Raw genomic sequence first — 144179 nt, forward strand, 5'->3', positions numbered from 1 at the left:
CCCAGCAGCCGTTTCTAGCAGCCCCCAAAACGACGTCGTTTTGGGGGAAATTTTCAAAAAAAAAAAAACGCAGAGGAAGGAAGGAGAGGAAGAGGGATGAGGGAGGAGGAGGAGGAGGAGGAAGGGAAGGGAAGGGAAGGGAAGGGAAGGGAAGGGCAGGGCCGGACTGGAGGGGGCCATAACTAGTGGGGGGGGAGGAGGAGGAGGAGGCGGGGTCGGAGGCGGAGGAGACGGCGCACCGTTGCTGCGACGAGGTGGGTCGAACGACGATCGGACGGCTGCTGCGACGAGGTGGGTCGGACGACGATCGGACGGCTGCTGCGACGAGGCTGCGACTCCCTCCTCCTTCCTCCCTCTTCTCCCTCTCCGCTCCCCTCCCTCTGGTTTCTCTGTGAAGAGAGAGAAAGCAACAACGAAAAAGAAGAAAAGAAAAAAAAAAAAAAAAAAAAACCCCCCAAAACGACGTCGTTTTGGGGGGCTGCCGGGTAGGGCGGCCGAGGATCCGAATTCCAACAATGTTGGCAGACCAGCTACCCTCTTCACACTTGACAACACAAATCCCACTTGGCTTACCTCTAAGCTCGACACGTGTCAAATCAAACACTAATCTGGCATAAAGTGAAAGGGTAATGCTAGGGACACCAAATTTTCTACCAAATAAATGACCAAATGTCTCACATGGGTGTGGGGTCCGCAATTTTGTGGGCCCCACACCCATGTGAGACATTTGGTCATTTATTTGGTAGAAAATTTGGGACCTCTAGCATTTTCCAAAGTGAAAATCAATTTAATTTACAGAACGGACGGTCCATATCAAACGCACCACCTTTCTTATCATCGTCCGTGCACCACTTTATAATTCCCCACTCTATCTATAACCTCACAAGTTATAAAAATATGTAGTTATGGTATTGTGATCCATATTTGTCCACCGCGTCTCTCTCTCCTCTTTCACTCATTTTCTCTCTCTATATCTATATGTATATATATATCGCATCTCCGAATTTCGGGAGAGAAAAAGAAATAGAAAATCTTTGAATCAAAATCTATTCAACCAAACACTAACTCTCGAACTCCACCACAACCAATTTTCTCAAAACCCAAATCGCCTCGGTTCATGTAATTAATCCGAATTCGAATCTGGGTTTTGGTGGATTCGATTTGGAGACCCGAGAGAGAGAGAGAGAGAGGGAGGGATCATGACTCGGCGGTGTTCGTATTGCAGCCACAATGGCCACAACTCTCGGACCTGCCCGAATCGTGGAGTCAAGCTATTCGGAGTCCGGTTGACTGATGGATCGATCCGGAAGAGTGCCAGTATGGGTAACTTGACCCATTACACCGGATCCAGTAGCGGTAGCCTTCAAAATGGCCTCGCCGGAAACAACCACGACTCTCCCGGAGACACGCCAGACCACGGCGGCGCCGCCGGAGATGGGTATGCGTCGGAGGATTTTGTTCCCGGGTCGTCGTCCAGTCGGGAAAGAAAGAAAGGTTCGAACTTTCTTTGTGTTAATTTATGGGTTCGGTGGTTTTAATTTTGAAGTTCTTCATCTACAAAGTTTTATTTTGTTTATCTTTATTTGGTGATATTGTGAAGAATCGAATTCGAAATTGAATGAATGAGTCAATACTATTTATTTTTTAGTTGTTTACTAAGAATGAAGGGTTTAAGCAGAGAAATGATGAGTTTATTTGGTTTGGGTTGATGGTTTTCTATGTGGATTTCAGTGATTTGATTACATATAATAAAAATTATGAAAAAGAGCTCATATTTGGTTTACAAATTGAATCAGAAATTATGAGAAATGGAAATAAAAAGAATTTGCTTGTTCAAGCATGATGATTTGTGAGAAAAAACCGTCATTTCTTATCTCTTTTTTACTCAAATGAGAGATCACAATGATTTCTTTTCTGTTTTCACAAAGCTCAAACTAATGATGAATATAAGATTCAGAACTTAGAATTATTTTTTTCATCAATAATTCCTTAGGAACCAACCTTGGATTAGTTACTCGGTTTTGCTCGGATGCATGCTGTGAAGCATAGACAGGGACACGGGACATAGATATGACACGGATACGTCATCACAAAAAATTTCAAAAGGGTAGGACACCGGCATGCAAGGTTTTAAAAAGCGGCCGCAACCGTTACGTAACGGTTTTGGCGGTTACCACCACCCGTTACGGCCGCTTTTGCAGTGTGATTGAGATTCACAGGTGTGTCGGCCGTAACGGCTGCCGTAGCGGTCGTAATGGTGCCATAACGGCCTGATACACACCGTTACGTAACGGTTCTAAACAGTTTCTTTCGAAAAAACACAAAAAAAAAAAAGTTGAAAATAGAGGAAGAGGGATAGAGGGAAGAGGGAAGATAAAGAGAGAAAATGGAGGAGCAAGAGATAGAGAGAGAGAAGAGAGAAGATGAAGAACATGTTATTGATTTGTTGAAGCTGTAAAACCTATGCTATTCTATTCAGCTGCTATCACTAAACCATTTTGTTTGTGTGTGTCTATCTATATATTGTTTGAAAATAATAATACTAATAAGTGTGGTCATTATCTATTTGGCTTGGTTAAAATATGTATATATATATATTTAGGTTCTTATTTATTCTCTTACTTTTGTCATTATTTATCTTATATATAATAGTTAGTGATTGATTTTTTGTATAATATGAAGCCATTAATTATTAAAATAAAATGTAAAAAACTCAATTTATAGTGATTTAAAAATATGAAATATATTGGATCATACTTAAAAATTTATAAAAATTGATCAATATTTATTTTTAACCCAATAAATATGATCATGGAAAAAAAATATGCGTATCGGTAAGTTTTTTCAAATTGTGCGAAAAATAAAAAAATTCACGGTTCCGGTTACCGCAACCGTTACACTACGGCTTTTACACCCCGCAACCGCAACCGCGTCACCGCCACCGTTACGGCAACCGCAACCGCTTTTCAGAACCTTGCCGACATGGCTTGGACATGCCAAAAATAATTATATTTTGATATCATATTATTTAAGAATATATTATATTATATAGTTATATATGTGCATAATATTACTTTATACTAGTAAATCTTATGTCTAATTCACTTACATGAATTTTTAGACTACTGGATTGAACTACAGTAGTTAGAAACTAGACAAAATATAGGAAACATATATAATTGCAACATTTCCCTCATCCTCTTAAGCCATCTATTTATATATATTTTTTTAAAGAATTACACATTCCGTTATTATTAAGAGTCCTACATTGTTTTTAAGAATATAAAATATGTATGTCAAATTCTCTTAAGTTTGAAAATCATGCGTTAGCAAATGTCAAAGTGTTGGTCTCATGTTTATATTTTTGGCGATAGACATTGGCCAAGAAGTGACGGACACGTTGTAAAATGAGTGTCGGATACGTGTTCGAAATTAATATTTTTAATTTTAATTAAGGACACGTAACAAAGAGTATCAAACATGTGTCTAAGAGTGTCGGTGTCTGACATGGACGTATCGCTTTCTTAGAAGTAGCCTGTGCTTCTTAGGATGCGTGGGAAGGAGAATCTAGGAGGAGTTATTATTAAAGCTTCTTTGCATTTTATGACCAAAAACTAAAATGTTTGGTCTTTCTTTGTTTTATCTTCGCAGATGAATTTTTAACTAGACTGCTTTAACTTTTGTGTGGTTCAAGTGGATTTTTATGCATAGATTGTCAATGATTGATTGTAATAAGTGCTCTGAATCACTCTGGTAGCTCAACGACGACTTTTTGCAGAACAAACACTAATTGTCCTCGTAATGCCAAGTAGTACTATTCATGCATTATAGTGAGTTATATTTCCAGTATTGTTTCCAAAGTTTTTTATGGGTGAGTTCTGATTTTGATTGTTGTAGTGTAAAGCACAAAATAAAAATTTTAATTTTTAAGCATATAATGAAGCATCGTACTTCGTGTTTTGAAGTCAAGAAGTTTATTTTTGTATGGACTATTGCTAATAATGTCATTAGAACTGTAAAATTGGGGTTTAATGTCAATCTCCGATTCTTGAGGACTTTGACATATGAGGAGTTTGAAGATTTAGAGTAATGATATACAAATAGAAAAATCATATATAAAATCTATAAATAAAAATATGGCTGATTTGTATCTATTTATTTCCAAAGTGCCATTACCATATCATTTTGGTAGGATTTTCTGTATAAAATTTATGTTTGCAAATTATTTTCCGAAGATTTAACATGGAGGCTGGGACACACTTTAATACTTCAGTAATACTACAAACCCAATCTGAACTACCCAGAAATTACTCAGAATTGTCATCTTGTGGTTTAAATTTATTCTACACACGGACCCCACTCTACACAAGTTCAATCTCAACCACACAACTCCCATTCAGGGTAAATTCGGGGTATTTAAGTGGGGGGTTCATAGCATTTTTCTTAATACTTTTGTGGGTTAGCTGAAGCACTTCCCAATGCAACTGCAGACCACTTTAATGTTTTCCATAGTGTCTGCTTTACATTGATTCATAAATATCAATAACTGAGGTTTGTTTATTTTATTTTTACTGGACTGAATGTACATTTTTTAGTACTCTACCATAATCTATGCGCAGTTTCTTGCACATTGGACTGAATATCCATCATTTGTTCATCTATCATGTAGTTTTTGTTGTCACATGCTCTGTTTTCCTTTGAAACAATGCATAATTTGATTTGCAGGTGTTCCATGGACTGAAGAGGAACATCGGATGTTTCTATTTGGTTTACAAAAGCTTGGCAAAGGTGATTGGCGTGGAATATCACGCAATTATGTAATATCAAGAACACCCACACAGGTTGCTAGCCACGCCCAGAAATATTTCATCAGGCAATGCAATGCTTCTAGGAGAAAAAGACGTTCCAGCCTATTTGACATTGTAGCCGATGAAGTTAGTATCTTCCTTTCTTCATCTCTCTATTTTCTTGCTTTCTCCTTTAAGCAGCTAGTGTTCCATCCATCCACTTGTGTAACTCATATTATCTTCCACATATCTCTACTGAAGATTCTTATGCCAATGGATAAATTAGTGGCATGGTCATCAACATGGCATGTGACATAAATGCATGGGAACAGGACCATCTCTTGCGGTTATTGTGGGTGTAATGGTGCATACCCTTTCGGATATTTTGGTTTTGTATATCCGTTGGTTGTTCTGAATCATTAATTAATCCCGTATTCTGAGTGTGATATACAATGTTCTGAAACCTGGATAATTTTGCATTAATATTGAACAGTGATTTTATAATTGCATCATAAATATGTTGATAATTATGCATTAATAAACTATAGCTATTAAATTACAAAAATATATACTTTATTTTCAATTTATTTTTAATTTAAGATTTTGAATAATATGCATTGTTATTTTATAGAAAGTTGTAATGATTTTTAGTAAAGTTGGAACAATAATAAATAATATATATTTTTATAGATATAGTAAGTGCAGTGTGTAGTTCAGTGGTCTTGGCCTAAGCCTTTCCCAACAGAAATGCAAATTCAAGTCTCCAACACGACAAAAATTTTAAGCGAATGCATTGTGAACAGCCACTGGTTCGTATGGTTAACTGGTTTAATTGCAGGTTCAAACGGTTTATCTAAGAAACACCGGTTCTTGAAAGTGACCATTTCTAATGGTCTCTCTGAACCAGAACCTAGACTGGTCGATTGTTTAACCAGCTGGTACAGTCCAGTCCCGTTTCAAAGACATTAGTGATATGTATATTTTCCCAAGACTTTTCAAAATATCTTCTGCTTCCTCTGTCTTCAATGTGCATTCATAAATGATAATTGTATTATTCCACTTTTAAAGTCCTGAGGGGGCATATTTGTGCAAATTTCTTTTCCAAAAGTCCATATTGGGATCCATATGGTTAGGTTTCTGTTTTCAGATCCATGCAAATTTGGTGTTTGCTTTTATCTTTTTAAATACTTGTCATTTATACACCTCTTTTCTTGCATTTCTCCTTTATGCAGTCAGTTGACACTCCCATGGAATCACATGATTTCTTCACGGTCAACCCTCAAACCGAGACACAAACAAACAACCCATTGCCGGACCCTCCTACTTTGGACGAAGAGTGTGAATCAATGGATTCTACAAACTCCAACGATGGGGAACAACCTGTCCTGCAAAAGCCCGATAGTTCTCAGCACTGTTACCCTGTTATGTTTCCTGCTTATATCACTCAATTCCTACCATTTTCCGTTCCATTTTGGCCCAGAGGGCACAGTACAGAGGCAGCTAAAATGGAGGAGACACATGAAGTGCTTAAGCCCACAGCAGTACATTCAAAGAGCCCAATTAATGTTGATGAGCTGGTTGGAATGTCGAACCTCAGCATCGGGGAATCCCTTGGGGATGCGGGCCCCTCCCCTCTCTCGCTCAAACTGCTTGAAGGTTCGTCTAGTAGGCAGTCGGCTTTCCAGGCTAATCCTGGCTCGGGGAGCTCAGGTGTTAACTCAATCAGCAATCCAATCCATGCAGTTTAGAACTCTGTCTCGAGATTACGGGGTGCTACATGCTGACGGGATCTAGAGAGACTTGTTAATATAAGACAATAATGTGCTGTCTGGTTTGGATTCAGTTATAGTTGTCTTTGTTGGATAACCTTTAATAAGTTTTTTATTTCTAGGAATTGTTAATTTAAAAGTCAGTTCTGACCTTGTAGGGTTTATATCAACTTGTGTCACAATTTCTTGAACTTCTAGCAATTTTGTGTCAAGTTCTTTTGATCTTCCTATGTTCATTTTCTGTGGTATATTAACTTAGAAATGTCCTCTGATGTTATGTTGTCAGTTTAACTAGAAAATGAGATACGGTATGGCATTGGATATTTGTTACAATTGCTTGAACTTTTTAGGGAGTCCTTTTGATCTTCCAAAACCTAGAAATGTCCTATAATGTTCTGTTGTTATTTTAACTAGAAAAGTGAGGGACAGTCTGGAATTGGGTATTGGTAATAATGAAAACCAGGCTCCTGTAAGCTTTTGCAATTGTGCTGTCAGATGGAAAATTGTTGTTAGTAGTGTGTTTGGGTACTGGGAAAATTTGAAAGAAATGTTGATCCTTTTCTAATGGGCTTCTTTCTGCATGTTGGTTTCATGTGTTTGAAAGGCAGGAATGAAGAATCCCTTTCAACTGTTTGCAGTTGCTATTTTACGTTCATAGACTCTGGCACACGAGTAACTATTTTGTGTTTTGTGCCCGTTTAATAATAGGGGTTGTGTTTAAATGATCCGAAACATATGATTAATAGTGGGCACAAAATAATAAGAGAACATGTGTGGCATTCCGTGTCTTAAATTGCCATATTTTTAGTTGGGAAAAATCATCGATCAAACTTGTGAATGTCATTCAATGCTTGTTCTGATCGACTGATGAGTGTCCCCATCAGAACCATCATCATCATCAGATTATTCAATAAGATTTGAAGAGTTTCTTAGGTTGCTAAAAGATTTATTTTTATTTTTTTATTTTTTTTTATGAGCACAAGTTGCTAATTGACTTGAGACACTATGATGCCTTCTATAGAAAAAATTTATTTTATCACTTCAAGCTATCATTTTTATACTACTTGAATCTTTTGAATTATCAATTTGAATGGCTAAATTATTGAAATTAGCCTATCTAGGTCAAACCCAGTTGATAAAGAGGACTAGAGGTTAAGGTTTTAGTTTGCAGAGTACCTTAACTCGTCAGAAAAAGCTTGTTGGGCTTTTTTATTTTGATAAGCGGGAACCATGTCCTAGGTGGAGACTTTGGAGGGCAAATGAGAGAGGCTGATAAGAGTGAACTTGAGTTAGGCATATTAGGAAAAATTCATTGACCAACTAGGTTACCTGTTTGGGGTAAAAGCTCGTTGAGCTTAGCTCGCAAGTAAACACGGACACCATTTTGACGGCCCATCTAGGCCAAGCTTGTTGGAAAGGACTTCGACCTAAGGTTTCGGCTTACGGCTTTGCTTGATCTGTCAAAAAAAATTGCCGGGCTTAATCTGCAAGCAAGCTTGGACATCATTTTTGTAACCCAGCCCGTCTTGACCCAAGCGGATACTGAACCATAATAAGGCGTTCAATACTTCTCGATAAGCTTGAATCCAAATCTAACTCCACAAATCCATAATTACACCGCTCAAATTCATATTCACTATTTCAATAGGGTTCAAGGGGACCAAAGAGCTGATTTACACGTTTGTTCTCTAAGCAGTATCTGATATTGACATTTAGGACATTACTTCATAACTTTTTAGGATGTTTACACATTTAGAAACTTTGAAAAAAGGACATGGATCCGTGTGTGTTTATTTAATTTATTTTTGGAAGTTTTACAAGAAAATGGGTTTGTAGAAACCTTATTATGCCAATCCCAATTAGCATTACATACACATAAAGTAACTCAAACAATTCAACAGCATCTTCACTTGACAAAACCGGGGAGAAACAAAACAGAGCATAACAGAAACAGAGACACTTATATAGACTCACAAACAACACTCAATCCACCATAGCTTTCATTTCTTACACATACCGTGGAAGCAGGTCTCTCCTGTTCCTGGCATGACCTATTTGCCGCCGCCATTCTCGCAGAAAATAACCGATGATTCTCTGATAAACCCAGTTCCATACCATTTGGAATCGGTGGCGAATCACTGCCGATTCGCTTGCCAAAAACAGAGCATACAACAGATAGAACACATGTTTGCCATTACCTGGGAAAAGAATGGAAGTCAGAGACACTGAAGAAACCGAACAAAGCACCACCATTCCACTGCGAATTACGCGGGAATAGGCCGGTAACCAGAGTTTGGCTTCGTAGGCGAAGCAATACAAGATCAGACTAGCAATGGCAACCCAGATGGCCTTTTGGTGCGTTTCGAATGAAGAAACATTTTTTCCTTGAAATTTCAGTTCGATAAAGTCGAGGAGCACCGGAGCGAGGAAGGCGAGGACGGCGTGGCTGGAAGTGGGCGGGGGTCGAAGGTGGTGGTGGGAGAGGTAGAAGGTCCTCCAGCTGATAAATAAGACATTGATGTTGTTGTTGTTGTTGTTCATGTCTTGGATTTAAGGCCTTGTTTGGCTGATTATGATCTGAAAAAGATGGATAAGAATGAGTTAGAACACAATGAGAAATATGAAAAATCAAATGTATAGAATATAAGATTAAGAAAGAAGGGAGAGGAGAGAAGCTATTAGTATTTTTACCAAGCTTATGGTTTTCAATGTATGAGGTGTCTGTGTTTTTTTTTATAGTGAGTTTGGTGGCACTAAGAGCTAGAAACAGCGTAAATTTACTTTTGGGATTCCATTGACTACATAGAGAAGGGAATTTTTTTTGCATGGATTGGATGATGAAGAAGAGTATAAAAGAGTTCAGGGAGGGCATAGAGACTAAAATATAAATGGGTGAGGAAACTTTTCCATGGGTGGGACATGGGAGGGTTGAGAGGCTTTTGGTTGATCACTTTCACAATGGAATATGACGTCAATAGGTTCATTGAGTTCAATGAGTTGGACCATGCTGGATGTCCAACATTTTTGTATGCGCATATGTTGAAAGTCTTTTGAGACCAAGACAGATTTTAGTCATGTGGAGGGGTGACAATGAAGAAAGGAAAAATGAAAGAAACTATCTAAAAAGCTCATGAGTGTGGACTTGGTTAATTAACTGCCCCAATAACATTAAACATTTAAAAATTTTACTTTACAAAATCAATGGTGTGATTGAGATTTATTTTAAATACAGTGTTCACAATGTAAAAGTAAAATTCATAGCACATGTCAACTGTTTGGGTAAGATTCTAATTCAATATTTTGAATTAGTAGATTTTCTATTCGTTGCCCTCCAATATCATATTGGGGAGCAAAATTGTACCTTACATGTTTTATTTGGTTTACTAGAAATGATCATTTTTACGTAATATTCATTTTCTCATTTGATTCACTAATAAAATAATAAAAAAGTGTATTACAAATGAAACAATTTGCAATTGTAAAAACATACATTCTGCTTGGTTTTGGTTTCTACAATTCACTTTTTAGAAAATTTTTCTTTTTTATTTTCCGTATTTTTTTGTTTTTATTGAATTTTTTTAATATTTTAAACAATTTTTTTTTAAAATTTTTAGACACACTTAACATAAATACACTTAAAAAGTATAAGTTTTGTGAAAAAAATTTACTAAATTTGTGAAAAACTTACACTGACCGATCGACCGGCCAGATATTTGCCCAGTCGATCAGTGGTTTGATATAGTCTTAAATACCTATGTTAGAGGATTTGATATTAAATGAAACTTTTATTTAAATATTTACTTAAATTTAATGGAAAAAAAAAATACACCGTTAAAGATGTCTATATATACACATAATAGATAGAAAAAAGAACTCAATGATAAAACAATAATAATCAAGCTCACTTAGGTCTATTTTGGAAGGAGACTTTTTTTTTTTTTTTTTTGATTTATTGACTTTTTAAAAAAAATATATATATATATATATAAAATAAAAAAATAATGTGATCCAAATAAGTCAATGAATTAATTCTTTTATTACCTTTCCAAAAGAGGTCTTAATTTGAAACATTTATTTTTGGGTAATTTTTTTCTTTTTTGTCAAGACATTCTAATGGGCATTTTTCAATATCAATAAAATGAGAGTAGTTCCCCGAGTAGTTCCGTTTGGTATCAATCAAATTCACTTTCGTGGTTTTCTTTTTAAGAAAAGTAAAAATAAGAAAATGTCTCATATCTCAAATTTTGTAACTCAAAAGTAACTTAAATGGCTAAAACGACGTCGTTTTGGCCATTTTTATGTTGTTCTGTACTCAAAACAACGTCGTTTTGGCCATTTGAGCCACTTTTGAGCCACAAAATTTGAGCTACGTAGCATTGTCGGTAAAAATAATACTAAAACATTTGATGCTTTCATATTAAAGTTTTGAATAAATTACAAATATACTTTTTGAGATTTTTTTAAAGTATAGATTGTCCTATGTGATTTGAAAAATTATAAATACTTCATTGTTAGAATTTTTCATTTAACAAAATTAACGAGGGCAAATTACATATACCCCCTTGAGATTTGGCTAAATTACAAATACCCCATGAGGTTTGAAAAATTACAAATTCTTCCTTGAATGCTATATTTGCATAACAAATTAGGGAGTAATTTGTTATGAAATTTAAACCTCAGGAGGCAAATTGTTATGAAAATACAAACTTTAGGGGGCGGAATGTAATTTTCGAAACCTCAGGGGGTATCTGTAATTTAGCCAAACCTCATGGGAGGTATATGTAATTTGCCCAATTAACTAAAAAAATAAAATTCATAATTGTTCTCTTATACAATAATAAAATTATCTAAATAATTAATTGAAATATATTTCTAACATCATTAAAAACTGTTAATTGACTTAATGATTTATTAATAAAAGGTGCAATTTCTTATGAAATTAGAAATATCAGGTGATGGAATATAATTTTCAAAACCACAGAGAGAATTTGCATTTTAATCAAATTTTAAAAGATATATTTATAGGGTAATACTAGAGATCCAAATATTTTACTAAATGTTCTACTAAATGTCTCACATGTGAATCCTATATTCATGTGACACATTTGCTAAAACATTTAAAATCTCTAATATTTCTCATATTTGTAATTTATCCTAGAATTTTTTACTTTTTGCATTTTCAATCTTTAGTAAAATTATTTATAACTATAAGTCAAATTTTGTTTTTGTTTTTTAACCTTTTAAATACATATAATCTAAATATTAAAACTAAAACATTTATAACATCTAAAAATACGTTTTCAAAAAATTAAAACAAAGCAAAAAAGAAAGAAGAAAAAAGAAAAGGGAATGGTAAAATCACACCAGAGCCAAACATAGACGAAATATACCTCATATTTTTTAATCATAACCTAAAAAAATCTTTAAAAAAATTTGATCATAATTAAATATATATATATATATATATATGATATGGTGATGTATAATAGAATTCTCCCCCAACAAAATTATTCTTTCTTTCCATTTTCTTGCATATTTTCTCGACAACCAATCAGTACTGTTAAATCGTGGAACCATTTTTAGACGACCACCACCAATTGAAATCAAAACTAGTAATTTTTATCACCCAAGAAAAGAGTGTGTGATGGAATCTCTCAACTTCAACAACAGAACAAACATCAGATGGAAGAAGAAACCCCCTCTCAGATCACGCTCCTCTCTCCTCCCAATCTCTTTCCTCTTCCTCCTCGTCTCTCGCCTTCTCTTCCTCTCCTACAAGCACATTTCCAATTCTCTCCTCTGCACCCTAAGAAATTCTCCCCAACCCCAGTCCCCCCACCTCTGCACCTCACAGAAAACCCTAGCTGGAGAGAAATTCCTCTGGTACGCACCCCACAGTGGGTTCAACAACCAGTTGTCTGAGCTCAAGAACGCTATTTTGATGGCGGCGATACTCAATTGAACCCTAATTGTCCCTCCGGTTGTGGATCACCACGCAGTTGTTCTCGGTAGTTGCCCTAAATTTAGGGTTTTGAGTCCCAACCAGCTTCGTTTTGCTGTCTGGAACCACACGATTGAGCTCATTCAGAGTCGCAGGCAATTAATTTGAGATCATACATATGTATATATGTACACGTTCTTTATAAATAGAACTTTGTATAGATGTGAATTGTTCAGTTTCTCAAGATTGATTGTGTGTCTAATTAAGTCCTGTTAATTTTTTGCAACTTTACATCTATATTTTTTGGCAATTTGACAAATGAGGAAAATGGGTTGAATTTGGAAACATTTATTAATGGAAGCAGTTAACAATATGATATGGGTTTCTTGAAGAAGAAAAAAAATTGTGACAAGGGGTTTTGCAATTTTACATCTAAATTTTTTAGCAAATTGATGAATGAGTAAAATGGGTTGAATTTGAAAACTATTTGGTGTATTTACTGGACCAGTTAACAGTATAGGCATACCTTGGGGGGGGGGGGGGGGGGGTCACGCTTCAAAATTATTTTGAGTTGTGCGCTTTATATAATAACAAAATAGATTTACACACAAATGCATTTATGTACTTGGATCTCAAGATTATGTTCTGGCTGTAATTGGGTTTTTCTTCTATTTTTCGCACATGTACTCTATTGTGGAGATATTGCTGAATTTCGTAACAATAATGAACTTTTTGTTTGCTTGGCTTTCCTTTAGTTATCATAGTTGTATCACCATGTTTGGTTTTTGATTGAATAGAAGATTAATTTAGAGTTATTTTCTAATATTTTACTTAATTTACTAGTTGCAGATATGTATCCATGGCTGATGTAACTGATATTTCAAAATTAGTAACTGCTTCAGATGTTCGAGTAATAGATTTCAGTGTTTTTATATCTATCTGGTGTGGTGTAAATATAGACTTGGTTTGCTCTAAAGAGTCAAACAAACAGTCGTCTTTGTTGGACACCCTGAGGCAATGTAGGTCTTTATTATCTGGGTACAATGGTCATGTAAATAATTGTTTATGAGCATGTTTCATTGGATGGATTAGAGCATGAGATTGAGATTATTAATCCGTAGGCCCAATTATCTTATGTTTGTTTTAACATTTTGGTTTAGGATTATTAATCCAATGGATAATTAATCCAACAAATTTATAGGATTATTAGTAATGGAGTAGGGGTGAGATTATTAATACAATAGATAATTTATCCTATTAATTTAATTGGATAATGAATACGTCACTAATTTGATAGGATTATTAATACCTCACTATTAATCTTGTGAATCAAACATGGCTTATATGTTCTAGATGAAGATTGCAGGACAACTGTTTGGACTTATGGGAAAGATGGTGAAGATGGGACATTAGATTCATTCCAGCCTGATGAACAACTTAAGAAGAAAAAGAAAATTTCATATGTCAGGAAGCGTCGAGATGTATATCAAACACTTAGACCTGGTTCTAGAGCTGAATTGGCCATTGTATTGGCATTTGAGAGTCTTTTCACTGCACCATATAAAGGTTCTGAGCTATACATTGATATTCATGAATCTCCAAGAGATCAAACAATGCAATCGTTGATTGAGAAGATAAGCTTCCTTCCATTTGTCCCTGAGATCATGAGTGCAGGGAAGGAATTTGCTTCCAAGACAATCAAATCTCCTTTTATGTTCTGCCATAAATTCAAAGATAAGTAGTTGATTACTGATAGTCGTATGAATAGTATCAATTTTAGTGAGAGGCATTAACAAACATAAAAAAGGTGTTCCCAAGATAATAATTGGGGACATATTTCTGATCAGGACAAAGATGTAGATAAATAAATTCCCTGGTTACAGATAAGAGCTTCAGGTATTTTATACTTGATTTGCATAGAATTACCACTAGCACTAGTAAGTGACTGGGTAGTTTTCTGAAAATATCTGGTTGGAATTAATCCTTCCTGTATGCAATTCATGTCAGCACCACTATTAACAAGGGCAATTGCATCTTTGATAATAAAATCAAGTTGGATAACAAAAGTAATGCGAATGAACCATTTTTGAAATGTAACGTGATTCACAAGTAACAAATACTAATTATCTTCCTGTTCAGAAGTTGCTAGAGCAATATATGTGGTTTTCTGTTTGGCGGCTTTAAGCTGACGAATATCGGCTTGAATAGCTTGGTTAGCAATTTGAAGATGCTTAATTTCTATTTTTAAGACATTAATTTCTATTTTTATGTCTTGGATAGTGATGGGTTTTTCACTAATAGGTGAAGAATGTATTCTATTTAAAACATTCTTCATACTGTAAGATTGAAGAGGAATTAAAGTACTGGCTTTCTGTTGTTGATAACAAATTTCTAAAAATTTTAGTTTCATTTCTGGATTCTTTATTTGTTCAGCTAAGCATGGATTTCTGATCATCAGTTAAAACATGAATACTAGGATCCCCAAGATCCAAACCATTCATTTCAACAATAGATTTCCAATAATTTATTTCAGAAATCTGATTCAGATTTGTAAAACAAGAATAATTAGGTTCTGGTGTTCCTAGCTCATCACTAGAGGTACATAGAGAGTATAGCTCAGCGAGTCCATCTGATTCAAAGCTAGTATCTGTTTCATCTTCAGATAAAGTCTGTAATAGCTGTTGGGCTAGAGTAGGATCTAAGGACATTTCCTGAATTTTCTGTTTAAATTTCGATCTACATATGTTAGTAGAATGACTGGTTGTTCCACACTTACAACATTTAACATCTTTTTTTGATGTTGCCTTTTTAGTAGTGGGTTTTCTGGTTGGAGGAGAAAATTTTTTCTGGTGTAAGGCTGAAGAAATACCTTTGGATTTTTTATAGTATTTTCGGTGTTGTTTAGAAGACTTTTTGTGATTAGATTTTCTGGTTTTTCAACGATAATGTATTTTGGTATCATAAGCAAATTGATCACAAAATTCTCCTCATTCTTTTTTCCCTGTAAGATTCTATTTTTTCATCTGGTATTGAAGTTTGAGGTCATTATACAAAGAAAGACCTTCTAGAATTATGGCAATAAGTTGACCATAAGTGTACTGATTATAAGGAATAAAAGTATAAATACATTAGACTAAGTGGATTATAAATTTCCTTCATAGACTTCTTAAGTTAAAACACTCTTAAATAGAATTTTTCAATAAAAACTCCAATTAAAAACACGAGAATTAAATGAGAGGCCATAGGAAAAGTTTACTGGCATAGTATCTTGTGCAAAGTTAGGGGCAGCCCCCGTAAGTTTGCACACACTTTCGTCCGGTATATTGGTTGAAGTGCTCAAGTTTTACTCGGCCTAAGTTATCATGTAAAGCTCAAAATTTTATGGTTCGTTTGGAAATTGGCATTTTTAAGGGCTTATATATATATATATATATTATAAAAAGACATGTAAAAGTATTGAGAATTGATTGACTTTTTGTATATGATTTTTTTGGCTAAAATTCATAGTTCCCAAACGACCCCGCATGATCAATTTGCTTCTGAATTCATTTTCTCATTATGAATTTTAATTTTTAATTTTTTGCAATTGATAAAAGGGGAGTAGGTAAAATTCACATGACTATTACGATTCTAAAGTTGTCTCACATAGGTTAACAATCAGCCCATGTGAATATAAGCTCTTGGGCACCCTTCCTTGTTTTCAAGGGGGTTTTAACCAAGTGTTAGCCACCAAGTAATCGGATGCAATCTATGTGAGCATGTGATACAAAACTTACCATTGAAAACCGGCTTGCGAGGAGAAGGTGTCCACAAGGCTTATATGCACATGGGCAAGTGTTTTTTTAACTGATGTGGATCGTATCCTACCACTACACTCTATATATATTACAGTGGAGTGGGACAATTATGTCATAATTACTGATCAACCCTCTAGTGTATTTTAAAGCACAATCAAAATTATGTCATTGAGGGGTAAGCAAACAAGAACTTATCACATAAAAAATAATGAATACATAATGATGACTTGCTGACATTTAAGGGACCAAAGGTAAGAAACGAAAATAAAATAAAATTAATAAGAAAGGTTAAATTAATGAGAAAGAAAGGTGCTATGCTTCTTAAAAGGGGTAAATTTTCAGTGAACTGTCACTCAGATTTAGATGTTATAGACTGAGGTCAATAAGTGCTATACTCAGATTTGGATATATGTTAAAATATACCGGTCCATGTGAGAGATTGGTCTCTATGGTGCCCATGAGTGATACTTTCCAATCTAAGCATCTCCCATCTCTGAGTGTACACTGAATACTAGTATTTTGTCCAAGCAAAGTCAGGGGTTTAAATGCCATCTGAACCAAGCCTATAGGGACATATTTATACTTCTGTAAAAATGGGTATAAATCCTGTAGGTGAAGGAGATACATAATCTCATCATTGTTCTGTATAGGTACGGCATGTTCAAAAGTTTAGATTATTTTTCTACTGGTAAAGTCAAAGGTTCCTATATTATGATAGCTTTATTGCAACATTTTCTCCATTGTTTTGTTCATTGCTTGCTCGTTGTCACCTCCAACTACTGGTTTGCCAACGATGGCATGCCTTCACGTTCTTTGGCTGATTTTCTACTTTTTATCCCAACATTTGTGTGCTTCGAATCTGAGGATGTTTTCTTCAAGAACACATTTCCATTGTGATTTATATAGGGATGTAAGCAAAAATAATAAAAAAAAACTGACTAAATCGATTAAAGCGGACTAAACCGGCTGTAGTCGATTAAAGCGGACTAAACCGGCTGTATTTGGTTTGTTTTTTAACAACAATCGATTTGTGCAATTTTTAAATTTAATTTTTTCGATTTTTGATTCGGTATCGATTCAAATACCTTGTGTACCCAACTAAACCGAAACTGAGCGCTTTAATATATAATGATATTAATAAGTATAATAAATTATTAACTTTAATTAATTAACCTTATTATCTTTATAACCTAAGTTTATAAATTCTTTTTATATATAATCTTAACTTATTATTCTTGAAACCTTAATATTTTTTAACTTTTTATTTTTATTTTTGTTAATTTAAGAATTGAAAAGTATTTATTAAATTAATGGATTAAATACGTTTGAAATGGTAAGCAAATAACTAATCTAATATTTTTATATAAGTAAGTTGTCATATCTAAAAGTGACTCAAGTTTGAAAGATTCTAGACCAATTAAACCGTACCGAATCAAATTGTTTCAATCAATTCGGTTCGGTACGGTTTGATGAAAAAAAACGGTATGCATCAGTATTCAAAATAATAAAACCGACATTATCAATTTAGTAAAAAAATTTATCTAAATACCGACCATACCGAACTAATTACATAACTCGTGATTTTGGATTGGTTTAGGAGAGGTAGCGCAGCTGACGCTTTCATCAAACACTTGGAAATAAATCCCACTTAAGAATAAAGATTCTTACAATTACCTTGTTTGCTTTAGAAAAAAATAATTCACAATTGAGACCAACCATTAAACAGCATACCTTCATTGAAAAAAGTATTAGTTCAACAAGTTGAATAGTGACATAATAAGACCGACCAAAAAAAATGAAATTAAATGCAAATTTCATATACCTAAACTACATTGTTCACAACTCTATGACGACAAATTCCCACGAGCAGCAGCAAAAACAAATTTGATCATTTTTATGTTACCATATAAGAGAAACAGTGTACCACTGCTGCCTCAACATTCTTGTTCCTCCTTCGGCACTTTTGGCGGGCATATAAAATTGGATGGTAACTGCAAACATAACCAACTAGGAACAATCAATTTCAAATTCAAGATTTTGTCACAAATGCATGTTATCACCCAACAACAAGAGGAGAGTCCTTGTCCTGCTCCATAAAATATGCAAATGCAAACTTCACTCAACAGATCACAAATGATCTTAACAAACAGAAATGGACCATCAATTATAAAGCAAATCCAACAGTGACAAAAAGAACAAATAAAGTAACAGAAAAGACAAAAACTTCTTCGACTCTTGGGAGATCATTCCCAAAAAAATAAAAATAAAAAGCAGTGAGATTTTTTCTATCCTCAACTTGTATTTTGTCAACTACCTATGTCAAGCAATTCTTCCCACCCACCACTGACCTTACTGCATTCAATTGTACAATAAATTGTCCGCATTGCCCAGGCAATTAAGGCATGTTTTCCAGCGACACATAAAGCATATTAAAACTTGTTTAACAGCTTTTTGTAGACTCATTCTTGAGCCCAAAATATTGGGGTGATTGCATAGCAAAATTGCGCATCATACAAAACTGGAAAAAATGAACTTCTGAGGGTGCATTGATCAAAGCTGCCCATATTTGTTGACTTGAATCGCACCCAAATCAATTACCAGCGCATAATCCACATTATGTCTGCTGATGCATCCCACTATCTGCCATAGCAGGAGCTGTTGACTTGGACTATGTTACATGGACTCAGGTGCAAACATCAAATGCAGGTGTGTCCAAGTGTCATATTCCAAAAAGGGATAAATCCATTTGGGGGTTCTGGATTACATACTTCCAGGACAACGGATTGAAAGAAAAAGGGCAGATATTTCCAAACCTAAATATTAAGATAATGGGATGTGTCCAAAAGTTAAGTATTGCTATTGGGACGCATCTTAAATACTTATATACATCGTATAATATTGGTCTTGCTAACAAGTGCCTTTTAGGCACAAAAGAAAGACAAAAAATTAAATACATAAGACCCTTTTCACTGAATTCAATACACTTTTTAACTATTTCATCTATTTTCAAGACACTTCTTATATCAATTCCATTGTTAAACAATACGCACGGGGTACTTGTTAGCATTTCACTATTCTTGAATAAGATGTTATAAATTATTTTAAAATGTACTTCAAATTAAAAAAAAAAAATCTAAGAAAAATATGGAATTTATATTCCCCCATTCGTGTAAGAAGTTAGAAATGTTTCTTTACTAGCAAATGTGAGCATCTTCTTAAATAATGGCAACTCTCTCCTCACCAGAATCCCCAGCCTCTCAACACACACAGATATATACATGCAAACAAGTATACATGTGTGTATGTAAAAGCAATAGCATTACATACATAACAAAGTTCCAAATGTTGTACAACATCAATAATTCAGATTGTAAAGACTTAAATGGTACCCTTTATTTATTTTAAGCAAACTACAGTATTTAACCAGAAGGAATAAGCACCCAACAAAATCTTTTAACCTCCCATTATTATAATCTCCAATGCCAACTGTTAGATTGGCATGAAACCCATAATTAGCAACCTCAAAATTATAACTTAAATATAGCCCCCAGACAAGCAGCTATGGTCCCATGAGACAAACAAAACAGAATGAATCGTACCCTTGCAATGAAGACCAGTTATCATAGACCTCAACAATTGATCCCCAACTATCAATCTCAACTTTTTAATAAAATCATCCCGATTGATTTTCTTGCTCTAATAACATTTCCAACAAGTGGGGCAAAAAGAAAAGGGACAAAAAAACAAAAAAGATAAAAATATATTAAAAGAATATACATAAAAAATTATTTATAAAAAAAAAAGAAAATAAGAGATGGTATAACGTACCCTGAATAGGCCATAATGAATATTCAACAATTTCGTATCTTTAGGATCTATTTTATTGGAGATGGCATCAAACAAAATAGCAAAAGGCATCCAAGGGGATTTAGGAGTCTTGGAGGTGCTTGAACCGATGCTGGGGGTATTTCCCTGAGATTTGTCCACAAAATCTCAACACGGATGGCAATTTCTCTCCTAGAAAATAAGAAATGAAAACTATCAAAAATGGAAAAGCCATTAACTACAAACAAAGGTTACCATCATTTACAATACCAACTTGCAAATCATTTTTGAAAATAATGCCCAAATCATAATGAAGAGATTGAGATCAAAGACATTCACCAGCGACAACTATTTGTAAGTACAAATGAAAATTGGTCCCTTCGTCGTCAATAGAATATTTGCCATTCCCAATAATGTTGAAACAATAAATAAAAACAATTTAATATCAACAGGCATTTAAGTATCAGCCATTAATACAAAAGTGTAATAGGAAAGTCTTGTCATGTAACCTAATTAAATTTATTAGGTCAACTCACTGCATGGTCTGAAAAGTGAGATCCAATCCCCACCCAACATTTTGGGCTCTCATCAACCTTATGGTGAAGTGACTATTGAGCAACCTATGTTCAAATTCCTATATATCCACAAAACTGTCTCATAATAGTTATTCTGCCTTCTTGCAAGTAGACACAATTTCATCACAGTACAAGACAATTCACAGTTACGCCCGAATATAGACTCCAGTAAAGCCAACCAAACCTCATAAAGTAGTTTGCGGGACCAGACCTGCTTGCAAAATGATTAAAATCTCAAGCTTTAGCTCAACTCCTGGACAATTCCAGTCATAGAAGAAATTCTGGGTTACGGTGTCTTGGTGCTACCAGCTTGTGCCAACAACAACGCACTTCCAGTTGCTCCTTATATTAACATAACTAAGCAGAAGGGGCCCAGATTTGTACCGTCCCCATAAAAAATTTGCTGCTCGCTGGACAAAATTAGCAAAGAAAGACTCGCAATCAATGGAATTTTTATAGTATGTGAATGCTTACCGTTTCAACTGAAGATGAATCTAGCTGCAATTGACCATGATGGTCCTGACAAGTAGTAACACCGGATACATCAAATCAACTTCCTTTCCCGACCAGAGCTTCTGTAGGAACATTGAGAACGTCTCACACCCTAATACTTAAAGATGTCTCAAATATTAAAAAAAAAAAAAAAATTCTAAACTAAACAACAAGAAATTAATAGTATTCAGATTTCATATACCTTACCTGAATGTGAGTCCCACTCACTCACAAATATGGATAGTACATGAACTAAAGGTCAAACGTGTCAGGCTAGATCTTTCCATCCAAATGTAACAAAACCAATTAAATGGTATTGATCAAGCCAGCGGTCACACATACAAAGGTGGTGTATCATAATTTCTTTTAAGCTTGAATAATCAATTATGCATTAACCAATAAATATATAAAATTTAAAAAATAAAAATAAAAATTAAAAAATAAGGTATTAAGTAGCACCTTCAGCACTGTGGGACATCTTGAAACTGACAACATATTCTAGATAGATGTGTGTGATCATATTCATGTTCCAAACAATATAATGACTCGGATTTTGCAGATCATCAACTCCGCTATCAAAATTTTCACTACTGGGATGAAATTGTCTAGATCCAGGATGAACAAGTTCCATATTTCCCAGTATGACACGGCAAAACAACATGTGTTGTATTCCATTCTCATCAACATCACAATAACTTGCACTGTAAAAAAACAAAAACAGAAGAACAAAAAAAAGAGCTAAATCCTCCTCCCAAAGCACAATCAATAACAAAAGAGTGGGGGGAAAGGCATATTTCTTGATTTTGGTCCACAATGTGCAAAATATTGTGTTGTTGCTTATACTAATCCAAAGAACAATTAAAAAACAAGAAAATAAAGAGAATATGCAGACCTGGTGAGGGCACACTTCACAGCTGCAAGGTGAACTCCAAAACCCATATGTGGCCTTAGTTTTGAGTCCACAATGCGCAAGCCCATAGGTCATGATACTAGGCAGTGCATCTTTTGCAGAAGCGAGCAAAGCATACCGAACATTTGGATCCCCACGATACCTTTGAGTTATCTCAATCTGCTTCTGAAAAATTTCCCAGCGAGTTTGCATCACATTACCAGAGTAATTTCAAGTACGTTTGCATTCAAGGACAGGTTCATGCCCACAACGAACATGTTTTTCACAATATCTAAATCTACAGTTTCACAAACATATTCAAACTTAGAGGATAAATTTTTGTCACTCTGTTGAACTTCCTCAACAACCTTGTCCATTTTTGAAACAGATTTTTCATTATAATTGTCATCAATGCCTAGCTCATCATTATTTCTGTTAGATTTTTGTTCAATTTTAATTCGCTTAGCACAAATATTTGACTCTTCCACACATTCCTCCAAATTGTAGCCATTAACTCCGTTTACTTCTATTTGAAGATGCAACTTGATTTCAGGGGCCCAATTTCGTTCCGCATACCGAAATTCATCTTTTTCTAACTCAGATTGATTGCATTCATGTATTCCACCATCAGTAGAGTATAATTGAGGAAAAAAGCAGCTACCTGATTCATCAATCCAAGCTATAGGTTTCTGGGAACCTGTCTTCAAATCTACTTGAATCATGTACAAGATATCAAACATTAAATGGCAGCCCTTGAACTGCACTTCAATTGCTGCTTTTTTCAATTGAAAATCTTTGCTAACCAACTCAACAATATCACGAGGAAAATCATTCCAGTCACCATTCTGATAAAACAGTAACCGCTGTGGCAGTCCACTTTTCATGAAATTGGAATAGTTCTTATGTAACGATTTTCTCAAGTGCACCCCACATTTGGTTTTGCATCCAACCAGTCTTTTCCGCTTGCCAAGCTTCGTAAATAATGAATTATGGTTGGGCTGAACTGACAACACCTTGTGGCTTGCTTCAATTATGTTTGCTGCACATTGGGCTGCCCGTTTTCTCTTTGCGTCAACAATGATTCTATGGCCATTATCCAATACTTTAACCCACTTTGATTCCATTTATCTACAAGAACAATCCTTATTTACAAACTAAAACAGATAACTGGTATTCTCTCTAAGTCTTCTACCAAAAATCCCCCAACAAAATTGCCATAGAGGAGAAATTGCGAACCCTGGAACAAGATCAAATCAGTTAACATGTAAATTTCACTGTCTGTCATGCATATCTGACGAAAACTAACATTAAAAATATATATATATATATATATATATATATTTACAGTGAAGAAAATATTCAGACCAACATGCATCTAGGGTAGGTAACCAACAGTCGTAAATCATAGGAAGTAACAATTCCAACCCAACAAAAAATATATAAAAGGAAAAACAAAACAAATGCTGATGGAAACTGAATTTTACTTTCTTCTTTGGTCAGAGATAGTCAATGTAATTTATGTACACCATTGTAATTAATGTAATCTGTCTTAATTCTGTACAGTTTTGACCACCCAAATAAGGCTGTTAGTTAATGCTACTATCCAAAAATGAATTGAACTGTATCACTGATAACATTCCTGCTGAATTAGTGATTAATGATGGATCAATACCATGGGCACCATCCTTTCATTTCCATTGATAAATTGATTAAAATTGTCACATTTCAGCTTTAACTTAGGGGAAGTCATGGATGAGGAAGAGCATAAACCAAAACCAATCAAATAGAGAAAGAAAGAATAGAAATTATAGTGGAATAGTAATAGATAAAGTTGAATACAATGGACAGTTAAGGAAACTATATATATTATTGATTGATCTATTGATATTGTGTATTTATTACAAATGGTGAGTGGCTCATTATATAGGAGAGGGTGAGTGTAGTAGGTGAGGAGTAGGTGGTGGTAGGTGATGGTAAATTGGTGGTAGGTGATGGTAAATTTTAACAGCCCCCGCAAACTCAAGGAGGATAGAAACTAACCAACTTGAGTTTGGAGAGAGTAACAAAACAAGAAAATACATAAAAATAAAAGAGGATAGGAGACACTGTATGGTCGTGTCAGACCATTGGTGAAGACACTGGATGGTGGTGTCATAACGTTGTAGAGGACACTGTATGGGGGTGTCATAACGTTGTAGAGGACACTGTATGGTGGTGTCATAACGGTGTAGAGGACACTGGATGGCGGTGTCAGACCGATGTATAAGACAGTTTATGGGGTCATGTCGGACCGTTGTAGCAGACAATGTTGTGACAGTTGTTGTGACAGTTTACAGAGTCTTGCTGGACCCTTGTAGAAACTAACCGGAATCAATGTCGGGACAGTTTACAGAGTCTTGTCGGACCCATAAAGGAGCTAACCGGAATCAATGTCGGGACAGTTTACAGAGTCTTGTCGGACCCCTAAAAAGTCGCACCCTCAAAAGGTGTGCCCAATCTTTCAAAAGGCGTACCATCAAAAGGCGTGCCCAATCCATAAAAAGGCGTGCCAGATATGATGGCGAGGCACGTGAGGGCCTTGGCTGGCGCGCCCGTTTGTCGTCTGGCGTCAAGTGGCGCGTGATACGCGTGGCTGCCTCGGCTATTTAACCAAGACGGAGGCTGAGGCTGAGGCAGAAGCTGAGACAGAAAAAACTGAGAGAAACCTCTGAAAAATTCTTCCTTTGCTGAGAAAGAAACTCTGTAATACGCTGTAACACTCTGTTGCCTAGAAAATGGCTTTGTCTTCCCGTGGGCTGCTCACTCTCTTTCCCGACCTCAATGAGTCAACAAGAGAGAGAACTGGTGCGGTGGCCAGTGAACCTCAACCAAACACCTCTGTGTTTGCTCCGTTGAACTTTCCGATGCGGTCGGTGGAGCAAAAAATGGCGGTGCAAACTGATATTGAGGCCAATCAGTATACTCTGAAGTCATGTGTGGAAACCATGACTGCGGTCACAAACTTGTCGCACCGGCTGCAGAGCAGGACAAATGAGGTGCAACAGTTAAACTCCCAGCTGGCTCTGCTCCAACGCATGTATAAGGATGCGCGAGCAGAGATAAGTGTGCTAAAGGCGGAAAACAAGGAGCTGAAGCGGAAGGCCACCGTGATGTTCCGATTTGGAGGGCCGCCATATGCTGCAGTGGAGGAGCAAGGAGTAGTGATCATGCCCAGTGGAGTGGGAAACACGGAGGCAACACCGGCAAGGGCCGCCCAGGATGGAGGCAAGAAGAAAAGACCGGCGGCAGAGTAGAGAAGAAAAAATCCCGCCTGTGGATGAGGTTGTTTGTTTGTTTGTTTTTTTTTTGATGTAAAAGTGTGATCGGGGTGGATCCCCTGAGATGAATAAAAGGACGTTGAGTTTGGTGTGCAGTGCATCTGCGTCGTTGTTTTTTTTGGTGGAAAAGAAGAATAATAATAAGAAATAAAAGGAAGTGGGGGATAAAGGTGAAGAAAAATTTCGGAAGGTTAAAGTAATAAAAAATAAAATAAGGGAGAGAAGGTGATGGGTGTGCAAAACAGTGTGTGGTTCGTGTCCTTGTCAAAAGAGGGAATAAAATAAATATAAAAAACTATGAGTGGGGAACAAGAGTGGGTGGAAAGAAGGAAATAAAAGAAAAACATAAAGAAATGGAGTGGGTGTGGCGTATGATAATACTGTCAGATGTAAGAATGACATGGATCCAATAATTTAATTAATCGATAAAGCAGCAACTAAAGGTGGTGAAAAAAAAAATAATAATAATAATAAAAGAAAGGTGCACATGGGTTGGAAAAGTGAAGAAAGGAGAGAGAGAACAGCCTGATTCGGATCTGGGTCTTTGTTTGTTTTTGGTATTTTGTTTGCATTGTTCTGGGTCCAAGACCAGTGACTGTCTCGTACACAGCCGAGATAGACCGCCGCCGGAACCGGAGGCCTCTCTGCTCCCAACCTCACCGGAGTTGTTAAAATCGGAGGAGGCCGGCGAGACGAGGAAGCACCGAGTCAAGCGGATCTGGAATGAGGGCCTTTAGTTTGCAGGTATGGAGCAGAGAAGAATAGCTGTTGTTGCTGCACCATCTGTTTGAGCAACTGTTGTTGTATTTGAGACGTTGTTCCAAGGCTTGAAGAGGTAATATGGGGGTGGCCAAGTATTGATGGAACACTTCTGACATCAACCGGAGATGATTTCCGGCTTGGCACTGATGTGGAGTTCTTGGGCTGCTGAGAAGACAATGAAGAAGGTTGGGCGGTGGGTTTATTGCCAGGTTGTGAAGTGGAGGTCGATGTCCTCGCACTTCCACTGGCACCACCACCCTTGGAGATGGAAGTTGCTGGGTTCTAGCCTGCTGCTGCTGTTGGGTAAGGTTTTTTTTTTTTTTTGAAGATGATGTGGTTGATGAGGCTAACGAAGACGGAACTTGTGAGGTAGTAGTAGCTCTTGATGAATTCTTCCACTGATGAGACTGAGATGGGTATGTGTAGAAAAATTCCAGCGGGCAGCGAAGGCAAGGTTGTCGGCCGGCTGCCCGCCGGAAAGAAAGGAGTATAGGCCTAAATCTTAAGGCTCTGATACCATTTTAAAATGTATGTATTATTGATTGATCTATTGATATTGTGTATTTATTACAAATGGTGAGTGGCTCATTATATAGGAGAGGGTGAGTGTAGTAGGTGAGGAGTAGGTGAGGAGTAGGTGGTGGTAGGTGATGGTAAATTAGTGGTAGGTGATGGTAAATTTTAACATATATGACAGAGGAGTGGGACAATTATGTCATAGTTACTGATCAACCCTCTAGCGTATTTTAAAGCACAATCAAAAATTATGTCAATGAGGGGTAAGCAAACAGGAACATATCACATAAAAAATAATAAATACATAATGATGACTTGCTGACATTTAAGGGACCAAAGGTAATAAACGAAAAGAAAATTATCAAGTCGGATGGGCAGTTCAAGAACCACTGGAAGACTACTTTTCTGGGTTTACAACAAAAGATAGAATCTTTAAGACACGAAGGTCCTCTCCCAATTCATATTTTTGTGATGACTGATCTTCCACAAGGTAATTGGACTGGAAGTTACTTCGAGGACTTATCAAGAGATTCAGATGCCTTCAAGCTTCATGTTCTGAGAGAAAAAGATGAGCTAGTGACAAGAACTGCAAAGAATCTTGCAGCGTCTGCAAAAGAGATGAAGTTTGGGTTTCTTTCAGAGAGTCTTGATAGAATGAAGAAAAATTGTCGTCCTCCATATTTACCTGATATGCTTCTATACATTGAGGAAGCTGTTTGCAGCTGCGCTTCACTTGGTTTTGTTGGAACTGCGCAGTCAACAATTGCAGAGAGTATAGAGCTGATGAGGACACATGGGGTATGCTCGAGTCGAGGCCACACTGAATTGTAGCCATTTGCTTTTATTATAAAGGTTTGAGATTCATTGATGGTGGAGTTCATGTTCTCATTTCAGAGATTGCATTTCACCGATTGCAAGTACACCCGGAATCAGTCATTTTCGTTGGGCAATGCAAGAAAAAGGAAAGAAAGAATAATTTCTTTTGGGGGCTTAATTACCAAAAAAACAAAAAAAAACAAAAAAAGTGTAGAGGATCTTAATGTGTTGAGCCAACTCCTAGCAAAGTAGTATAAAAGCCACAAACGCCTCAAGCATTGAAAATCAAAGCTTGGTAGCCTCGTAACCATTCCATTCCCTTCTTTCTTATCTCAATACTCTATACATTCGATTTTGCCTATTTCTCACTGTGTTCTAACTCATTCTTATCCATCTTTTGCAGATCATAATCAACCCAACAGGGCCTTAAATCCAAGACATGAACAACAACAACAACATCAACGTCTTATTTGTGAACTCGAAGAGCATCTTCCTCTCCCACCCTCACCTTCGGCCGCCACCCACTTCCCACCACGCCATCCTCACCGTCTTCACTCAGATGCTCCTCGCCTTCATCCAACTGAAATTTCAAGGACAAAATGTTTCTTCATTCGAAACATACCAAAAGGCCATCTGGGTCACCACTGTTAGTCTGATCTTGTATTGCTTCGCCTACGAAGCTGAATTCCGATTACCGGCCTATTCCCGTGTAATTCGCCGTGGAATGATAGTGCTTAGTTCGGTTTCTTCGGTGTCTCTGACTTCCATCATTTTCCCAAGTAATGGGAGACGTGTGTGTAGACACAAATTTTAAAACATGAAGTGTTTAAACACATTTCAAAATTTATGTTACAAATATCCACTGTTTAGTTTTTGGACTAAACAGTGTTGATTATTTGAATAGCAGGTTCTTATTTCCGATCTGTATTTTAGATCGTTAATTACACATTTTATACAAATGAAACCTCCGATTAGTGAAGAACAAAATAAACAACAAAAGACAATTTAAAAAAAAAAGAAATTTTTATTGAGATTGTTATGGGTTTTGAACCCTCGAATACAAAATACAGTTTGGGTTTGGAACCCTTTACCTATTCATCGCCATTAGCGTAGGCTCTTGAGTTCTCTAGGCTTCTCTTCTTCTTTGTTGTAACAATTTGTTTAGCTCTCAATTTCTTTCTCTCTCTCTCTCTTCTTTTCCACTTCTGATTTTCTGATCCCCCGGTCTTGTGTGATGGTCCTCATATTTATGGAGGGCCATCAGGTGATAGGAACGCTTCATCTTCATTTTGAATTTCAAATTGAATGATAGCGCCTATTTGAATTTTGAATAATAGCACCATCTGATTAATCATATATCTGATTAACCGGATTGATCTTTGGGGTTTCATCCTGTGTGGTGTCCTTGCTGTAGGCTCTACAGGTGTCAACTTTCGTAGGCTCCACGTGTCATTTGAGCATCTTGAATAACGTCGTTAAGATACGACGTTGTTTTATTTATACACTTCAACGGAGCAAGTTAATCATTTTGGGAAGTGATTGCCTACAACAATCTTATCGTAGGCTCTATGTGTGTGATTGACTGTATTTAAAATTTAAACATAAATTTGGTTTAAAATTTATGTGCCGACAAATGCCCCTCGTGACTTGCACAAGTGAATTTTCTTAACTGTGCGAGTCACGACAATTTGGCACTTTTATGTGGATGATCTTTAGGTCTTGGATGGGATTATTTCTTTGCTTTCGTCCCTAGCCCTTTTTTTTTTTTTTTTCTAAAGGGTCATGAGTAAGGTCCAAGATTTAATTGGACATTTCCCTTTGTGGGCCTCCAATTTGCCATTTTTTTTTTTTTTTTTTTTTTGCAGTAGATTGTTTTCTAGGCCATCATGGATTTTTCTAGACCATCATGGACTTTTCATTTTCTAGGCCACCATTTTTTAATGGGCCCTTTTCTTTTGTGGGCCTCCAACTTGCCACTTATTATTTTTAGGATTTTTTTTTACAGCAGATATATATATAAATATATATTTTAGGAGTTTGTCTTTAAATCGGGCCTTTTCTTTTGTGGACCTCCAACTTGCCACCATTTTTTACAGCAGATTTTTTCTAGGTCATCATGGATTTTTCTAGACCATCATGGACTTTTCATTTTAATTGGGCCTTTTCTTTTCTAGGCCACTATTTTTTTAATTGGGCCTTCTCTTTTCTTTTTTTTTTTTTTCTCTTTTTTTTTTTTTTTGTGGGCCTTCAACTTGCCACTTGTTATTTTTAGGATTTTTTTTTTACAACATATATATATATATATATATATATATATATATATTTTAGGAGTTTGGGATTGGCATTGGTAAGATTTCTAATCCTATACAAACTCTTACTTAGTATTTCAAATCCTACATAAACTCTTGCTTCTTTGAAGTATTTTAGGAGACCACTACCTCTTTTCTTAAGCAAGACTTTTCCTTTATATTTCACCTTTTTAGATATTTTTTCCCTGCAGCCCTTTTTTTCCCTACAGATTTTTTTTCAGCAGATTTTTTTTTTTCTTCCAGAAAATTTCCAGCAACTTTTTTTTTTTTTTTTTTTTTTTTCAACAAAAGCTGTTCTTCTTGCACTTTAAAGAAGGCACCAAAAGAAATCCTTCAAATTCCTTTTAATCCGGTATAATTCCCTATTTGTTGCTTCTCTTTTTTAACAGCATATATTTGTTTATTAGCATTTTTTTTTTTTTTTGAAATTGAAAGTTTTATATTTTTTTATACAAAGACTGGCGAAGATTGAAACTGGGTACTGCTACCTAATTGGCATTACCATTTGTAGAGCAGACATAAATTGAGAGAGCAGATTCTGGTCAATGATGATAAGTTCAGAATATTTTTTTTTATCCCAAAAGTTTTGAACTTCCTTCACCATCTTTTCGTAGACTATTTGGATGACTTTTCTTTATCTAAATAGGACAAGCCTCATTGGAGTTACCAAACTTTTAATCAGCCGCTGGAGTCATGTTATGATCAAGATTGTGTCCTTGGATTTTTTTATTTTTTTTATTTTATTTTATTTTTTAGCCATGAGCCCAAAGACTTTTCCTGCTACCCTTTTTATAGCAGCAGATTTTGTTAAAATATATATATATATATTAACAGACCCTTTTTTTTTTTTTTTTAATCTAATCTAAATCTAATCTAATTAAAGCCAGAAAAATATAAATAGACTTTTTTTTTTATTTTAATCTAATCTAAATCTAATCTGGCACTTTGTTTTTTTTCTCTTTTTTTGTTTTCTTTTTGTTTTCTTTTTTTTTTTAAATCTAATCTAAATCTAATCAAAGCCATAAAAATATAAACAGACTTTTTTTTTTTTTCTTATAAATCTAATTTAAATCTAAATCTAATCTAATCAAAGCCACAGACTTCTTCTTTTTTTTTTTTAAAGGTAACGCCTGGCTTTTTTTAATCTAATCTAAATCTAATCTAAATCTAATCTGGCACTTTGTTTTTTTTCTCTTTTTTTGTTTTCTTTTTTTTCTTTTTTTTTAAATCTAATCTAAATCTAATCTAATCAAAGCCATAAAAATATAAATAGACTTTTTTTTTTTTTTAAATCTAATTTAAATCTAAATCTAATCTAATCAAAGCCACAGACTTTCTTTTTTTTTTTTTTTTAAATCTAATTTAAATCTAAATCTAATCTAATCAAAGCCTGCCCCCTCGTGATTCGTGCAAGTGAATTTTAATTGTACGAATTACGATTTTTTTTTTTTGGCAATTATTTTACACCTTTTCCCCTCTTTTGCAGGCAACACGCAAGGCGTCAGAGTTTGTTTGCAGGTATCATTGCCCCTTCTAGCCTAATGGCAATAAGTGGCTTGAATCCTTGGCAGTGATTGTGTCCTTTCACCCCAATGGCTTGAATCCTTGGCAGTGATTGTGTCCTTTCACCCCAATGGCTTGAATCCTTGGCAGTGATTGTGTCCTTTCATCCCAACGGCTTAAATCCTTGGCAGTGAATGTGCCCGTCACCCCAACGGCTTGAAACCTTGGCAGTGATTGTGTCCGTCACCCCAACGACTTGAGTTCTTGGCAGTGATTGTGTCCTTTCACCCCAACGGCTTGAATCATTGGCAGTGAATGTGTCCGTCACCCCAACGGCTTGAGTCCTTGGCAGTGAATGTGTCCGTCACCCCAACGGCTTGAAACCTTGGCAGTGAATGTGTCCGTCACCCCCAACGGCTTGAAACCTTGGCAGTGATTGTGTCCGTCACCCCAACTGCTTGAGTTCTTGGCAGTGATTGTGTCCGTCACCCCAACTGCTTGAGTTCTTGGCAGTGATTGTGTCCGTCACCCCAACTGCTTGAGTTCTTGGCAGTGATTGTGTCCGTCACCCCAACGGCTTGAGTTCTTGGCAGTGATTGTGTCCGTCACCCCAACAGCTTGAGTCCTTGGCAGTGATTGTGTCCATCACCCCAACGGCTTGGGTCTTTGGCAGTGAACGTGTCCATCACCCCAACGGCTTGGGTCCTTCGCAGTGAACGTGTCCATCACCCCAACGGATTGAGTCCTTGGCAGTGAACGTGTCCTTCACCCCAACGGATTGGGTCCTTGGCAGTGAACGTGTCCGTCACCCCAACGGATTGAGTCCTTGGCAGTGAACGTGTCTGTCACCCCAACGGATTGAGTCCTTGGCAGTGAACGTGTCCATCACCCCAATGAATTGAGTCCTTGGCCAAGGGGCTCTTTATATTATGAAATTTTGCCTTCACTAACCATTTTTTATTTTATTTTATTTTATATATATATATATATATATATTTTTATTTAGGAAGCATGGACAAGACCCTTGAATATCTTCGACGTGACGAGAGGGATGTACTGGATAAATCTGGTCCGAAAATAATTCGGCACAAACCTATCACTGCTTTATTGTCACCCATCGAGTTGGACCCCTACATCCCTTTACATACGGCTTCCGAAGACTTGGTTTATACAGGAATTCGAAACTGCTGTGAGATTCTCGAGAAAGGGCACTCAAAATCAATTGGTTCATTCCCTGTCTCAATCCTTCGTCCATTTTCTGAGGACCTTGACTGCTCTGAATTTAATACTCTTCTCAAGAGAATGAAGCATGAAAAACTGAAGTGGGATAATTCCTTTAATGTCCGTGGCATTTCTACCCATTTGCAATCCCCCATATGGATTTTTTGGTTGAATGATGTTCTTTCCACATTTGCCCCTATTTTGAAGAAATGTGGGATTTATGCTGCAATCTATGTATCCCAATTTGCATATGCTAGGAATGTCTCCTTGCTCAAAGGATTCTTAGAGCGGTGGTCACCCGATACTAACACTTTCCACACCATTTATGGCGAACTTGGGATCTCTTTATGGGACCTTCATCGCATTAGCGGGCTCCCCATTCGTGGTGAGTTTTATGAAGAGTTTACCCCATCCAATGACATTTTATATTCGTCCCAGACATCCAAGGCGTGCCGTGGGCTTTTCAACATTTATGCCAGCTCTGTTCAATCCAAGAAGTTTAACCACTGGACTTTTAAATTCATTGACGAATCCCCAATTTCGATCAGTGGGTTTCAACGAAAGGATAGAATTCCTGATGATGTGTATCTTTCCGGTTTTTTGGCGAGCTAGCTTAGCGGATTTGTTTTCCCTCACTCTTCTGGGGAAATTCGTCCGACGACCTTTCATGTAGCCACCAAAATGGCAGGTGGAACCTTATTTAGCCTGGTCATCCCCGTCCTTGCATACCTCTATCATTCTCTTGGTAAAATGGCATCATCATCTTCACCTGGGAAGGAAAATATTCAAGGTCCTTTACATTATTTTTTTGGATGGATTTCACTATATTTTGTCAAGACTTACTCTCATGGGGATCCTCAGTTGATTTGTCCATTCGTGATATTCATTTCATGCCATATCTTGGGTTTATTGGAAACCAATCGGCAGCCCAGTTTTTTAATGATAAATTTCCATTTGTGGACTCTCTCCTAACTTATCGTACGGAGTGTCAGTTTAGGGCTCTTACCCATGAAAGTGAACCTTCAGGCATTTTGGTCGACTCTGAAAGGATATCATCTTTCCATCTTGGCTATCTTATATCTTTGAGGCAAGGGGTTTTAACTTTTAAAATGGGATTTAATTTCATTTCTGAACCGTACTCCCCTAACCGATTCGGTCGTCAATTTGGGTTTGCTCAAGCGTGCCCTACACCGCTTAATGTATCTTGTCGGCAACCCTCTGAGTGGGCTAAATTTTATTACAACTGGCGCCATATGCTACGCTGCGGTACAAAAGTCTCATTGGAGTTACCAGGCTCCCGATCTACTTCTCACGTAACCATGCCTTATGCCAATTGGTGGTTGGGAACTTCCTTTACCATGCTTCAATATGTTACTCATTCCCAGTCGAAATCTTCACGCAAGAGAAAACTAGATATGTCAATTAAAGACCGAAAGACGAAAAATCCTCCTTACTCTAGAGCTAGGTCATCATCTTCTCCTATTGCTCTGGAAGCATCATCACTTCAGAGAATGGATAATAGTCGACCACTTATTGCTCCTTCTCGATCTAGTTACTCGGCTTCAGATCTCCTTCATCTTTTCGAGGATATGTGTAATTCTCAATTTAAAATGAGATTTAGCTTTGAGCAAGCAGATTCTGGTCCCCAATTTTCTAGTCTCGCAAAGCTTTTTCCAGAGACTATGTCTATCAGTGATTGTACATGAACTTCCCAACCCACAGTAGCGACCAAAACCCCAATGGATCAATTTCGCACATACTTGTACTCTTTTCTTGAAGATAAAGATGAGAATATGATTCAAGAACTCTTTGAGGGAGATGGGTATGAATTAACTGCCTTGGGTCGTATTCGCATTAAGAGTGTTGAAATCCCTTCTCCTACCAAATCTTTTGATTGTTCTCTCAATGGAAGTAATGAGAGTGAAGATGAGTTTTATGACTGCACCCCTCTTTTGGATGGCACACCGACTAAGATGAGTAAATTGCCCTCCGCGAGTGTAGCTTTTTCTTCTCCTTCGAACGAGCCATCCAAGCTATTGGAGAAAGGTATAGCTCTCTTTTCTCTTTTTTTTTTTTTTTTTTTAATACCTTTCATTTTCTTAGGCACTGCGCCTCGGACTTCCCCAGCTGCCTCGCATATGCCATTAGCTACCTTTAAGGGTATTCTTATTTATTCTTTGTACCTTATTTTATTTCATCATGCATAGATACTCAAGGAATTCTTTTCTCTGTAGATCATGCCACATTGCAAAATCCATGGTCCACTTGTGGGAATCACAACTTGTCTCCTCCTCCACCTAAGTCTCTTCCAGCTGTACACCAAGGTATACTTCATTCATTCATATATATATATATATATATATATATTGTTTTTACCTTCTATGTTTTCATTGAGTATCTCTTTCTATTTGCACAGAAAGTACTTCTGACACATTGGAAGAGACAGACGAAATTAATTCTGATACCTCGGAAGAAGCCCAAATTCTTGCAGACTTACTTGAAGCAAATGGGGTTAACAAATTATTTGACAAACTTGAAGCACCCTTTGCTTCATCTGGCCTTCTTTTGGGAACTTCCTCTAACGAAGCAGCCACCCATATTCAGAAAGGTCTTACTATTTCTCTCCAATCAATGACGGATGTTAATGGCATGATTGCTGTAGCAAACAACGTTTTCATGATTTTAAAGAGTTTGGGTGTAGACTTCATCTCCTTTTATGAGAAGGTGAAGATATTTCTTGGGTGCTTTGCTTTGAAAACCCAACTTCCTGACTCTTCAAACTTGTCTACTGCAGAATTTGAGGCCCAATATTGTGAGAAGAAGCTTCATTTTGACAAAGTTTCTGGCGAACATGAACAGTTGTCTGCTTCAATTATCAAGTCGGATGAGCAGATTGCGGGTCTTAATCAAAGGATTATTCAAACCAAAGAGTTACTCAAACAACTTGAAGAGGAATTGTCATCCACCCAAGCGGAACATGCATCCTTTATGTGTGATTTTGCACAAGCTTCCGAGAGTGTTTCTAAATCAGAAGAAGACGTGCAAACTGCTCTGAATGTTTTGAGCCAACACAAGAAGAAGAATGGACAACATAGTGTTGTGGAACGTGCTTTTGAAAGGGCTAAGGCTTCTCTTAATGAATGAATGCACTTTTATTATTTTTTATTCATCCGAACATAATGTATTTATGAAATTTCGCTCAGTGATGGATTTATTTGTTATTCGAAATTTCTCAATACAATACATTGATTTGTCTTATTTTAGCCGTACACAAAAGATTTACTTGTTATATGAAATTTCTCAATACAATACATTTATTTGTCTTATTTTGGCCGTACACAGTTTATACTCTTGCAGGCCAGGAGTATCCAATGTTTTATCACCTTAGATTTCGGTGAGGTATTTTAGCAGTTTAACCACATACAATACCGTTGGTGGTATTTGACTTTTGTTTGGCCGTGTACAGTTTATACTCTTGCGGGCCAGGAGTATCCAATGTTTTACCACCTTAGATTTCGGTGAGGTATTTTAGCAGTTTAACCACATACAATACCGTTGGTGGTTTTTTTTTTTTTTTTTTTGCCCTAACTTTTGCCTAGGCCGCCCTTTCAGATTTTCAACCTAGTAGGCTTTTTTTTTTTTTTTTTTTTTTTTTTACCCTAACTCTTGCCTAGGCCGCCCTTTCGGGTTTTCAACCTAGCAAGCTTTCTTAAGGGTAATATCTCTTCAAGAACCTTGCATTGGTTGGGGGAATGATTCTGTCACCATCCATCGTTATCAACAAATAGGCCCCATTAGAATAAACCTTCTCAATCACATAAGGTCCTTCCCATTTGGGTTCAAGCTTTCCTTTGGTTCTTCGTGAGACTACTATGGGTGTTCTAACCATTAGTACCAAGTCTCCCTTTTTAAAGGAGCGAAGCCTCACCCTTTTATTGAACACATTTGCCATCCTTTGTTGATAGATCTCCAAATTCTGTTGAGCATACAACCTTCTTTCATCTAGGGTCTCGAGCTCAGCCAACCTCACTCTTGCGCTTTCATCTTCAGTTAAGGACTCTTGTATTGCCACTCGCAATGATGGTATTTGAACCTCAAGTGGTAACACTGCTTCTCCTCCAAAGACCAACGAATAAGGGGTTGCTTGAGTAGGAGTTCTGTGCGAAGTCCGATAAGCCCACAAAGCTTCTTGTAACTTCTCATGCCAAGCTTTTTTGTTCTTATCCACCATCTTCTTGAGAATTTTGCACAATGTCTTGTTGAAAGCTTCTGCCAAACCATTGGCAGGTGCATGATATCTTGATGAATGGTTGTTTTTGATTTTGTACTTGGCAAATAACTTGTTCAAAGCATCACTCCTGAACGGCTGTCCATTATCCATGATGATACTTTCTGGAATCCCGAACCTGTAAATGATATGGGTTCGGATGAACTCGGAGACAACTGTGCTTTTTATATCCTTTAAAGCCACGGCCTCTGCCCATTTTGAGAAATAGTCAGTTGCAGCTAGAATGTATCGATATCCTGCTGAAGACGGAGGTACAAAAGGACCAATAATGTCCATGCCCCATGCTGCAAATGGCCAAGAACAAGTTGTTAAATGTAAAGGCTCTGGGGGTTGGTGGAGAAAGTTCCCATGGAATTGGCAGACTTGGCATCTTCGAGCATAATTTACGCAATCTGCAATCATAGTCGGCCAATAGTATCCCAACCGTTTTAGCTGCATGTGTAATTTAGGACCACTTTGGTGTGCCCCACATACACCTGCATGTATTTCTGCCATTACCTCTTGAATACGCTCCTTGGCTATACACCGCATGAACATTCCATCCAAAGACCTTTTGTATAACGTTCCATCTTTCCACAGGACGAATTTGGTAGCCCTGCGTCTCACTTCAATTCTTTTTACTTTATCTTCAGGTAGCCTACCATGTTGGAGGTAAGCTATGAATGGTTCCCGCCAATCCTCCTCGTTTTCTCCTTTTGTGGTGACAACCAAGATTGGAACCAAGTCGGAAACCTCTTTTAAAGGTTGTAACACCCTTCTTTCACCTACCGTGATAGTAATTGTTTTGCTATCTGGTAGGGTGAGTGATGCAGCCAAACTTGCAAGTGAATCAGCTCGAGCATTTGTTCTTCTCTTCACATGAAAAATATGTGTTTTTTTGAATTGCGAAAGCAATTGATCAGCCCTTTCATGATACGGGATGAGACTTGTTTTCTTAACAATGTATTCTCCACGGAGTTGTTTTACCACCAGTTCCGAATCTCCATAAATTGAGAGTTCTTCAATAGGAATTTGTAATGCCAATTCTAATCCAGCAATTACAGCTTCATATTCTGCCTCATTATTGGAGCATCCTTCACTTAAGGCGAAAGAATGGGTGATTATAGCATTGTCTGGAGTCACAAACACAATTCCAATTCCAACTTTATTGTTTTTAGGATTTTCTTGCTTTTTGCCATCTGCACTCCTTGAAGCTCCATCAAAATACATCTCCCATCCTTTCTGAATTTCTACTTGCATAACCTCTTCATCTGGTAAATCAGTTACTAGAGGTGAGTCATCAGGTATAGGATGTGCTGCCAAAAAATCTGCTAGAGCCTGCCCCTTTACAGCTCTTTGGGGAACATATTCAATTGCGAATTGTTGGAGAATTACAGCCCACTTTGCAATTTTCCCTGAAAGTATGGGCCGTGAAAGTATATATTTCAAGGGGTCTGCTCTTGATATCAACTTGACTTCGTGTTCCAAGACATAGTGCTTTAGTTTTTGCAAGGCAAACACCAAGGCAAGACATGTCTTTTCGATAGGGGAGTAATTGACCTCTGCCCCAACCAAAGTACGACTCAAGTAATACAAGGCATTTTCTTTCCCATGCTCATTATGTTGTGCCAACAATGCCCCTAACGAACCATCCAAGGCTGTTATGTACAATAAAAGTGGTTTTCCTTTTATTAGGCTCATAAGTACTGGAGGCTTCAAAAGATACTCCTTAATACTATTAAAAACATTTTGGCATTGCTGATCCCATTCAAATGGAACACCCTTTTTCATCAATCTTGAGAACGGCAAACATCGATCAGCCAAGTTAGAAATAAATCTTCTGATATAGGCCAATCTCCCTTGTAGCCCCTTTAATTCCCTTAAATTTCGTGGAGGATGCATTTCGACAATAGCTTTAATCTTGGTAGGGTCAATTTCAATCCCTTTGTTTTGAACCACAAACCCAAGAAATTTTCCTGATGAAACTCCAAATGCACATTTTAGTGGGTTCATCTTGAGTTTGTACCTCCTCAAACGTTCGAAGATTTTTCTCAAATCTTCCACATGGTTTTCCTTTTCCTTTGTCTTGACGACAAGATCATCAACATAGCATTCGATGGTGTCATGGAGCATAGCATATCACCAAAAATTACAGTCATCACCCTTTGATACGTGGCCCCAGCATTTTTCAGGCCAAAAGGCATTACCTTATAGCAAAAGACTCCTCTCGGAGTCCTGAATGCAGTCATTTCTTCATCTTTAGGTGCCATTCGGATTTGATTGTATCCTGAGTATCCATCCATAAAAGACAGGGTTTCATACCCAGTAGTTGCATCTACAAGAAGTTCAATGATGGGCAAAGGAAAGTCATCTTTAGGACAAGCCTCATTGAGATCACGGAAATCAATGCAAACCCTGATTTGACCATTCTTTTTCTTGACTGGCACTATGTTTGCTAGCCAGGTTGGATATTTGACTTCTTTGATGAATCCTGTATTAATAATCTTGTCGACTTCGGCTTCAATTTGGGCTGTAAGCTCTGGTCGAGTTCGCCTCTGAGGCTGTTTAATTGGCTGTTTCTCAGGGTGAATTGCAAGCTTATGGACTGTAATCTCTGGATTAAGACCAGGCATCTCACTATAGTTCCATGCAAATATGTCACGATACTCCCTTAAAAAGGAAATATATTGCCGAGCTTCTTCTTCCTTTAAATTTGCACTAATGAAGGTTGGTTTGTTTTCTCCTTCATCACCCAGATTTATTTCACAAAGGTCATCCACGGTGGCTTGGCCTCCTGCTTCAAATTCTGTTGGTGCAGGTTGAGCTTCATCTTGGTCAACATCTTCCAACACATCTTGAGTGATAGTCATGTTTACTGGAAATTTTTCCTCATTCCCCTGATAGCCTAACCCCTCTGTCCTAGGGGTGATAATACCGCCTTGCTGGATAGCCTGCCTCTGTGAAAGTATTAATGCAAAGTCAAAGGGTGTCATTGTTCCTAGTATTTTTTCAAGATCTAAACCAACTTTTACCAACATCTGTGTGATTTCTGCACTGTAGGTAGGCTTCTCAAAACTCGAGATGTTTTCTTCTAGCATTTGTTCAACTTTTACTTTCTATTCAACATCTCCAAGTGAGTGGAATATGATGGGTTTCGACCCTTTTCCTTTAGAAGGGACCACAATTTTATTATATTTCTCCACATAAGTGCATTCTGTCTTCCTTAATGGCAACGTGAACTCACCCTTGAGATCCAAAATTGGATTTATTAGGGCTAGAGCCTTTTCCCCCAATTTCCTTTCGGACTTTGGCACATATCGAAAAGTTCTTTTTGTTGAAACTGGAATAGACTCTAGAGCGTCTTTGACATTCGGAGTATCTTCAGACTTCTTCACATCTTTTCCCTTTCTTTGTGAAGTCTTTGTATAGAAGCGAGCATCAGCATAGTGAGCCTCTACTTCTCCAAATGGATCATTGTCAGCCACAATTGTCCCCTCTTTTTTAGGTGAAGGCAACGGGTACTTAATACATTGGTGATAAGTTGATGGCACTGCATGATGATTATGCATCCATGGTCTCCCAAGCAAAGCATTGTAAGAGGTGTCTACATCAATGACCAAGAACTCAGTGCTTTCTTCAATATCCCCAAACTTGATTCGCAATTCAATCTTCCCCATTAGGCGTTGCTCATTCTGATTAAATCCTTGAATGACCAAACGACTTGGGCGAAGTTGTGAAATTCGAACCCCTAATAAATTTAAGGCCCTCCGAGGCAGAAGGTTCACCGCAGATCCTCCATCAACGAGAATTCGAGAAATTTTCACATCATGGATAAGTCCAGTGATAAACAAAGGCCGATTATGGTCTGTCATTTCAGCACACATGTCTTTGTCACCAAAGGTTACCATAGCCATGCATGTAGTTGCCTTCTCTTGATTTCTACTCTCGATTTCTTTGTGGAAATCCTCTGGCTTGGACAGGGCATATATTAGAGACTTTCGAAGCTCTGGAGACATTTTCAGTGCATCATATACACTCAACAATGCTGGAATTTTCTTTAGATGAGCTAGCACATCATATTTCACTTGCTCCTCCTCCAGCAAAACCTGTGGAACTTCTGACATTTGAGGGTCTTGAGGATTTCGTAATTTCCTCCGGTAGGTCAAGTAAGTCTGGCATACTTCAGCAACCGCCTTTCCGTTGACCTCAACTTCTTTTGTTCCCTCACTTATTTGGACCATGTTAACTGGTCCAGCTGCAGGGTGATCATCATCATCAGTCACTTCTCCATCTTCCTGAAGCTGCATTCTTCTCCCATTTCGTAGGTACCGGGAGTCACGCCTATAAAAGCATTGAGATTCTTCAAAACCATTCTTCATGGCCTCCCAACTAGGCACCACGACTCCATCGAGGGAGCAATACCAGTCAAAGGCGATCCCCTCTAAGGAAAGGGGGAATTGTTTTAGGCAAAGTGCTTCATTTTGAGCTGTTTCCCCACACTGTTTCAAAAAACGCCTAATATGTTTTTTAGGATCTCCATACCCCTCATATAGGACAAAATTTGGAAGTTCGTATCCTTCAGGAAATGGTGTTTGCTCTACCCATAAAGGGAACAAATCCCTTGGGCGACAAGTGCCCATCTCTCGAAGGTCAAGGGCAGTTTCAATCTTCTCCTCAATTGTGCCTTCTATGAAATCATATGTTTGAGAAATGGTGTTTGCTCTACCCATAAAGGGAACAAATCCCTTGGGCGATAAGTGCCCATCTCTCGAAGGTCAAGGGTAGTTTCAATCTTCTCCTCAATTGTGCCTTCTATGAAATCATATGTTTGAGAAGATGTACCTTCGTTATCCAAATGTTCTGACATCTCAATTTCTATTGGCCATGGTTTATAAAATGTCCTATAGAATCGATCAGCCATGGTGTCCCAATCTGGGATTGAATTAGGTGGCAGGCTGAAGTACCAATCTGCTGCCCATCTTTCCAAAGAAAGAACGAACTGCCGTAGAAGTAACGCCTGGCTTTTTACTGTATTTCCACATTGTGCAAGGAAATGAACCAAATGGCGCCTTGGACCACCCGTCCCATTATATAAAGGAAAACGAGGTACTGCATATCCTCGTGGGAACTGAACCCATTCGACCCAATTAGGGAAAGGGTGTCCAGAAATTTGATTTCTTTCAATACTCAAATTTTGATGGGCTTCAAAACCCTCATCTTTCAAAGAGACTGTTACTTTTGCCTGATGTTCCGTTTCCCTTCTAGCTTCAATTTTTGCTTTCTCATCATCACCTGGATTGCGAATGATATGTATTTCTCGCTCTTCAAAATTTACATCCACAGTGATGACATTACAAGGAAAGTCAAAGTGGTCACTTGATACACTTTCTCCATCGTATGTCCTAGCTGGGGATGTGTATGGTGAACCATCAGGCGAAAAGTCAAGTTCCCAATCTTCATTAGGATCCTCAACTTGAGATGACTTTGCTTGTTTACTTGAATGCTTCCATACTTCATCATCCGACATACACCCGCTATTCACCTTATCATCCTTGAAGTGTAGTCATTTTTTCGCCTTTTTCACAAGCTCAGAGTCGGATCTACACCCGATGTCTCCTTGTTCTGCCCCCCTTACATATTCTAGAGTGCTTTGATAGTACATTGGTGGTACTGGCGAATATTTTGGAGAAAAAGCTTCTGTTGTGTTTTCCGGAGAAGCTGGTGTATACTCTGGTGAGGCTGGTGTGTATTCTGGAGAAGTTTGTGTATACTCTGGTGAGTCAGGTATGCAAATAGGAGATGTAATGCAATCTCCTTCCCTAACTTTTGAACCAACTTCACCCTCATCTTCCTCGTCATCACTCAAAACAATGATGGTTAGACAAGGGGCCAAAGTAAACTTTTCCTTCCTTCTTTTATCAAAGTATGTCTGCAACTCCACAGATTGAAATTTTGAAGGTAGAAATTCCTCCAATGTAACTGGGACAAGAGGATCTTGCTCTAACTGCTCATCAGGGACCAATTTCTCCCCATTTTCCTTCTTTGGGTTCTTTTTTCCTTTTCTCTTATTTACTCTGGCTTTTTTCTGTTTCCTAGAAACTTTTGGTTTTTGCTTTTTGGAAACTTTTGGCCCTTGTGTTGTTGAATCAACCACACTTCTAACTTTCACTGTGGCATTTTGTTTTTTCTTCATGCTTTTTGACTGATAAACAACCCATTCACCTTCATTATCATTGTCAATAGTGATTGGGTTAGCAGATGCTTTCTCTTGAGGAGGGAGCTCAATGATCTTAGAGTCCAAAAGTTCTTGAATTTTATCTTTCAGAACAAAGCACTCTTTTATCGGATGACTAATCAAACGATGGTAGGGGCAATACTTTGGATCATTGGTCTTTCCTACCTCATGTGGTCTTTTCACCTCAGGGAGAGCAATCAACTTTTGCTCCAACAGATCTTCAAATAGGTCTTCGACCAGATCATCCATGAAAGAATATTTTTTCTCCAACCTCTCTTTCATAGTCACCTTTTTAAATTCCTTGGGCTTTTTAGCCCCTACTACAACGGGGCCCTTCTTTCTGGTTTCGATTGTAGCTGCAGTCGAGGACTCAACCCTTTCAACAGCCCTAGGCCTCCTTCGTTTAGCTAGATGCAACTCCATATCATGAGCTTTAGTGCATAGATCATTGAATCCTTCAAAAGTTTGAGCCATAAGAGCCGTAGAGAGCTCATGTCGGAAGTTGTTAAGGCACATCCGAATTAACTCTAATTGCGTAAACTTTTGAGGACAAGCAAATGTCAAAGCTCGCCATCTTGCAATGAAATCTGTAACAGACTCATTGTCACGTTGCTTGGTCTCAATCAGTTCTGGTACTCCAACCCGCCTTTGTGTGTTGCAGAACTGTTTAAGGAACTCCTTCACCATGGAATCCCAATTTAGGATTGATCCCTCAGGAAGGTTAGCATACCAAGTAAACGCAGAACTTTCAAGTGATTGAACAAATAGTTGCAAACACAGGGCCTCATTCTGGGCTATTGGCCCGCACCTTGAAAGAAAATGAGCCACATGTTGTCTTGGATCTCCTGTTCAATCAAACATTTTGAAATCTGGTTGGGAAAAACCAGAAGGGAATGGAACAGCATCTACCCATGCTGGGTAAGGTTTTGTAATTATTCGAAAGTTCTCATCATCTTTTTCTTTGACTTTCTTTACTTGTCTCCTCACCATATCATCAATCATGGCCATGAGCAATGGATTCATACCACCACTGGTTAGATCGGAGTAACAAGGACCATTGCCCCCTGGGGCTAGTGTGCTTTGTATGCCTACGGATGTCCCCACAACAGGTTGTGTCATCTGTTTGGGTGCACTTCCTGGTCCTGTCATTTGGGCCTGTAATTGTTGCATTTGTTCCAACATAGCAGCCATTTCCCGTTCTCTTCTCTCGAGTTGTTCCTGTAGGGCCACCACTTTTTCCTTGAGACCTTGGTCTTGTTGGACCTGCGAATTTTCACCTTCTTTCTCAACCTCAGTCATCATAACTGCGACTTTGTTGATATCTTTCAATTCATTGTTTCCAATATTCGTTGAAACAAACGAGATAGAATCATCTTGTTCATATAAAGGATTATCAACTCCCACAACATTACTCATATTTGAAGCATCTAACTGCGATGCTCTGTTTTGAGCCTGACGGGTTATGGACCTTGTTACAGGCCCTTTTCTTATTCCCTCCATAGATAGTTCAACCAAAGTAGAAATATTTCCCAAGGGTTGCTTACCCTCCTCCACCTTGGATTTCTCGAAAAAGACAGGGCTTTCAATTTGTTTTTGAGGTTCATCTTTCGAGAGAGCCCTTTCAATAGCTCCTATAACATTTGTTGCCACTGTTCTTAGTTCCAATTTCTTTAAGGCCTTATTTCTTCTTCGCCTTTGTCTTTTCGAAACTGGACCGGATGACATATCAAGTCGAGCCCCTAAGGGCATAGAAGGAACCGTTTGTGCCTTTGCAAATTCCTCATGAATTTTCAAAACAGTCCCTACATTTTTAGAGTGGGTCAATTGATGTTGATTCAAATCCCGTTGGGCCAACGGGTGTTTCTTATTCTGTTGGGCCAACGGGTGTTCCTTATTCTGTCGGGCCAACGGGTGTTCCTTATTTGAACCCTGTTGAGCCGACGGGTGTTCCTTTGGCTCTTGAGAGTTGACTGAGATTTGGTTTGACCGATTTTGTGCTCTGAACAGAACTATCGGTTTATAGGCATCAACTGTTTTTTCAACAACAGGGGCCTTTTTTCCATCAACAGAAGTTTGGGTCATTACCCTCCTCCCAATGGCCCTAATGATGGCCATGTTTTCAACAGAAGCTTTCTTCTGGGCAAACTCCACCATTTTAATGGAGTCTTCTACCCTTTTGAGTAGTTGGACCACAACATTTTTTGTTGCCCCCGTTGAAGTTGCAACAAAAGTCGCAGTTGCAAACTGATTAGCCTCATTTGCCTGAATTAGAAAGTTCTTCGTTCGGGCTGTGGCCCTCACAATTGCGTACTGTTTTGACGCTTTCACATAATCTTCAGTAATCTTTCTCAAACTTTCAGCTTTCTGGAGAAGTGTGACTTTCTTCGTCACACCAGTTACCTTCGGGACAGCCAAGAGCTTTCGCTCCGGAGCCCCTTGGGTGGCAGGGGAAAGAAGTGCATCTTTCCAGGATTTCGTTGGCTCTACCTTTGGGACAGCCAAGAGCATTCGCTCCGGAGCCCCTTGGGTGATGGGTGTTATCTCCAACCTTGGCGATTTCAGAATCACTGGAATGTAGGTTTGTCTCCTAACAGTTGCTTCAGCATTCCTATAACAAAAGAATACGTCAGTAAGTTTCACCTATATATATATATATATATATATTTTTTTTGTTCTTCAAAAGATGGGAGGAGAAATTTTGTCCCACTGGGCGTGCCAGAATTTGTAGACACAAATTTTAAAACATGAAGTGTTTAAACACATTTCAAAATTTATGTTACAAATATCCACTGTTTAGTTTTTGGACTGAACAGTGTTAATTATTTGAATAGCAGGTTCTTATTTCCGATCTGTATTTTAGATCGTTAATTACACATTTTATACAAATGAAACCTCCGATTAGTGAAGAACAAAATAAACAACAAAAGACAATTTAAAAAAAAAAAGAAATTTTTATTTAGATTGTTATGGGTTTTGAACCCTCGAATACAAAATACAGTTTGGGTTTGGAACCCTTTACCTATTCATCGCCATTAGCGTAGGCTCTTGAGTTCTCTAGGCTTCTCTTCTTCTTTGTTGTAACGATTTGTTTAGCTCTCAATTTCTTTCTCTCTCTCTCTCTTCTTTTCCACTTCTGATTTTCTGATCCCCCGGTCTTGTGTGATGGTCCTCATATTTATGGAGGGCCATCAGGTGATAGGAACGCTTCATCTTCATTTTGAATTTCAAATTGAATGATAGCGCCTATTTGAATTTTGAATAATAGCACCATCTGATTAATCATATATCTGATTAACCGGATTGATCTTTGGGGTTTCATCCTGTGTGGTGTCCTTGCTGTAGGCTCTACAGGTGTCAACTTTCGTAGGCTCCACGTGTCATTTGAGCATCTTGAATAACGTCGTTAAGATACGACATTGTTTTATTTATACACTTCAACGGAGCAAGTTAATCATTTTGGGAAGTGATTGCCTACAACAATCTTATCGTAGGCTCTATGTGTGTGATTGACTGTATTTGAAATTTAAACATAAATTTGGTTTAAAATTTATGTGCCAGCAGTGTGTTCTATCTATTGTATGCCCTGTTTTTGGCAAGCAAGTTGGCAATGATTCGCCACCGATTCCAAATGGTGTGGAACTGGGTTTATCAGAGAATCATTGGTTATCTTCCGCGAGAATGGAGGCAACAAATGGGACATGTCGGGAACAGGAGAGACCTGCTTCCACGACATCTATAAGAAATGAAAGCTATGGTGGATTGAAGGTTGTATGTGTCTCTGTTCTGTTGTGCTCTATTCTGTTACTCCCTGTTTTGTGGAACTGGGTATCTGAGTTATATCTGTGCATGTAATGCTAATTGGGATTGACAATAAGGTTTCTACAAACCTATTTTCTTGTAAGACTTCCTAAAATAAATTAAATAAACACATAGATGATTGCCCCTTTTTCAAAGTTTCTACATGTGTAAACATCCTAAAAAGTTATGAAGTAATGTCCTAAATGTGCTACTTAAAGAACAAATGTGTAGATCAACATATGAATTTGAATGGTGTAATTAGGCCAGTAAATAGATCGGATTCAGATTGGATCTATTCGAGAAGTATTGAACGCCTAATTAAGAAGTTTTGAACGCCTAATTAAGATTTGGACAAATATAGATCACAATACCATAAGTACATATTTTTATAATCCATTGATTCACACTATTCATCCAAAGCAGGAGCGTCCGGCAATGGGTTGTTTGTTTGTGTCTCGGTTTGAGGGTTGACCGTGAAGAAATCATGTGATTCCATGTGAGTGTCAAGTGACTGCATAAAGGAGAAACGCAAGAAAAGAGGTGTATAAATGACAAGTATTTGAAAAGATAAAAGGAAACACCAAATTTGCATGGATCTGAAAACAAAAACCTAACCATACTGATCCCAATATGGACTTTTGGAAAAGAAATTTGCTCAAATATGCCACCTCTTTAAGGACTTTAAAAGTGGAATAATACAATTATCATTTATGAACGCACATTCAAAACAGAGGAAGCAAAAGATATTTTGAGAAAATATACATATCACGAATGTCTTTGAAACCAGACTGGACTGTACCAGCCGGTTAAACCATCGACCAGTCTAAGTTCCAGTTCAGATAGACCATTAAAACTAGACATTTTCAAGAATCGGTGATTCTTAGATAAACCGTTTGAACCTGCAATCAGTTAAACCACAAGAACCAGTGGCCGTTCACAATGCATTCACTTAAAATTTTTGTCATGTTGGAGACTTGAATTTCCATTTCTATTGGGAAAGGCTTAGCCCAAGACCACTAAACTACACACTACACTTACTATATCTATAAAGGTATATATTATTTATTATTGTTCCAACTTTATTAAAAATCATTACAACTTTCTATAAAATGACGATGCATATTATTCAAAATCTTAAATTAAAAATAAATTGATAATATAAGTATATATTTTTGTAATTTAATAGCTATAGTTTATTAAGGCATAATTATCAACATATTTATGATGAAATTATAATGTCACTGTTTGATATTAATGTATAATTATCCAAGTTTCAAAACATTGTATATCACACTTGGAATACGGGATTAATTAATGATTCAAAACAACCAATGAATATACAAAATCAATATCCGAAAGGGTATGCACCATGTTAAAATGTACCAAAACCTACCACTTCACCTACTCCACTTCACCTACTCCACCTACTACCTATTCTTCTCTTCTATATATAGGAATCATTGTAAACATAACAATATATCAATCAATAATACATTAATTTTAACATGGTATCAGAGCCTCTGATACCATGTTTGGGTGGTTTCGTAGTAAACCGTGGGCTGGTTTTGAGGTTTGGTTGAGTGTACCATTCAAGTCTTTGTAGAGCTGGCTACTGCAGGAGGGGTTGTTTGGTACTTGTGCAGTTTTTTTTTTGGTTCGGCACATGCTAGTAGCATGGAGGGAAACTCAAAATTTAGGTTAAGTTTTGATATGATTGACAGCGTGGTTCAAAGTTTATGCACATGGGCTGGTTTGTTATATATATATATGAGTTTCTTATATTTATATATTATGTATGTATTTTCAAACACATGGGCCCACAGTTGCTAGTGCCTCCACGAGGTTATTTATTGTTTTGGTTTTAAACTTGAGCCGATTAGCACGTGGGGTAGATCAATATGGTGGCTGGTTTTCTAAATTGGTGGACTGAATTTCAGTTTTGTCTCTAAAAAAAAAAAAAAAAGGAGGACTGCCATACACACACAGCTGTATGATTCTTTTCTTTATTCTCCACCCACATAACCCAACACTCTCTCTCCTCACTTTGCATCCACCGCCCAAACTTTTTTTTTTATTATTATAAAGCTTATTGGTGCACTCCTTGTTCCCCACTTTCGTTATTTTATTTATATATATATATATATATATCTCTTTTTATTATATTATATTAAAAAAAAAAAAAACAAAACATCATCATCTCTCCTCCGTTTGATTTCCAACTCCATTATTTTTATTTATTTTCTCCAAACCACTTTCTTTATTTTTCCCATCTTTCTTTTTTGCTTTCAAATATATTTTTATTATTTCTTTCTTTATTTTTCTTTCACATTATTTTTCTCTACTCTGCCGCCGGTCTTTTCTTCTTGCCTCCGTCCTGGGCGACCCTTGCCGGTTTTGCCTCCGTGTTTCCCGCTCCACTGGGCACGATCACTACTCCCTGCTCCTCCACTGTAGCATATGGCGGCCCTCCAAATCGGAACATCACGGTGGCCTTCCGCTTCAGCTCCTTATTTTTCGCCTTTAGCACACTTATCTCTGCTCGCGCATCCTTATACATGCGTTGGAGCAGAGCCAGCTGGGCGTTTAACTGCTGCACCTCATTTGTCCTACTCTGCAGCCGATTCGACAAATTTGTAACCGCAGTCATGGTTTCCACACATGACTTCAATGTATACTGATTGGCCTCCACATCTGACTGCACTGCCATTCTTTGCTCCACAGACCGCATAGGAAAGTTCAACGGAGCAAACTCCGGGGCGCTTGGTTGAGGTTCCAGTGCCACCGCACCAGTTATCTCTCTTGTTGACTCGTTGAGGTCGGGAAAGAGAGTGAGCAGACCGCGGGAAGACGAAGCCATTTTTCTGGGCAACAGAGTGTTACAGAGTATCTTTCTCAGCAAAATGAAGAATTTTTCAGAGGTTTCTCTCAGTTTTTCTGTCTCAGCTTCTGCCTCAGCCTCAGCCTCCGTCTTGGTTAAATAGCCAAGGTAGCCACGCGTATCGCGCGCCACTTGACGCCAGACGACAAATGGGCGCGCCAGCCAAGGCACTCACGTGCCTCGCCATCATATCTGGCACTCCTTTTTATGGATTGGGCACGCCTTTTGATGGCACACCTTTTTATGAATTGGGTACGCCTTTTGATGGCACGCCTTTTGATAGATTGGGCACACCTTTTGAGGGTGCGACTTTTTAAGGGTCCGACAAGACTCTGTAAACTGTCCCGACATTGATTCCGGTTAGCTCCTTCATGGGTCCGACAAGACTCTGTAAACTGTCCCGACATTGATTCCGGTTAGTTTCTACAAGGGTCCAGCAAGACTCCGTAAACTGTCTTCTACATCGGTCCGACACGAGCCAGTGTCTTCTACATCGGTCTGCCATAACCATACAGTCTTCTTCAACGGTCTGACACGACCATACAGTGTCTCCTATCCTTTTTTATTTTATGTATTAGTCTATTTTCTTATTTTTTGTTACTCTCTCCAAACTCAAGTTGGTTAGTTCCTATCCCCCTTGAGTTTGCGGGGGGCTGTTAAAATGTACCAAAACCTACCACTTCACCTACTCCACCTACTACCTATTCTTCTCTTCTATATATAGGAATCATTGTAAACATAACAATATATCAATCAATAATACATTAATTTTAACACACCATTACACTCACAATAACAAGAAGAGATGGTCCTGTTCCTATGCATTTATGTCACATGTCATGTTGATGACCATGCCACTAATTTATCCATAGGCATAAGAATCTTCAGTAGAGATTACTACGGGAAATTAGGGATTTACTGGCATTTAATTAACCGCGTTTTAATAAACATCACTTTTTCTAATAATTAACAGCGTTTTTTAAATGCCGTATTTGATATGAATCAAAACGACCCCGTTTTATGAATAGAAGACACTTTGAAACGCCTCCAAATCCAATCTCCCTCCAAACCCTATTTTGTCTCTCTAAACCTTTATTTTCAAAACCCACCGCCGTCTAGTTCAAATCTATCACTCACTCAAATCTCTCACTCTCTTGCTCTCTCTCGATTCTTCTTCAGAGCGATTGCGATTTCGAAATTTCTCAGAGCCAACCTATCTGCATCCGTATGGTTTCAATCTTGTAGTTTCTCAGAGCGATTGAGATTTCAAAGTTCGATTTTGAGCACTGCCGTCTACAATCTCAAAAAAACCAATCGAATCCTTCAAAATCTGCTTCAGCTCCGTGATATCTCAGAATGACATCTCGGCGATTTCGATTTAGATTTCAAAGCTCTCTCTATCTCTTGATTTCAAGGGTCTCTCTGTTGATTTGGTTGTTGATTTTCATTTGTGCAGATCAAGGCATTGCATATGCGGAGATCAAGACATTGAGAGAAGGCAGAAAAGTTTGGATCTACCTCTCTCTCTCTCTCTCTGCCTCTCTCTCTCTCTCTTTCTCTATATATATATGATTATCGTAAATCTGATTCCGTGATTCTGTTTTGTTTGTGTTGGTTGTTGATTCTGTTTTGTTTGTGTTGGTTCAGTGATTCTATATATATATGTGTGTGTGTGTGTGTGGGTGAGAGGTGTGGTTAGAGGTAGTCCGGGAAGATGGCGGGCACTTCAATGGCCTGAGATCACCGGAGGTGAAGAGGAGGAGGTCAAGGCAAGCTTGGAGAGGGAGAGGTTGGCAGTGATAGACCTTGAATATTAATAAAGTGAGAGAGGGTGTTTAAGTATGAAACTTGGTTGTATTGTTGTTGTTGTGTCTCGCTGCATATACGATACGTTATATAGGCCGCAGGAGTATTAGAGCCCAAGCAAACTGTTGGACAGGTGGCTCGTTCTCCTCAACTCTGCCAGAAGTGATATAAGCCCTTCTGCCGTCTGTGGCTTGACGGCAGGCGGAGAGCAACGTTTCATGGCATGTAGAAAGTAACGTTTCGTATATGCATCGGATGACATGAACGTAAGGTCATTATTGCCTCTTCTCCAAGCCTGGTCGAGATGGAGTTGTCTTAGCAAGAAGACAAACATCTCGACGATCCCATGAGCCGCCAGTCCAGTATCCTCTGATGATCCCGAGCAGTAGTGCCTGGGTCCTGCTCCCAACCTAGGCATCCAAGTAGATAAATGGGCCAGGGCCCACCTTAGTGTTTAAGAGAGCCAGGGGCTCGCCTCTAAGCGACCAAGTAGGAGAATGGGCCGCAGGCTTATCTGGATGTTTAAGAGAGGGGCTCGCTTCTGAGTGACCAAGTAGAAGGTTGGGCCGCAAGCCTATCTCAATGTTTAGGAGAGCCATTGTTTATCAATCCAAGTCCAAGTGAGCCGGGAGCTGATTATATTGTTGTTTGGCCTTGGAGCGAGGTATGAAGGACCATGGGCCCTGGGGCCATGGTGCTGCCTATTGCAGGGCTCTCCATATCTAGATATATTTGGGCTTATATGTATGCTCCCGCTTAGGCTAAGCATATAGTCTTGGCTGCCTTGGCACATGACGCCCGTAGGGCTCGCCATGTAGCAAACATACGACATGCCCGACGTGGTGCCTTATTGGTCTGCCACATGGGTGGGCTTTTGGTGATGTGGCACCTATAGGGCTTGCCACATATTGAGCTTGATACAAGTACCCACAATAATGCCCCCCTGTACAGATGCTCTTATAGCTAATGAGAGTATTTGTACATGACTATGTTAAAAAGTTTTGAAAAATATTAACTCATGCACACAAGTATTCAGATAGAGTCGTCTAAAATTAGGCTTTTGATACAATAGGGGCATTTAGATTGCTCATGGAGAGTTTACATTTTAAATTTCATTCGGTGCGAGTCGGCCGGATAAAGATGTGAGCTTGTTGGGCGATGGCTTGATTCCACGGGATCTCTATTACATCACATGAGATTTCAGCTTCATTCCATAGGCAGCAAATTCCGCCCGTTACTCTTTCCATGCCGCTTGGAGGTGGGTTCATGGTCTTGGTGTTGGAGTAACCCATGATTTGGCTCATGAACTGGGCCTCGCTTTCCCTTTTTTTTGTGTTTGTGATGATGACGAGGTGGAAGCGTCTGCTAGAATGTAGGTGCATGTAGTGTTGGAGGAAGTTAGGGCGAGCGACGCCCTCAGTGTTGAAGAAGAGAATGTTAAGTGGAATGTTGTAGGAGATGTTTGGCTGAGCGTTGTGGAAAGCGCTCTCTTCTCCCATATTGAGATCTGCAAAGTTCTCTATGTCCCACCTAAGTCCCAAATCTTCATTTGGGTTTTCCAATGGTGCTGACATGATGGAGATGTGGTGGTCTAGATCTCTCTCTGTCGGTCTTTGTGAGAGGATATTGATGCGGATCTTCTTGAAATATGGGATTAATACCTGATTTGCCTGGCAGGTGGATCCTTGGAGAGTGAGGTTGATTTCTTGGTTTCGCAAAAACCAAGTGTAGGACAGTGGTATTTTGTAAAGTTCTGGAATGGTTAGTGCCTTGTACCATCCTCTTATTTTACCCCGGAATTCTTCCGGTTCCTCTACGACTGTATGAGCAGATATTAGGTGTTGGATCCAAGGGGATTCGAATAGCAGATCTTGGAATTGCCATGGAGGCATGGAGAGCATCTTTCAAAAGAATTCAAACACAGGGCGGCGACGGTGAGTAGGAGTGGAGCTTGAAGCTCTAGAGTTGGAGCTTGAAGCTCTATAGTTTGAGCCTCTTTGGTTTGGAGCCTTGTTCACCGGCCGCCAAATGGTGTTATCTCGGTGCCCCTCTCCTCTGGAAGCCATTTAGAGAGAATGGGTTGTTAAAGTTGAGAGGAGAATGTTGGCGAGTGGATATGAATTTGCCTGTGTTTTTTTTTTTTTTTTGTTGCTGTCCCGTATTTGCTCTCTTATAAAGATGAGATTGCATTGGGAAAGAGGAGGTGAATTTACTAACTTTTGCAGCTTTACATTGGGAATGGGCGATCCATGAAGAAGACAACTCATAAATTGAAGTTATAGGTTTAGAGCAGACCTACTAATTTTGGAGTTGCTCAGTATAATGTGATAGCTTGTGTAGCTATTAGTAAAGTGACTTTTTGAAGGCTTTAAGGTATTTGCAGTCTGTAGCAAAGAGTTCGATTGGTTTAAGGATTCATCTTCGGAAAGGTGCAATCCTGAATGTGTGTCTATATACACATTATTATTTATATTTATATATATATATATATATATATATATTTTTTGAATTCAAAGAAGTTTGTGTATATGACTTTAGCTTGTTCGAAACTGTTTGAAAGGAGAGTTCACTCCCCTTTTTTTTTTTTATGTATTCCGTGTATTTTGAATTTGACCAGAGCTGTCCAAATTCTGGTTACTTCGTCCACTTCTCCTTTTATCCATTGTGCAGACCCTTTTTTTTTTTTTTTTTGAACTGGATCAGAGAGGGACTCTGTATTATCCGGTTGTTGCCCACGTCTTCTCCCTTTACCCAAGGTGTGCAAGGATGTTTTATTGGCATGGTTATCTGCAACTAGGTTTCCTATACCATTAGGAAAACTGTTTGGGAAGATTTGTGTCTGGGTATACCTTTGGTTTTCTCTCTAAACAAAACCTAGAATCCCACTTAGAGTGAAAGACTAGAAAATCCAAAGTTCAACTGGGAGAGAAAGGTTGACAGCCGTGGAAGGGAAAAAAGCTTGCTGCCGACGAGCTCCGAGAAGGCACGAAGAGAGAAGAGAGGCGAGAAGGAAGAGAGTTACCTGCGAAGCGTAGAGGTTGCCGTCGGCGAGCCGTAAGGGTGGTTCTGGGTCTGCCGCTGGGGTTGGTCGTCTGTATTGCCAATGTTTGAAATCGATTTTTAAAAGGTTTTGCGAACACAATGTTCTGCCAAAGGAAGTGGGTTTGGATCTTGATCGAAGATTCTGCGCAGAAGTGAAGGAGTGTGAGCTGACATTAGAGGAAGGCTAGGGTTTTGATTTCTTTGCTAAAGGATTTTGGGGGTTAGTTGCTGTCGTCGATTCTTGAGGGAAGGGGCAAAATCTCGGTAATTGATAGGCGATAGAGAAGGTGAGAAGCGAGGAGGGTGAGTTGGGAAGTGGCGAGCCACAATTGCGAGTTGGGTGAGGAGGACCTGGTGCGTTGGAAGCTAAACAACAATCTGGGTATCGTCTTCTTGGAGTTGTCTTCCGTGAGGTATGCTTCGAATCTCCCATAGATTGGCTATGTATGTGTTTATTTGTTTGCTATATATATATATATGTGTGTGTGTGTGTGTGTGTGTGTGTGTGTGTGTGTGTTTTGTCTGTTTTGTGATGAAACAAAGAAAAAGAAAAGGGGGCAGGCTATAAAATAAAATAAAATAAATAATGAGATAAGTTAAAAATAGAGGGTTGCATTTTGGAGAGTTGTATAATAATAAAATTGTTATTTTCGTAAAGAGTCAAGGGTTGGAGAACCCCTTTTTTTTCTTTTCTTTTTCTTTTTTTATGTGTGGAGAAATAGTCGGGACATAAAAATAAAATATTAGAATAAGATATTAAGGAGTTGTAAAAGTAGAGTTCTACGCTTAGAATATTAGGGAGCTCTAAGATTGGAGATTTTGAATAATAAAATATTAGAATTGTGGGGAGCTATGGAATTGGTGAGCCATAAAATATTAGGAGAGCCGTGATTTTTGAGAGTTTAAAAAACGTTGGAGAGTTGAAAAAAAAATGAAGAGCTCTAAAATTAATAATAAAATATTAATGAGCTAAGAAATTGGTGAGCTATGAAAATAATAATAATAAAATATTAGTGAGCTATGAGAATGGTGAGCTAACACATGAACAGTAATGGAATTGGAGAACTTTAAAAAAAATTAATAAAATATTGGTGAGCCATGAAATTGGTGAGCAAAGAAAATAATAATAAAATATTAGTGATCTATGAGAAAATAAATTAATAAAATATTGGTGAGCCATGAAATTGGTGAGCTAAGAAAATAATAATAAAATATTAGTGATCTATGAGAATGGTGAGCTAACCCATGGAGAGTTATAGAATTTGAGAACTCTAACAAAAATTAATAAAATATTGGTGAGCCATGAAATTGGTAAGCTAAGAAAATAATAATAAAATATTAGTGATCTATAAGAATGGTGAGCTAACCCGTGGAGAGTTATGGAATTGGAGAACTCTAACAAAAAATTAATAAAATATTGGTGAGCCATGAAATTGGTGAGCTAAGAAAATAATAATAAAATATTAGTGATCTATGAGAATGGTAAGCTAACATATGGAGAGTTATGGAATTGGAGAATTCTAACAAAAATTAACAAAATATTGGTAAGTCATGAAATTGGTGAGTTAAGAAAACAATAATAAAATATTAGTGATCTATGAGAATGGTGAGCTAACTCGTGGAGAGTTATGGAATTGGAGAACTCTAACAAAAAATTAATAAAATATTGGTGAGCCACTAACTTGGTGAGCTAAGAAAATAATAATAAAATATTAGTGATCTATGAGAATGGTGAGCTAACCCGTGGAGAGTTATGGAATTGGAGAACTCTAACAAAAAATAAATAAAATATTGGTGAGCCATGAAATTGGTGAGCTAAGAAAATAATAATAAAATATTAGTGATCTATGAGAATGGTGAGCTAACACATGGAGAGTTATGGAATTGGAGAATTCTAACAAAAATTAATAAAATATTGGTGAGCCATGAAATTGGTGAGTTAAGAAAATAATAATAAAATATTAGTGATCTATGAGAATGGTGAGCTAACGCGTGGAGAGTTATGGAATTGGAGAACTCTAACAAAAAATTAATAAAATATTGGTGAGCCATGAAATTGGTGAGCTAAGAAAATAATATTTTAAAATATTGGTGAGCCATGAAATTGGTGAGTTAAGAAAATAATAATAAAATATTAGTGATCTATGAGAATGGTGAGCTAACACATGGAGAGTTATGGAATTGGAGAATTCTAACAAAAATTAATAAAATATTGGAGTTGTAGAATTGAGAGTCTAGTTAGCATCACATGGTAAGCCAAGAATTAAGAGAACGCATCCGACTTTGATCCCTCACATGTTGGGGGGGCAGAACTGAAATCTGGTCCGCCCCTTGTTGGGAGCTAGGAACTGGGTGATTTGAGGAGGCCATTGAGGAGAGTAACTCTATTCATATTGGTGAGCTAATGAAATGTGAGCTAATAAGATCAGAGAGCTGGTTTGAGGGATTTTAGAGAACACGAAGTAAAGTGGAAGAGCTAAAAATTAGAAGAATTATTCTTATTTATTAATAAGCAAATAAATAATTATTATTTTTATTTATTTAGTTGGTTAATTAATTAATTAATTAATTAATTTTATTTTATTTTATTTTATTTATTTATTACTATTTTAAGTATAAGTGTGATTCATGAATGCAAAACTTACTTGTTGCAATTTGGGGTGATGCAGGTAGGGATTGTTTGCTCAAAATGAAGTGGAAAGCCGTTGTATGTTCGTCGAAGAAAGTGGCCAAAAAGTTGCCAAGCAAAGCAAGTGGGGAAGAGGCTGCTGAGGTGCCTTCTATCAAGCACTGGTTTCGTGCTCCTTATTTTGGAGTCGGGGACAGATTCTGGCAACAATTGGAGGATAAGAGGACTGTTAATCGATCTCAAGTTTTGTTGGGGGTACCCGAGGCAGAAGAAGGAGCAGAGGGGATGATAGCTCCAGAATCTATTATGTGGTTACACATAGAGCGCGGCCTCTACCCATATGCATTCCCTGCTCATGACAGCTATGCTTTTACCAAGAATGGTGGGGGTTTCGATACTTGGGCTGAGGAAGTGCTGACTAATCCTTCTTCTAAAGAGGTTTTAAAGAATGCAGGTGTGTATGGTGCTATAGTGGCAAGTGTGGGGTTGAATGTGAGAAGGGAGCCATCATGGTTGAGTGTGGCTTTTTCCCGTTGGAGTTCTAATTCTCACACCTTTGTCACTCGGTGGGGGGAATTGACACCTACATTGGAGGATGTCTGCGCATTGACTGGTTTGCCTATACTTGGTGTTGCAGATCCACTTGCTAATAAATCTGTTCCGAGTCATCTAAAGATTGTATCGATTTTGAAAGCCTCAATTTCAGAGGCAGGATTCTTATTGAGCGGCTACGATAAAGGAGGGGTGTATCTTGGGCCGCAGCGTCGGGAGCATTGTAAGAATACCTTTGGGGGATGGCTGCGATATTGGTATCGAGATTTGAATCCATCTCCGGCAGAAGGAACCGAAATAGAAGAAAATTGGGTAAATGGGCCTGGATATGAAAAGTATAAGCATAGTTCCACCTACCTTGCTGCTTTCCTTGCGTATTGGTTGAGTTGGTATATCTTGGAGGGAGCACCCAAGGATGGAGTAGACCTGTCTGTGTTTGATATTGCTGTTTATCTTGCGAGTGGTCTTTCGGTTGCACTTGGGCCACTGTTTTTGGGTACTCTATACAAACGGCTTGATATGTATCAGGTTGGAGCAGAGAAGTCGAAGGGTCGGTATGATGTTATTAGTTTTGTATCGACTTCCTTCTTGCAGATGTTCTTGTATGAACGATTTCCCAGGCTTGATCCTAGGCCGACGGATTTTGAGCCTGGAGAGGGGTGAGAGCGCCAAGCTACAAGATGGTACGGGACACGCATTCGGGGGCCGCTTATGGATATTTTTGATGATGAGAGTGAGTTTATAGCTCGTCCGTACGTTCCTCCTGTGGTCGGGGTGGTTCCGTTTCGGATGTATGACTCGAGAGATTCTGAGGTGGCTTTTGATGGTCGACTGAGTAATGCCGAGACAATGACGGCTTGTAGCTTCTTGTCATGTTCCTTGCCTTATTTTATAGGAGGAGCTTATGGCTCTATATCCTATAATCCGACGAGAGTGGCTCGCCAATTTGGATTTGATCAGGGGGTCCCTAGTCCTAGCGTAGTCCTTTCTGTGGCTGATACTTTTGAGCAGTTTTTCTGTCATACTCATCTTCCGAGACTCCAGAAGTATGGCAAGTTTATTCGAACGAGGGCTGATCGTGTAGGTGGGGTAACAGTTGGTTGGCGACATTATTGGAGGGAGACTTTTGCCGCCTTTCAAGAGTTTCTCGGGGGTGATATTGGGGACTTAGAGTTTATATGCATTCCATCGGATAACGAACTGTGTCAACCGCGCGTGAAAGGCCGAACTGAATTGGCTAGAGGCGAGTTGTCTCGATTTGCACGCTTAGAGTTACTCTCTGATGTGTTGACTCAGGCGAGGGTGGTTGGTACAGACGGTTTTCGAGGGGAAGTTGGTACATCCAAACGACGCCCGAGCCAGCCTAGAAAGGAGCCTTCCCAGAGAATAAAGGTTAGCTTCTCTTTTTTTTTTTTTGTGATTTTCTTTCTTGTTGTGTTTCTTTTATGTGCTTTTAAGTTGGGCGCTTCGTTTCTTCAGGTACAAAGGTCAGCTATCCATCATGATGTTTCTGTGGCACTTAGGGTGGTAAGCGTGCCTTCTGAAGAGGAGAACTCTGCTGATGATTTGCTTCCGCGTCGGCGGTTGCGGAAACAAAGTAATGCTAAAGGTTTTAGTGATTTCGAAAGTGAGGGTGACGATGGGGATAGCTCAGAGGCCAATTTGAATGCGAGAGATGATGATGTTGTTAAAGTTACATTCGAGCAGGCAGATGTTCTTCTTGATAGGATGAGATCTGAGGTTGTTGCGCCATGTGGTGAGAGTAGAGTGACTTTTGCACCTCCTCTATTGCAGTTAGGGCATCCGGTGGCACAGTCAGTTAGGCTTGGGGAGTCCGATGTTGATGAACCGACCGGTCAATTGCCTTTGTCTGATGTTCAGTCTCGCCTGCCTCCTGGTGGAGTCCCCACCATATCTTTATTTGGTGGGAGTAGTGGTTTTTCATCAGTGGATGCTCGTCTTAGTGTGCCTTCAGTTGTGGCTTCAGTTGGTGCTCAGACTAGCCTTCATTTGGTGGACGTTCAGCCTGGTACTTTGCCTACTTCGTTGGGAGTTGCTACTAGTCTGCCACTTGGTAAGAGTGGTAGTTATGTCCATGATGATACTATTGCTCCCGACGGTCAGGCGAGTTTACCTTTCTTGGATGGCGAGTTTACCGTGACCCGTCTTGATGGTGGTTTTGCGTATCCTTGGCAGGGGTTGATGGCAAGGAGCAAGTCCTCGATCCCAAGGTACTGTTTGCTGGCGTGCGACATAAATGTTTGCCTAGGCTGAGCTTTATTTTTTATCATAGACCCAACACTTTCATGCGTTTGGAGGCTATGTTCTTACGACGCTATTTGTTAGAGGCGTTCTGTGATATGCTCAGTGGGTTTCATGGTCTTACTCTGGAGACTTCTATTGATACGTTTCAGTCATTTCAGGCTGCTGTGGCTGCGTTTCAGCGGCATGAGTTTGAGGTGAGCTGGCTGAGAGAGAGTTTGTCTCGTATGGAGGTGCAGGTAAAGAATCGCCATCTCAAGTTTGAGCTAGCGGAAATGGGCAGGGCTTTGATGGAATCGGCGTCTTCTAGGGAGAAGGCTGTGGTGGAGTTAGAGCGAGCGACCAAGGCATTGGCGAATGTGGACTTGGCGATATCAAGTTTGAGAGAGAGGAGAGCCGTGGTAGAGGCTCAGCTTATTAGTGTGGAAGATGAGGCTTTTGACTTAGATAGCCAGATAGGTCTAAGTTAGACAAGTTGAAGAATTTCTTGTACTGGTAGAGCTAAAACCCCAAGTACTGTATATATTTTTGTTTTCTCTCTCAATCTTTTTTTTTTTTTTTTTGATTGATGATTTATTAATAGTCACACAAAACGTAATGAGAATGAAGATAGCAAATGATTGTTAATTTAACATAAGCATGAGCTGATGTTTTACATTGCCATTACATCAGTAAGAGTAAATTTCTCAGGGGTGATTCTTCACTCTTATCCTAAGGGAAATAGGCCTTTAGCCATTTGGCATTGATAGGGCTCAAGAGAGCTTGCGAGTTTGGTTCAGAAATTCTATAATAACTATTCTCGTTGGCCTCTCTTACTACGTAAGGTCCTTGCCACTTAGGAGTGAACTTGTGGGTAGAGGTTCCTCTCATGACATGAGGTGCAGCACGAAGTACCAAGTCACCTTCTTGGAATTGTCTGGGGCGCACCAAGGTATCATAGGCTCGAGCTATGCGACTTTGGTAAACTTTGAGGTTAGCCAGGGCCTTGTCCCTTCTTTCATCAAGGATCTCCAATTCATAGGATCTGGAGTCTGGAGTAACTTCACTTCGGAGGGCCATATGAGCTGAGGGTATGGCAATTTCCACTGGAAGAACTACTTCCGTGCCGTATACCAATGAGAATGGGGTCATTTGAGTCGGCTGTCTTTTGGATGTTCTATAAGCCCAGAGCGCCATTAGGAGTACGTGCGCCCAATCCCTTTGATAATCCTTGAGAGTCCGTGAAAGGATTCTAAGGAGTGTTTTGTTGGTCGCTTCTGCTTGCCCATTCCCTTGGGGATAGTAAGGAGTTGATTTATGGTGCGTGATGTCATAGGAGACAAGGAGTTGTCCGACTTGGCGATTGACAAAAGGGGTCCCATTGTCTGAAAGAATTACTCTAGGTATGCCGAAACGACATATGATGAATTCTCGAATGAAATTTGAGACAGCAGCTCTTGTTACCTTTTTTAGAGGGATGGCTTCTACCCATTTAGTATAGGTCTCTATAGCCGTTACAATCTATATGTGTCCCCTTGATGGCGGAGAGATGGGGCCAATGAGGTCCATAGCCCACGTGTGGAAAGGCCATGGTGGGCTCAAACTATGTAAATCAGTGGTGGGTGCATGAATGAGATTTCCATGGAGTTGGCAAGGCTTGCAGCATTTGGCGTACATTTTGGCATCTGCCTTCATGGTAGGCCAATAATACCCTAAATGTAGAAGATGTTGAAATAGTTTTGCTCCACCTTGGTGATCTGATCCATGAGCAAGTTCCAAAACTTTATGGATTTCAGCTCCTGACAAGCAACGTAATGGCTTTCCATCGAAGCCATGCTTGAAAAGTTGCTCTCCTTGCAAAAAGAATTTCGGAGCTCGCTTCTTGATTATTGCGGCTGCAGAGCGTTCTGGTGGCAATGATTCTTCTTTGAGGTAATCTATGTATACCTGACGCCAGTCGGAGGTGATTTCTGTGAAGTTGCATTCAGCCTTTGGAGGGAATTCTTGACATTTGGTGCACTTCCTTTGAAGGTCATTCGCTTCCTTAGCCATGGTAGGCCAATAATATCCTTGTCGTTGTAGCCTCCTGTAGAGGCTTACATCTCCTCACCCCTTTTAATTTAGACTTGGCTTCGATAAGGTCAATGCATCGTGCCAATAAACCACCAGGCCCTCTATAGTAGAGGGCTCCTTGATAAATTGTGAAGTGTTTGGTCTCACTCAAAGGTAGTTTACCTGAGGGGGCACGAAGCTCATCGATGATTGGGGCTCTCCAATCGGCAGGTTCTTTTTCAGGGAAGATAGTTGTTACTAAACATGGCACGGAGCGTTTCAGGACTTCTATCTTGGTTGATTCTTCTGAGAATTCCACCTTAGAGGCCAAGGTGGCGAGGGCATCCGGGTGTCGATTGTTGGAGCGAGGAGCGTGTTCTATCCTTACCGTGTCGAATTTGTCTGTCAACCTTTGGACGATGGTTCCGTATGAAGCCAAAGAGGGCTCTTTGATAGCATAGTCTCCATTGGTCTGCTTGACCACCAGATTAGAGTCGCCTTTGATACATAGAAGACTTACTCCTAGGTGGAGTGCTGCCATAAGCCCCAATGCCAGGGCTTCGTATTCCGCCTCGTTGTTAGAGCATTTAAAATCCAGTTTATATGACAAATTGACTTCAGTTTGATTTGGGGAAACAAGGACTATTCCAGCTCCTCCCCCTTTAGAGGTGGACGATCCATCGAAACTCAAACTCCATTCTCCTTCGGTGTTTACTTCAGCCGCTTGGAACTCATCTCCTGGCAATTCATCCGAGGGCGGCTCATGTTTTCCACTGGGGAAGTGAGCCAAGAGGTCAGCGAGCGCTTGACTCTTGATGGCCTTGGGAGCTTTGCAAGTGATGTCATATTCCGCTAAAGATAGGAGCCAACGGGCTGGCCTACCAAAGAGCGCTGGTCTAGTGAGGAGAAATCGGATAGGATCGCTTCTGGTCATGAGATGGATGGGGTAAGAAAGAAGGTAATGACGGAGCTTTTTGGCAGCAAACACTAGGGCGAGACAGTGCCGTTCAATGAGGGAATATCGGATCTCAGCCCCTTGGATGACTCTGCTTATGTAGTACACGGGACGTTCAAATCCGTTAATTTCCTGGGCGAGCAAAGCTCCGACTGATTTCGGCGTAGAAGTGATGTAGAGGAGTAAGGGCCTTGCCGGCTGAGGAGGAGTCATGGAGAGAGGGGATGTTAAAGCTGTCTTCACTCCTTCGAATGCTTGTTGGTGTTCCTCATTCCAAATGAACCTGACATCCTTCTTTAGTAAAGAATTGAAGGGTTGTGTTATTTCGGCCATAGCTGGGATAAACCGTCTCAAGTAAGACGCCCGACCAAGGAAGGTTCTCAACTCATCTAGATTGGTTGGTCGTGGCATATTTTTGATGGCGGCGACCTTTGCTGGGTCGGGGTCTATCCCATGGCGATGAACGATGCAGCCAAGGAACTTGCCGGCAATGACTCCGAATGCGCATTTAAGCGGGTTCATTATGAGTCTATATTTCTTACAACGTTCAAAGACTCTTTGGAGGTCTTTGAGGTGACTAGTCTCCTCTTTGGATTTTACTACCAAATCATCAATGTAACATTCCAAGGACTTGTGCAATATATCATGAAAAATGGCTGTCATAGCTCTCTGGTATGTTGCTCCCGTGTTTTTTAACCCAAAAGGCATTACAGTATAGAAAAAGTTACCTATAGGAGTGTGAAATGTTGTCTTTGGGGCATCCTCTAGAGCCATCTTAATCTGGTTGTAACCGCTGAAACCATCCATGAATGAGAACATATGGTGCCCCGCTGCTGAATTGATCAAGGTATCTATGTTTGGGAGTGGGAACTCATCTTTGGGGCAAGATTTGTTTAGATCTCTGAAATCGACGCACACTCGAATTTGACCATTCTTTTTGATAACTGGGACGATACTAGAAAGCCAGGTGGGATGTTGGATGGGTTTGATAAACCCTGCTCCAAGCAGCTTCACCACTTCGTCCTTGATGTTGAGCTCCACCTCGGGCTTATAAAATCTGACCCCTTGCTTGACTGGGCGAGCCAGGGGGATGGCATTCAAACAGTGCATGGTAACATCTTTGTCTAATCCTGGCATTTCTTCATATGTCCATGCGAAAACGTCCGAGTACTTCTTGATCAACTTGATGAGGGGCCTCCTTTGTTCTGCTGGAAGATCTTTGCAAATAAAGATAGGACGCCTGGGTTCCCCTTTAGGGGCCATGTTGATTTCTTCCAGTTCTTGCTTTTGGGGCCGAGGGCCATCCTGTAAACACTCTGGAGCAGGTCGAACATCTTGCAACCCATCTTGCTTTAAGATTACAATTGAGTTGGCGGGGACTTGGTTAGGAGATGAAACGGTTGTCTTGGCGAGGGGTTTAACTTTTGAGCCTTCGGCTCCATCCAAATGAGTTATCGCAGGACAATAGGATCTATCAAAGGGTTTATCTGTTGCTGAAAAAGCCACGACTTTTTTTCTCCTTCTACTTTTCTTGTCTCTACTTTTTTATTCTTTGCCATTGGCGGGCATTGGGCCAGCACAGACAAGGTGTAGCAACAGTGATCTTCTCCACTTAGTTCACGATGGGCGATTACTACGTCGTCTAGCTGGGGGTCGGCATAGGTAACGTTCGCCAACCCCTCGCATCGTCACAAACGGTATACCACTTTGCCATCTTTTGTTTGAAACCTGGTGACTTTAGGGAGCTTTCTTGAAGGCTCTGATTTGGTGAATGTCTTTCTGCGAGGTGGTGATGAATCTCCTTCAGAGAGGTCATCCCAGTTGGGTATAGGAGTTCCTCGAAGTGGCAGGAGAGGTTCATCTTCATCGACATGATTATAAAATACCGCATCTGCCATGTGAGCTTTATCTACTCGAAAAGGCTTTTGAGAGCCAGTTATGGCTACTACCTCATTGTTGTAGACTGCTTTGACACATTGATGGTATGTGGAGGTAGGGATGGCAATTTCAACCCGGCCCGACGGGGACCCGACCCCTCGTCCCCGATAAGAATGGTTTTTCCCCGAAAAATACCCCCGACGGGCCGGGGATGGTATTTAAAAACAAATCCCCGGTGATATTCGGGCCGGGGACGGTGATATATATTTCATCCCCGACCCCGGCCCGGCCCCGACCCCGCCCCTCGCCCCGCCCCCAGCCCCGGTTATCCCCCGATTTATATTATAGTTTATATATATATATATATATATGTATGTTTGGTTATGTTTGATTACAGGCTATAAATAATAATATTATATATTATAATATATTATATATATCTTCATTGTTTACAGATCAACAAGACTACAACTCTCTCTCACACTCTCTCTCACAGACTCTCTCTCTCTCTTCTCTTCTCACGCTTTCTTCTGTCTCACTCTCACCTCCTCACTCTTCCGATCGTCCCTCTCTCTCTCTCTCTCTCTTTCTTCCCTCTGCCGACACCGTTGCCTCTTCCGACGCCTCTACCTCCTTCGTCGACTCGATCTGCCGACGCCGTTGCCTCTGCCGTGGCCGTCGTCCCTCAGTAGCTCTTCACCGCTGCAATTTGCTCGATCTGCTCGATCTGCAGATTTGCCTCTGCCGTGGCCATCTCTCTCTCAGATCTGTCTTATTCTATCAATTTTTTTTTTTTTTTTTTTTTTGTGGTTGATCTGTTCTCTATTGTTAATAATCTGTTGATGTTGAGATGTTGTTGATTTTTTTTTTTTTTTTTTTTTTTTTATGTTGTTGATGTTGTGTTTGAGCCCAAATATTCTGTTGATGTTGTTTTTTTGGCCGGGGATTTTCGGGGTCGGGGAAACCCGATCCCCGTTAGGGGGCGGGGGTGGGGGTGGTAGTTGGTTCCCCGTCGGGGACGGGGACGGGGACGGGGGGAAGTTCTGCCATCGGGGATCGAGGACGGGGAGGGTGATCCCCGGCCCCGCCCCGCCCCGTTGCCATTCCTATGTGGAGGGGATCACAGCATATCTATGAAGCCAAGTTCTCCCTAAGAGAGCCTAATAGGTCGTTTCTGCTTCTATAACATGGAACTTAGTAGTGGAACGAATTGGTCCTACTACTAAGTCTAACTAGACATGACCTATGGTTTTAATTTTTTGGCTTCCAAAACCGGTGATGGAGATGGGTTGTCTGACTAAGTGCTTTGGTGGGATCCCGGCTGCCTGGAAAGTAGAATAAGGCATTACATTGAGTGAAGCTCCTCCATTCATGAATCCTCTTTGAAACTCCATTCCATTGATGAATACTGGGACGTAGAGGGGACGATTATGTGGAAATAGTACTTGCTTGTCGGCCTCGGTAAAGGTTATCGCCAATGAGTTATCCCGAAATATTTTCCTTACTGACCCGCTTACACTCATGCACGTTTCACCATTCTGCTCCGCAAGTCTTAAAAAGGCCTTGGTGGCTTCAAAGTGTGTTACGTCAGACAGGCCGAATTGGTCGAAGAACCACTTGAACTTTGTCGATTTCTTAAGTGCCATCACACGCCTGGTCTCAAAGTCCGGGCAAGTGGAAGTTGGGAGTTCAGAGAGCTCGCACACCATTGGCTCTTCCATCTCATCATAATGCGAAAGCATCATGACCGTCTTGCAATTATCCTTGTGGCGCGGGAGAGGATCTTTCAAGACATCTTCTGTTTGGTGGGGTAGCTCCAAAACATCGTCAAACATCATTTTTCGAACTAAGGATCTGAGTGCCCAACATTCCGTAGTAGGATGTTTAATGGAACGATGGTATATGCAATAGTCGGCCCGCGCTTGATCCTTTTTGGTGATAGGTTGCCTTGGCTCGGGGAGGTGAACTTTTCCATCTTCTACCCAGGCGTTGAGGAGTGCTTGTGCCTCGTTCACTGAGATAGGTAATGGCGGGGGAATTTGATCAAACTTTCTCTTTTTTTGCCTGCGGGTCTCCTCTTCCTCCAAAGGATCCTTTGGCTGCATATACGACGTGGTTGCGTCGGTTAAGCCTCTATGAGGAAGGTTGAGGTGCCATTGGTCACAATGAGTGGGGTTGTGGTGCTGTCATTCGTGCCCCTGATCTTACCGTTTCACTTATGTTTCGGGCCGCAGCACATAAAGCGGAAAAGTCAGGGAAGTGGTGGTTGACTAACTGGAGTTTATAAGTCGTTAGCATCCTTTCAATGCATAATGACACCAGCTGGTGTTCTTCCATCGGGTCTTGTATATCTACTGCTTTTTCTCTGAAACAGCGGACGTAAACGAGAATGTCCTCTCCAAGTCGTTGTGTTTCCCTTATAAGATGAGGGGTGGTTAACCTTTCTTCAACGTAGAAGAACTTGATGTGAAACTTTTTTACCAAGTCTTCCCATGAAGAAATAGAGCCAGTAGCAAGGTTGGCATACCACGAGAATGCTCGATCTGTGAGGGATTTGGAGAATTCCCTCATGCGAAGGTTTCGGTCTTCTCAGTGAGCTCCAAGGGCGTCAAGAAAGCGTCAAACATGCTCTCTGGCGTTTCCTTTTCGTCCGTCGAAATGGACAAATTTGGGTACTGTATATCCTACCAGATATGGAAGACTTGCGATGTGAATAGGGTAAGGGGGACGGAGGTCCAATTCTGGGGAGGCAGGAATGTAACCTTTGTTCGTCTGAAGTAGGCTACTTATGTGCTCTTTTACGACCTCCAATGTTAATGGCTGGGAAAAATTCTGATTTGCTGGAAGAGCTGGAGAGCCAATCGAAGCCACTGCAGTGGGAGCTCCACTAATGGACCCAACTTGTGGTGGGGGTGTCTAGCTGGGAGCTAATGGAGGGAGCGAGAGGGCTATTTGTCCCTCCGCTGGGGTTCGCAAGTCGTTTTGCGTAGCGAGGTTGGCTTCTGAGCCATTCTGGGCTAATGGCGGAGCGCCATTTTGAGATGATGTAGAAGGGTTAGATGATGATGGGAGCGTAGGTGTCCTTTGTAAGGCTAGCAGGGCGTCCATTAAGAGTTGTTGGTTCTGTTGAAGGGAGGTGACGCTCTCAGTCAATACGCGTAGCTGATTTGCTATAACCGGTTGGGAGGATTGTTCTTCCGGAGAGCCGCCGGAGTTGTGTTCCGAGGTCTCCGCTAAGGTCTCCCTACCGCCACCTTGGGATGTCGCTACTCCAGTTCCAGTGTTCTTTTTGGGTGCCATGTGAAGCGAACACCACTCTTCCCCAGCAGAGTATAATGTGGGTGAGAGGTGTGGTTAGAGGTAGTCTGGGAAGATGGCGGGCACTTCAATGGCCTGAGATCACCGGAGGTGGAGAGAAGGAGGTCAAGGCAAGCTTGGAGAGGGAGAGGTTGGCAGTGATAGACCTTAAATATTAATGTAAAGTGAGAGAGGGTGTTTAAGTATGAAACTTGGTTGTATTGTTGTTGTTGTGTCTCGCTATATATACGATACGTTATATAGGCCGCAGGAGTATTGGAGCCCAAGCAAACTGTTGGACAGGTGGCTCGTTCTCCTCAACTCTGCCAAAAGTGATATAAGCCCTTCTGCCGTCTGTGGCTTGACGGCAAGCGGAGAGCAACGTTTCATGGCAGGCAGAAAGTAACGTTTCGTATATGCATCGGATGACATGAACGTAAGGTCATTGTGGCCTCTTCTCCAAGCCTAGTCGAGATGGAGTTGTCTTAGCAAGAAGACAAACATCTCGACGATCCACGACCTCAGCCGCCAGTCCAGTATCCTCTGATGATCCTGAGCAGTAGTGCCTGGGTCCTGCTCCCAACCTAGGCATCCAAGTAGATAAATGGGCCAGGGCCCACCTTAGTGTTTAAGAGAGCCAGGGGCTCGCCTCCAAACGACCAAGTAGGAGAATGGGCCGCAGGCTTATCTCGATGTTTAAGAGAGGGGCTCGCTTTTGAGCGACCAAGTAGGAGGTTGGGCCGTAGGCCTATCTCAATGTCTAGGAGAGCCATTGTTTATCAATCCAAGTCCAAGTGAGCCGGGAGCTGATTGTATTGTTGTTTGGCCTTGGAGCGAGGTATGAAGGACCATGGGCCCTGGGGCCATGGTGCTGCCTGTTGCAGGGCTCTTCATATCTAGATATATTTGGGCTTATATGTATGCTCCCGCTTAGGCTAAGCATATAATCTTGGCTGCCTTGGCACATGACGCTCGTAGGGCTCGCCATGTAGCAAACATACGACATGCCCGACGTGGTGCCTTATTGGTCTGCCACGTGGGTGGGGTTTTGGTGATGTGGCACCTGTAGGGCTTACCACATATTGAGCTTGATACAATTACCCACAATATGTATGTACTATAACCCTCTTCTGCTTTGTTGATTTGGTTGTTGCCAAGTAATTGTATATATGTATATACTATACAATCAAAATACCACATCATAATCTCTGTTTCAGTTATTGATGTTTTGTTTGTGTGAAATGTTTTGATGTTCTTGATGCTGGTAGTTGACTTGGTTTATCATGAATTTTCTAATGTTCAATGATCCACTAATCTAGTTATAGTTGGTTTATCCATGAAGTTGCTTGCCCCTCCACACCTTATTATATTTCTAATTTATAAGAATGCGTATTTACTTTAAAATTTCAAAGTCATGTATCGGTTACCCAAGCACACACATGACTATGACTTTGTTGATGTTAGTTGCTTGCAAAGGCTAGCAAATACAACTCAGTTGTGGGGATCAAGAATAGGCATTTGCTCAATTTTTATGCAGTAACCTTTTTTTAAAAAAAAATATTTTTTATTCTGACTTAAAATATGGAGCTTTTACACTTGCAACAATGATTCATACCACCAAAAAAAAGACCACTAATAACACTAATGCATTGGAAATGCCAAAAAAAAAAAAAAAAAAAGCATAGGCGCGCCTACTGCCACATCATTAGTGGTGCTATTAGAGTACCACTTTTAGTGCTCTCAACCATTTTTCTTACATTCGTTATTCTTTAGAGAAGCTTTCTAGAAACTTGTTCATTTGTTTCTTGTGAGGTTTGGAACTTGACTAATTTCTACTTACAGAAATGCTTCAGAGGAAGAAAGGCAGTAGAAGCTGAACGTCTGAGAGTGAGGGAGCATTTCTTTATGACTTATGGGAAGCATTGCCAAAATGTGGACAGGTAGTATTATTGGATCCTCACCCTCAAGTTAGTACATGGTTTTATTTCTCTATTTTTTTCTCTCTCTTTGTAATTGTGGTTTCTACTAATGTCCATATAGTAACTTGATTTGGTAATGTGCTTGCTCCAAATTGGATCTCCATTATCTTTTTGAATCCACCTGATCTTACATTATTGTTCGATGTCTCTTTACATCCAGGTATTCTTTTGGGCTGGATTCTGATTTTCTCCACCAGTTACTTTTCTTCTTTAATCCACAAAAAAGATATATGCATTAGGATTTGAAACAACAAATTTTAATTGAACTTAAGTGAACTTCAAAAAAGATAATTACGACCTGACAGACTTGTGAACCTTTTGACCGTTAATTATATTTGCTAATCAAACTAATCTAATTCATTGCATAAAACTAATATGAAGAAATCAAATATGATTCAGGAACTCTCACATCATGCTGCTTTAGTAGTGAGACTACAAGAATTATATTGCATTACTTTACCTTGAACAATCAGTTGCTAAAGTAATCCTTTAGTCAACTTGAACTTTCTCCTGTTTCTATATTAATACAAGTAATCTCTTCTTTGTATGAGACCCAAAGCTTCACATTGGCACTTTTCTCCTTGACCAATTGGTTTCCTGATAAGCATTTGGTGCTGAACTATGGTTGTAGACTTCCAACTTCTGTTTTTTTTTTTTTTTTTTTTTTTTTTTTTTTTTTTTTTTTTGTTATCAGAAGAAATAGAAAGAGAAATCTCATATTTAAGCAGTTGATATCCATGACATTATGGCCACCCATTCCTCATTACAGATGATGGCAGTCATAAATTTGGGTGGTTTTGTGGCTCAATCTAAGTTGGATAACCTAACCTTGTTACTGATAAGGTTTAGCTCGGACTAGTTCTTTGATTTTGTTGTTTATTGAAGCTTTGACCCCATTAAACTTGTAAGCATACTTCATTGTAAGGTTTGTTGCTTGTTTACATTTTCAGTCAATTTTTTTATTGATTATAGAAGTATGAGGTAGAATTATACCTCTGTGCAAATAATCAGCTTGCTGAATCTTGTATTGATGTTCAATTTTTTTCAACGTACGTAGCTAAGTTTCTAATATTGAAACATGTTTAGCTATAGTTGATATAAAGCCATTAGAAATTGTTACTTCGATCACTTTAGTGTGGAACCATAAACTTGTTGATGCAGTTTTTATGTTTTAGTTGCTTTGAAACAGAAACTTACTTACTAGAGGTTTTTCTATTGGCAGAAATCAGTTGAAGGATCAACTGTTTATGACGTCTGATAAATTCAGTACATCAATAATCTTCTTGTTAGAGGCAGTCATTCTGTTGATTGATCCCGGACTTCCCTGGTCTTGTAAGATAGTTGGCTATCTCTTGCAAAGAAATACATATTCCTTATTGAGAGAGATTGTACTCACTGGAAAGATACATTTCAAACCAACTGGCCCTTTATAATTTTTGGTTGTCTTCCATGATATATCTTATATATATCATACCTTTTTTCCTTTCTTTTTGACCACATGCACTTACTATTAATCTTATTCTTATGCTGTGTTTGGTTGGGGAATTTGGGAAGGAATTTGGAAAGAGAAATGGAAAAGGTAGGTGAAATGTGAATAAATTATGCCTATATTTCACATAGTTTCACACACCTTTTCCCTTTCCCTTTCCAAATCCCTCCCCAAATCCCTCAACCAAACACAGCATTAGAGTCTTAGGTTAACAATTTCTGCGGAAAAGTAAATGGGGCAAGCCATCATTAAGTTGTAGGCCTTTGTATTGTCAGGGGGTTCACTTGAATGTTTGTAATTGGGGGAATTCCAAATGGCATAAATTATTCTAAAAAATTAATTAATGTAAAAACTGTGATCCCTAGGGCACTGTAATGCGGTTTTAATCCAGTGTCGACATTGGGTGTTCTTTAAAGCACATCTGTTGTTGAATCTTGTTTGCCATAGTTGGAATCTGACCTTCAAGACTTGGAGACATCATGAATTATCAGGATTTTGGTCTCGATTGTGAGAAACTGTCGGTTTTTTTTTTTTTTTTTGTTTTTTGGGGATAGATAATAGATTATGTTAACAGGGCATAAATAAAAAAGTGGGTGCAAAAGCATCTGATCACAAGGAGGTGGGACCTAATCAAGAATTCCCCTGAATAACCTCTAACGAATCCCAACCATTGTCTTGCATCCCACACCACTTATGATAATAGAGTGCTATAAAGAATCACACTGTATGGGAAATCTCCATGACCATTTTTCAAGATAGGCAACCCTAGTAATTTGCATATGACGGACTACTTTGATGATGTGTTCTCAATTTTGCAGGAAAGTATAAAATTTCAAGATTCTGTTGGGAAAATATCTTCTCTGGAGAGTATCCTTGCCCTCATTATACCTCATGTTGGTCAGAGATCATGTGTTTGTGCTAATATTGATCCCCGATGGAGTTTCTCATCACAAATTCTTACAATTCCTTTCTTGTGGAAGCTTTTTCCATATCTAAAAGAGGTAGTTTGGTTTTCTCAGTCCCCACACTGCAACATTATACTTTTATGTTTTAGATTTCACCAGGGTCTAGTGAGGCAGAATCTCTTCCACAGTCAGCACACAAAACATATAGTGGGTGTTTGGAAAATGACTATTTTAGAGGTTTTTTGACTATTTTAATAGGCTATTTTAGTTTTTGTGTCTGGGAAGATGGATTGAATTTTTTGTTTGATTGTTGTATTAAAAAATGTGTTTGAAATGATGTTGAGGTAAAAAATAATTAAATTATTCTGAAAATGGTGTGTCTGACGTGATCAAGAGACAGCAAAGACATGATGATTGATTTGTTGGGGTATGAAATTACTAAATTGCCCCTATGTGTTGGAATGCTAAGTTGGTGGGTTAGTTAAAGATTAAAAGGGTAAAATGGTAATTTCAAATCTGCCCTGACACTTCTGCCAAATTGTCTGCATCAATTTCTGATAAAAATAAAAAAACTCAGCTACAGTTGGACTTTTTGGCTATTTATTTGAATGAGGCTAAAATAGCCTCACATATTCCTTCCCAAGCACCGCCATAATATATTCTCTTTCTCCTGCTAATTTTGTTGCCAAAAAGTTTTATTTCAAACATTTATTATCTTGTTATAAAAATTTTAAAATTTTCTTCCTTTATTTATCCAGATTTTTGCGACACGGGGGCTGAGTGTACATTATATTCATCAGATGGCATTATGTGTGCAAAATCATGCTAATGATGTGATTTCTCAGCCTGATTGTTCATTTGATATGGTAAGGAAATGATGTGATTTCATAATGTACTGGTATTGTTTGTTTGCTCCTCGTTTAGACTCTTTGGATTTGTATTAATAACGAGTTTGGTGAAAATGTTCACGTTTATTGCTGTTTTTTTTTAGATGCCAAAATTCAATAAAGTTTTGTTCTCCCCTTGTTTTCTTTTCTTGATCAGGCTATAGACTTTGTAGCTGTTGTGACATTTTTGCTGGAGGCGCTTCCTCCTATGCAATCATCTAACAAAGAAAGTAAAGAAGGTATGCCTTTAACATAATATACTTTTCTCTTTTCCTCCTTGTTTTGTGTATTTTTAGGGTATTTTTTTTTTATACTTAATTCTCTTATTTTCTTTTAATTAATTCAACGCAACACATCTTTGCGTGATATTGAGATTGGATAACCTGAAAAAATGAAGAAAATGAAAAATTGGAGTGATACAATTTGGTTGTTTTTAGTTTGGAAACAAATTAAAAACTTGAATTAAGCCAAATCAGCCACATAGTTTTATATATTAACCTAGAGAATAATACCTTGAAAAAAATCCAAATCTTGTGGGAAATTTGGTAATATTCTGTGCCTTTTGGTTGATGCAGCAAGTAGCTGAGTGGGTAATGACAATGATGCAAGGTTTTGCTAGTAAAATGATGAATTATTTGAATACTTTCACATTGTTAATTATGTAAACCTTGTCATCATATTTGGAGCCTGCTTTTTGAATAAAATTATAGTCAATTGAGTTGAGCTTCATGTTTTGATTGTTTTGACTTTATCAGCCAGTTTATGGACTAGCCCTGATTGTTTTGACTTTATCAGCTTCATGTTCGAGCTTGTAAATGAGTGAGAAACTAGACTCAAAGTGGTTGTACTAATATTTATCTAATGTTGAAACATCTCTATTGTAAATTCTCAGCTTTGCTTGTATGATACTTGGGAGCAAATGATGCAGAATAGAAGACAAACCTAGCAGCTGTCATTGTGGTGACAAATGAAGATAAATAATTGGCAATTTCTCAACACATAAATGAGCCCAAATGGAGGTCACTTGAGCAGAGGATGTAAGTAGCTCTGCTAGGAGTAGGACTTGGGAGTCTCTTCACTTGAGTAGACATTTTTTTTAATAGTTGTTCTATTTAGTCTCTGCTAATGCCCCACTTGAGAGTCATTTCTGTAAGATCCTTATCTTTTTAATAGTTGCTGCTGCTGCTTTATGTTTGTGTTTGTGTTTGTTTGTCTTTAAAGCAGCTACTAAGATGAGAGCCTTGAAGGTTGTAATTGTTAAAACAGTTTATGGGGTTCTGTGCAAATTTTTTTTGGCAAATCACCTCTTTTAAATGTTGTTCATCTCACATTGATGATAGCTACTCTTAAAGTTCAAGTAATTTGACTTTTTCTTGACCATTTTGATTTTAATTGATGTATTTAAAATCTGAACATGAATTGTTTCTATTCTTAGGTATGCAATGAATTGTTTCTTATTTTTAATTTTGTTTTCAAGCTTAGTTTATTTATTATTTTAATATACATCAATTATTAGTTCTTAATAATTGTTTATGATAGGTATAAATATCTATCACTATATTTAAATGCCAAGCTTAGCACAATTAAAAAAAAAAAAAAAAAAGGGCTATGGAGGCGTTTTATAAATGTCCCTATATCCCAACCCCAATGGCTAGATTTTTAAAATGTATAAATGGCCCTGTTTGGTAGAGCTGTGGGAAAGTGCTTATAGCTTATGGCTAAACAGCTTATAGCTTATAACTTTCAGCTTAAGCTGATTTTCAGCTTATTCTTAAAGCATCTCCTGCCCCACTTAAAGAATAAGCTGTTTTCTGACTTCCACAAAGCTATAAGCTATAAGCTATAAGCTAAACCAAACACATCAAAATAGCTTAAATTAAGCTGAAAGCTGAAATAAGCTGAAATTAAGCTGTACCAAACAGGGCCAATATCTATGACGGCATTTTAAAAACGTCACTAAATATCATAGTGATGTCATAGTACCGACATTTTTTAAACGCCATAAAGCTATAGCGGCATTTGGTTACTAATATAACGACATTTTTTAAACGCCATAAAGCTATAGCGACGGCCGCGTTGTCGACATTTGGTACTAAACGCCACAAAAAGAATTATTGACGTTTTTAGTACCTAAAAGTGTATTTTCCAGCAGTGGATATGTGGAATTTAATATGAGTTACACAATTGGATGGATAGATACACTAGCTGCTTAAAAGGAGAAAAGCTAGGGGTGAGCATGGTCCGGATTGGACCGGATTGGGATAAAATCAGGACCAATCTGTTATTTACGGTTCCTGAAAAATCGGAACCAATCCGATCCGTTTAAATCTTGGAACCAATCCGAACCAATCCATTTCAACACGGATTGGATCGGTTTAGGACCACGGATTCACATAATTAAATAACAAAAAAAAAAATATATATATATATATAATATTTTAATTTTATAAAAATATAAACATAGCGCTGTATTAGTTCTACAATAGCAACATGTTTTTTTATAATAGCGACATAATGTTCTAGAATTTAAACAATCATAAAAAAACTAGTTTCATTATAAGTATTTAGATCATTACAAATTAAAACTAAAAACTAAAAAACAAAAGTAATAAAAGAAGATATTATACGAGGTTTAGGTTTGAGTTTAGATTTTATATAGAATAAGAGAAGATACTATGGGGGAGGATGTATAATAAAAATATAGACTATTTGTATACGGTCCGGATCGGTTCCAATCCGGAACCGTGAGGTTCAATCCGGAACCAATCCGTGGACTACGGATTTTTAATTCTTCAATCCGGAACCGAACCACGGATTCGAAAAATCAATCCAAACCTATCGGATTGGACTGGACTGGATCGGATTACGGATTTTACGGATTTCTTGCCCAGCCCTAAGAAAAGCAAGAAAATAGAGAGAAATGAAGAAAGAAAGATACTAACTTTATTTTATCCCTTCATACTATCATTTGTATACTACTTTAATCTTTTGAATTATCAATTTGAATGGCTAAATTATTGATAGTAGTTCATCTCATTCTAAATCATCAACATTGATACACAAAAATAGGCCTGAATCTCGACTCATCAAGACAAGCATACATGCCTAACCCATTGGCCTATTTGGGTCAAACCCAGTTGATAAAAGAGCTTGAGCTTAAGGTTTTAGTTCGCAAAGTTTAACAGGTCCGAAAAAGCTCCTTGGGCTTTTTTTTTTTGATAAACGGGAACCATGTCCTAGGTAGAGACTTTTAGGCCCTTCCTAGGAGGGCACACGAGAGATACCGATAAAAGTGAACTTGAGTTGGGCATATTGGGGAAAATTCATTGATCAACTAGGCTAGCCGTCAAGGGTAAAAGCTCGTTGGGCTTAGCTTACAAGTAAACGTGCCCCAGCCAGGCCCGTTAACCCATCTAGGTCAAGCTTGTTGGAAAGGACTTGGATCTAAGATTTTGACTTACGGCTTTTCCTAATCTGTTAAAAAAAAACTTGCTAGGCTTAATCTGCAAACAAGCTTGGACATCATTTTCATAGCCCAGCCCATCCCGACCCAGATGGATGCTAAATCTTAATCAGGCGTTTAATACTTTTCGATAAGCTCGAATTCAAATTTCCCTCTAGAAATCCATAATTACACCATTCAAATTCATATTCACTATTTCAATCTGGTTCAAAGGGACCAAAGGGCTGATCTACACATTTGTTCTCTAAGCAGTATCTGATATTGACATTTAGGACATTACTTCATAACTTTTGAGGATGTTTACACATGTAGAAACTTTGAAAAAAGGACAAGGATCTGTGTGTGTGTTTATTTAATTTATTTTAGGAAGTTTTACAAGAAATTGGGTTTGTAGAAACCTTATTATGCCAATCCCAATTAGCATTACAGACACAGATAGTAACTCAGACAATTCAAGAACATCTTCTCTTAACATCAAAACCTTTATAATAAATAAAAAAAACACATTCAATTCAATTCAAATAGATGATCTATTAATACAATGATAAAGTACCTCAGACAATTCAACAGTATCTTCACTTGACATCAAAACCTTTACAAAAAAAAAAAACATATTCAATTCATATAGATCATCTATTAATATAGAAACAATTTAAACTCTTTTCCAATACAACATAGAATAACAACATAAACCAACAATCTATGCTAAATAGGGAAAAATCAAAGGACAAAACAGGGAAGTAACAGAACAGAGCATAACAGAACAGCGACACTTATATAGATTCACAAACAATTGCAAACGCTAAAAGATTTAGATGTAAAATTGCAAACGCCTTTGTCACACTTATTTTTCTTCTTCAAATTGTTAACTGCTCCCATAATAAATGTTTCCAAATTCAACCCATTTTCCCCATTTGTCAAATTGCCAAAAAATTTAGATGTGAAGTTACAAAAAATTAACACGACTTAATTAGACCCACAATCACTCTTGAGAAACTGAACAATTCACATCTATACAAAGTTTTATATATAAAGAACGTGTACATATATACATATATATGAGCTCAAATTAGTTGCCTGCGACTCTGAATGAGCTTAATCGTGTGGTTCCAAACAGCAAAACAAAGCTGGTTGGGACTCAAAACCCTAAATTTAGAGCAACTACCGTGAACAACGGCGTGGTGGTTCAGCACCGGAGGGACGATTAGGGTTCGATTGAGTATCGCGGCCATCAAAATGGCGTACTTGAACTCAGACAACTGGTTGCTGAACCCACTGTGGGGTGCGTACTAGAGGAATTTCTCTCCAGCTAGGGTTTGCTATGAGGTGCAGAGGTGGGGGGACTGGGGTTGGGGGGGATTTTTTAGGGTGGAGAGGAGAGAATTGGAAATGTGCTTGTAGAAGGGGAAGAGGAGGAAATAGATTGGGAGGAGAGAGGAGGATGATCTGAGAGGGGGTTTCTTTTTCCATCTGATGTTTATTCTGTTGTTGAAGTTAAGAGATTCCATCACACTCTCTCTCTTCTTGGGGGATGAAAATTACTGGTTTTGATTTTAATTGGTGGTGGTGGTGGTCTACAAATGGTTCCTTGATTCAACAGTACTGACTGGCAAGAAAAAGGAGAGAAAGAAAGTTGGTTATCATTTTTTAAAAATATTTTTCAAAAAATTCTATTTTTAGTGTTTTTTTATTTTTATTAATTTTTTTTAATATTTTAAGTAATTTTTTTAATTTTTAGACATACCTAACATATATATATCAAAAAAGTAAAAAAAAAAATGAAAAAAACCTTTTAAAAATTCACTAAATATCAAAAATACAAAAAAAAAATACGAGAATTAAGTACATTTTTTGTATTTTTATGTATTTATTAATTTTTAAAAATATTTTTTCACAAATTTTTTACTTTTTAGATACATCTAAGTAAGGTGCATTTAAAAAAGTAAAAAAAATGTTTAAATTTTAAAAACATTCACTAAAAACAAAAAAACACGAAAATCAAAAAACTCAGTTTTTAAAAAACTTAATTCAAAAAACTCAAACTAAACACACTGTAATTTCTTTTGGAAGAGGATCTTAACGCGTTGCGCCAACTCCTAGCAAAGTAGTAAAACGTGTAGAGGATCTTAATGCGTTGAGCCAACTCCTTGCAAAGTAGTATAAAAGCCACAAACGCTTTCATTGAAAATCAAAGTCTAGTCGCCTCGTAATCATTTCATTCCTTTTTTTCTTATCTCAATATTCTATACATTCGATTTGGCTTATTTCTCATTGTGTTCTAACTCATTCTTATCCATCGTTTGCAGATTATAATCAACCCAACAGGGCCTTAAATCCAAAACATGAACAATAACAACATCAACGTTTTATTTGTGAACTCAAGGAGCTTCTATCTCTCCCACCCCCATCTCCGGCCACCACTCACTTCCTACCACGCTGTCCTCGTTCTCCTCACTTAGATGCTACTTGCCTTCATCCAACTAAAATTTCAAGGATAAAATGTTTCTTCATTCGAAACGTATCAAAAGGCCATATGGGTCATCAGTGTTAGTCTGATCTTATATTGCTTCACCTACGAAGCTAAACCCCAATTACCGGCCTATTCCCGTGTAATTCGCCGTGGAATAATAGTGCTTGGTTCGGTTTATTCGATGTCTCTGACTTCCATCCTTTTCCCAAGTAATGGGAGACATGTGTTCTATTTGTTGTATGCCCTATTTTTGGCAAGCGAGTCGGCAGTGATTCGCCATCGATTCCAAATGGTGTGGAACTGGTTTTATCAGAGAATCATCGGTTCTCTTTCGCAGAATAGAGGCGGCGAATGGGACGTACTAAGAACAGGAAAGACCTGCTTACACCGATTCCAAATGCAGGTCTCTCCTATTCTCAACACATCTCATTCGCCACCTCCATTCTCGCGGAAGATAATGGATGATTCTCTAATAAACCCAGTTCCACACCATTTGGAATCGGTGGCGAATCACTACCGACTCGCTTGCCAAAAACAAGGCATACAACAGATAGAACACATGTCTCCCATTGCCTGGGAAAATGATGGAAGTCAGAGACACCAAAGAAACCGAACCAAGCACTATCATTCCACGGCGAATTACACGAGAATAGGCCGGTAATCGGAGTTCAGCTTCGTAGGCGAAGCAATACAAGATCAGACTAACAGTGGTGACCCAGATGGCCTTTTGGTACGTTTCGAATGAAGAAACATTTTGTCCTTGAAATTTCAGTTGGATGAAGGCGAGAAGCATCTGAGTGAGGAGGGCGAGGGAGTGTGGTGGGAAGTGGGTGGCAGCCAGAGGTGGGGGTGGGGTGGGGGTGGGAGAGGTAGAAGCTCCTCGAGTTCACAAATAAGACGTTATTGTCGTTGTTGTTGTTGTTGTTGTTGTTCATGTCTTGGATTTAAGGCCCTGTTTGGCTGATTATGATCTACAAACGATGGATAAGAATGAGTTAGAACACAATGAGAAATAGGCAAAATCGAATGTATAGAGTATTGAGATAAGAACGAAGGGAATGGAATGGTTACGAGACTACCAAGCTTTGATTTTCAATGCTTGAGGCGTTTGTGGCTTTTATACTGCTTTGGTAGGAGTTGGCTCAACGCGTTAAGGACCTCTACACGTTTTTTTTTTTTTTTTTTTTTTTGAGGGAGGGTAATTAAGCCCCCAAAAGAAATTATTCTTTCTTTCCTTTTTCTTGCATATTTTCTCAACAACCAATCAATACTGTTAAATCAAGGAACTATTTTTAGACCACCACCACCACCACCAATTGAAATCAAAACCAGTAATTTTCATCACCCAAGAAGAGAAAGAGTGTGTGTGATGGAATCTCTTAACTTCAACAACAGAACAAACATCAGATGGAAGAAGAAATGTCACGACCCAAACCCGCCCCGAGAAGGTTGGCAGCGTAACCGGCCAGTAATCCTAGATTACCACAGGCCTTTCTGTACAAAACATACATTACATGCCAAAAATGTTAATTTACCCACTTCATTACATCACATATAATCAAAATTCATGTACAAAACATAGGCTCACGCCACATGTACAACCAAAACCAAGCTTCCTAACGGCCTTCTAGGCTTAGCCCCAACTCGGAGGCACCAAAACACCGGGTAGGCTTCAAAACGGCGGCTCGGCTCGGACTCCGCCTAGGCTTGACTCCCAGAGTGCTCACCTATAAATACATATATACAAACAATTAGCTAAAGCTCAGCAAGTAACATTAAAGTAAAGGGGTAGTGAACGAGTTCCACATTTCATATATCCATAAAATAAATCATTCATAAACATAATCATCTCATATCAGAACATACATAATGACATACTCCATAGAACATAACATTTGTCGTCCAACGACTAGAGTAATCGGTCCCGGACACCGATTAAACACATACCGAGATCTCGTAAACTGGTCCACTTAGGACTATCTATGGATGCCATACTAGATTCGCAAACTGGACATTCGCTCACAGAAAACATTTATCATTTCAAAACCATAGCATAACGTAGCACTTTTAAACATAGATCATACTAACATATCTTTACAGAAATGTTACTCACAGTGGGTTTCCAAAACCGATTGCACGGTCTTCGCCTCCTGACCTGCAATTATTAACATTAGAACACATTATCATAGAAGCAAGTGTTCATGCCATACTATCCTTTCTTTACTCTATTTCATGATTATGAGATGCTAAATGATGCAAATGACATGTGAAAATCATGTAATTCAACTTCTCAAAATTTCCTGAAATAAGTCCCCCGCTCGAGCGCCACTTTGTCCGCTCGAGCGGACTGCACAATTTTCCAAAACTGCTGGGAGGCCGATTTTCACGCTCGAGCGGGAATCCCTCCGCTCGAGCGGACCATGCAAAATCCGAAATTTTGAACTTTTCCAAAGCTTTAACCTTTCCTTTAACAAAAACAACTTCAAAACGATGGAAACCAAGCCCCAAAACACTTGAAAACCACTTGATTTAGACCTTACAACTTCTCAACAAAACCCACATGCATCATGTACAAGATCAAACCATGAATTGAGGTGAAGAATCATAACTATTCATGTAAAAGCTTCATTTCTTCATATCCATGGAGGTTCTTCCTCAAGAATGCCAAATATAAACATAAATAATCAATTTATGCCATACATGCTCAAATTAAACATATTTCTTCTTCAATCCACTTATTTACCATGAGGTCATGCATGAATCAACCTTATTTCAAGAAATTAGAGAGGAATTCTTACCTTGATTGTTTAAATGAAGAAGATAGCTTGATTTCCCCCTTTCTTTACTCTTCTTCCTCCCGTGGTTGTCCCCTCCACGAATTCTTCTCTCTCTCTCTCTCTTTCTAGATTTTTTTCTTTTATGATTTTTGAGTCAATGAGTCAACAAAGGCCCTTATACTTATCTATATATCATTTATAAACAATTGTGCCAAACTTTGAGCCAAACATGGCCTAACGAATCAGACGAAATTCAGTCCTCAATTTATCGCCCCAAATGGTTCTAAAAATTCCCGGTATCTCATAGACGCGTTCAATTTCGTTTTCCGAACCCATTACGGTCGTCAATTTCGGTTCCAAAGTTCTCATCTCAACAGATATTCTTCTAATTCAAACAGATATTCTTCAATTAATTCGCATAAACACATAATTAATTATTGATAAATATGACACATGTTTTGGGGTCATTACAAGACATTTCTTTTCGCATAAACACATTTCCCGGTATGAAATGTGTTTATGCAAAAGTAAAAACCAAAGCTTCATTTTTATATTTATCTTTGAGAGATAATTCTTGAAGCTTTCTGTGAAAGTAAAAACACCTTCTTTTCAACCTTGTAAGAGTGTAGTACACTCAGTGTTCTTGACTTAGAAAGTCTGTGTAAAATCTTTAGAGGATTGCTCCATTTATAAAGAGGTTGCTAGCACCCCGTAAAGCTAGAGTATAGTGAAAAATCTCAAGTGAAGCTTGAGGAGTGAACGTAGGCCGAGTTGAAGCCGAACCACTATAAATTTGTTTGCCTCTCTCTCTCTCTCTCTCTTATCTCTTTATTTTATTTAAATTGCCATAGTTATATTTCACATTTTCACTGTGCTAAAATCATTAACTGACATAGTTGTTAGAATACTTATTTTAATTATTTTTATTTCATTAACTATATTTATCTATTGTGCTAGTCATAATTTTTATTAGGGTATTATTATTTTTATTTGTAAAAACCTAATTCACCCCCCTCTTAAGTTGTCTTTTGGGTAACAAATTTAAAGCACACTATTTTTCTTGGTACTTTTTAGTGTCTGATAATGATAATGAAAATTAAAAAAAAAACATCTTTCAAATGTGAAATGCCAGGCTTTTGAGATAGGTTTACGGAGGAAAGACAGATTTTAGAGAGAGGAACTAGATAGTGGCAGTTTTTGAATGGTTATGAGCGTTCGCCAATGGCTGCCAGAACAAACTAGCTCTTGTTTCAGTGACGGTTAATAGTAGTTGTAGTTGTTGTCAACTTAGAAATCATACTTATGGCACCAGCCTCATTGGATGTTTAGGGGTGTAAATGAGTCATGTCTTCACAGTTTGTTTTTTTCTTCCTTTTTTTTTTGTTGGTAGAAACCTACAAACAAGGGAATCTCGAACAAATCAAGACATGAAGCAAGTACCAAATTAGAAGGCTTTGAATTCATTTTTTGCACTTATTGGTGGTTTGAGATATATATATATTTCTGACTTCACCTCCATCCTGGAATAGAAAATGACCGCAAGAGTTTGATTATAAGGTCAGTTTGTTCTTTCTGGAGTTGGAATATCCTTTTTCCTTCTTCATAGTTACTAATTCCCAACTTCTCTCTATTTGCAACAAAATAGAAGCTCAAGTTAAAAAATATAGTTGATTACAAACCCAATAAAGCAACTTACAAAAGCAATAATTCAAATGATTTAATTGAGACAATTGTATTGTGAGAAAAATTGAAAATTGACAAGACTTCAAAAGTGGGAAACACCAAAACATTATTCTCTGTTTAGAATAATGCAAATTAGGATGCAAGAAAAATAGATATTGTGTCCACAAAAGTGATAATTAAAATTTTATAATACTCTCTCCATCTCATTAATTTTATGTTTCCAACTCCCCATTTTTGAAAATTCATTTTATGTGTCCTAGCTTGAGAAGTTGAAAAATTTTAACCATTACTTCCTAATTTCAAACTATATTTAAATACAATTTCAATTATAATTGACATCCTTGCAATTTTTGTTTTGTAGATGGTTGTAATTTTTGTTTACAATGGAACTAATGTGTATAATTTTTGTTTTGTAGATGGCTTTTGGCATTGACATGTGGATCTTCCATTTTTTTGTACGGAGGATAATTCACACTTTTGAACAGTTGTGAAGTTTTTTGTCGTCCTCTGCTTTTTGTGTGGAATTTGGATGAATCGTATATATAATTTTTGGCGTGGTACATAATACTTTTGACATGAAACTTGTTTTTATTGCAGTGGTATATATAGATTACCTTTTGTCGTGGTACATATTACTATGGTAATTTATACCATGCCAAATGGTTATTACAATGCATAGTATAGTAAAAATATTTTGTGTACGGAGGACATTGTTTTGATAATGTATTTGTTATGTGTGACGTTATTATTTGTAATTGGAATATATATAGTTGGTTTGTATATAAGTTTACATTAAAAGGTATTTTTTTTGTTTGATGGTTGTAAGTAAAATATGCGTTATGGAATAGGTGATAATATATACATATTGTTTTGTTTGTATATCTATTATAGGTTGCGATGGATACATACAAGTTGTGGAAAAATATATTAAAATGAAAAACAAAAATGAAAACATAAAATGATGTTTTTGGCGACAAAACAATTGGTAGCCAAAAATGGAGTTAAATATTTTTAGAGACTAAAAGGTTAGTAGCGAAAAAAGAATTAAATCTTTTGGGGACTAAATATTTAGTAGCCAAAAGAAATTGACAACAGTTTAGGTAACTAATTATTTAGTAGCTAAAAAGAAAAACACGTTTGGCGACTAAAAATTTAGTTGCCAAAAGCATAATAATTATATCATAGGCGACAAAACCTTTGGTAGCTAAAAAAATTAGACTTTCGCCGACTAACCTGTGTAGTAGCTAAATAAGAAATTGGACTTTCCACGACTAAACATTTAATAGCTAAAACAACACTATTGGCAACTAAAAATTTGGTCGCCGTAGATACTTGAAGTTTTGGCGACAAAAAGTTTAGTAGCTGAAGATGTGATTTAAATTAAATTAGTATCCTTTGGGCGACTAATAGTTTAGTCGCCAATTTGCCTCATTAGCGACTAAAGCTATTTTGTTGCGAATACCTTTTACTTTTGCCTACTAAAACGTTAGTCGGCATTTTGTTGGACTTTTGGAAATTGTTTTTTGTCACCAATACCTTCCCTGACAATCTTCCCGCAACAAATCCAACGGCCAAAATATTTAGTTGGGAAAATATTTGGCCGACTAAAAACCTTACTTTTGGCGACTAAAAATTTAGTCGCCAAAAGTGTAATTTATTGTAGTGAATGTAGTGCAAATGTTATGAATAATTTTTTATAAATAATGTTACAAATTATTTTGATAAAAAAAATATATAATTTATTATGAAATATTATAATTATAAAAAAGTGTATCTAAGAGGATTCCTCTGCTGTGGTGTGCTTTTATGCTACTTTGCGTGTCGTTTGGAATATTTTTGGTGGTGTTTGTTTGTGTTTTCTAACAAGGGTTTTTTATAAATTGTACCACTCAGTGTCTTAACGATGACAATAGTGGTTCCTTAAAAAAATAAAATTTGTCAAGGAACGTTACACACACATATATGGGAACCTAGGTTTGGGTTAAAATAGTCTTAAATATTAATGTTGTGTTTAGTTGAGAGATTTGAAAAGGAATTTAAAAATGAAAATGAAAAATGTGTGTGAAATTAGGTGAAATGTGAGTATTTTTATTTTTATTTCACCTACTTTTTCTATTTTCCTTTTCAAATCTTTTCTTAAATCCTTAATCAAATACAGCATAAAGAAGCAAATAGTTTCAAATAGTAACCTAAGTCACTAAACTATTTTTTTTTTAAACAAAAAAAATGGGAAAAGAGAGTAGCCTAATGTCACGCCCCGCTGCATTACGAAGGCAGAATAACTTACAAAAAGGAAATCTCAAGAAAAGGAGACTACTGAAATGGCTTGGAAGCTCCTGGAAGACTTGAGAAAGTATAAAGACCATAAAGAATGCTAGAGGGTTCTGGAACTCTCTAGAGCAGTCAAGGGGATGATGGAACTAGAAAGCCCTGGGAGATTATAGAGCATGCTGGAAGCTTCTGGAACTCCCTGGAGCATTGTAGAAACTTGTATATAGTTAGAAGCACTTGTAGAATCTTCTAGACATGTACATACTAGAATAGTCCTAGAATACTCTAGCAAGGGGAAGTGTCTAGAACACTCTCCATTAGTGTGGTTCTAGAATATTCTATGTAGGCCTATAAAAAGGGAGGCCCTCATTTGGCCAAACCAACCTAAGAACCCAAGTAGATCCAACCACCAAGAGTTGTAAGCTTTCTCTCAAGTGTGAATACAAAGGCATTCTCTCAAACTCTCTTGTGTTCTTAACTTCTCTTTCCTACGAGTGTGTGAGTTAGGCTGACTTAGCATCATCAAGTGAGACTTGAGATTGTCTAAGTGCCGCACGGTTAGCTTAGAAACAACCAAGTCCGTGACAGTTGGTATTAGAGCCAAAGTTACGAAGGCGTCGTGACTAAGGAAGGAAGGGCACTATGTTGGAAGTAACTCACACGGAAGAGAACCGCGGAAGGGAGATTGCTGCTGATTTGGGCAAATGGGCCAAGGAGGCTAAGGATTCTAAGGTTCCAAGAAGCGGGGAAGCTGGAGGCAAGCCAACACTGGGCAAAGATTGGAGGAAGGATATGAAGCCCAGGCATGACTGCTTCCTTTGCCATGAACTACATTGGGCAAGGGATTGTCCTAAGATGAGGAGTCTTATTGCAATGCTGGAAGAACTTGAAAAGGAAGAACAAGCATGCATGGGATCTCTACAGCAACTTGGTGCCACCGAGTCAAAGCCTACTACATTAACCCTAAGGGATGAGGGTTTAATGTACAAGGATGACAAGGTCGATGGGGAGGCAACCCAAGTCATGGTCGACATCGGAGCGTCGCACAACTTCATCAATGCGAAAGAGGCCAAGAGGGTTGGTCTGAACCTTGACGGGGGTCAAGGATTGATGAAGGTGGAAAACACCAAGGTAAAGCCTACGGATGGCATGGCTCAAAGGGTTGAGTTGCACCTTGGTGAGTGACGCGAAAAAGTCAATGACTGTGGCGTGGTGCTGGAAATGGAGTTATCGCGAGGGTTCAACGTGGCACAGTTACCTCGCAACAACACTAGGTGCATTATGGACGGAGGTCCTTACATGGTGCCAACGGTGGACAAAGGAAATCAAAGAAGGCGCAAGTCAATGAGAGAACCCGCGACTTCAAAGAAGGAGCCGCGACGAGGGCGTCGCGAGCATAGGTGGGGGAGAATGTCACGCCCCGCCGCATTACGAAGGCAGAATAACTTACAAAAAGGAAATCTCAAGAAAAGGAGACTACTGAAATGGCTTGGAAGCTCCTGGAAGACTTGAGAAAGTATAAAGACCATAAAGAATACGAGAGGGTTCTGGAACTCTCTAGAGCAGTCAAGGGGATGGTGGAACTAGAAAGCCCTGGGAGATTATAGAGCATGCTGGAAACTTCTGGAACTCCCTGGAGCATTGTAGAAACTTGTATATAGTTAGAAGCACTTGCAGAATCTTCTAGACATGTACATACTAGAATAGTCCTAGAATACTCTAGCAAGGGGAAGTGTCTAGAACACTCTCCAACATTGTAGTTCTAGAATAATCTTTGTAAGGCTATATAAAGGGGAGGCCCTCATTTGGCCAAACGAAGAACCCAAGTAGCAATACAACATAAGCATTCCCCAAGAGCTCTCTAAGTTTCTCAAAACTCTCTTGTGTGTGCAATCCCCTAGCTCCCTTTCACAAAAGGCTTACTTAGGTGCAAGCAAGGCGTGCTATAAGCATCTAAGGCCGCACGGTTGGCTTGGAAAGACTGAGGGTTGGTTCAGAAAATCCAAGGTTGTGACACTAAGCCACTATCACGTTGACAAGCTACCACCATAGGTAATAGATGACAATTTTGTCCCTTTAGACTAATTTTCAAAAAAAAACATAAACGTCTAAAGTTAAGGACAAATTTGTCATTTGTCTTAAACATAATTTCAAACACATTTTTCAATACAGCAATCAAAACAAAAAAATTCAACCCAACTTCCCAAATGCAAAAATAAAAATAGTCTGTTAAAATAATCAAATGGCCAAAAAGTCAAAAAAATAATCACTTCCCAAATGAATATATATATATATATAGTTCCTCTTCTGATCATCCTGCTACTTCCTCTGATTCCCCATCACCTAGTGATGATTCTGATAATAATATTAATATAGGATGTAATGATGTTTGTTGTAAACCAGTTAAACAAATTACTGTCCTTACCAAAACTACTCAAGAAGAATCTACTCTTATTGATCTCATTAGTAAATTAGATGATCCCAAGTTAAAACAAAAATATACTGATAAATTAAAATCCTTATTAATTCATTCGGAAACCAAACCAAAGTTTGATAAACCAATCATCAGTCTATCCAAAACTTTAGAACGATTTAAAAATAAACAAAAAGAAGTCACATTACAAGATTTACAACACGAAATCAATCAGATTAAACAAACCATCAAAGAATTACAACATAAAGATAAAAAACTCGAAGATGAAATTATTACTTTAAAAATTAATAAAAGTTTAGATAATTTCCAACCTAATGAGCACGAATCCCCACATGAATCTGAACATGATTCTGATCCTAGTCCGGATAACTTAATATTTGATAACCAATCCCGTCCATCTCAATCCAACAATCCTGATGAAAAACGGTTAAGTTTAATTAATAAACTTTTATATTCAAAAATGGTATTCTAAAATCAAAATAATTGTTAATAATTTTGAATTAGAATTAATCGCTTTAATTGATACTGGTGCTGATTTAAATTGCATACAAGAAGGATTACTTCCTACTACATATTATGAAAAATGTCAAGAAAAATTAACTTCTGCTAACGGTACTAAAATGCATATCAAATATAAATTACCAAAAGTACATGTTTGCCAAGATAATGTATGTTTTAAAACCTCTTTTGTTCTAGTTACCAATATGACTGATAAAATCATTTTAGGATCTCCATTTATTTATCTATTATATCCTTTTACTACATCTAGTACAGGAATAACTACTCATGTTTTAGGACAACATGTTACATTCAAATTTTTATCTCCTCCTGAATTATTACACTTAAACCAATTAAAAGATTGTTCTATTTCTCATCAAATTAACCGCCTGACTCGACATTTAAAATTTCTTAAAGAAGAAATAAATCACAAACGCATTGACCAACAATTAACTAATCCAGTTCTTGTTTCCCAAATCAATGATTTTAAATTAAAACTTGAATCAACTGTTTGCTCCACTTTACCTACTGCATTTTGGCATAGGAAAAAACATGTAGTTACCTTACCATATATTAAAAATTTTGATGAACGACATATCCCTACTAAATCTCGACCAATTCAAATGAATCATGAATTACTTGAAATGTGCAAAAAAGAAATTAATGACTTGCTCCAACATCGAATCATTAGTCCCAGTAAATCACCATGGTCTTGCTCTGCTTTTTATGTTAATAAAAATGCAGAATTAGAACGAGGTGTTCCTCGCTTAGTTATCAATTACAAACCTTTGAATGATGTCTTAGAATGGATTCGGTATCCTATTCCTAATAAAAAAGATTTAATTAAACGACTTAGTCAAACCGTTATCTTTAGTAAGTTCGATTTAAAAAGTGGTTTTTGGCAAATACAAATTCATCCTAAAGATAGATACAAGACTGCATTTAATACTCCCTTTGGTCAATATGAATGGAATGTCATGCCTTTCGGTTTAAAAAATGCTCCTAGTGAATTTCAACATATCATGAATGACGTATTTAACCCCTTTAGTCATTTTTCAATTGTTTACATTGATGACATCTTAATTTTTTCAAAATCAATTAGTGAACATTGGAAGCATTTAACTGCATTCTTTTACACAATTAAAAGTCATGGTCTTGTCATTTCTGCTCCTAAAATTAAATTATTTCAAACTAAAGTTCACTTTTTAGGATATGATATTCATCATAATACTATCCTACCCATTAGTCGTTCCATTGAATTTGCATCCAAATTTCCTGATGAAATTCTTGATAAAACTCAATTACAAAGGTTCTTAGGTTCCCTCAATTACATTGCTGAATTTTATAAAGACCTTAGGAAAACTTGTCAACCTCTATTTGATAGGTTAAAGAATAATCCTCCTCCTTGGTCTTCTGTTCATACTTCTATTGTCCAACAAGTCAAACAATATGTCAAGTCCCTTCCTTGTCTTGGTATTCCCACTGAAAATTCATTCAAAATTATTCAAACTGATGCCTCCGATATTGGTTATGGTGGCATTCTCCTTCAGCAACTTACTCCACAATCATCTGAACAAATTGTTCGTTTTCATTCTGGTGTCTGGAATAAAGCACAATCAAATTATAGTACTATTAAAAAAGAAATTTTATCTACTGTTTTATGTATTCAAAAATTTCAAGATGATATTTTAAATCAAAAATTCTTACTTCGTGTTGATTGCAAATCTGCTAAATTTATTTTAGAAAAAGATGTTCAAAATCTTGCTAGTAAACAGATTTTTGCCCGTTGGCAAGCTATTTTAAGTATTTTTGATTTTGACATTACCTATATACCTGATTATCAAAATTCCCTACCTGATTTTCTTACCCGGGAATTTTTATAGGGGGGTAAGGGATGACTGCACCATTTATCGCTTACCATAAATCCCGAATTACCTATTTCAAAACCCTCATTAAACAGCTTACTCATCGCATTCACCGCCTCAAATTAGCTCGACCCACTACCAAAAGAGCCCAATACATCAATTACCAACAGATTCAAGCTCGCCGCAATTTACTTGCTCACAACTACAATTGTTTACATCATCATCAAGATTATTTAGATCTTCTTTCTGGTTGCTAATCATTGTCTCTTATTTCAACAGATGTCTCGTCCAAGGCCTCCTTCCAAGGCTTTGGTCTCATCCTCCAGTAAACCTAATCAACTTATTGTCCCTCCTCCTTTGAAGTCAGTTACCCCTTCTTATTCCCTCGACATGATTAACCGTTACCAAACTCTTGGTACTATTCATCGTCCTGATTATTTATCTGCATTGGCCTCTGATCCTTTTGTATCTAGCCAGTCAGTTTCAGTTACTCCATTCCCTGTTAACCCTGTTAAAACATCTAGATCTGAATATACCAATTCACATGCTACCAACCTGTTCTATAAAGAACCCAGTCACCCAAGAAATCAAACCACCAATGACATTGCTAAATTCCATTTTGGCTCTGGATGCCATTTCATCCTTTCCCATCCAGAGAAAACCCTAGCCTACTACAAAGATATTCTAATCAACCACCATTCCATTTTAATCAAGCCAATCCAGGATCGCACTTATGCTTATAAGGTCCTTTACCATTCCATTTATATTCACAACATTGTTTCTATGGCTGAATGGGGCAATCCTAATCAGCTTCGTGATTTACCTGGCCATTCTATTCAATATAATTACCATGATTACGTTGATGCTTGGTTCAAGATTTTCTTGTACCAAAATGAAACTTTTAGTCATTCTTGGTTCATCTCCTTTGATCAGAAATTCAAATCCGAATTACCCACCTGGTTTCTGAGATGGTGGACTCACTATGGCACCATTTCAGATATCCTCCCTGATGATCTCAGCCACATAATTCATTATTTTGCCTCTGTTTACCCATTTTCTACTCACCAACGGCAATTTCCCTTATTACTCATATTTATTGCTAAATACAAAATTCCATGGATATTCAAATGGCATTATGGGATTGATGATAATATCATCATCCGTCAACACACAGTTAAATGGTGGGTTAAGTTCAATGTTCCCAGAATTCTTGAAATTGTTCAAGAAGAATTCCTACCTGATCAATGTGCTCCAACTCTTGCTCTTGCTAAAGCCCAGCAGAACCCAACTGCTGTAGTTACTCAAGGAAGTCAACCTAGTCTTCCTCCAGTCAATCTTGGAAGCCCCTCATCTAGTGGCTCCAAGCCCAAATCATCCAAATCAAAGTCCAAAGCTGTTGCTGCTCAACCAGCCCAATCAAAGCCCAAATCAAAGGCCAAAGTCAAGGCAAAGCTCATTCCACCTCCGGTTCAGCCCAAAAGCAAATCCAAAGGTAAAACTCAATCATCCAAGGAAGACATGATCCAGTTAGCCCATCAACTGTTAAATCAAGCTAAAGCCCAATCCACCAGTTCCGAAGATGGTTCAGATCAGATCCATTCCTCTGAAGAATCAACTAATCAGTATTCAGGACCAGAGTTCCAAGATGCTCAAGATCCATTTGTTTGATCAACATTGGATTCCATATAGATACAAATTAGCTTCAATCAATACTCTTTTGAGAAAAGCTGCCAATTTGTATTTATATTGATCCCATTATTCACATGTTCCACCGAAAGTGATGAATAGTAAAAGATACTGTTCACTTTTACTGTTCACTGTCACTATTCACCCAGTCAACTTTTGTTTAAAGCTGCTCAACTATTCAATCAATCAACCGAAAGTAACCGACAGCATCTGCTTTTCTTCATGCGTTGCCAGCTGCTTTCTTCAGTTAATTATTGTTTTCTTTTCTTTATTTTTGTATATAATGTAATGAAAATGTATTCATTCGGCAGACTTAGAAAAATCTGATATCTAAGAGCTCTGAGTGAAAACCCAACACCCTTGTACTGTAACCATTCAAGACCCTTGCAGTAATTGTAAGTTATTTTCTGTATTTCAATGAAAATGTTTCAATGTTTCAATTAAATGTTTTAAATGTTTTAATGTTTTAATGTATGTTTCCAGTGCTTAGTATTCCAGTGTGTATTTTGATTTCGTAATCCATCTGTTTCCAGTGCTTAGTATTCCAGTGTGTATTTTGATTTCGTAATCCATCTGTTTCCAGTGCTTAGTATTCCAGTGTGTATTTTGATTTCGTAATCCATCTCCTTCATATATATGTTGCTTCCGCCTTTTGGTATCAGAGCCAAGTGATGTTGTATCCTGTTTCTATCTGTATAGCTACTTTTGTTCAATCGTCTTTATTGTTTGTTTAATTAATCCTTGTTTTCAGTTCATCTTAATCACCCACAAGATCAGTCTGTTTTATCCACCTAGTTTAAGTCACCCACTTCTTCCCAGTCTTGTGTAAGTCCTTCCGTTTAGGCAGAGTCAAACTTTGGGGTTTAAAGATAGGGTATGTATGTATATTAGGTATGTGATAAAATTGACAAGAATAGGGTATGTATTAAGATATCTGTAAAACTGATTAATTAAATCCAAACAATGAATCGATTATTTAGAAGTAACTCATCAGTCAGTTCTAGGTCAACAACCTTGCCTTCCATACCTAATCCAGGAATCTTAATTAATGAAGAAGATGTTGAAATACAAAATGATTCAATTAATTCTGGCTGGAATATTCCAAAACTGCCTATTAAAGAAATTTATCAAACTTCTTTTTTACAAAATGTTTTTAAAGTTACTCTCCATGTTAAAACTATTGAACAAGTTTATGCTCTCGAAAAACCAAGAGAAACCTGTCAGTTATTTGATAAAAAATTAATCAAACGACATTTAGATCGTGGTTACAATTTTATGCATATTGGTTTAATTCAAATTGGTGTCAATCCATTAACAATGATAGGACAAAATACTTCTGTTTTACTATGTTTAAGAGATGCTCGCTTTCTTAATTACAATGCTAGTTTAATGGGCATGATGGAAACTGGTCTTAATAAAGGTCCCGTACATTTTAACTGTTTTCCTGATTTCACATTAAGTTTACGCGACCCACATATTCTCAAAGCATTAACATTAAACATTCAATTACATGGTGAATATACTGAAATGTTAGATTCTTCTCATAATATTGCTTTGATTTATCGTGTTCATTATAAATGCATGCAAACTAATTTAAATGTTCATGCTTTACATAAAAGTCCCAAAGATAAAACTTTACTAATCCAAAGCAGTAGTACTAATGAATTAAACATTAACATTCCTCACATGATTGAATGGAAAGATATTAATTTACTTGATCAATGGGTTACTGTCAATGAAAATTACAAACATAATCAACAACAATCTTCAATCCAAGATATTAAACATATCCAACAAAATACTGATGGATCCGTTAATATTAAATTCAATCGCAGTCAGTCTTCTAGACATAGTACATCTAGTGTCCCTTCTGAAATATCAACTGAAGATGAAATATTTAACACTCCATTATTTCGAAAAAATAGTCAAATCCATCTTGGTCCTACTAATCCAATTTCCAACAATAAACTAAAAGGAATTGATAATTCTACCACTTCTCAAATCAGTCAACCAGTTTATACTACTACCCCACATTTTTCTGAAGAAGACATAGCTTCAAATAATTCCCCAACTCAAACTGATTTCAAAGAATTTATACCACCTGTCAATTCTCAACTAATGACAATCAAAAAAGACTTTACTCCCGATTTAGATAAACTACTTATTGACTTTAGATCCAAAGATAATAGGATTAAGCGACATGCCTATCGTGCTAAATATAATTCTGCTCAACAATCTCGAATAACTAGAGAATGGTATGATTTTATGGTTCAATATGGTTTTGAATTATCTTTCTTTGATTATATGGATCAATATTACAAAAAGATTAATACAATCACAAAACATAAATGGAAAACTTCTCCAAATACTTCTGTCAGTTCTAATCATCCTCCATTAGAAAATATAATTATTGATTACCAAGGTTCTGAAGTCCCAGCTTCGCCTTTTAAACTACCTGGTACTGATTCTGAAATCAAAAAAGTTATTGAACAAAATAATTATACTAATCAATGTTTAAAAACAATTGGTAAACAATTAGATAAATTAGAAACTAATCTCGAAGAACAATCTACAAAACCTACTAAACCCTTAGATCAACCGTTACTTAATCTCCCTAGTCATCGTTCTAAACGAACTAGTTTAGTTACTAATGATCAATCTACTGTCAAAGCTATTGAACAGTTATTTACTAAATTAACTCCTAATGATAGTTCTACATCTAAAGATAAAGGTCTTACTGTTTTAAATCAACAACCTATTCCCAATACTGTTTCTGATCAATCTGACATAGACACTACTGATCATGAAATCAATCAATTAGCTCAACAATTTCAATCTTCTCATCTAAACAAAATTCACTATCCCAAAGTTAATCCTCACAATACCAAAAACTGGTATTCTAAACCAACTCCTGTTGACCTCCAATTCGAAGAAACTAACCTTAACAATCAATTCTCTGTTTCTGCTAAAAAACTATACGAATGGAATATTGATGGTCTTAGTGAATATCAAATCCTTCAAAAATTAAATCATTTATCTATGGTCGCCAATAGTTATCTCAGTAATTATCCCCAATACTCTCAACCTGAAATTGTTTCCTTACTTACCTCTGGTTTTACTGGTATGCTCAAATCTTGGTGGGAAAAATATCTTACTGAAGAAAAACGTGATACCATCATCTGTGCTAATCAAACTGATGAAAATTGTCTCCCTCTTTTTGACGAATCTATAGGATGTTGTCACCCTGATGGTATTAATCAATTAATCTATACAATAGTTCGCCATTTTATTGGTACCCCTACAAATATATATTCTCGCATCCATGATCAACTTAGTAATCTTAACTGTCCAACCTTAAGTGATTTTAGATAGTATAAAGATGTATTTACCTCTCGAGTCATGTTAAGAGAAGACTGTACTAAATCATTTTGGAAAGAAAAATTTATTAATGGATTACCTAGCTTATTTGCCCATAAAATTAGAGATGTTCTTAGTCAACCCACTGGTGTTATTGAATATGATAACCTCACTTATGGTGATATAATTAGCACTATCCAAAAAGAAGGTTTAAAAATGTGTATCGACCTTAAACTTACTCAAAAAGCTAATAAAGACAAACATAAGGCTAAGTATGAATTAGGAAATTTCTGTGAACAATATGGTTTACCTCCTGTTGCACCCTCTCGTAGGAAATCACACAAATATTCCAAACATAAATCCTCATACAAACATTCCAATAAATATAAGAATACGAAGCACTATACACCTTCCAAATCCAATGATAAATTCTATACTAAACCCAAAAAGAAATATTATAAATCCAAATCCCATCCAAAATCTAAATCAACTAAAGATATTACTTGTTATAATTGTGGTCAAAAAGGACATTATTCAAATAAATGTAAAGACAAACAAAAATTAAAAGATAGAGTTAATCAACTTCAAATTGATGCTACCTCCAAAAATCAGTTATATGAAATCTTTCAATTAAATCACTCCCTTAGTAGTTCCTCTTCTGATCATATATATGAAGGAGATGGATTACGAAATCAAAATACACACTGGAATACTAAGCACTGGAAACATTTTTTAATAACATAATAACATAACATTTTTAATAACATCAAAACATTTTAAAATCAAACATTTTTAATAACAGAAAATAACTTACAATTACAATTGTAGCAACTGCAAGGATCTTAACTAGGTGCAAAGGGAAAATCTAAAGGAGCACTCAGCACACTCTGGTTTTTCTTACAACAATGAAGGAGAAGAAAATTTTCGAATGCCTGAATGCTTACAATTGATTACAATATAAAGGAATAAAAGTGAACATGTGACTGAAGAAAGCAGCTGGCAGAGCATGGGACAAAGTAGATGCTGTCGGTTGCTTTCGGTGGAGTGATTGCACAGATGATCAGCCTTTAGCAAAAGTTGATTGGTTGAATAGTGACAGTGAACAGTAAAAGTGAACAGTAACTTTTACTATTCATCACTTTCGGTGGAGCATGTGAATAAAAGAATCAATATAAATATAAATTAGCAGCTTTTCTCAAAGGAGTATTGATTGAAGCTAATTTGTATTTATAGGGAATCCTATGTTGATTAGGCAACTGGGTCCTGAGCATCTTGAAACTCTGGGCCTGAATACTGATTAGTTGATTCTTCAGAAGAATGTAAGCTGACTGAACCTTCTTCTGACTGGTCTGAACGGGAAGCAGATTGGGCCTCAGCTTGATTTGTAATTTGTCTTGCTAATTGGAGCAGTTCATCTCTGGATAGCTTGGGCTTGACCTTTGATTTAGCTTTAGGCTGAGCAGGAGGTGAAATGGGCTTAGCCATAGCTTTGGGCTTTGATTTGGATTTGGACTGGTCTTTGGGCTGGGCCGGAGCTATAGAAGCTTTGGTCTTAGCCTTTGATTTTGAATGTGTTGATTGAATTGTTTTGGATTTAGGCTTGGAACCACTGGATGAGGGGCTTCCAAGATTAATTGGAGGAAGACTGGGCTGACTTCTATGACTGGTTGCAGCAGTTGGGATCTGCTGGGCTTTGACCATTGCAGGGGTTGGAGCATATTGATCAGATGGAAATTCTTCATGAACAATTTCAAATATGCGGGGCAAATTGAATTTAGCCCACCATTTAACTGAGTGATGTCGGATAATTATGTTACCATCAATCCCATAATGCCATTTGAATATCCAAGGGATTTTATACTTGGCTATAAAAATTAACAATAGTGGGAATGATTTCTGATGAGTGGTGACTGGGTAAACAGCAGCAAAATAGTTGATTAATTCAAGCAGATTATCAGGGAGGATATCTGAAATGGCACCATAGTGACTCCACCATCTCAGAAACCAGGAAGGTAATTCAGACTTGAATTTTTGATCAAATGAAATGAACCAAGAATGGCTAAAAGTTTCATTCTGATACAAGAAAATCTTGAACCAGGCATCAATGTAATCATGGTAATTATACTGAATAGAATGACCAGGCAAATCACGAAGCTGGTATGGAGGACCCCATTCAGCTAAGGAAACAATATTGTGAATATAAATGGAATGGTACAGAATCTTATAAGCATAGTACGATCTTGGATTGGTTTGATCAGGATTGATTGATGATGAAGCAAAATATCTTTGTAATAGGAGAGTGTTTTCTCTGGATGTGAAAGGGTGAAATGGCATCCAGGACCAAAATAGGATTTAGCAATGTCATTAAGGATTTGGCTCTTTGGGTGACTGGGTTCCTTATAAAATAAGTTGGTAATATGTGATTTGGTGTATTCAGTTTTGGATGGCCGGACTGGGTTAGCTGGGAATGGAGTGACTGAAACGGATTGACTAGGAGCAAAAGGATCAGAAGCCAATGCAGTAGAGTAATCAGGTCGACAAAGGTTACCAAGAGCTTGGTAACGATTAGCCATATCAAGTGAATAGGATGGGGTGATTGACTCCAAAGGAGGAGGGACAATGAGTTGATTTGGTTTGCTGGAAGATGGGACCAAAGCCTTGGAAGGAGGCTTTGGGCGAGACATCTGTGCAATAATAAACAGTGATTAGCAACCAGAAAGAAGATCTAAATAATCTTGATGATGATGTAAACAATTGTAGTTGTGAGCAAGTAAATTGCGGCGAGCTTGAATCTGTTGGTAATTGATGTATTGGGCTCTTTTGGTAGTGGGTCGAGCTGATTTGAGGCGGTGAATGCGATGAGTAAGTTGTCTAATGAGGGTTTTGAAATAGGTAATTCAGGATTTATGGTAAGCAGTAAATGGTGTAGTCATCCCTTACCCCCCTGTAAAAATTCCCGGGTAAGAAAATCAGGGAGGGAATTTTGACAACCAGGTATATAGGTAATATCAAAATCAAAAATACTTAAAATAGCTTGCCAACGAGCAAAAATTTGTTTACTAGCAAGATTTTGAACATCTTTTTCAAGAACATATTTAGCAGATTTGCAATCAACACGAAGTAAGAATTTTTGATTTAAAATATCATCTTGAAATTTTTGAATACATAAAACAGTAGATAAAATTTCTTTTTTAATAGTACTATAATTTGATTGTGCTTTATTCCAGACACCAGAATGAAAACGAACAATTTGTTCAGATGATTGTGGAGTAAGTTGCTGAAGGAGAATGCCACCATAACCAATATCGGAGGCATCAGTTTGAATAATTTTGAATGAATTTTCAGTGGGAATACCAAGACAAGGAAGGGACTTGACATATTGTTTGACTTGTTGGACAATAGAAGTATGAACAGAAGACCAAGGAGGAGGATTATCCTTTAACCTATCAAATAGAGGTTGACAAGTTTTCCTAAGGTCTTTATAAAATTCAGCAATGTAATTGAGGGAACCTAAGAACCTTTGTAATTGAGTTTTATCAAGAATTTCATCAGGAAATTTGGATGCAAATTCAATGGAACGACTAATGGGTAGGATAGTATTATGATGAATCTCATATCCTAAAAAGCGAACTTTAGTTTGAAATAATTTAATTTTAGGAGCAGAAATAACAAGACCATGACTTTTAATTGTGTAAAAGAATGCAGTTAAATGCTTCCAATGGTCACTAATTGATTTTGAAAAAATTAAGATGTCATCAATGTAAACAATTGAAAAATGACTAAAGGGGTTAAATATGTCATTCATGATATGTTGAAATTCACTAGGAGCATTTTTTAAACCGAAAGGCATGACATTCTATTCATATTGACCAAAGGGAGTATTAAATGCAGTCTTGTATCTATCTTTAGGATGAATTTGTATTTGCCAAAAACCACTTTTTAAATCGAACTTACTAAAGATAACGGCTTGACTAAGTCGTTTAATTAAATCTTTTTTATTAGGAATAGGATACCGAATCCATTCTAAGACATCATTCAAAGGTTTGTAATTGATAACTAGGCGAGGAACACCTCGTTCTAATTCAGCATTTTTATTAACATAAAAAGCAGAGCAAGACCATGGTGATTTACTGGGACTAATGATTCGATGTTGGAGCAAGTCATTAATTTCTTTTTTGCACATTTCAAGTAATTCATGATTCATTTGAATTGGTCGAGATTTAGTAGGGATATGTCGTTCATTAAAATTTTTAATATATGGTAAGGTAACTACATGTTTTTTCCTATGCCAAAATGCAGTAAGTAAAGTGGAGCAAACAGTTGATTCAAGTTTTAATTTAAAATCATTGATTTGGGAAACAAGAACTGGATTAGTTAATTGTTGGTCAATGCGTTTGTGATTTATTTCTTCTTTAAGAAATTTTAAATGTCGAGTCAGGCGGTTAATTTGATGAGAAATAGAACAATCTTTTAATTGGTTTAAGTGTAATAATTCAGGAGGAGATAAAAATTTGAATGTAACAGGTTGTCCTAAAACATGAGTAGTTATTCATGTACTAGATGTAGTAAAAGGATATAATAAATATATAAATGGAGATCCTAAAATGATTTTATCAGTCATATTGGTAACTAGAACAAAAGAGGTTTTAAAACATGCATTATCTTGGCAAACATGTACTTTTGGTAATTTATATTTGATATGCATTTTAGTACCGTTAGCAGAAGTTAATTTTTCTTGACATTTTTCATAATATGTAGTAGGAAGTAATCCTTCTTGTATGCAATTTAAATCAGCACCAGTATCAATTAAAGCGATTAATTCTAATTCAAAATTATTAACAATTATTTTGATTTTAGAATACCATTTTTGAATATAAAGTTTATTAATTAAACTTAACCGTTTTTCATCAGAATTGTTGGATTGAGATGGACGGGATTGGTTATCAAATATTAAGTTGTCCGGACTAGGATCAGAATCATGTTCAGATTCATGTGGGGATTCGTGCTCATTAGGTTGGAAATTATCTAAACTTTTATTAATTTTTAAAGTAATAATTTCATCTTCGAGTTTTTTATCTTTATGTTGTAATTCTTTGATGGTTTGTTTAATCTGATTGATTTCGTGTTGTAAATCTTGTAATGTGACTTCTTTTTGTTTATTTTTAAATCGTTCTAAAGTTTTGGATAGACTGATGACTGGTTTATCAAACTTTGGTTTGGAATCTGAATGGATTAATAGGGATTTTAATTTATCAGTATATTTTTGTTTTAACTTGGGATCATCTAGCTTACTAATGAGATCGATTAGAGCGGATTCTTCTTGAGTAGTTTTGGTGAGAACAGTAATTTGTTTAACTGGTTTGCAACAAACATCATTACAACCTATCTTAATATCATTATCAGAATCGTCACTGGGTGATGGGGAATCAGAGGAAGTAGCAGGATGATCAGAAGAGGAACTACTAAGGGAGTGATTTAATTGAAAGATTTCATATAACTGATTTTTGGAGGTAGCATCAATTTGAAGTTGATTAACTCTATCTTTTAATTTTTGTTTGTCTTTACATTTATTTGAATAATGTCCTTTTTGACCACAATTATAACAAGTAATATCTTTAGTTGATTTAGATTTTGGATGGGATTTGGATTTATAATATTTCTTTTTGGGTTTAGTATAGAATTTATCATTGGATTTGGAAGGTGTATAGTGCTTCGTATTCTTATATTTATTGGAATGTTTGTATGAGGATTTATGTTTGGAATATTTGTGTGATTTCCTACGAGAGGGTGCAACAGGAGGTAAACCATATTGTTCACAGAAATTTCCTAATTCATACTTAGCCTTATGTTTGTCTTTATTAGCTTTTTGAGTAAGTTTAAGGTCGATACACATTTTTAAACCTTCTTTTTGGATAGTGCTAATTATATCACCATAAGTGAGGTTATCATATTCAATAACACCAGTGGGTTGACTAAGAACATCTCTAATTTTATGGGCAAATAAGCTAGGTAATCCATTAATAAATTTTTCTTTCCAAAATGATTTAGTACAGTCTTCTCTTAACATGACTCGAGAGGTAAATACATCTTTATACCATCTAAAATCACTTAAGGTTGGACAGTTAAGATTACTAAGTTGATCATGGATGCGAGAATATATATTTGTAGGGGTACCAATAAAATGGCGAACTATTGTATAGATTAATGGATTAATACCATCAGGGTGACAACATCCTATAGATTCGTCAAAAAGAGGGAGACCATTTTCATCAGTTTGATTAGCACAGATGATGGTATCACGTTTTTCTTCAGTAAGATATTTTTCCCACCAAGATTTGAGCATACCAGTAAAACCAGAGGTAAGTAAGGAAACAATTTCAGGTTGAGAGTATTGGGGATAATTACTGAGATAACTATTGGCGACCATAGATAAATGATTTAATTTTTGAAGGATTTGATCTTCACTAAGACCATCAATATTCCATTCGTATAGTTTTTTAGCAGAAACGGAGAATTGATTGTTAAGGTTAGTTTCTTCGAATTGGAGGTCAACAGGAGTTGGTTTAGAATACCAGTTTTTGGTATTGTGAGGATTAACTTTGGGATAGTGAATTTTGTTTAGATGAGAAGATTGAAATTGTTGAGCTAATTGATTGATTTCATGATCAGTAGTGTCTGCGTCAGATTGATCAGAAACAGTATTGGGAATAGGTTGTTGATTTAAAACAGTAAGACCTTTATCTTTAGATGTAGAAGTATCATTAGGAGTTAATTTAGTAAATAACTGTTCAATAGCTTTGACAGTAGATTGATCATTAGTAACTAAACTAGTTCGTTTAGAACGATGACTAGGGAGATTAAGTAACGGTTGATCTAAGGGTTTAGTAGGTTTTGTAGATTGTTCTTCGAGATTAGTTTCTAATTTATCTAATTGTTTACCAATTGTTTTTAAACATTGATTAGTATAATTATTTTGTTCAATAACTTTTTTGATTTCAGAATCAGTACCAGGTAGTTTAAAAGGCGAAGCTGGGACTTCAGAACCTTGGTGATCAATAATTATATTTTCTAATGGAGGATGATTAGAACTGACAGAAGTATTTGGAGAAGTTTTCCATTTATGTTTTGTGATTGTATTAATCTTTTTGTAATATTGATCCATATAATCAAAGAAAGATAATTCAAAACCATATTGAACCATAAAATCATACCATTCTCTAGTTATTCGAGATTGTTGAGCAGAATTATATTTAGCACGATAGGCATGTCGCTTAATCCTATTATCTTTGGATCTAAAGTCAATAAGTAGTTTATCTAAATCGGGAGTAAAGTCTTTTTTGATTGTCATTAGTTGAGAATTGACAGGTGGTATAAATTCTTCGAAATCAGTTTGAGTTGGGGAATTATTTGAAGCTATGTCTTCTTCAGGAAAATGTGGGGTAGTAGTATAAACTGGTTTACTGATTTGAGAAGTGGTAGAATTATCAATTCCTTTTAGTTTATTGTTGGAAATTGGATTAGTAGGACCAAGATGGATTTGACTATTTTTTCGAAATAATGGAGTGTTAAATATTTCATCTTCAGTTGATATTTCAGAAGGGACACTAGATGTACTATGTCTAGAAGACTGACTGCGATTGAATTTAATATTAACGGATCCATCAGTATTTTGCTGGATATGTTTAATATCTTGGATTGAAGATTGTTGTTGATTATGTTTGTAATTTTCATTGACAGTAACCCATTGATCAGGTAAATTAATATCTTTCCATTCAATCATGTGAGGAATGTTAATGTTTGATTTATTAGTACTACTGCTTTGGATTAGTAAAGTTTTATCTTTGGGACTTTTATGTAAAGCATGAACATTTAAATTAGTTTGCATGCATTTATAATGAACACGATAAATCAAAGCAATATTATGAGAAGAATCTAACATTTCAGTATATTCACCATGTAATTGAATGTTTAATGTTAATGCTTTGAGAATATGTGGGTCGCGTAAACTTAATGTGAAATCAGGAAAACATTTAAAATGTACGGGACCTTTATTAAGACCAGTTTCCATCATGCCCATTAAACTAGCATTGTAATTAAGAAAGCGAGCATCTCTTAAACATAGTAAAACAAAAGTATTTTGTCCTATCATTGTTAATGGATTGACACCAATTTGAATTAAACCAATATGCATAAAATTGTAACCACGATCTAAATGTCGTTTGATTAATTTTTTATCAAATAACTGACAGGTTTCTCTTGGTTTTTCGAGAGCATAAACTTGTTCAATAGTTTTAACATGGAGAGTAACTTTAAAAACATTTTGTAAAAAAGAAGTTTGATAAATTTCTTTAATAGGCAGTTTTGGAATATTCCAGCCAGAATTAATTGAATCATTTTGTATTTCAACATCTTCTTCATTAATTAAGATTCCTGGATTAGGTATGGAAGGCAAGGTTGTTGACCTAGAACTGACTGATGAGTTACTTCTAAATAATCGATTCATTGTTTGGATTTAATTAATCAGTTTTACAGATATCTTAATACATACCCTATTCTTGTCAATTTTATCACATACCTAGTATACATACATACCCTATCTTTAAACCCCAAAGTCTGACTCTGCCTAAACGGAAGGACTTACACAAGACTGGGAAGAAGTGGGTGACTTAAACTAGGTGGATAAAACAGACTGATCTTGTGGGTGATTAAGATGAACTGAAAACAAGGATTAATTAAACAAACAATAAAGACGATTGAACAAAAGTAGCTAAACAGATAGAAACAGAATACAACATCACTTGGCTCTGATACCAAAAGACGGAAGCAGCATATATATGAAGGAGATGGATTACGAAATCAAAATACACACTGGAATACTAAGCACTGGAAACATTTTTTAATAACATAATAACATAACATTTTTAATAACATCAAAACATTTTAAAATCATATATATATATATATATATTGTAGCATTCAATATGGCAGAGACTACAAATTAATTAATGTCAAGAAATGTTTCACTTATACAATATTCGGGATATTTTTATAATAAATACTCCTTTTTTTGTACATAAGTTATAATAATTTGTGGTGTTAATATTATAAATGTCATAACTAAAACAAGTACAATGGTTTAATTCAATCTAAAATAATAATAATAATAATAATGATTTATCACTTGAGCCATAACCAAAATTATAACCAAGATAGTTTAGAACCAACATTATAATAAGTCATAACTAAATCATAAATATCAAAATGGGTAATAACCAAACACCTCTTGAAATATAATCAAAGACTTCTTCCATCATAACTAAAATAACAGCTATTATATGTCATAACTAAGGCATAACTAATATCATAAAGAATTATAATGAAGTCATAATAAACAAAGATGGACTTAAAATTCTAACATAAGAGGCGAACATATATATACTAACAAAAATTTTAAAAGGAAAGTATAAATTACATCATTGACTTCTACAATCATGAAAATATATATAAATAAAATAATAAATGATTGCTGGAAAAGGAGATAAAGTATTGCATAAATTTAAAAAAAAAAATTAAGCAAGCACAATTTAATTTTGTCAAACTTATAAAACTTGGTGTATTTTTTTTTAATAAAAAGGATTATTATAATTTATCGTGTAACTTTCTATTAACTACTTATTCACATAAAATACTTTCACCACTATAGCCAATTTTTGTTACTCAAATACGTCCTCAACCATTTTGCAGTGGTGCAGAAACTTAAAAGAAATAACGTAATCACTAGTTTTACATAAAATCATCAAAAAGCCTTCTCATTTAGACCATCTCTAATAGTTTATTAAATGGATTATAATTTAAATTTGATAAAAAAATTAATTTTTTTCTACTTTATTGGTTTTATCAAATGAGTATCAAATTGAGGATATCAAAAATCTTTCACCAAATTGAAGACGTCTGGACCTTTCATCATTTCATTGTTCATAGCCATTGCATTTTCACCACCAGATGTCCCCCTGAATGACCACCTCTTTGCAAAAATTTGTGAAAAATTTACACTAGCTAGTCGACCGGCTAGACATCTACCCAGTCGTCCGCCTAGTCGATCAGTAGTTTGATAAAGTCTTAAATACCTCCGTTAGAGCACTTGATATCAAATGAAATTTTTATTCAAATTTTTACTTAAATTTAGTAAAAAAAAGATACACCGTTAAAGATGTCATTATATAGACATAATAGATAGAAAAAAGAACTCAATGATAAAACAATAATAATCAAGCTCACTTAGGTCGATTTTGGAAGGAGATTTTTTTTTATTATTGACCTTTTTTTTATATTAAAAAAAATGTATAAAAAAATAAAGAAGTGATGTGACCCAAATAAGTCAATAAGTTAATTTTTTTTATTTCCTTTCCAAAAGAAATCTTAATTTGAAACATTTATTTTTGGGTTTTTTTTTGGTCAAGACATTTGGTATTTTTCAATATCAATAAAATGAAAGTTGTACAGGAAAGAAATACGCCTTCTCGTATAATCTTGTTGACCAAGTCCACGCTCCTCCGTACGACGTCGCTTTGTCACCTGAAAATACAAACGTGAGCTAGCCGGCGGGTGTGTGCCGGAAACCTCTCCGATGCCTAAGTCAGTAAACTTGATAAATAAACAAAGCTCTATGTTTTCAGAAAGCAAAATTGTGTGTTGTGTTCTGTTACCTCCTCCAAGGTGATGTTTGTGAGCTTTTATAGGTTTCGAGTGGCACAATCCTAGTAGGACTTGTACTCCTCCATGCAAAGTCCTCCTAGGATTCATACTCCTAAGGATAATGCTTATCCTTTTACACCCCCCCCCCCACTGCTTTAACCAAGTGGGATGGTTTTCATCATGGCCGAACTGCCATACGACTGAGATAAGCTTGGCTATACTAAGCCACAGAGTAGGCCGTACTAACAGTAGTTCGGTTCTTCTTGCTACACCATATCTCGGTTCTCTCATACACGAACCATGGTGTGTTTGGACCGTTCTACCGAGTAACAACATTCCGACCGATCTACCCGGAATACCTTATGACCGGACTATCTCTGAGACCGGCCTAACTAGAAAGGTTGCATGGACCGAAGTAACTCAACATCTCTCCTGGGCCGGAGTAACTTTATCACTCTGACCGGAGTAACTTTCATATTTCCATTGGGCCTTTTTATCTAGTCCTTCGTACTTTGGGCCATAAAGTCCATCTCGCAGCTCGGCCCAACTTTTACCAAAAATTACCCTCTCAATTGCCCCTTAATTCCATCTGCATAGCATGATTGGGATTACCAGTCTATCGACCGAGCTGGAGTTTCTTAAGCCTTTCCAGCCAAGCTAAAAAGAACAGTTTAGCCTCTCCAGCCGAGCTAAAAAAAAACTCTTAAGCTCTTAAGCCGTGCTAAAAACTTGTCAAACCTTTCAGCCGAGCTACTTTCACTCCGGGCTCTGTTTGTCCGGTCAAAACGTCTCTTCAATCACAGCGTCTATAACGCTTCCCTTTCCAATGACACGTGGCGGACTCTGATAGGCCAGGGGCAGCTGTCACGCCGCCCTCGTACTACGAAATTTTTGAACAGTCTCGCCCTTTTTGCCTTTTCGTCCTTTACACAAAACAACCCCTCTATCTTTGAATCATTCACCTTCCATTCTTCATCTTCTCTCTCTGTGCTCTTGCTGTTCTTCCGTTGCTTCTGAAGACTGATTTTGCTGCCACTTTCCCATCTCCAGTTCCTTCTTCTTCAACCTGGTAAGTAAACTCATTTTGCTTCCTTTGTTTTGCTTTCGTATCTGTTCTATGTATTTTGTTTACTGTATTTTTTGCAAAACATTTTCTTCCATTTCTGCTTCGCTTCTGTACTTTCATGGAAAAACAATAGCAGAACTCATGCGTGTATGAACTTCTGTAGAAAACTAGACTTAGATCCAAAATCATGTAGCAACCGAACCAGGATACCGTTTGTCCTATATAGGTAGATCACTTTAAACAATAACCGAACTAGAACTTGTAACAAAAGTTTCATTGAGTCACCAACTCCTGATTCACTGTAGCCGAAATAAAATCACCGAACGAGGTTCGAACACATTAGGAACTTCGATCTTCAACCGAACTAAGCCTTTGGGGCTAAGCCAACTTTCTTTGTTTCCGAACCAAGGCTCGAAAAGCTGCCCCTAGAGGCTCAACCGAAGTAACAAAGCTCATACTTCAACCGATTTAGGCATTTTGGGGGCTAAACCAGCTTTCTTAGTTTTTCTAGACCGAACTAAGTAAGCTGCCCCTAGACGATGAACCGGTCTAATAACCAACCTGCTTAAACCGAGCTACCAAACCTTTTGACGAACCGAGGCAAAACCAATTTTCAAGGCCGAAGTAGGGCTCTTGTACCTTGCTTTTAATTTGTAGCACGGTCCAACGATCTGTGCTTAACCCCTCTGTTTTCTACCTTGTAGACTTAGGTTACCCAGGCACTCCTGCGTGCGCTCAACCGAGCTACTGAGCACAATTTTTGCACCGATATAACTTATTCGTAAATTATACAACAAATGGGTAAGTATAGGTATTTGGTAGAGACCCCTGGTGGCATGGCCGAATTCCGAAGGGATTATGGCATTCCAGACGATGTACACCTTACCCTAGCCAAGAAGGACATCATACCGTGGGGCGAAGCAGGCTTTGTACCTTTTACCCTGCTTTCAATAATAGAGACCGGACTAAGGTTCCCAGTCCAGCCTTTAATTTGTGAATTTCTTAGGCAAACCAGGTTATGCCCAACCCAGCTATCCACCAATACATACTGGATAATAATGGGTATAGCCGAGCTAAACCGCCAAGCAGGCCTCAACCTCGGTTTAGCCGAAATCTTCCACCAGTACTCCATAAGTTCCAAAGATGATGGCTGGGTTTATTACCTTAGGATACGTCGCCGTAGAGAAAAGATAATAAAAGATACGCCGGATAAGGATGTTAATGACGATGACTTCTTCTGGGTATCGGGCAATTTTGAAGATCAGCAAGCCCCAATCCCAGGCCGAAGTATAAATTGGAAGAAAGGAGAACCTGGTATAATCACTTCGGTTTTATACATGTTTTTCTTTTACTTTGGTTTCAGACGTCATAACCGATCTAACAGTTGCATCCTTTTTGCAGACTCAGCTCATCTTGCTTCCCATTACAGTTACCCAAATCTGAACACACTCCGAGCCGCATTACGGTTTAAAGAAAAGAGTTGGGCGAAGCTTCTAAACTTTGAGCCAACCTACAGATATAGCGGTCGTCGAAAAGCCCGAGTGACCGATTTCCTTCTTGAAGACGCACCTGAACCGGACCCAACCTTGCCCGAAATACGACTTGTCCCACTAACCGCTGAAGAAGAGATGGCAAAGAAAAGCAGAGTTAGGGCCCTTCTGACCGAAACAACTAGGCCCGAAGTAACACCACCCAGCCAATCGCAGCCTGCTGTTGTGGCCCTCCCTTCTCAATAGCCGTCCTCTTCCCGTCGAACCAAGCGTGCCCGAACTGCTGAGACCGAACAAGTTTTGGTTGATGAAGAAGAACCTGCTCTTCCGCCGAGCTTACCACCAAGCCCCCAACCGGAGCCTTCTGACCGAACTATCGGCAGTTGGGCACCAAAACTTACTTTCAACGACCGAGACATCCGAGATACAGACTCGGTTGTTGCTGAGAAAGACCACCTGTTGGCCATCAATCTGGCCAAGAGTGTGTGTCTGCCCAAAGACATGGAGCATCACCACAAACAGTTAAACATCGAGCTGAAGTCCATCCGGTCTACGACTAAATCCATGATTCTGGTAAGTAACTTCGGTCGTTTTTCTGTCTACTTTCTTTTTTCAACTTCTACTTCGGCTAAAGGGAAATCTTTGCTTTGTCAGGCCATTCAGAAAAACCAAATTACTCATAGGAAAGTGCTGGAGCTTAGGAAAGTAACCAGGCAAGCAGCGGCAGAAGCTGAGGCAAAAACGGCCGAGCTGGAGGAGGCCAGAAAGGAAATGGCCGAGCTACGAGGTGAGATCGGCAGACTGACCGGACTGGTTAGTTCGGCCGAAGCTGAGAAACAAAAGGCTGCCATTGCTCTGAAGGACAAATACCTGCGCGAGCTGGTGAAGCTCGAAAGAAAGAAAGATGCCGAAATAAAGGAGAGCGCAAAGGAAGCCGGCAAACAAGGCTTCAAGAAGGCAGAGGATGCTTATGCCAAGCAATGCAATGCTGCCAAGGAGCTGTTCTTCAAGTGTGGCTGGAGGGCGGCTGTTGAGAAGCTCGGTCATGATCAACAGACCGAGGTCTTCAACCCTCCAGCCTACTTCATACCGAACTCCCTTGCGGAGTATGCGAATGCCATGCAGCAGTAGTTCCTAGAAGACTCAGATTTCGACGACTCCTCTGCTTCTGAAGATACTCCGGTTGTCAGCGCGGACCCATCACTTCGGTTGGAACCCATGGTGGAAGACCTGACAACCGAACTATCAGGTGAAACCATGGTTCCAACCGAAACCACCCTGGCAACCGAGAGCAAGCTCCCGTCTGAAGCCGGTCTTCGACTTGATGGTGATGCAGCTTTTGATGCTGAAATTGAAGAACTTTTCTCTTGATTATGTACTTTTTCCTTTTGTTATTTTTTTTTGTTCTTGTAACCGGGCTATGCCCCTTCCTTGTAATGGCTTTTCAGTGAATGAAATTTGTGCTTGAACTCTTATTCCGGTTTTGATTCGTATGCGTGCACTTTGTAATGCCTTCTATTACTCCAACTGCTATTTCGGTTTTAGGTGGTTAAACTATGCTTACCAGCCAACCACTCCTCAGCCGATATAATCATTTCGACTGAGGAGTACACAGAGTAGTTAATCCAGCCAACCACTTCTTCAGCCATACCCTTACTTCGGCTGAAGAGTAACAAGAGTTGGTTTATTCCAGTCAACCACTCTTCTGCCGTACCCTTACTTCGGCTGAAGAGTAACAAAAGTTTGTTGTTTATTCCAGCCAACCTCTCTTTAGCCATACCCTTACTTCGGCTGAAGAGTAACAAGAGTTGGCTTATTCCAGCCAACCACTCTTCAGCCATACTCTTACTTCGGCTGAAGAGTAACAAGTGTTGGTTTAATCCAGCCAACCACTTTTCAGTCATACTCTTACTTTGGCTGAGGAGTACACAGAGTTTGGTTAATCCAGCCAACCACTCTTCAGCCATACCTTTACTTCGGCTGAAGAGTAACAAGAGTTGGTTTATTCCAGCCAACCACTCTTCAGCCATACCCTTACTTCGGCTGAAGAGTAACAAGTGTTGGTTTAATCCGGCCAACCACTCTTCAGCCATACCCTTACTTCGGCTGAAGAGTAATAAGAGTTGGTTTATTCCAGCCAACCACTCTTCAGCCATACCCTTACTTTGGCTGAAGAGTAACAAGAGTTAGTTTATTCCAGCCAACCACTCTTCAGCCATACCCTTACTTCGGCTGAAGAGTAATAAGTGTTGGTTTAATCCAGCCAACCACTCTTCAGCCATACCCTTACTTCGGCTGAAGAGTAATAAGAGTTGGTTTATTCCAGCCAACCACTCTTCAGCCATACCCTTACTTCGGCTGAAGAGTAACAAGTGTTGGTTTAATCCAGCCAACCACTCTTCAGCCATACCCTTACTTCGGCTGAAGAGTAACAGGAGTTGGTTTATTCCAGCCAACCACTAAGTTAGTTTTTCCAGCTAACTTAGAATAATGTTTGGTTATTCCGACCAAACGTCCTGCAGCCTGGATCCTTATCCTAGGCTTAGGAAGGTGTTGGTTTAATCCAGCCAACCTCTAAGTTAGTTTTTCCAGCTAACTTAGAATAATGTTTGGTTATTCCGACCAAACGTCCTGCAGCCTGGATCCTTATCCTGGGCTTAGGAAGGTGTTGGTTTAATCCAGCCAACCTCTAAGTTAGTTTCTCCAGCTAACTTAGAATAAAATGCTTGCAATGTACCTAATCTTCACTAAAGCTAACTTTTACAAAGAACAACTCGTGCTGAAAAGAATTGCTTGTTTTATTGAAGAAAGAAAAAATTACATATGTTTGAAAAGAAAAGCTAAAAGTAAAATAACTTGAGATTGGCCGTGTTCCATGGCCTAGGGATTGCTTTGCCGTCCTTGTCTTCTAGGTGGTATGCCCCTTTGCCTGCCAACCCAACCACCTTGTAAGGACCTTCCCAGTTTGGCCCTAATTTGCCATCTCCTGGAATCAAGGTGTTTCCCATCACTTTGCGTAGTACCCAATCGCCGATCTTGAATTGTCTTGGATGCACTGTCTTGTTGTATTTTCTGATTAACTCTCGTTGGTATGAGGCGATGTGAACCAGTGCTCTTTCTCTTCTTTCTTCTGCAAGGTCAAGTTCCAATGTTATGGCTTCTCCATTCAAGTCTGGATCAAAATTTTCGCTTCGAATTGTGGGGAGGCCAACTTCTAGTGGGATTACTGCTTCCATTCCGTATGCTAAGGAGAATGGTGTTTCTCCTGTCGATCGCCGAGGCGTGGTGCGGTAAGCCCATAAAACATGAGGAAGTTCATCCGCCCACTTACCTTTTGCCTTCTCTAGCCTTTTCTTTAGTCCATCCAAGACGACTTTATTTGATGCTTCTGCTTGCCCATTTGCTTGGGGATATACCGGTGTAGAATTGTAGAATTCTATCTTGTATTCTTCACAAAAGCTTCTGAAGACTCTACCGTCGAACTGAGTACCATTGTCTGAGATTAGGGCCTTTGGTATGCCAAACCGAGTGATGATATTCTGCCAAACGAACTTATTCACATCTTTTTCTTTGATTGATGCCAATGCTTCTGCTTCCACCCACTTTGTGAAGTAGTCTGTTGCTGCGAGAAAGAACTTCCTGTTGCCGGGTGCTGTTGGAAGTGGTCCTACTATGTCCAAGCCCCATATTGCGAAAGGCCATGGGCTAGTTAATGGTAGGAGTTCTCTTGCTAGTTGATGTATTTGGTGCGCGAATTTTTGGCATTTCTCACACTTCTTCACATATTTCTCTGAGTCTGCCTGCATATATGGCCACCAATATCCTTGCGAAATGGCCCTGTAAGCTAGCGATCTTCCCCCTTGATGGCTTCCGCACACCCCTTCGTGTATTTCGAACAAGAATGCTTCCACTTTGCTGGGATGAACGCATTTTAGGTAAGGCCCTGAGAATGACTTCTTGTATAATGCCAAAGATGGAGATAGCCAAAATCGCTGCGACTTCGCTCTTATTCTGTTGGCTTCTTTTTTCTCTTCTGGTAGGATGCCGTCTTTTAGGAACAGGATGATGGGATCCATCCAAGAGGGGCCTAATTCTGCGCAACATACCTCTTCTGCTTCGGGGTCTTCTATGCTTGGTCTTGGTAAGTAGTCGATGAGCAATGGATGAGGGATGGATGCATCTGCCATTGAGGCAAAGCCTGCTAGTTCGTCTGCTCTGCTGTTTTCCTCCCTGCCAATTTGTTCTATCCTTACTACATCAAACTTCTTGATATCTGTTCTGACCAGTTCTTGGTACTTGGCCATTCTGTCATCCTTTGCTTCGTAGTCGCCAGAAATTTAGTTTACCACCAGCAGAGAGTCGCTGTATACCATTAGTTCGGTGGCCTTCATGTAGTATGCTGATTTGAGTCCTGCAAGAAGCGCTTCATACTCTGCTTCATTGTTGGATGCTTGGAAGCCAAGGTTGATTGCTTGCTATATAACCAGGCCGTCTGGAGAGATGAGGACTATGCCAAGTCCTGCACCATGCCAGTTGGATGCTCCATCCACAAAGAGCTTCCACATCTCTCCAACGAACAATTTCCAGCAAGTGGAAGGGTCAGATGATGTCGTGGGGTTAAGAGTGGTGTTTTCTTCAATGTCCATGCTTGCCGTCTGCCCCTCGCCATCTGATTGGACTGTTGGTGAGTCTTGGTTTGCTTGGTTTGCTTCTTCCTTGCTGTCTTTAGTCTGGTCTGTCTTGGAGTTTGACTGAGTGCTTTCTGCTAGGGGTTGCGCTATTCCGGCGTCAACTTCCATCCCTAGTTCGGTTGTGTTAGTTAGGTCGACTGGGCAGATATGATGGCTTCCAGGAGTAAACTCTGCGACGAAGTCTGCCAAAGATTGGGCTTTTATTGCGGTTCTAGGTTGGAATTTGATGTCGAATTGTCCCAACTCTACTGCCCACTTCAAGATTTGCCCAGAAAAGTTCGCCCTCTCAAACAAAGCTTTTAGTGGAAAAGCGGTGAGGACAACTATGGTGTGGGCATAAAAGTAGTGTACCAATTTCCTTGAGGCCATCATTAAGGCTAATGCTAGTTTTTCCAGTGGCAAATACCTCGTTTCGGCTCCCAGCAATGTCTTGCTGACATAATAGATGGGCAGGTGTTGGATTCCTTCTGCACGAACCAATACTGCGCTAACTGCGTGCTGAGAGATTGCCAGGTACAAGAAGAGTTCTTCACCAGGTATTGGGATAACAAGCAGTGGTGGGGAAGACATATATTCCTTCAAGCTTTCCAGAGCTTGGTCGCATTCTTCATCCCACTCAAACTTGGCCTTTAGAGCTTGAAAGAATGGTCGTAGTCTGTCTGACGATCTGCTTATGAATCGATTGAGCACAGCCGCCATGCCGGTGAGATGCTGCACTTCTTTGACTGAGTTTGGTCTCTCCAACTCCTGGATTGCTTTGATCTGAGAAGGGTCTGCCTCTATACCCCGGTTGGTCACAAGGAAGCCCAAAAATTTGCCTGATCCTACTCCGAATGCGCACTTGGATGCATTGAGGCGCAACTTGTGCTTCTTTAAGACTTCAAACATTTCTCCCAAGTCCTTGAGATGGTCATTCTCATCCTTGCTTTTGACCACCATGCCGTCGATGTAAGCCTCCATTGTTCTGCCTAACAATGGTTCAAACATCTTGGTGACCTTCCGTTGGAATGTCGCTCCTGTGTTTTTTAGGCCAAAGGGCATGACCTTGTAGCAATATAGTCCTCTTGGTGTTGTAAAGGATGTAACCTCCTGGTCTGGCTCATGCATGGCGATTTGGTGGTAGCCTCTGTATGCATCCAGAAAACTAAGTCGATTATGTCCCGCCGTTAGGTCTACCAGTTGATCTATCCTTGGTAGAAGAAAGCTATCTTTTGGACACGCCTTGTTGACTGTTTTGTAGTCGACGCAGATACGCCATTTACCATTCTTCTTTGGCACCACGACTGTGTTGGAGATCCATCTTGGGTAGTGCACCTCTCTAATTGCTCCTGCCTCCAATAGGTTACCAACTTCTTCTGCCACTATTTCGGCATGATGAAGTGCCGATCTGCGAGTGCGCTGAATGACTGGTCTGGCGGATGAGTGGACATTGAGTTGGTGACAGATGAAGTTTGGATCAATGCCTGGCATGTCGTAGGGCGTCCAGGCGAACACTTCGATGTTAGAGGTCAAGAATTCCAAGACCTCTAATCTCTCAGTGCTGGACAACGACGAACCGAGCAAAAAGAACTTATCCGGGTTCTTTTCATCTATTTTTACCTCTACCAAGTCCTCCACTACTTTCTGATCCGCCGCTTTGCCGACATCTGCGAATAGCTCATTACTTTCTGGTTCTTCCACCGAATGAACATATCCTTTGGCAGCGCGGTTTCCATTCACTGTGGCGAAGCATTGTTTCGACATGATCTGATCCCCATAGACTTCTTCAATTATACCGGTGTCGTTGGGGAACCGCATTACTTGGTGGTAAGATGACGCCACCGATCGCATGGCATGCAGCCAAGTTCTGCCTAGAATGATGTTGTAAGTGGAGGGGACCTTCAATACCCAGAACTCCACTTGTTTTGTTACGCTTCCTGGTCTAACTGGAAGAATTATTTTGCCGACGGGCCATTCTGGCATGGAATTGAACCCAATTAGGGGAGATACAGCAGGTGCCAAGTCTCTGTCTTGCAGCTTCAGTTGTTTAAATGTTTCATAGTACATGATTTCACATGAACTACCCTGGTCAATCAGAATTCGCTTGACGTCAAAATCCTTGACTCGGAGAGTGACGACTAGGGCATCATTGTGGGGGCAGTATATTCGGTCTAAGTCTTTATCTGAGAAAGACATGACGTTTGTTGCCTCTGTTTTCCCCTTCTTAATGGCTGGTTGGGCACTTTTACTTCTCTAAAGTGCTCAGCCTTTTTGATCGATCCCTTGAGCTCGCATACACGCTCAGGTTCAAAAATTCCATGTATCACATTGATAACGCCTTGAGGCGGAGCGTCGATTGGCATCCCATTGGGGTTATTATGATCCTGAGGGGCTGGCTGTGTCCCTCCTTCAATGTATTTGTCCAAGTGACCTGCTGCTACCAACTCTTCCAAGTGTTGTCTCAACGGCGTGCAATTCTCAGTTCGGTGCCCCTTTTCTTTGTGGAAGGTGCACCTTGATCTGTCGTCGTAGTCTTTCTGAGCTTCTCCTAGTTTGGCTGGCCACTTGACAAAAGGCTCATCTCTTATTTCGCTCATAATTCGATATATCGGTTTTTTGAACACCGTTGTTATAGCAGTGCGGATTCTCAACCATCTTTTGTCTGGGTCTTCTCCGTTATCTCGTCTGCCACGTCCGTTTCTATTCTGCCGATCTACTGTATTGACCTTTGCTGAGGTTTTCTTTTCTGGTACTGCGGTCGCACTAGATTTTGCTTTGGCACATGCGTCATCCTCTTCTACCCTGATGTGCTGATGCACTCTCTCCATCAAGGCTTCCATGGTGAGGGGTGGCATCATGGTGATCGAGTCCCTTAGTCTGTTTCTGACTAGAAGGCCTCTTTTGTACTGTGCAATGGCGAGATTGGTGGGGCAGTCCCCAATCTGATTGAACGTCTCCCAGTAGCGACTGTTGTAGGATCTAAGGGTCTCTTTATCCCCCATGTCGATGGAGAGTAACTGGTCGATCTCCACTGGTGTTTTAGTGTTTGTTCGGAACCTTGTTACGAACGCTTCTGCCAATTGAGCCCAGGAGGCTATGCTGCCCTCTGGGAGTTTCTCGAACCAAGTCAAGCCTAGGTCGCCAAGGCTTGATGGGAAGAGTATGCACATTACGGCCTCGTTTCGCCTGTATACGGCCATGACTTGGCGAAAGTGGCTCAAGTGTGAATACGGGTCCATCTTCCCTTCATATGTAGTGAATTTTGGCTGAACGAAGCCTGTTGGTAGGGGCGCGTTTTCGATCGCCGGAACAAACGGTGAAGTCTGTAGTCTTGCTAAGGCTTTGTCCGTTGGTTCGTATGCTGGGCGCGGTATTGGCATTCCAACCTCGACGCTTCCATGCGTCCGAAGAGCCAACCGCTGTAAGGCAGAGACTCTGTGTGGATCTCGCGCCCTGGCATCCTCCTTGCATTGTGCTTTTTCTTCGAGCACGGTTCGTAAGTCGGATGACCTGGGCAGCTCTGTCTGTCTAGATCTGGTTTGGTGCGAATGCAAAGGCCAATATGTGCTTCCTTCAGTGTATGATCTCTTAGATCTCGTCCTCTCAGACCTGGAGTGACGAGTTCTGGAAGATAAGGAATGAGTGTCGCCTGTCCTGAGGCTTCTGCTCTCACCTTGTGGGGGTGTGGTATTCCTACCATGACTTTCTGAGTGGCGAGGGGGCGTCTTGTGTTTGTGCCCCTCTCCTGTCGCCACTTCTTTTTTCTTCATCTAGCGTTTCAAGGCCTCCATGTCCGCCGCCATCTTTCTTATCAATTCATCTTGTTCTTTCACGCGGTCTTCCAGAGCTTGAGGGTCAATCCTCCGTCTTTGCTTGTCTGGACTTTGTGAATGAGAGCGATGGGGGCTGTTATTCCGCCTTCCCCTAGCATCCCTTCTGGAGGTATGTCGTTAGGGCTCCAAGTCCGCCATGGGAGGGACAGAAGGTAATCCTTCACGCCTTGCGCCCCCTTCTGGAGTTAGTCCGTCGACGGCGGACTGCGGCAATTCTTCAATGTGTGCCATTGAATGAGAAAAGGAGAAGCTTAGTCAAGAGGTTTCGTTCTGTCTGTTTTTCTCACAGACGGCGCCAATTGTACAGGAAAGAAATACGCCTTCTCGTATAATCCTGTTGACCAAGTCCACGCTCCTCCGTACGACGTCGCTTTGTCACCTGAAAATACAAACGTGAGCTAGCCGGCGGGTGTGTGCCGGAAACCTCTCTGATGCCTAAGTCAGTAAACTTGACAAATAGACAAAGCTCTATGTTTTCAGAAAGCAAAATTGTGTGTTGTGTTCTGTTACCTCCTCCAAGGTGATGTTTGTGAGCTTTTATAGGTTTCGAGTGGCACAATCCTAGTAGGACTTGTACTCCTCTATGCAAAGTCCTCCTAGGATTCATACTCCTAAGGATAATGCTTATCCTTTTACACCCCCCCCACTGCTTTAACCAAGTGGGATGGTTTTCATCATGGCCGAACTGCCATACGACCGAGATAAGCCTGGCTATACTAAGCCACAGAGTAGGCCGTACTAACAGTAGTTCGGTTCTTCTTGCTACACCATATCTCGGTTCTCTCATACACGAACCATGGTGTGTTTGGACCGTTCTACCGAGTAGCAACATTCCGACCGATCTACCCGGAATACCTTATGACCGGACTATCTCTGAGACCGGCCTAACTAGAAAGGCTACACGGACCGAAGTAACTCAACATCTCTCTTAGGCCGGAGTAACTTTATCACTCTGACCGGAGTAACTTTCATATTTCCATTGGGCCTTTTTATCCAGTCCTTCGTACTTTGGGCCATAAAGTCCATCTCGCAGCTCGGCCCAACTTTTACCAAAAATTACCCTCTCAAAAGTAATTCCCGTTTGGTATCAAATTCAATTTTGTGGTTTTCTTTTTAAAAAAGGTAAAAATAATTTCGAAAACATTTGATGCTTTCATATTAAACTTTTTGTGCAAAGTAATTTTCAATTGTAATTTTTGTCTGGGTTGAATTTTTTAAACTTGTTTTAGAGTTTTGGATAAATCACAAATATACTTCTTGAGGTTTGCTTAAAACTCAGATTGTTTCATGTGATTTGAAAAAATTATAAATACCTCACTGTAAGAATTTTTTATTTAACAAAATTAACTAAAAAAATAAAATTCATAATTGCTCTCTTATAGAATAATAAAATTATCTAAATGATTAATTAAAATATATTTATAATATCATTAAAAACTGTTAATTGACTTGATAATTTATTAATAAAAGTGACAATTTATTATAAAATGAGAAACCCCAGGGGATGAAATATAATTTCTAAATCAACATAGGTGATTTGTATTTTAATATATATTTATAGAATAATACTAGAGATCTCAAATGTTTTACCAAATATTCTACAAAATGTCTCGCATATGAATCACACACCCATGTGAGATATTTAATAGAATATTAGTAAAATATTCGAGATCTCTAACATTTCTTTTATTTTTAATTTACCGTAGAGTTTTTTTACTTTTTGCGTTTTTCAATCTTTAGTAAAATTATTTATTATTATAAGTCAAATTTTGTTTTTGTTTTTTAACTTTTTAAATACATATAATCTAAATATTAAAACTAAAATATTTATAAAATCTAAAATTATGTTTTCAAAAAATTAAATCAAAGAAAAAAAGAAAAAGAAAAAGTAAAATCACACGAGAGCCAAACATAAAAGAAATATATCTCATATTTTTTTTTAAAAAAAAACTAAAAAAAAAATGGCCATAATTAAAAAAAATTAGAGTTAATTACCTAAAAGTCCTATCTACACATTTGGTAGTAGCTTAGGTCCTATCAAAAAAAATTTGAACCAATAAGTCCCATGTACAGGTAAAAAGACATTTTGCCCTTTAATCTCAAAATTGAGAATGTTCACAATTTCAAAACTGAGAATGTTCTCAATTTATAATTATCAAAATTAGAAAATTTTTTTCTAGTATGAACTGAGATATTATCAAAACTATCAAAACTAAAAAATTTATAATTATCAATTTTGAGAATTTTCTCGATTTTTTCATGATTAAAATTGAGAACATTATAAATTGAGAACGTTCTCAATTTCAAAAAAATCCTAAATCTCTCTCTATCTCTAATGGCAGTGGCCGAGCTATCTCTGCAAATTCCCTGGGTGAGGTGACGGTAATTTCCTTAATTTACACAGTGTTGATGTAGATTGGAGCATTATTCGATGACGGTTTTAGATAGAAATGAAGAGAGATAGCAAGGCTTTAGCTAAAATATCTGAGTGTCTTTAACCCAAATTAGGGAATTGCAGAGAGTGCTTCTTTTGTGGAAATTAGGACTTATTTATGGATTTCGTGGGGGATTTTTTTCATTCTCGACTATTCAATCTGATTGATTAGAAGAGGATTTAAGTGTTTTGGGTCTAGGGTTTGAGATCATTTGCGTTGTGTTGTTAGAGCCATGAATGAGAGTGCAGGGAAGAAGGGTTCGTCTCTGGCCATAGTGGAGAAGCGGCCTTATAAGCCTAGGGGCTATGTTGGTATTTTCTTTCAGCTCTTCGATTGGAATCGGAGGTTCGCCAAGAAGAAGCTTTTCCTTAAGAAATTGCTTCCTCCAGGTTAGTCTCCTAAAATCAAATTAAAATCTACCATTGTTGTTCCAAGTATACACGGTCGCATAGAGATAGTTATAGGTGGAGTCATACGGAGGAAACCAGAGACTGGGTCTATGGGGAGGAGAGAGAGAGAGTGTGTGTGTTTGGTGAGGAGGTCTTGGAATGGTAAATTGGCTTATTAAAAATTAATAGGACTTTGAGGAGCAAATAACTTTATGTAAGATTTAATGGATTATAAGTTTACAAAATGGGACTTGTATGCAAATGCGCCAAAAAAATATGATATGGGCATGTATAACTCCGCCGGGGTTATTAATAACTCCGCCGGTCCCAAGCCCAGGTTAAGGAGGAGGGTTGTGTGTTAGGTAGCCGACAGCCAACACGTAAAAAAGCCGCTCGGATCCCTTATGAAAATGAATCCTACTTTGAATCGTTTAAATGTTAGGTCATTCCCCTCATGTGAGGCGTTGCACCTGCCTCCGGGCGTTTCGAAAAGTGAGCAAGGGGCGTCGCATCGACGCCTGGGTGCAGTGAAAAATGGGCAAAGGTTTCCGCGTTTTTCTGGACGAGCGCGGGTGAAGAAGCTAGTCCAAGACTATAGGTTTAGGATAACCACTTGGAACATAGGAACCCTAACTGGTAGGACGATGGAATTGGTAGATGTTATGATTAGGAGGAGAGTTAGTATAGCTTGCATACAAGAAACTAAGTGGACGGGAGAGAAAGCTAGGGAAATTGAGGATACTGGTTTTAAACTTTATTATAGTAGTAAGGATAGACGCAAGAATGGGGTAGGAATCATAATTGCCAAGGGTCTTGTGGAAAGTGTGGTGACGGTCACTAGGAAAGGAGATAGGATTATGCTAGTTAAACTAGTTATTGGAGGGAATATAGTGAATATTATTAGCGCTTACGCACCTCAAGTAGGGTTAGATGATCAGACTAAGAGGGATTTTTGGGAGCAAATGGATGAGATCTTACAGGAGATACCCGTAGGAGAGAACCTGGTTATAGGTGGAGATTTTAATGGCCATGTGGGCATAGATAAAGTAGGTTATGAAAGGGTGCATGGTGGATACGGTTTTGGTGACAGAAATGAGGCTGGAGAGAGAATCTTAGATTTTACGTTGGCTTCTGACCTGGTGGTGGCCAATACTATGTATAAGAAGAGGGAGGAGCATTTGATAACCTTTAAGAGTGGATTAGTTAAGAGCCAAATAGATTATTTCTTAGTGAGAAAAGTGGACTATCTAAAATGCAATGATTGTAAGGTGATTCCTGGAGAGAGTCTGGTCTCTCAACATAGGATTTTGCTACTAGATTTATGTTTTAGAGGACAATACCAAGCTAGGAAGGATGGTGGGCGTCGTAGGACGAGATGGTGGGACTTAAAAGGGGATAAACTAGAAATATTTAAGAATCGAATGGATAAGGAAGGTACTTGGGACTTAGAAGGTGATGCTAACACTATGTGGAATTCGATGGCCAATTGTATGAGGAGAATCTTAAGGGAAATGCTTGGAGAGTCGAAAGGAATGGGACTCAGCTCTAGGGAAACTTGGTGGTGGAGGGAAGAGGTCCAAGCGGTAGTTAAGGCAAAAAAAGAGTGCTTTAAAAAGTGGCAGAAGGATAAAACTGAGGAAAACCTTAAGAGCTATAGATTGGCTAATAAGGAGGTCAAGAAAGTAGTGAGAGAGACTAAGTTGAAAGTTTATGATGACCTATGCACTAGACTAGATAGTAAGGAGGGAGAGAAGAGGGTATACAAACTTGCTAAGATACGGGAGAGGAAAACAAGAGATTTTAATCAAGTAAAGTGCATCAAGAGTGAGGATTCTAAGGTATTGGTGAAGGATGATGAGATTAAGGAAAGATGGAAGAATTATTTTGAGAAACTGTTAAATGAGGAACATGGAAGTACGACAATAGGGGAAGAAATAATCAGTAATACGATAAAGCAAGACTATAGGTTCTATCGCAAGATTAGGAATTTTGAAGCGGAGATTGCACTTAAGAAGATGAAATCAAATAAGGCTTTAGGACCTGATGATATCCCTATTGAAGCTTGGAAGTGTTTGGGTAAAAAGGGAGTTGTTTGGTTGACTAGGTTGTTTAGCAAAATTTTGTTGACTAGGAACATGCCAGATGAGTGGAGGAAGAGTATTTTAGTGCCAATCTATAAGAATAAAGGTGATGTCCAGAATTGTAACAACTATAGAGGAATTAAGCTAATGTGTCAAATAATGAAAGTGTGGGAGAGGGTGATGGAACGCCGATTGCGAGACATAACAGAGGTGTCAGAGAATTAATTTGGGTTTATGCCTGGTAGGTCAACAATGGAAGCGATCTATCTTTTGAGGAGAGTAATAGAAAAGTATAAAGAAAAGAAAAGAGACATTCATATGGTGTTTATCGACCTTGAGAAAACATATGACAGAGTGCCCCGAGCTACAATATGGTGGGTGTTAGAGAAGAAAGGGGTGACAAAAGGCTACATTAACGTGATTATGGACATGTATGAAGGGGTGGTGACCACTATTAGATCACCAGCTGGAGAAACAAATGAATTTCCTATCACTGTAGGGTTACACCAAGGATCTACCTTAAGGCCTTATTTTTTTGCTTTAGTTATGGACGAGTTGACGATAAATATTCAGGATGGCGTGCCATGGTGTATGCTTTTTGCAGACGATATTGTGTTAGTGGATGAGACTAGAGAAGGAGTTAACACAAAGTTGGAGATTTGTAGAAAAGCTCTTGAATCTAAAGGATTTCGGATAAGCAGAACTAAGACAAAGTACATAGAGTGTAAATTTAGTAACAGTAACAATGAAAGCAGAGGAGAAGTGAAGATTGAGAACTAAGAATTGCCTAAGAGTGAACATTTTTGTTATTTAGGGTCGATTATCACAACAGCGGGAGAGATTGATGCAGATGTGGCCCATAGGATTAAGGCGGGATGGTGTAAGTGGAGAAGTGCGTCTGGGGTATTGTGCGATAAACGAATACCCACTAGACTAAAAGGTAAGTTTTATAGAACGGCTATTAGACCAGCTACGTTGTATGCGACGGAGTATTGGGCAACCAAGAAACAACATGTAGATAAGATGAGTGTGGCTGAGATGAGGATGCTAAGGTGGATGTGTGGTAAGATTAGACAGGACAGGATTAGGAATGAGTGTATTCGGGAATGGGTAGGAGTAGCACTGTAACAACCCTCATACCGATTACTGATTAATGACTGATTGATCACCAGTTACTGTTAAACGGAACTGATAATGACTGATAACTGACCGATAATTGAACTGATTAAAAGTACTGAACTGACTGACTGAAACTGGAACTGAATTGACTGAGTATATGTTAGTTAATTTCATTCTATCTGTTTGGCTGTATGATTATCTGTTCATGCCTATATGTTTAAACTATTAATTGAAGGCCTTATCGGCGGCCGAACCGGAAATGGGTTAGTGTATTATGATCGTCATATTTAATATGATTTTATGGTATAATTATCTGAAAATTGATTAGGTATGATTAAATTAGATTAAATAAGCTAATTAAAGAGTTGGATTTAATTACAACCTTGCCACTAGTGGGCCACTCACACACACACACACATGAGCCTTGTAAACACTCCACGTATTGATTAAACCCACACTTCTTCTCACATTTTGAGCCTCAACCGACCCTAGAGAGAGAGAGACTTGAGGAGTTGGTTTTCATCTTGAATTGCTTGGAATTGCTTGAGAAATTGTTGAAGTGATTGCATATTTGAGCTCCCTTCTTGAAATACAAGACTTAAGGTAGCTCCATTGTCTTCTTATTCATGTTTTAAGTTGAATCTTGCATGATTTCTGTCATATTGAAGGAGTGTAGAGCCAAACATGGTTTAGATGGTGAATTGTAGCTTAATTGTTGCATGCATGTACATATATTGAAGTTTTGAGGTTGTGGTTCATCATGCCTCACTTGCATGTCCATCTTTTGGTCATACTCCATGAGTTCATCTTGTTTTTGAAGGTTTGAGCTCTTTTGTTACAGCATTGAAGCTCTGAAAATGATCTATGATCATGCATGTCATGTTTGAATGTTGTTCTTGAAGAATGGTTTAAATCGAGTTTGAATTAAACACCTTGGGCTTTGATTTCTTAAAATTGAGCTTTGAAACATGATATTCTATGTGTTTAAAAGAGTTTTCCAGAAATTTGGCCCAAGAGGATCGAATTTTATGCATCTAAGCTTGGTTTTGAACCTGGAGCTCGAATCTGGGATTTCCAGATTTCAGTCGTCCGCTCGAGCGGGGGAAGTGCCGCTCGAGCGGGAAAATCGAGCTTCCAGCATCTTGCACTGTTTTACAGTCCGCTCGAGCGGAGTATTGGGCGCTCGAGCGGAGTCATGTCTCAAGCTCGAGCGGGCGTCGAGCGGAGATTTCACCCATCCAGTACTTTTACAGTACGCTCGAGCGGGAAAGTTTGCGCTCGAGCGTGTACCTTTGTTTGCCTGTACGCTCGAGCGGGGAAACCTGAGCTCGAGCGGGACTCTGTTTTTCTGAAAATCCTGAACATGCTTTTAAATGTACATCTGTGCATCCTCATCCCATTCTAGGCATTCTTAGGCCTAGTTTAAGGCATCTTGTTGAGGATATAGATGTAGAACACACCGAGGAATTAGGGATTAAGTTATAATATTTCCCAACTGTATAGCTTAGTGTGTGTTCAACTTGTGAACTGTGTAGGGTTGGCAACTGGGGAGACACGCTCTAGCATACTGTAGCCCAGAACTCTGTGAGTAACAATTGTGTAAAGATATGTTCAACTGATTATCTTTCGAATACTGAACTGAACTGTTTACTGAACTGGTATTATTTACTGAATGAATGTATGTCCTTTATTTCTGAACTGTACTGTGGCATCCTTAGTACCTACTGTTTACTGTTACTGTTACTGCGACAGAATTCTCTGTCGGTTCCCTCGTGGAACCACTACTGTTTACTGACTGATGGCCATCATTACTGTTCGGTCTTTTAAGACCTACTGTTACTGTTATGCTAATGGATGTACCACATATGACTGTTTACTGTACTGAACGACTGAAATACTGATTGAATTGAACTGTTTTCACTACTGTAAGGACATTCATTCTAAACCTCTTTACGCTTTATGTTATTCACTGGGCTTTAGCTCACTGCTCATATATATATGTAGGTGTACAGGCACCAGATCGGAGCTAGGAGCGTCAGGGTAACTCCAGTTTTGTCAAGCCAGCCTATGTGCCTCACTGCGAGGTTCCGAGCCTAACGTGTTAGGGCTTAGGGGTGTTTTAAGAATTCCCCCTTCTGTACTGTTTTACCGTTCTGTATAGACTGTATGTTACTGTACTGTCATATAGGGTTGAGTCCCTAGTCTGAATGTTGGTAAATATTGTGTATACTGTTTTGTACTGTTATGTATAAATGTATGAAAAATCTTTTTGGCATACAGACTGTCACAGCTCATTGGACATTGTTTATTTACTGTATTGGCTTCCGCCAGGCCCTGTACTCTGTTTTACTGTATTACTGTTAAGCAGGCCTTCGGTAATCTCGGATTACTGGCCGGTTACGGTACTAAACCCATAGGGCCGGGTTTGGGTCGTGACAGAGTGGTATCAGAGCGATACTTAACCACGAGTTATACCGCACACACGTGTCCAAATGAGCTATAGGGTGTCCTAGAAAAGTTATTAGGGCATCTCATGAGCATGTTAAGTGTGTGATTACGTTACGACTGAATATCTGCTAATGTGTTAAACTGGTAAGCAAATGACTGCTTATGTTTAAAACTGTGATAACTGCTTATAGTGAAATGGACAATGCAAATGAACCTGAGTCCTCATCTACTGAGGCAAGAATGGAAAGAATGGAAAGAATGATAGAACTGATAACTGCTAGACTGGAACAACAACAGAACCAACCGCCCCCACCTCCTCCTCCGGTACAGCCGGAACCTAATGCGAATGCGGATGATGGGGATATTATTGCTCTTACCCAGAAGTTCAGCAAAATGAAACCGCCATCCTTTCAGGGAGGCCTTGAACCGCTAAAAGCTGAAGCTTGGGTTCTGGAAACAGAGAAATTATTTGAAGTGTTTCCGTGCTCAGAAGCGAACAAAGTACTGTTAGCTACCTTCACCCTACAAGAAGAGGCTAGAAGGTGGTGGATGTTAATCCGTGAAACAAACATTGTTAGGACTTGGGCTCAGTTCAAGGAGTCCTTCTTTGAAAAGTACTTCCCTCAGTGTGTTAGGGATAGGAAAGTAACTGAGTTTGAACAACTGAAGCAGGGCACAATGTCCGTTGCAGAATACCGAGACCGTTGTGTCAGGTATTCTCTCTATTTGTACACAAAATGCATATGTATTGATTGATTCGGGGTCTACGCATTCATATGTATCGCATGCTTTCTCACGGAAATTGGATAGACCCTTAGAACCTATGAACTATCTGCTAGCCGTATCATCACCCGTAGGGGGATCCATGACATGTGCTTATATGTACCCCGCATGTGAAATTATTGTTGGGGATATGCATCTGTTTATTGATTTACTGCCATTGAACATTGATCATTTCGACGTAATATTGGGGATGGATTGGTTACAAAAATATCATGCCACTATTGACTGTGTGACCAAGCAAGTTGTTTTCCGTCCACCTGGTTTGCCTGAATTTGTGTTTAATGGGAGTGGAGTAGTACCTCCTCCGTATTTGATTTCGTCAGTAAAAGCTGTTAAATTAATTAGAAAGGGGTGTAAAGGATATCTGTGTTCTGTACTGACTGTGTCTACTGATGATAGTGTTAAAACTGATGTGAATTGTATTCCTATAGTCAGGGAATTTCCAGACGTTTTTCCAGATAATCTTCCAGGAGATTTGACTGACAGGGAGATTGAATTTACCATTGATGTGATTCCCGGAACACAACCAGTTTCTAAAGCTCCTTACCGAATGGCTCCAACTGAACTGAAAGAACTGAAAGTGCAATTGCAAGAACTGTTAGACAAAAAGTTCATCAGACCTAGCACTTCGCCATGGGGTGCTCCTGTTTTGTTTGTTAAAAAGAAAGATGGCTCACTGAGACTGTGTATAGACTACCGTGAACTGAATAAGGTAACTGTAAAGAATAAATACCCATTACCGCGTATTGATGATTTATTTGATCAGTTACAGGGTGCACAAGTGTTTTCTAAAATCGATCTCCGATCGGGGTATCATCAACTGAAGGTTAAACCAGATGACATTGATAAAACTGCTTTTAGAACGAGGTATGGACATTACGAATTTTTAGTTATGCCTTTTGGAGTCACGAATGCACCAGCTGCTTTCATGGACCTCATGAATAGAATTTTCAAACCATACCTTGATGACTTCATTGTAGTATTTATTGATGACATATTGATTTACTCCAAAAGTATAGAACAGCATGAACATCATCTGAGACTTGCCCTACAAACCTTAAGAGAACAGAAACTGTATGCTAAACTGTCTAAATGTGAATTTTGGCTTGACCATGTTATGTTTTTGGGGCATGTTGTTAGCAAAGATGGAATTTCTGTTGATCCGCAGAAAATTGAAGCTGTAGTGAACTGGCCTAGACCAACAAATGTGACTGAAGTCCGAAGCTTTTTGGGACTGGCTGGATATTACAGAAGATTTGTCAAAGATTTCTCCAAAATTGCCCTACCACTGACGCAGTTAACACAAAAGGGGACATCATTTGACTGGACTGACCAAAGAGAATCTGCTTTCCAGGAGTTGAAAACTCGATTAGTGACTGCACCAGTTTTGACTTTACCCTCAGGTACGGATGGTTATACTGTATTTAGTGATGCTTCTCATAAGGGTTTGGGATGTGTTTTAATGCAGAATGGGAGAGTTATTGCTTATGCTTCCCGACAACTGAGACCACATGAAAAGAACTACCCAACCCATGATCTGGAACTTGCTGCAGTAGTATTTGCACTGAAAATCTGGCGTCACTATCTGTACGGGGTGACATGTGAAGTATACACCGACCACAAGAGTTTAAAGTATTTCTTCACACAGAAAGAACTGAATATGAGACAGCGGAGATGGCTAGAACTGATTAAAGATTATGACCTACAGATACTGTACCATCCGGGAAAGGCCAATACCGTTGCCGATGCATTGAGCCGGAAGTCGATTGGAAACTTAGCTTGTTTGCTTACAGGACAGAAAGAGTTGCTTTGTGACCTTGAAAAATCTGAGATTGAAATTGTTTTGAGAGAACAATGTGGAATCTTGGCTGCTATTTCTGCTCAACCGGCACTGATTGAAGAGGTTAAAGAGAAACAGCAACTGGATGACTTCTTGAAAAAGATCATCGAGGAAAGAGAATCTAAACCGAGACCGGGATTCAAATTTGAGAATAATGTACTGAAATTTCAAGAAAGACTGTGTGTACCAAATGATACTGAACTGAAAAGAAGAGTTCTGCAAGAAGGCCACAATTCGAAATTGTCTATCCATCCGGGGAATACGAAAATGTACCAAGATCTGAAACAGAATTTCTGGTGGCCGGGAATGAAGAAAGAAATTGCCGATTTTGTATCCAAATGTCTTCATTGCCAACAGGTCAAAGCTGAACATCAACGACCTGCCGGACTATTGCAACCCCTACCCATACCAGAGTGGAAATGGGAGCATATCACGATGGATTTTATCGTTGGATTACCTCGCTCCAGAAAAGGTATGGATTCAATTTGGGTTATTGTTGATAGATTAACCAAATCTGCTCACTTCTTACCTGTCAAGACAATCTATAATGCGGACAAATTGGCTGTCATCTATATTGATGAAATTGTAAGACTGCATGGAGTGCCTGTGTCTATTGTTTCTGACAGGGATTCGAAGTTTACATCGAGGTTTTGGCAAAGTCTACAAACTGCATTGGGTACTGAATTAAGGCTTAGTAGTGCCTATCATCCTCAGACAGATGGCCAGTCAGAAAGGACCATCCAAACTCTGGAGGATTTACTGAGAATGTGTATCCTTGATTTTCAGGGAGATTGGGAAAGTCATCTGCCATTAGTTGAATTCGCCTACAACAACAGCTACCATTCGAGTATTGGAATGGCGCCTTTTGAGGCATTGTATGGCAGAAAATGTAGATCTCCAATCTGCTGGGCAGAAGTTGGAGATGGGCCGTTGCTTGGGCCCGAGATGGTGTATGAAACAACTGAAAAAGTGAAACTGATACAGCAAAGACTGAAAACTGCACAGAGTAGACAGAAAAGTTATGCAGATGTCAGAAGACGAGACAGAGAGTATGAAGTGGGTGATCACGTTTTTGTGAAAGTGACACCAATGAAAGGCCAGACTCGTTTTGGAGTCAAAGGCAAGTTAGCGCCGAGATATGTCGGACCGTATGAGATTATTGAGAAAATCAATCCGGTGGCGTATCAAGTTGCGCTTCCTCCTGAAATGGAGCATATGCATAACGTCTTCCACATTTCGATGTTGAGAGACTACCTCCGGGATCCCTTCCATGTAATTGAGCCTACTCGTATAGTGTTGAGTGATGGCTACACTTACGAGGAACGTCCTATACAGATTGTTAACAGACGGATCAAGAAACTGAGAAACAAAGAGATCCCGCTAGTGAAGGTTGACTGGCAGAACCATGGTGGTATGTATGCCACTTGGGAAAGGGAAGATGACATGGCTAAACGATATCCTGAACTGTTTCCACTGAATCCTGTTTTCTTCCAGAATGAAGGTAACTCGAGTTTAGAGGACTAAACTCTTTATAAGGAGGGGAGACTGTAACAACCCTCATACCGATTACTGATTAATGACTGATTGATCACCAGTTACTGTTAAACGGAACTGATAATGACTGATAACTGACCGATAATTGAACTGATTAAAAGTACTGAACTGACTGACTGAAACTGGAACTGAATTGACTGAGTATATGTTAGTTAATTTCATTCTATCTGTTTGGCTGTATGATTATCTGTTCATGCCTATATGTTTAAACTATTAATTGAAGGCCTTATCGGCGGCCGAACCGGAAATGGGTTAGTGTATTATGATCGTCATATTTAATATGATTTTATGGTATAATTATCTGAAAATTGATTAGGTATGATTAAATTAGATTAAATAAGCTAATTAAAGAGTTGGATTTAATTACAACCTTGCCACTAGTGGGCCACTCACACACACACACACATGAGCCTTGTAAACACTCCACGTATTGATTAAACCCACACTTCTTCTCACATTTTGAGCCTCAACCGACCCTAGAGAGAGAGAGACTTGAGGAGTTGGTTTTCATCTTGAATTGCTTGGAATTGCTTGAGAAATTGTTGAAGTGATTGCATATTTGAGCTCCCTTCTTGAAATACAAGACTTAAGGTAGCTCCATTGTCTTCTTATTCATGTTTTAAGTTGAATCTTGCATGATTTCTGTCATATTGAAGGAGTGTAGAGCCAAACATGGTTTAGATGGTGAATTGTAGCTTAATTGTTGCATGCATGTACATATATTGAAGTTTTGAGGTTGTGGTTCATCATGCCTCACTTGCATGTCCATCTTTTGGTCATACTCCATGAGTTCATCTTGTTTTTGAAGGTTTGAGCTCTTTTGTTACAGCATTGAAGCTCTGAAAATGATCTATGATCATGCATGTCATGTTTGAATGTTGTTCTTGAAGAATGGTTTAAATCGAGTTTGAATTAAACACCTTGGGCTTTGATTTCTTAAAATTGAGCTTTGAAACATGATATTCTATGTGTTTAAAAGAGTTTTCCAGAAATTTGGCCCAAGAGGATCGAATTTTATGCATCTAAGCTTGGTTTTGAACCTGGAGCTCGAATCTGGGATTTCCAGATTTCAGTCGTCCGCTCGAGCGGGGGAAGTGCCGCTCGAGCGGGAAAATCGAGCTTCCAGCATCTTGCACTGTTTTACAGTCCGCTCGAGCGGAGTATTGGGCGCTCGAGCGGAGTCATGTCTCAAGCTCGAGCGGGCGTCGAGCGGAGATTTCACCCATCCAGTACTTTTACAGTACGCTCGAGCGGGAAAGTTTGCGCTCGAGCGTGTACCTTTGTTTGCCTGTACGCTCGAGCGGGGAAACCTGAGCTCGAGCGGGACTCTGTTTTTCTGAAAATCCTGAACATGCTTTTAAATGTACATCTGTGCATCCTCATCCCATTCTAGGCATTCTTAGGCCTAGTTTAAGGCATCTTGTTGAGGATATAGATGTAGAACACACCGAGGAATTAGGGATTAAGTTATAATATTTCCCAACTGTATAGCTTAGTGTGTGTTCAACTTGTGAACTGTGTAGGGTTGGCAACTGGGGAGACACGCTCTAGCATACTGTAGCCCAGAACTCTGTGAGTAACAATTGTGTAAAGATATGTTCAACTGATTATCTTTCGAATACTGAACTGAACTGTTTACTGAACTGGTATTATTTACTGAATGAATGTATGTCCTTTATTTCTGAACTGTACTGTGGCATCCTTAGTACCTACTGTTTACTGTTACTGTTACTGCGACAGAATTCTCTGTCGGTTCCCTCGTGGAACCACTACTGTTTACTGACTGATGGCCATCATTACTGTTCGGTCTTTTAAGACCTACTGTTACTGTTATGCTAATGGATGTACCACATATGACTGTTTACTGTACTGAACGACTGAAATACTGATTGAATTGAACTGTTTTCACTACTGTAAGGACATTCATTCTAAACCTCTTTACGCTTTATGTTATTCACTGGGCTTTAGCTCACTGCTCATATATATATGTAGGTGTACAGGCACCAGATCGGAGCTAGGAGCGTCAGGGTAACTCCAGTTTTGTCAAGCCAGCCTATGTGCCTCACTGCGAGGTTCCGAGCCTAACGTGTTAGGGCTTAGGGGTGTTTTAAGAATTCCCCCTTCTGTACTGTTTTACCGTTCTGTATAGACTGTATGTTACTGTACTGTCATATAGGGTTGAGTCCCTAGTCTGAATGTTGGTAAATATTGTGTATACTGTTCTGTACTGTTATGTATAAATGTATGAAAAATCTTTTTGGCATACAGACTGTCACAGCTCATTGGACATTGTTTATTTACTGTATTGGCTTCCGCCAGGCCCTGTACTCTGTTTTACTGTATTACTGTTAAGCAGGCCTTCGGTAATCTCGGATTACTGGCCGGTTACGGTACTAAACCCATAGGGCCGGGTTTGGGTCGTGACAAGCACCGATAGAAGATAAGTTGAGAGAGAATCGTTTGAGATGGTTTGGTAATATTCAACGGAGACCAACAGAGGTAGTAGTGAAGAGATGCGATGCTGTAACGGTAGATAAAAGTGTTAGGGGACGAGGTAGGCCTAGATTAACGTTAACTAGCGTTATAAATAGAGATATGTTAATTTGACTAATGAAATGGCCTTTGATAGGGCCGCGCGAAGAAGAAGGATTCATGTAGCCAACCCCATTTGATGGGACTTAAGGCTTGGTTTGGTTTGGTTTGGTTTGGGCATGTATAACAGAACTCCACCACCCCCCGTCCCCGAATCAGGATCCCCTCCTTGCCTACCCTCTTGGACTTCCTATTTGCTGGGTAATTGGGCCTACTTTTAGGCCCAATTTCGATAATCCGAACCGTTCATATTTTAAGATTTGTTAATTATATTATATTTGTAAAAAATCAAGTTGATCGGATATCAGAAAACATGTGTTCAGAAAACTGTTTATTAAATTTTTTTAAAAATAGTTTTTAATTCGATGATCCGAACACAAGCTTTCTGATATCTGATCAATTTAATTTTTTACAAATATGATACAATTAACAAATCTTAAAATATGAACAATTCATATTACAAAAATTATTTCTTTCCATTTTCTTGCATATTTCCTGGACAACCGATCAGTACTGCTAAATGAAAAGACCATTTTTAGACCACCACCACCGATTGAAATCAAAACCAGTAATTTTCAAGAGAGAGCGTGTGATGGAATCTCTCAACTTCAACAACAGAACACACATCAGATGGACGAAGAAATCCCCTCTCAGATCACCCTCCTATCTCCTCCCAATCTCTCTCCTCTTCCTCCTCATCTCTCTCCTCCTCTTCCTCTCCTCCAAGCACATTTCCAATTCTCTCCTCTCCACCCTAAAAAATTCCCCCCAACCCCAGTCCCCCCACCTCTGCACCTCACAGAAAACCCTAGCTGGAGAGAAATTCCTCTGGTACGCACCCCACAGTGGGTTCAGCAACCAGTTGTCTGAGTTCAAGTACGCCATTTTGATGGCCGCGATACTCAATCGAACCCTAATTGTCCCTCCGGTTCTGGATCACCACGCAGTTGTTCTCGGTAGTTGCCCTAAATTTAGGGTTTTGAGTCCCAACCAGCTTCGTTTTACTGTCTGGAACCACACGATTGAGCTCATTCAGAGTCGCAGGCAAGTAATTTGAGATCATATATATGTATATATGTACACGTTCTTTATATATAGAACTTTGTATAGATGTGAATTGTTCAGTTTCTCAAGATTGATTGTGGGTCTAATTAAGTCCTATTAATTTTTTGCAACTTTACATCTTAATTTTTTGGAAATTTGACAAATGAGGAAAATGGGTTGAATTTGGAAACATTTATTATGGGAGGAGTTAACAATATGGGTTTCTTGAAGAAGAAAAAAAAGCGTGACAAAGGCGTTTGCAATTTTACATCTAAATTTTTTGGTGGATTGATGAATGAGTAAAATGGGTTGAATTTGAAGACTATTTGGTGTATTTACTGGACCAGTTAACAGTATAGGCATACCTGGGGGGAAAAAGGGGTGACAAAGCTTCAAAATTGTTTTGAGTTGTGTGCTTTATATAATAGAATAGATATACACACAAACACGTTTATATACTTTGGTCTCAAGATTATGTTCTGGCTGTAATTGGGTTTTTCTTCTATTTTTTGCACTGTACTCTATTGTAGAGAAATTGCTGAATTTCGTAATAATAATGAACTTTTTTGTTTGTTTGGCTTGCCTTTAGTTATCATAGTTGTATCACCATGTTTGGTTTTTGATTGAATAGAAGATTAATTAAAAGTTATTTTCTGATATTTCACTTAATTCACTGGTTGCAGATACGTATCCATGGCTGATGTAACTGATATTTCAAAATTAGTAACTGCTTCAGATGTTCGAGTAATAGATTTCAGTGTTTTTATATCTATCTGGTGTGGTGTAAATATAGACTTGGTTTGCTCTAAAGAGTCAAACAAACAGTCGTCTTTGTTGGACACCCTGAGGCAATGTGGGTCTCTATTATCTGGGTACAATGGTAATGTAAATAATTGTTTATATGCTCTAGATGAAGATTGCAGGACAACCGTTTGGACATATGGGAAAGATGGTGAAGATGGGACATTAGATTCATTCCAGCCTGATGAACAACTTAAGAAGAAAAAGAAAATTTCATATGTCAGGAAGCGTCAAGATGTATATCAAACGCTTGGACCTGGTTCCAGAGCTGAATTGGCCACTGTTTTGGCATTTGGAAGCCTTTTCACTGCACCATATAAAGGTTCTGAACTATACATTGATATTCATGAATCTCCGAGAGATCAAACAATGCAATTGTTAATTGAGAAGATAAGCTTCCTCTCATTCGTCCCTGAGATCATGAGTGCAGGGAAGGAATTTGCTTCCAAGACAATCAAATCTCCTTTTCTGTGTGCTCAGCTTAGATTGTTGGATGGGCAGTTCAAGAACCACTGGAAGACTACTTTTCTGGGTTTACAACAAAAGATAGAATCTTTAAGACACGATGGTCCTCTCCCAATTCATATTTTTGTGATGACTGATCTTCCACAAGGTAATTGGACTGGAAGTTATTTGGAGGACTTATCAAGAGATTCAGATGCCTTCAAGCTTCATGTTCTTAGAGAAAAAGATGAGCTAGTGACAAGAACTGCAAAGAATCTTGCAGCGTCTGGAAATGAGAAGAAGTTTGTGTTTCTTTCAGAGAGTCTTGATAGAATGAAGAAAAATTGTCGTCCTCCATATTTACCTGATATGCTTCTATACATTGAGGAAGCTGTTTGCAGCTGCGCTTCACTTGGTTTTGTTGGAACTGCTGGGTCAACAATTGCAGAGAGTATAGAGCTGATGAGGACACATGGTGTATGCTCGAGTCGAGGCCCCACTGAATTGTAGCCATTTGTTTTTATTATAAAGGTTTGAGATTCATTGATGGTGGAGTTCATGTTCTCATTTCAGAGATTGCATTTCACCGATTGCAAGTACACCCGGAATCAGTCATTTTCGTTGGGCAATGCAATCTTCTATAATTTGGCTTTTCTAAACTTCCATGGCAAAAGTGAAACTCTGAAACATAAAGTGGCTAGCTGCTCTTATATCAATTTGTTTTGACTCATGACTCTTAACAACCCAGCATGCTGGATCGCTAGAAATTTTGGTACAAGTGAGCTTCCCATTCTCAAAGGATGGATTATCTCAGTTGAACTTGGCTAGTGTTCCATTTTGTTGAGAATGACTATATTTGGACAAGGTTAATCTAGAAAACGAGAAGAGCTGCTCATTCATATTTAGAAGGTCATGGTTTTTCATTGGTGGTTATCGTCTTTCAACAAGTGCTTGCTTGTCTACTTGGACAATCTCAATCATAGTGGAGCGCTTTGGGTACTTCTATCATTGTAAGAGATCAGTTAAAATATGTTAATGTTTTAATGTACTGTTTCAAATCAGCTAACGACTGCTGATTTCCATCTTCTGGTCTGTTAGAGATGATTCTGTCTGTATGTCAAGTTTTAACTCGTTGAGAGTGGAGTAACTGGAATGTCACCTTGGGTTGTTTGAAGCTCAGCAATTTTTGATTCTACAAAATAATGGATAGGTTCCAATTTACAATTCCATTTGGTCATTTTGATTGTATCTCAATTTAAATCATGGTGGAACATTGCCTATTGGATACATATTTTAAATATTAAAAAAAAAAAAAATCCTATCAGATTCACCATTTCAAAATAATGCACTATGCGACCCTGCCTAGTTGATTTCTTTTGGTTTGTTTGTTTGGTGGATGTTGTGGGAAAGAGAATTTTCCTTGGCTAAAATGATTACATTGAATTCGGGCCTAACGCCATGACACTGGTTGATGAAATTACTACTTTTGTGTTATTTGTTTGTTTTTAAGTCATTAAGAATTATCATAACAAATTTTATGTTCACCATTCCTTGGGCTGCATTTATTTAATCTGAAAAATTGGTACTGGAATGTATCATTTCAAAAGAAGAAACATAGAGAGGGAGGGGGTGAAATCCTTGCTCATCCTCTCTCTCTCTCTCTCTCTCTCTCTCTCTATATATATATATATATATGCATCATCCACTCACTCACTCTTGCCCATCTTCCACAATACCCAGACTCTGATGTTGCAAGTAGGAGATGCCCTAACTGAAAAATTCTTAGAATCCATGTTCATATGGTGTGCCTATAAGTTTATGTTGGCTGTCAGATTACCACGATCCTACTTTTTTTCTCTGTACTTTGGTTTGGTTGTGTAAACAATGAGATGCTACTAAACAGAAGTTCTTCTAGAGTAAACAATAGAAATTTTTTGAACACTAGAAAACAGTACCAGACTAGGGATATTTGCACTTTAGATAGAGATTGTTCTTAAGCTGAGATTATGATCTTTTGAGATTCTTCGGATATTGACACCAAGACATCCACAATATCTGAGAATGTTTTTAAAGGCTCAAAGCATACCAAGGCGTTGAAGGTCTCTTGGGGTTTAGGCACAAGGCGAGGCACGGGCTTCATTGAAGGAAGGCACACAGTCTTAGTAAAAAATAGATAAATTAACATAGACTAATGATTCATACTAGTACTAAGACAATTTAAAAAAAAAAAAAAATTTGATAACCAAGGCAAATTATAGAACAATTCTCAAAGCCATGAAAGTGCATATTACATAGCATTCCACATTCAAAAAAAAAAAAAAAAAAAAAGAAAAGAAAGGAAAAGAAAGAACCAAACATCCAAAACATTAAGAAAAAAGAAAAAAACAGAGAGCTAAGAAGAAGTAGGGGAGAGAGAGAGAGAGAGAGGTCAAATCGAATCGAATCACCAAGTAGCAACCAACGAAGAAGAAGAAGAAGAACTGACCTCAAGATTTCGAAGTCCTCAATCGCAGTCAAAGTCGAGAGAGATGAGCCTAGACGAAGAGACGACATAGATTTCTTCGATAGATTACGGATTTGACTCGTCGACTAATTGGGTTGAGTTGTATTGTATGAGTTGTAATTGTATGTGGTTGGAGCCTTTCGAACACAGATCAGAGCCGTTAGATTAGCATAAAAAAAAAAAAAAAAAAAAAGCCCTCTTAGGCTCGCGCCTTGAGCCTTTTAGCGCCTAGCCAAGTTGCATCCAAGGCGCGCGACTCATTCAATGCGGCTCGCCTTGGGTCCCTTCAGGCGCACTCCTTGCGCCTAGGCACGTCTTTCACAACACTAGAATCTGAGTACTTTTACTCTTTATCTTCTATGAATAATTAACACAAAGAAAGATCTCGTCTGATGTTAGCCTGCTCTAGTCCTCTTAGGAAACATCCATAATTTTGCCTAGTAGGGGTGTGCATAGGTTGGGTTAGGTTGGTTTGGTTTTGGTTAGCGCCAAACCCAAAAACTTAATTGACCTTGTTTAGTTTCATTTTCTAGACTCAGAATTGAAACCGAGTAACTGGTGGAACCGAATAATTGAATCAAATTGAGAAGCCTCTAGTTGGTTCAGGTTAACCTGCGGTTCTAAATATATGTTACTGTTGTTTAAGACTTTGCAGGTTATGTATTCAAATTACAATAAATTTCTTATATACATGATGATAATTTTCTGTTAGTTTGTTAGTTGCATCAGTTGTCATGCCATGATGGATATTTACAACTGTTTCGAACCCTTTAACTTTGTGGTACACTTATATTTGCTCAACTTCAACCAACTCAGTTCTTACTTGTGAGAAAATATGAAATTCCACCTAAAACCTAACAATTTAAATTAGTCTGCTTATGTGAGACTGACTCACCATAGTGTATGGAACAACAACACTTTTAGGAACCCCAAAGAGTATGGAAGGTCATCGTATAATAAATGAGAAGGGGTCTAATCACGCTAATCTATTTGCTTCCCCTGTAAAATTTTTATGAAACCTAGAATGGTCTTCAGGTTGAGTCTGATTGACCTGGACTGTATATTTATTCTTACATGTTAAATCATCCTTTGATCCGAAAACCAGTATTGCTAAATCTCAATAATCTGAATCATGTAGTATCAATGATCAGTGATCAGTCTTTTGATGCTCATGTGTGCATCATCTGTATTGAGTTTAATGTTATGTCTTGATGTGGTCAAATTTTTTTCTCATAACTTCCGAAATGTGTACCGCTGAGAGATTTCTTGATATCTTTTTTGAATAGGTTCTATTGTGCAGCTAACCATGTATTAGTAGTCATCATGAGAACTCCTATAATTTGTTGTCAAATACTTTCGTTTGGAAATTGACTATTTTAGTTGATTTTTTAATTTTTTATGAAAGGATATGTAGAAAAGTAAAGAAAGTGATGTGATAATTTATAACAATTTTTTTAACTTTTTTGCTAAAATCTTAAATTCCTAAACAATTGATGATCAAAGAATGGTCTTGGCTTCAAAGATATGATAGGTTACAAAGGATTAGCATGATATGTCTCAATGAAGCACTACTTTTTTCATTGCAAGAATGAACTATATGGCGTTTAGTGGAAAAGTCTTACCCCCGTTTGTTTTTAGAAGTAGAATGAGGGGATTGATAGTGAGGAGATTAATAGTGAGCGGATTGTTAGTGAGGGGGATTGATAATGAGGGGATTAAGTAAAATTGTATTTGTTTTGATGATAGTTGTTAGTGTAGGAATTGTTAAATTATTTTTATATAAAATAATAAAACAAATAAAAAAATATAAAAACATTAAACATTAATGTTTTTAAAAAAATGCCCAACATGTAAAAAAAATTTAAAAAATAAAAATAAAATAAAAAAATTTCAGAAAAAAATAAAATAAATAAAATAATAATTTTTACTTAACAAAAAATATAAAAAATTAAACATTAATATTAAAAAAAAAATGCCCGACATGTAAAAAATAAATAAAAATAAAAAATTTCTAGTCCGCCGGACTATTTTTCTAATACCAAGTCCTAGAGGCCCATCTGAATCCCATCTGCAAGGCCTATCCTAAGCCCTTCGGCTTAACAGTCCCTTCCTCAAATCTGTAAACAAACAACACATTAAATGGGACTCACAGCTATCCTAATCTCAATCCCCCTCTCATACTCCAAAACAAACCGGACTGTAATATCGGCAGAGGGGAGTTGAGTTGAACGGTATAAGATTCTTTGTTCTCAAAATATTTTATTCACTATACACAATTTGAATTTTTAGTAATCCCAACCATATCAACAGTAGTTTGTTGGATCATTTGGCATGATGATGCATAGGGGGGCCATGTGAGTATGGGCATGGGCTGGAGTTGCAGGGCAAGGTGTTAGAAACTTGCAGTTTGTTGCTCTTCCTTCTTTAAAAATTAGGATAAATTATAAGAGAATTACTTCACAATTGGATAGAGAAAAAATATATATACAAACGTAGAGGGGATGCAAGTCAGCTTTTCACTTGCATCTCATCACAGATTCACCTGCACTCTTTATTTTTTTGTAATTTTTTTTTACCTCATTGTCAAGTAATTCTTTCTAAATTATATTAATCATCTCTAGGTTTTAAAAAAAAAATTGCAAGTTTGATAAGTTTGACATAATTATACCAACTTTTTAGTATAGTAAAATGGCTGAAACTAATGCAATATTTTAGCATAAGAGAAATGGTAAAATTATTTTTTTATTTACATGATTAATGAATTACTGATGAAAAAATATGTTCAATTTTATGCAAATTAAAATATTAAGAGAATTCAATATAATTATGTTAAATTTGTGAGATTTTGCCTATTTTGAGAAGTTAAAAATTAACTTTTTGACTTTTTTTTTTAAAAAAAAACATAAAAAAAAATAGAGAGATGATTTGACGTAAAAAAATTAACTTTTAACCCAGATGTCAATTCTTAAAAAATATTAGGTGCTCTTTTTAGGCCGTGGCTTCTGTCTAGTTCAGGATCGGACTGGACCGTGCTGTTGGGCCCTTGGGGGCCACCACGGGCCCCGTTTTGATAATCTGAACCGTTCAATGTGTAAAACTCGTCGAGTACTATATACTTGTAAAAAATCACGTTGATCGGATATGTGAACAAAACAGTTTTTTATCAACCGTTAATTTTTTCACCGTCTATTTTTTTTTATACAAAACTGATTTGATCACATAACTATCGTCATTCAATCAATGTGATTTTTTACTGTCATGTAATACTCGACGAGTTCTACACATTGAACGGTTCAGATTTTCAAAACGGAACTCGTGGTAAGCCCCTATGAATCCAATAGCACGGTTCAGTCCGGTCAGACTGGACAGAAGCTGGACCCCTCTTTTTATATTAATGCAATATACCATTTATTTATGAATTGACATCTCATATGGTTGATTAAAACACAAATATAAAATTAATGCACTCTACTTTTCATATCAATAGATATAATATATTTATCTACTATTCATATCAATAGATATGGGTAATGATACATCCTACTAAAAGTGGTGCTCTAAAGTACCACTAATGAGTTGGCAAGCACTTTAACCAAAAAATAAATAAAAACACAAGACACAAGCAGTGGGTCCCGTCCACTGCCACATCACTAGTGGTACTTTTAGAGCACCACTTTTAGTGGTCTCAAGCATTATTGATAAACAAATAAACACACCCACATGCACACACATCACATCATAGGTGAACTCCACCTATTTAAAGCTTCTCTAGAGCCAGGCCTAGTTCTAAGATTGTAGGGGTCAAAGTCAATAATCAATTAATAAATTTTTGAAGCTTTTCATATTTTTTTTCATTGAATGAAAAAAAACATTTAAAAATGAATATAAAAGACAAAAAATTTGTGTCAAAATCATAAAAAATACTTAGTATTACATTACAACAATTAATAAGTGTCGCTTGATCCTCGCTCTTCTTGCATTTTTAGAAGCAAATAAATCAATTATACTTGCATAATTTAGTTTTCTTACAAAATCATTTTCAATGGATAACAATATTAATTATTTTAAATGGGCCTTTCAATTTTTTAATGGATTAATTTATTTTAAGTTAGTTGGGTCTTCCTTAATTTTTTTGGATTTAAAATATACCTAATGTATTACAATAAACTACAATAAGAGGGACCTTTTTTGTGTCTATTTTCAATGGATAACAATGTTAATTTTTTTGAATAGGCCTTTTAATTTTTTAATGGATCAATTTATTTTAAGTTAATTTAGGTCTTTTTTATTTTTTTTAAACTTAAAACATACTTAATATATTATATTAAACCATAATAAAAAAGACCTCATTATTTTTAAATCTATCTTGAAAGGCCTAGGCCATAATGTTGTTGGCTAATGACCAGGACCGGCACTGTCTAGAGCTCTCTTTCTACGCCCCTCAATCATTTCTCTATATTTATTTTAGTTTGCGGGTGCTTGTTGATTTTGTTTCGGCCTCGTGAATTTGTCAATTGCCCTACCAGTACTCAATTATTGACTAGGTTTCATTTAGGGCGGGGTTGATTTTTAAATTTTTTTTGGCCTTTAGAATATTTTAATTTGGGGTTAAAAAATTTTATTTGAGATAAATTTTTTAATTTTTATGAGAAAAAAAATAAAATAATTATGATTTGAATGTGATATTTTATCTTATTAGGTTTTTAATTTGTTTTGTCTTTTTATAACTAAAATAGATATACACAAAAAAAAAAAAAAAAAACCATGCCAAACATTGCCTAACCAACCACTCTATGCTATTAAGGGCAAGTTTGGGATGTTCCAAAAAAGTCAAAAAGTCAAAAAGTTACTCAAAAAGTTAAAAAGTTAACACTATTCACCAAAAGTCAACAATTACGGCTGCACAACTCCCAATTCAAATTTTTCCCTACAAATCAATTTTTACAATTTTTTATTACACATTTTCCAATAAAAAGTCAAAAAGTTAACCCAAACATCCATATTTTCAACCTTAATTTTTTAGTCCAAAAAGACAAAAAGTGCACTTATTTAGTCTTCCCAAACTTGGCCTAATTGTTTTCCCTCTAGATTGCCTAACAATTTTTTTTTTTTAATTATTATTTTTTTTTTTAGCGGTAGAATCATCATGTGTGTATATATATAAATAATATTTTTTTTAGGTAGCACATTCTAAGAATTTATTTTTTTATATAAAAAAAATAACTTGAGCATGTATTTTTCATTTACATATAGAGTTTTTCACAAATCAAAACTTAATTTAAATTATACAAATTTTTACCTATTTTATATGGACTGTTTTGATAGATACTTCTTTTCCATATATTTTCTATTATAAATTCAGATAATCCACAAACTCAATCCATCATAAAGATAATGAACAAACCCAATACCAAATTTTATATGAACTTTATTTGAGAAATATTTGTTTTATAAACTCAATTCCAATTTTATATGAACTCTATTTGAGAAATGTTTCTTTTACAAACTCAATTTGAGTTTTACATGAAATCTAACTACAAATTCTATATGAATTATACTTTGATTGTACAAATCTTTCCTATATTGTTTTATATAATCAAAACTTATAAGAGAAAAAACCTGCACAATAATAATATTCTCGAAGAACTTCTAAAGTTTGGATTTACTGTTTGAGTTAATTTTTTAATTGCTGAACGATAAGTTCTTTTATATTTTGACATCATATTACAGATGATTAATCACCTCACATGAGATGTATTTATCGTTTGGATATTTTCATTTATTTCTTCTTTTTGGTATTATTATGAGTTTCTTTTTTGGTTAGTTGTTATTGAGTTTCTTTTATATAGTTGATATTTTATTTTAATTTAGAATGCTTATTTTACAATCTTATAATTTAATATATATCATATAAAATTATTATATGATAATCCAATTACAACATCTTTATATTTAATTTTTTCAATCAATAAATTTTACATACTTTTTATTTCTACATATTTTTATTTTCCAAATGAATATAAAAGAAAATTAAAAGTTTCGAATTAATTTTAATTTTATGTTACTAATTTTTCTTCTTATTTAATTATTAATTTTAATATCAAAAAGAGTATTTATTTTACTATCTTAAAATTTAATATACATCATATAAAATTATTATATAATAATTATACTTTTATAATACGAGATATAACTAAAATTATCAAAATATACAAAAAAATTTAATTAAAATTAATATATATCATACATATATATAAGTATTAAAGTAATACTTTTATAGAACAATAGTGCAAACAATATCAAAATAAATAATTAAATTTAAAATTATTCTTTTATAATAACCACAAAACCACACTGTACCATCAAATTTTTATTTTTTTTTTAAATAATACGTTTATTACACAGATCAAAAGTTTTTTTTTTTTTTTTAATAAATATCAAGATTATTATATTGAGTCCAACACCAAAAACTATTACAA

The 144179-nt window shown here is 38.0% G+C and overlaps 3 protein-coding genes and 1 pseudogene across 4 annotated transcripts; 3 read left to right on the plus strand and 1 right to left on the minus strand.

The window, feature by feature from the left end:
- The first annotated feature begins 723 nt into the window (after positions 1–723).
- LOC114300190 (transcription factor KUA1) lies at positions 724–6889 on the plus strand. Its single transcript, XM_082903849.1, has 3 exons — positions 724–1494; positions 4726–4934; positions 6020–6889. Exons 1-3 carry the CDS (start codon positions 1200–1202, stop codon positions 6533–6535), a joined length of 1020 nt encoding a protein of 339 aa, XP_082759975.1. The 5' UTR covers positions 724–1199; the 3' UTR covers positions 6536–6889.
- An 11123-nt stretch (positions 6890–18012) lies between these two features.
- On the minus strand, positions 18013–78421 carry LOC114300176 (inactive poly [ADP-ribose] polymerase RCD1-like; annotated as a pseudogene). The gene is made up of 6 exons (XR_014347885.1): positions 77950–78421; positions 77426–77464; positions 21646–23312; positions 20123–20286; positions 19894–19990; positions 18013–18285 (listed from the first exon to the last, which is right to left on the minus strand). The product of XR_014347885.1 is annotated as an inactive poly [ADP-ribose] polymerase RCD1-like (transcript).
- LOC145806549 (uncharacterized) lies at positions 33847–35779 on the plus strand. Its single transcript, XM_082903843.1, has 4 exons — positions 33847–34565; positions 34623–34679; positions 34754–34843; positions 34936–35779. The coding sequence occupies exons 1-4, from the start codon at positions 34259–34261 to the stop codon at positions 35661–35663; spliced, it is 1182 nt and encodes a 393-aa protein (XP_082759969.1). The 5' UTR covers positions 33847–34258; the 3' UTR covers positions 35664–35779.
- A 54931-nt stretch (positions 78422–133352) lies between the features above and the next one.
- LOC114279707 (O-fucosyltransferase 30) lies at positions 133353–136424 on the plus strand. The gene is made up of 2 exons (XM_028221992.2): positions 133353–133952; positions 134636–136424. The coding sequence occupies exons 1-2, from the start codon at positions 133429–133431 to the stop codon at positions 135705–135707; spliced, it is 1596 nt and encodes a 531-aa protein (XP_028077793.2). The 5' UTR covers positions 133353–133428; the 3' UTR covers positions 135708–136424.
- The last annotated feature ends 7755 nt before the right edge of the window (positions 136425–144179 follow it).

The sequence above is a fragment of the Camellia sinensis genome, chromosome 13, assembly GCF_055761805.1.
Source record: "Camellia sinensis isolate YWXY chromosome 13, ASM5576180v1, whole genome shotgun sequence".
Classification (NCBI taxonomy): Eukaryota; Viridiplantae; Streptophyta; class Magnoliopsida; order Ericales; family Theaceae; genus Camellia; species Camellia sinensis.

Excerpts from the sequence above, each read along its gene's own strand:
- LOC114279707 (XM_028221992.2), top strand. The coding sequence starts at position 133,429 with ATGAAAAGACCATTTTTAGACCACCACCACCGATTGAAATCAAAACCA. Across the intron at positions 133,953-134,635 it reads GAGCTCATTCAGAGTCGCAG|ATACGTATCCATGGCTGATG; the intron begins GCAAGTAATTTG and ends CACTGGTTGCAG.
- LOC114300190 (XM_082903849.1), top strand. The coding sequence starts at position 1,200 with ATGACTCGGCGGTGTTCGTATTGCAGCCACAATGGCCACAACTCTCGG. Across the intron at positions 1,495-4,725 it reads CAGTCGGGAAAGAAAGAAAG|GTGTTCCATGGACTGAAGAG; the intron begins GTTCGAACTTTC and ends TTTGATTTGCAG. Across the intron at positions 4,935-6,019 it reads TTGACATTGTAGCCGATGAA|TCAGTTGACACTCCCATGGA; the intron begins GTTAGTATCTTC and ends TCCTTTATGCAG.
- LOC145806549 (XM_082903843.1), top strand. The coding sequence starts at position 34,259 with ATGGATCAATTTCGCACATACTTGTACTCTTTTCTTGAAGATAAAGAT. Across the intron at positions 34,566-34,622 it reads ATCCAAGCTATTGGAGAAAG|GCACTGCGCCTCGGACTTCC; the intron begins GTATAGCTCTCT and ends TCATTTTCTTAG. Across the intron at positions 34,680-34,753 it reads GCCATTAGCTACCTTTAAGG|ATCATGCCACATTGCAAAAT; the intron begins GTATTCTTATTT and ends TTTTCTCTGTAG.